Source organism: Symphalangus syndactylus, chromosome 24 (assembly GCF_028878055.3).
Source record: "Symphalangus syndactylus isolate Jambi chromosome 24, NHGRI_mSymSyn1-v2.1_pri, whole genome shotgun sequence".
In the NCBI taxonomy this organism is placed as follows: domain Eukaryota; kingdom Metazoa; phylum Chordata; class Mammalia; order Primates; family Hylobatidae; genus Symphalangus; species Symphalangus syndactylus.
This window is the reverse complement of record NC_072446.2, coordinates 68,068,859-68,184,677: the sequence shown is the minus strand read 5'-3', so window position 1 is coordinate 68,184,677 and position 115,819 is coordinate 68,068,859. Positions and strand designations below refer to the sequence as shown.

The following is a 115,819-nucleotide window of genomic DNA, read 5'->3' as shown; positions in this document are numbered from 1 at the left end:
GAAGCTCCACGTTTCATTCACCCTTTGAGCTTTCCTCAAATGATCAAGATACTGGAACACTTCTTGCTCACCAACCTTCCCCACATGAAACACATTTACCACATAAGGACAGGAAACTTTACAAAATCAGATCTTTAATTGTTTTGACCTTAGCTGCAAAATGGAATGTCTTGGAGGTCTTTTTAAAAAATTACTGATACCCAGGTCTCACCAGAGATTGTAATATAATTTGTCTGCATGCAACCCAAGAATTAGAAATCTGAAAAAGCTCCCCAGGTGATTCCAATATTCGGTGAAACTTGAGAACCACCAATTAGAGGAAGACCCTTCTGAATGTTCTCTTCTGTGGCTCCTCTCCTTCTTTAAGTGTTTCATCATACTTCACAACCCTTAGTTTCCAAATTCTGGCTCTTGTTTTTCAACACAATCCCGGAGAAAACTCTTCACTTCCCACAAAAGTTGGAGAATATCTTGGTCGCTTTCAGCATCTAGTTACCTCCATTAACCCAAGATGCAGCTCATCCTTACAGAATCCCAAGGGGCAAAAACTGGTTCTAGTTTTAAGACCAGAGAAGAAAATAGAATGTTTGAATCCACTTCAGGCCTTGACTGTAGGATGCTGCAAATGATTTTCTCACTATTTACCTAAGAAATAACCACACCTTGTCAAAGGGAAAATTAATATTTACCTGAAACAACACAGTCCTATCTAACATAAGAAAACGAGTTCCTCCTGTTAACAAGACCTTAACCCTGCTCCTTGTGAAATAATAAATAAATCACCTCAGCATGATGATGTTAAGGCACATCTGATCCTTTCAAGACCTGGCTTATTTTGCAAGAGAAACAACAGTAGTAGAAAAAGACTTCTATTTTAGCCATCTGGACTAGCGCTGGCAGTTCTATCTATCTGGTTTCAGACCTTCATAATCTTTGCTCTTATAAACAGAAGAGAGGTGTCTCACTTTATTACACCACATCATCAAACAGAGACACTCCATATGTCTATCTTCATAGGTATTTACAGAAAAGAAAAGGTCTAGATATCAGCATTTCTCACAATTTTAGCTTGCATATGAATTACCTGGGATCTTGTTAAAATGCAAATTCTGAGTCATGAGTGGGAACCGAATTCTGCATTTTTAACAAGCTCTGGGAGACATCACGTTGCCAGTTCACAGGCCACACTCTGAGTATCAAGGATCTAGATATTGTAGATAAATAAGAATAATAACTACAAAGCATTTTTCATCTCTTCCCTTTGATCTCTTGCTTGTCCACAGAATTAAAATGGTTTTATCTCACCTCTCCTCCCACTTTTTTATTCACAAAATCTATAATATTTAGAGAATTCTATTATTCTTATACTTTTCTTCTTTTTTTATTATGGCAAAACGTCTTCTGAACTTCTTTGTCTTATAAGAGTACAGATGAGTTTGTGAAAGAAAGACTGATAGGAAACAAATCCAAGATCCCACAAAAAGGAATTTAATCTTCTTTACCAACCAGACTAAATATTTCACAAATATGTGTTCTTCTAGAATTGCTATCACAAAACATACAGAACATAATACTTACAAAATGATTCATGCCTGGGAGTGTTATGGTTACATGATAGTCGGTAGTTTACTGGCTGTATTGCTTTATTTTATTTTAGTAGCCAATCTATTATTCAGGTCTTTAGGACACAGGAAAAAAAAATATGCTCATTAGAAACATAGTACCTCCTAGCTTTGGGGCGAGGAATCTATATGTAGTCTAATTAGCTATAAGAGATAGAAATTATGTACTATTACTTTGAGGCATCCTTTGTCATTATGATCCTGGGCCATTTCAGTGTATTATCTTCAATGATAAAACCAACTAAAATATCTTCTTGACCTTCTTTGTACGTTAATAACAGTTCAAGAAATTACTGAAATATTTTGAATATTTTGAATAGTAAATTCTTGAGTTAATTACAAGACAGTGAATAAAATTGACACCTTTCTTTTGTCTTTTATAATTATAAAGAAAAAGTCTACTGAAAGAAAGAGCAGAACAAAATATGGAAAACAACTGAAAAGACACAAAATGTGTCTTCGTAATCTTGGCTACTTACTACAACCAGGTTAAATTTTTTAAAAATCCACTTTTATTCCAAAATTATTTTAACTACAAAAAGTCACCGAACAAATATGACTCAGCATTTAACAAATTATATCATTCTTAGAACTGTTAGGTTAAAGTTACTCCAAATATTTCCAATTAAAGTTTCTATAATTGATTCACATTTGAGCACATAGAGAAAAATTTACTCCCAAATTGCTGTAAAAGTAGTTCGGTACCCAATGTATCACCCTGGAGAAAAAAAAAAATGACTGTTTCTTTTGCTTCCATGGTATCAGGCAGTCTAATCCTACAATATTTCCAAACCTCACCCATCCCAGAATAAATACATGTATGAGATGACATTGCAAATTGGACGCCCAATGTTCACAAAAGCTGATTCTTTCATAAGAGTCACCCTTACCACAATCTTTACCTCGGAAATTACATCTGAAGTGGCTGGATCAATCCCTTCAATCAGCATATGTTGAAATTTTAGTCTAACTCCATAGTAACTATAGCAATGTTTATTTCATTACAAACTATAATAATGAACATAAAGAACTTTGGACATAAATATTTGGTAACAATAGCGAAATTTCCTAAATCTGGTGACTATTGTTCTGTTGGCCCCTGGAAGGCCATGAAGAAATACAAAGAACAAGTAACGACATTCTCAGTTAGACTCCAGGATTGAGAAATGGCTTACTAGGATTCTTCCCATTTGCCTGGAAGTTAGATGTGGACTCTTGTCCCACTTTGTCACTGACCATTCTTTTGAATTTGAGCAACACAATCAACATAAATGAGCCTTAGTTAATGTATTTATGAAATAAGAAATGGTTAGTTTCAATATCTCTGAAGTCCTTTACATCAAGAATAACATAAATTGTTCAATTGTATTTTTTTCTTTTTGAGACGGAGTCTCGCTCTGTTGCCCAGGCTGCAGTGCAGTGGTGAGATCTCGGCTCACCGTAAGCTCCACCTCCTGGGTTCATGCCGTTCCTGCCTCAGCCTCCTGAGTAGCTGGGACTACAGGCGCCCGCTGCCACTCCCGGCTAATTTTTTGTATTTTGTTTAGTAGAGATGGGGTTTCACCATGTTAGCCAGGATGGTCTTGATCTCCTGACCTTGTGATCCACCCACCTCGGCCTCCCAAAGTGCTGGGATTACAGGCGTGAGCCACCGTGCCCAGCCATTTAATTGTATTTTAAAGCAAAATTGTATTGGGTGCCTTACGCATTTCTCCTTCTCCAGTGATCTCATTCTTGATCTGAAGCTGTTTGAAAAATTTCAGCCAGTAACTCTGAATTATTAATTATACTCCTGGCCTTTTCCAGACAAGGGAATATACAATAGCCTACAAATGTGGTAAACAAATTATTAGTCAACAGCTATTTACTGAGAAACTACTAGAGACAAAGTACTATATAAAACTGACTAGTATTAGAGCCTCACTGGAACCAACTATGGGGCATAACTGGTAATATTATTAAACAGCGAAGCTCCCAGGTAATGGATTAGAAATATACACCTTAAAGAGGCAGGAGACTCTCCATCTAAGCCTGGATAGTACCCAGAGGGACAGTATTAGCATACTTGAGAAAGAAATGCATTTGACAGAAACAGCATTGATCAGCCTTGGAAGCGTAGAGATACAACCTTGAGAACCTGTCTAGCACAATTTAGATCCGCTAGTACCCCTTTTGAAGAGACCTCAAGGATGAGAGCGATATAACCATCAGGCTAAATTGTAACTGGAATTTAGTTCTTCCAACTAATTCCACTTTCATGGTATCCATGCCCACTAAACTACCCTCTGATTCCAATTTGACATCCCACATATCTGTCACTGTTAAGCATGGAAAATATGATCCCCCTAGAATAAAAATAATAGATTTTTCTGACTGGAATTAGCAGCTCTTAGTGCACTGATAAAGCTGTATTCTGAGCTTCTTGAAATGTTGGCAGGAAGAAGGGGCTGTCTATAATGAACTTCGTATAATAAGGCCAGACTTTCCCAAGGAAACCACACATCGTAACAGGGCTTCTTTCCCCTTAAACTTCAACACATTTATTTATTCTTTATCTCTGTTCTCCCTTATTTCTTCTTATTCTTATCCTCTTCCCTCTCCTTCAATTTGTCTCAACAAAGATAATGAACTGACGTGGGCTTGGGTTTTAAAAATATTTGGGATTAGACAGATGTTAGAAGAAGGCATTTCAAAGAGAGGGGCAGTTAAATTGGGTTGGGGGATTAAGTAGACCAGACCCAGCCAGTTTAAGAAGTGATGCTAAGTGAGGTGAGACTAGAAGCTTAAGTCATGTCCAGATCATAAAGATTTCCAAATGGCGCTAAGGAATCTGGCCACAGGCAGTTGACTATGAGAGTTCTTAGGATTTCTCGAAAAATAATGACATAGACAAAAGTTGAATTTTAGGAAGATTATGTATATTAAATACAATCATACATGAAGGAGTACGTGTGTAGTATTAACCATAAACTATACTTAACACAGAAGTACGTAGGTCAGTACTTTGCACTTCAATCAAAGAGATTACACATTCCTCTTTAGTGAATGGAGGTAAGGAACTTACAGAAAATGACTAATGTTTACTCACAAGGAGACAACTGGAAGGAGCTGGAGGGATGTGGGTATATCCATGAGTAATGGAAGAAGGAAAGAAAAGAAAGAATAGAGATTTCTATAATTCATCCAGTACCTTTCCTCAGGGGTAGAGTTTGGCTTTCAAATGACCAGCAAGTCAACATTGGCAGCAACTCAGCCACCAGAGCAATATCCAGGAAGCTACTGGAATCACAGAGGATTTTGAAACACATGTGTCTGGATTTCAGTGTTATTCCTGAATAAGTCTGTAGTCTTCCCTCAACACCTCCTTCTATGAGAAATGGAAACTCGGGCAACACAAGGCAAGGAGGGACAACTGGACACACCAGCTGAATCATAACATCTGGTGAAGACTTCTCTGCTATCACAGAATCTGAGCGATGGCTAATACTCAGACCAGCTCCCAAGAGTAGCTTTTCCTACAGGAGGGTGAAACAGCCTCAGGTTTTCAGCTCAGGGGGAAATATGTCTGTATGAGTAGGAGAGAAATGGAGTTGTGTGTGGTTTTCGAAGCAGAGGACAAACACAAAATCACACAGCCTCCTGGTCTGATGGGTTTCCCTGACTTGGATGTTTCAGTGATGCAGTTTGGCCCTAGAGCCTTCATCTGAGCTAAGGTTCTCTCCCTCCCTTTTTGCTTCAGCTCAGTGTTTTGCTTGAATCTGAGTCATAAGCTCCTTAAGCTGGCAGGAAGTGGATAGTCGGGCTGGCAGCTTGCTCTCCCCCAAGCAGAGGGAGTGTCTTGGCTGACACCTAAGCAACCTTTGCCATCCCCAGACTCTATAACAGAACCAATGAACATTAGAAGAATGGAAGGCTGGGCTATACTCACAGAGTAGAAGAGAAAAACCATCCTATGGAAATCCAATAGCTCAAGCCATGGTTTTTTAAAAAAATGGCTTATGGAATTTCCTCAGCCACTCATGATGTCCTTACAATATTTTGTGTTTATCCCACAAAGTTCGTCTATATACACTCTCAATCTAGCTCCAACCCCAGCTCTACAGATCTTTATTCTCCATCCAGTTTCTGAATGATTTTCCCCCCTAGCAAACTCCATCCTTCCCTCTACTTCTCCTAAACCACAGCCACTCTAACAGCTAAGTTCATACTCTGAAAGTTTGCCCTGTAGGGACTTAGAGCAGAATACTACCAAGTATGACACCTTGGCATGCTGAGTACTTTGAAATGGAGGAGATAGGAAAGGCCTCTGCAACAAGGTATCTCCAACCTTTTCCCTCTTCCTTCTCTCTCCTAAGACATGTCATAGAAACCAGATTCCTCTCCCAAAGGTGGGTCATAGAAATTAGAACTCCTCCACCCCAAAGCAAACCATAAAACTTAGAAAGGCCACATTCTGACTTACCTCCCTTGAAAGTAGGCCATAAGACCCTCATTCCAGAGGGTCTTGCCCCATATCCAGGGGGAAATAATGCTACACAGAGAGATCAGGAAGAATCTGAACAAACAGGTCTTGCTAGGGTCCCCTCTTTCCCCCAGTTTATTACCATTAGATCATGCCTTTTTTGTCAAATCATGTTTCTCCACAACTATCCACTTCTTTCATTAGACTTAGCATAAAAACACACAGCTTTCCCTGGGTCTTCAGGTCTTCATTTCTGAAGGCTCCCATGTCATGTAAAACTTTGTTAAATAAATGTGTGATGTGTTTCTCTTGCTAACCTGTCTTTTGTTATAGGAGTGTTAGTCACGGCCCTTGTGATGGATGAGGGAAAGGTATTTCTTTTTTATCCTTTTGGCCTCCATTAACGGGCAAAGTAATAAGCTGCAATCTGAAAGAATTAAAGAAAGGCCTCTCTCCTGCCCAGTTCCAGAAGTCCTGCTTTACTGCATGATGAAGAGTACAGATGTGATCAGAAAGGAAGGAAACACTGAGACATTATCACTCATTGATACTCCAGCTCCCATCAGTTGTCAAATTAACTTCAACAAAGATCAAGGGCACAAGCAAAGAAGGAACCAGATTTGGGGGAAGCAGAAAAACTAGCAGAGAAAAGTCTGGCATATGAAGCTTGTCATACCTAATGATTACTACAATGTGGGTGACCTTGGAAGCTGTAGTTCAGGAAAAGGGAGGGTGGGGGTCTGAACACCTGGGTGGAGAGAATCTGCCAAAAGAGCTAAGGGGTGTTGAAAAGTCGTGGCAGAATGTTGGCAGCAATCCTTACCTCCTTCACAGTTTTTCCTTCCACCAACCTGATTACTTAGGTTTAGGACTGAGACTTGGCAGGCCTTTTGCAGGCAGACCCCAATAGAAAAAGTCTATCTCACCCAAGACAATTCCAACACTCTGTATGCCCCTTTCCCAACTCCTTCTGACTCCCTCGCAACTTCCCACCACCATGTGCCTTCCCCTGGCCCTCATCCCAGCCTGCTCAGACCTCACTTCTGACATGGGGCAAGACTTCAAGCCCAGGGCCCCTGGCCCTTTTTCTACCTGATGATTCTCTGCTTCTTCCTGTCTGCACCATTGCCTGATACCTTCTGATTGCTCAGACCAGAGCTCTGCTGTCAATCAAGTGCTTGACCTCCAGAAGGCAGTCTTTGGCTTTCCAATTTAAGGAAAGTAAAAACAAAACAGAACAAAAAATATCCCTAAAATATTTGAAACAGGTTCTGTTTGGAAAGTTAAAGCTGGTGAATGCTGAATGTGTAAAATATCGTCTCCCACTGTCCTAGAGAGAACTTTGCAAAGCAGCTATAATTCCTATATTAGAAATATATGCAGTTTTGTTATGAATTGAGCTCTTTCTTTATACAGACACTGGCTCTTTGTTTATTTCAGATATGAGCAGCTACACAGCTGCTCCCCCGTTCAATATTTGCAGCATATTAGTTATGAGAGATAACATTGAATTATTAATATAAATAATGTGTTAATACTGACCCACCTGTATGTGGAAAGGGCCTTGGAATATATAGTTTCTATGCTTATTTTAAAATGATATTCAGAATGAAATTTTCATAGGGGAGAAGAGGACACACATTCGTAAGCACTAGGCTCAAGAAAGTCCATCTCTTTTTTTCAAATTTGTTTAGATGAGATGTGCTCTTCAGTCTTTCCCCACATGTCCATTCTGAACATTTGAATGCCAATCTCCTTGCAGACAGGTTGATCTTAGAGGAACTCAACCAAACTAAGATTTTGTGGCTTGGTGTCTGGGCATTGCAGACCTTATCTGACAGTCTGGGTTTAGAAATATAAGGAATAGAGGCAGTCAATCAGAAAGCAAGAAACTTAATAACAAACTGGTAGGAAACAGAAGTGACTGCAGGAAAACTTCATTCATTCAAAGAGTTGAAGAATGACTAAAATGATGAAATGTGACTTACAGAAGAAAGAGTTAGGTGAGAATCTAAATTCTTAAAATAATTCTGTCTCTAATTACATATGTCACCTGAAGCAGAACTAAATGTTTTCTAAAGTCTCATAACATGATATAACATGCCATGGATGATGTACTATACTATGTTCCTGAGTTCAGCCTCAGAGAGGTAATGCAGTCAAAGGGACATCGTTTATACAAAAACAAGACTCCTCAAAATAAATTCTTTATTTGCATTTTTTGAAATTCTTGGAGAGAACAGAGAATCTCCAACAGTACTTTAAAATTCCTCTTTCCTTTTATCCACTGAAAGACATAGAGGAGATTTCCAAGATACTTTCTTCAAAATAGCAAAAGAATATTTCCCTCTGACCCTCCCGCCTTCCAGAAATTGACTCCTACTTTTGGCCCTTCACCACTTCACCACTTTCTTATGACAATTGGTTGGCTGCTCTTTTTGCTAATCCTTTCCCCTCTCCTCTCACCTCTCAGGTCCCATCCTTCTACGGTCATGCTCTGGTTCTCCATCACAACTGCCAGAAGGACTGGGAAGACCCTCCTCGGATGACAGAACTGAAGAAGGCCAAAGTCCTATTTGTCCTACAGTGGATGTGAGAGACTGAACACGCATAGAGGAATGTTTTCCATTGTCATACCAGACCTCTATTGATTCCAATAGGGATGGCACCATGTACGAGAGGCTGAAGAAAAGACCAAGTGAGAAAATGAGACATGGAGTTTATTAAGGGGACTTACATACAGAGACAGTCCAGTGGCAGCGGCTGGACAAGAGAACTGCAACCATTTGTAAAAAGCATGAAGGTTGTATAGCATTTTCACTTAGCAACTTCCACCTGGCAACCTCCAGTTAAGCCAAACAAAAACCCTCTATCACCTGTATGGCCTGCATTCCAAGGGATGGATTGGGGATTCAGGTGTCCTTCATAGATAAGGAGTGGATCTCCAGGTTGGCCATTGCTGGATTCCTTAGTCTGGGACTTTGAACACACTTTCTTCTTAGATCATGGGTCATTCTCCTAAGAAGGACTCCTAAGAAATACTTAAGTTATTGCTCTCAGGTGCATCTGTCATTCACATGTCCGTTTTGATGATGGCTCATGCACGATCTTAAATAGAAATGATATTTTAAAATATATAGTGTATTCCAAAGGGTTTTCCAAATAGAAGCCCTAAACTTTGATGAGTTATTGTGAAGTATTCTATCTTGAAGTAGACCATATGGCATTCAATGAAAATTAATGCATTAGAGCAACATGCATTTGTGTGGATGATTCTCATGCATATCTTCCTCTCCTCCAACACTCTGTTGTTTGAATACCTAGGTCTCCCCAGACTTTCAGCTGTCTCTCCTCTACCCAGGTTGCCCACCAAGCCCTGCCTTGGTTCTCTCCTCGTGAGCCTGGAAACTTTCTCAAGGAAGTAAGCTGTGGCAATTATAGGACTTAACCACATTTATTTGCTATCACTCAAGAATCATTGTTCTGTGGCACTTGGTGACCAACGTCTTAAGAACTTTTTTACCCATATATTTTGTCTGATTGTTTGTTTGTTTGTTTTTGAGATGGAGTCTCACTCTGTTGCCCAGGCTGGAGTGCAGTGGCATGATCTTGGCTCACTGCAACCTCCGCCTCTCAGGTTCAAGCGATTCTTCTGCCTCAGCCTCCCGAGTAGCTGGGATTACAGGAGTGCACCACCACGCCTGGAAAATCTTTTGTGTTTTTAGTAGAGATGGGGGGGTCTCACCAGGTTGGCCAGCCTGGTCTCGAACTCCTGACTTCAGGTGATCAGCCTGCCTCAGCCTCCCAAAGTGCTGGGATTATAGGTGTGAGCCGCTGCACCTGGCAATCTGATTGTTTTGATTATTTCAGTTAAACAGGTAAATAAAGTTCTTAATCCACCTTGACCAGAAGGAAAATTCCCACCAGCTGTGGATTTAACAGAAACTCAGGCTATATTTGAACTAAATTGCTAAAGATCCACAGCTTCAGATGCATAACAGCCCTTCTTCCACCAAAACCAGATCTCAAAGAAAATCCCATAACCTTCACTGTGTTTTGTGCTTTCATCACAGTGTGTACAGCCTCACTCAGGGAGAGCGACCTCTTCTTGGGTGTGTTAGTTTCCGAGGGCTGCTATCACAAATTTCCAGAAACAACAAAATTTCATTCTTTCACAGTTCTGAAAGCTAGAAGTCCGAAAGCATTGTGTCAATTTATAATTATCTGGAGGCAATTCCAATGTCTTCATTTTATTCTAACACACAGCAACCAGCATTGTACTTTGCTCCTCAAATAAGCTCTATAGTGTTTAAATAATGTTTAATTTAATTGTGACAGCTAAAAGGCTTTTCTATGAAGGTGATTTCAGCCTCCAGTTTTCAATTTAGGAATTCCTAAAAAATAGCACCAGGTGTACAATTCTAACATGGCTGTAAGGAACACCTGACTAGGGAACAAACTAGTTTTCCCACCTGTGTGGAAGTTACTGGAATGCTAAGCTGGAGAAATTTCACTACCTTGTAAGCCACAGAGAAAGAAAAAGTGGTCTGTAGAAACTATCAGTTAAAGCTAAGACAAAGTCAATCATAAAATGCATTCCTGACTTCAGAGATAATTAAAAAGTGAAAGATAGTGGATTCAGATTCAAACACATACAGTGTAGATACACGCTTTGTTTGTGAGCAAATGGAGATGGCTATCTTGCAAGTGACTTTTCACCCTGTCCAGAAAGTTTCCCCAACTTTCTCCACTATGAGATTTGCCCATCTTCTAACCTCCTCACCCCCAGACATCCAGCTATACTACATCTCACAGATCCAACCTAGCTTGGCCGGTCTTATTTAAAATTTAAAACAGAAATACCGAGGCTGGGATTCTTTGTAGCGAAGTCACATTAATGGCAATTGTCTGACACCTGGTGCTGGGGTGTCTCATAACTTTCCTTTAGACTAATCTTTCCAAAGGCTAAGGGGGTTAATCCTCCCTTGATTCTGCAAAATACCCCAACATCATTCCAGTAAATTCTTTTTTGTGGCTTAAGTCAGCCAGAGTTTATTTTTTGTGGCCTGAAACCCAGAGAACCTTAACTAACACAATGCCCTAAGAACATTTTCGGAAAGATATGCAAGAAATTAATCTTAATTATCTTTGAGAAATGAACTAGGTGTCCTAATGGTGTAGAAGGCAACTTCTGCTGTTACTTCATAACAATGTGTATGATTGGATGTTGTGTTGTTATGGTCTGGAGCAAAGGGCTGTCGTTGGAGCAAAGGGTTTCCAGTTCGAAGTTTAGTCTGGTTTGGGGTGTTCATTTTTACACCGTGAGCATGTATTACTTGCATACGTTTTTCAGCTAGGTTTAGTGTGTGTGCGTGTGTGTGTGTGTGTGTGTGTGTGCTTACTGTCATATTTGAAAAGGAATAATATGATGGTAGCTTTCTGATTTTTCATGGCTCATATTTGTCCCTATCCTGGTCCAGCCCCCTTATTTCACAGACATACAAACTGACCCTAGAGTAGATAGGACACAGGCAACCATTTTACAGCTAACGTGAGATCATTGCTTTAGACCAGCCTAGAATTAATCTTGTTGATAATGTTCTTGTCTTAAAAAAGAATGATCTTCTTTGTAAATGCAGTAGATACTAAATGATCACACATCTTCCTGTGAAGTTGCCTTGCATGTTCTCCTTCTACATCACACTCCAAATTTACTCAGCTTGAAACTTTTGCTGCTTAGTTATCTCCTACTTTGAAAAGAAGGTCAAGCTTAGATGGATTTGTTATTGATCACACTTGAATGTGAATTGTCTTAACTGGGTTAAATGTAGGCAGACACTTGGATAAAATCCCTCTCAGTGAATGAGTTGGGTGTTCTGGTGGAACTGTGATAAATTTAGGCTATTGGACGTCACATAGGAATACCCTTGTAGTTCTCTCCTTCATCTTTCCCCGCCACTACCACCTAAAAAGAAAAAAATGAATATGGTCAGAAAAATTCTATCCCCTGGAAGGAAATTAGCACGAGTCAAGACAAATAGACTAAATTAGCCATTTGTGGAAATAGTTCATTCTGGGAGTTGACCTGCAAATGCCTTGTCGTTGGAGCAAAGAGTTTCCAGTTCAGAGAGGGCTCAGGAAAATTAGACGGCACGCTATAATTATAAAGCAGTAAACTCTGCAGTTGTATTTTACCTTGCTTAGGATGATGTCATGGTGCTTTAGCAACTGACTTTAAAATAAGAGAGTGTAAGAATGTATTATTGTTCGTCCAGGAGTGTCTTGAGAATCAGAGAACCACCCAGGATCACTCTGATTCTACACGAGGGATCACAGTAATTTAAACAGGCAACAGGTGCTTCCTAGGCCACTAAACTTAGTGGAAATCGGGTCACAAAGAGAAAGAAAGGAGGGAGGGAGAAATGAGTGAAAGGATGGAAAAAGGAAGTGACAAATGAAAGGAGGGCAGAGGGGGAAAGAGTAACTGCAAAGAAATGAGGCAAAAAGGAAGGAAAATCCCTTCTCCAAAAACAAACATAATTCTGCCCCTCAAAGTGTTAGAATGTTGGGGCAGAGTAACGATCCTCTCTTCTGGTATATTGTAATAATGTTTTTAACCAGTTTTCCTGATACAAATTTACATTATTTTGTAGTGTGAATCTAAATATGGAAGTTGTCAGCTCACTCCTGCTTAAAATTCACTAGTCCTCCACCTCCGTTAGGGCAATGTGGGTTTTCGGTTAAGTTTGCCTTTCCTATCTCAGAACTCCACCTCCCAGCCATGACCCTTCATAGTGCCCTGGAGTTTTGTTGATCTGTGCAGTATGCCTTGCTTTTTTATACCCTTGAGGCTTTTGGTATTCTATTCGCTCTAGGTAGAATGAAAAGTCTGCCTTTCAACCCCCCAACCATCACCCCTTTTGTCTTGCTGTCTCAACCAGTGAGACGCTGTTCAAACAATATTTCTTCTGTAGAGCCACGCATGCCTCTTCATAAGAGAATGATTCATTAAGATTCTATTGGCATATTTCAAATAAACTGTGGTTGTCTGAGTGAATCCCTCTCTCTTTGTAAATATTGAGCTCCTAAGGAACAAGCACCCTCTCATATTTACCAGCATGTATATATACCAGTCTCCCGTGTATACTCATAAGTTTATCCTCAAAAGTACTTGAATTAATGAAGAAGGCAATAGAAACTATTTTCTAGAAAATGTACTCATGTCTTGAAAGTGACATAAAAATTTCTTGGCTATTTTAAAATTATTTAGGGGTGACTGTTAATTTGTAGAAAATGAATAGCAATGTGAATAATTCCTGCCCATAGCAATGCAAATGAATTACAAAAATCCCTGCAAGTCAAATTTTCATTTGAACCAGTCAAGATATTACTGGTCCCACGGCTGGGTGCAGTGGCTTAAGCCTATAATCCCAGCACCCTGGGAGGCTGAGGTGGGTGGATCACCTGAGGTCAGGAGTTCAAGACCAGCCTGGCCATGGTGAAACCCCCATCTCTACTAAAAATACAAAAAACTAGCCCGGTGTGGTGGTGCACCCCTGTAATCCCAGCTACTTGGGAGGCTGAGGCAGGAGAATTCTTAACCCGGGAGGCGGAGGTTGCAGTGAGCCAAGATCATGCCATTGTACTCCAGCCTGGGCAACAAGAGCAAAACTCCTTCTCGGGAAAAAAAAAAAAAAAAAGATCTTACTGGTCCCCTCATTTATCTCATTTATTAATGAGTCAAATAAAATCCTTGACATGCATTCATTTTATATTTGGATGAGAGTCATGATTTTACTATTTTTGAAAACTATGCTTTAACACTGTAATAGAACATTTTTATTGAATATGTCTGTGCATAAAAGACCATCTAGCATAGGTTGACTGTGTGTTAATAGAATATAGAGAATGTTTTCTATTAAACTTAACATAATAGCTGTAAGGCAATGTGGAAGTGAAATTAATGTATCTGTTAAAATCATAATACTAAATTAGAACATCAACAGAATAATATAATAGGGCCCTTTAAACAAATGGTTGCCAAGTTTACATAAACACACTCACACATGCACACACACTACATCTACACCTACAAATAAATATGTGCATGTGTATGTGTTAAAATGTAACTGGTACGTTGTAGTCAATATGTTTTCCATAAAGTAATTATAAGTTTATAGGTTTCTGCATCACAAGTATGTATCACACTCTATTAAACATGTGGTCATGAGGGCACAGTGTTAACTCTATTGCTTAACTCTTTTAATCATTCTTACTCATCCTTGCCTGTTATTTGCTTTTCCATCATTTTCCTTAACTAAAGCCTATGTATCATCCCCCTGCCAGACATCCCCCTTCCACTTATCTGAGTGGAAATAGGAACTTTCCCAATGAAGGCAGCTGAACAGACGGCATTAAGCAAAAACGTTTCAAATCTAATGGCCCATTAGTCACATTCAACCGATGATCCACTGAAATGACTGACCAGGTAACTAGGTCAGCTAGCTCAAGGGAAGCATTTATGATACAGCTCTCACTTTTCCAAACCCAAGGACCACAGCTTCAGCCTCCATTCACAAAGACAGGATACGGACCCAGGAGCCATGTGGCTCATTACCTGTGTGGTGGGAATTGCTCATAGACACAGGCATGCTTCAGAGGACTGGGAATACACCTTTCTCTAAGACTGAAGTTTAGATTCTCTCTAACTCTAAGAGAAGGGCACTACAAGGTCACCAGTCTAGCACTTTGGTTTGTTTTTTTTTTTTCTTTTTTAAAGCACTACATCATTTCTTAAGATACATATTACATATGATTAAAACTTTATCCTATTTTTCTCCCTCTCTTAGCTGGCATTCCTTGGGAGTGGAAAAAAAAAAAATCAAAGGCATTCCCACACAAAGGTCCACATTGAAGTATGTTTAAGGGTCAGATTAAAACTAACAAAAGACAGGAAATAAGGAGTAAGACTTTAACTCAGTCCTGAACTCACCCTATTGTGCCTAGGTACCAAGGGGTCAGGAAAGAACCTCTAGGTTCAGAATTAGCTGCTTCTGTTTCCTTTCACTGCTGAGATATTATACTTCAAAAAATTATTAAATTGACAAGAAGCCCCCAAGTGCCTATAACCCCCACAGGGTGGTAATCTGTGCATATCTCTAGTTTTAAAAAGCATGATTCAACCTTACACCTCTTCAAAAGCACAAAAACATCTGTTACCTTTGGTAAATCCCCTTTCCTGTGTATGTATTTTCTGGCTGTACTGAGTTATTTCCCTTTCAAAAAAATAAGTGAATCAGAAAAAGAAAAGATGCCAGAAGTAGGAAAAAACAATGATTTCTTAGCAGATAGCAAGCAGCAACTTATTTATTTCTGGTTTTCTCTGCTGAGGAAAGCACTAAGTTCATATTCAAACTTAATTTTCTAATCTAGGATGACTTCCAGTATACCACGTATGATTCTGACTCTTCCTGGTCATTTTTCAAATTCATCCTATGGTAATAATTGCAACTGCCTCCAGCTTATTCACAGGTGGAGAGTGTACCTCCTCTGCAAAGGTAGACTGCCTTTGGGACCTAAAGCATCTTTGCCTAGAGTTCTCTCACAGCAGTGCTGGCATAGACACTACTCAGCTATGCGTGTAAGTCTGCTGATTGGAACTGGGAATGCATTTTGTACTTTGCATGATGGTAAACCATAGTTAGCCTTCCGTGATCCACAGTATTGCTGAGGAAATTGGTGAGGGTTATTAAGATTCCAGGTACCACGAGTAGCAAAGCTCATCCTTGGGGAGAAATACTCAGGGTTCTAACAACTCAGAGTCTGTGACACTCTTGTCCTTGGATGCCCTTCATCTCATGCCCCATGACTTGAGACAGATAGATGTTCTAGCAGATTCTCTGCAGATATGGAAAACTGCAGATGACTTGAAGTTTCTGCAAGTAAAAATCTCCCAGATGAGTTTGCAGAGCAAGCCCGCACCTCCCACACAAGAGGACAAGAGAACTGATCCTCTTTTCTCATCATGTCTGTCAGTTTATATTCTTCGACCCCCCAAAGAAGTGAGCAAATCATCACTCTTCCTTTGACCAAGAAAAACAATGCCTTTCTTTACATCTAATAGTAGGAGCAACATTATGAGATAAAAATGAAAAACATCCAAGCAGTCACAATGTTTAAATGAGAATTGTTGGTGCACTGTCTCCGTCAGTTGGGTAAAAGTTTAAAATTGTTTCCTGCTTGCCGGTTCACACCTCTCACCTTCTTCTTTTCACATGCAAACACACATTTTTCATTTTCACTTAAATCTGTAAGAGGGAAACTCAGGCATTGAGAAGACTGTTCGGTGTAAGTGCCTCAAATAAATAACTCAGTACTTTCAGAGAATAATAAAGGCTATAAAAAAGGAAATAGTTAAAAGCGTCATGTAATTTTTCATCCCAGCTGGTTAAGTTTTGAGAGTGACAGGGGTGAGAACAAATGCTAAACTGGACTGGGCACCAGGACAAGAGCCGCCATCTGGGACTCTCCCAGACAAACCTGAAGGTGGGAGGTCTCTCTCCAGGTAAAGTGATAAAAATTTCTGGAGTGACTCTCAGAAATCTGTACTTAGAGAGGCAGTGGGAGACAGAGGATTGAGCCCAATCCTGCCTGGCTGAAGTGAGCTTTGGAAAGAGCCACACCAAATTCAAATGCAGGCTGGATTTGTAGGGCCAGAGGAAATAGGTAGATATTTAGTTTATTACACTAGATATTTGAGAGGTAATAGAGGCTTATACTGGCTGGTACCAGTATGATGAATGTGAGGGATTATTGATGTGAAATGAATAGATCTCAAAACCTCATGTCTATAAACAGGGTGAATCAGAGGTGATTTTTCTGAGTAACTGAGTGATGTCTTTAGCAGTACTTTGGGAAAAACTAAGGCCAAAAGGTTGAGTAATATACACGATTTTGCCAACCAATAATGTGACCTCCAGATCTACTTTTTAGTAAAAAGATGACTCTATTTCAATGTGATAAGGGCCATGAAGGGGACATGAACAAGAAACTCTGAGGTCCTAAGAACTGATTCTACTTTTGCCAGGTGTGGGAACACCCTGGACTATAATCTAAAGATGGACCCTGCTCGCTCAATCTCTAGTTTTATTACGTTTGGTGAATAATTGCCCTTTTCTGGGCCTCAGTTATGGATTTGAAGCTCCCATATAGGTATGTTCCTTCATTGCTCTGTACTTTGGAATATGCAGCTCTCTCTAGCAGAATGCCCTTTTCCATCTTGTCTACCCGAGAAGCCCTTTGTCATACCCAAATTTACCACCTCTGTGAGACTTTCTCTGAAAAATCGTCCTCTGGAAACGTAGCCTACCAATCATCTGTCTGTTGATTTCTTGTAGCAGATACAACTTCCTCCTTCCCAGACACCTTCCAGGCAAGGGATAGCCATATAGCATGGCTTAGCCCAATGACACATAACCAGAAATCTTTTGAAATGGGGATTCAAGAAGACCTTTTACTTCTCTGGTTAAAAGGAACAGCCATCACATTCTTTTGCCATTTTTCGTTGTTTCTTCAACCCATCTTGAGCACCATTATAATTTTGGAGATAAATCAGCCATCTGGCAACCATGTTGCTACCAATGACAGAATGAAATCCAGCAAACTAAGTTGTGGAAGATATGATCAGTAGACTCATTTATGTCATGTTGAAGCACTGAACCAGCCCTGTACCTAATTTTATTCTTCCTAGTATAAAGACAAACAAGTCCCCGCTTTCCAACCCCTGTGAGCAAGTCTTTTCTTAAAACTAAAAGCATACATAATTGACACACTATCAGTTAGCTATTGCTGAGTAACAACCCCCAAATCTGCAGGTCACCTAGGTAGTCCTGCTGATCTGGTCCATGTTTCTGTTGAGCTGTCCAAACATCTGGAGGCCACATTGCCAGTCTGGCTAGACTAGGAAGGCCTCAGCTGGGACAGCTGATCTCTACTCCATGTTGTCTGTCATCTCCCATCTGGCTAGCCTAGGCTTTCGTACATGGGAGCAGAAGAGTTTAAAGAGAATGTGGAGCATGGAAGCCTCCACCATCACATCTACCATGTTATTGGCCGAAACAAGTAACAAGGCCAGCCAGATGCAAGGGGAGCCATGGAGTATTGGAGGCATGACTGCTTGCATTCAATCTGTCAAACAATTGTAAAGTATGAGAGTTTGAGAACAAGGATTGTGAGATATTTGTAACTCCTATATAGTAAGCCTTCCCTAACCTTATTTTTAGCCAAATGTTTGCTCTGCTTAATTCACAGGGCTATTGTAAGAACCCTTTATTTCTGAGTCCACAGTAGATCAAGTGGGAGGCCTTTGGAGATGCAAGGAATCAGATTACCACATACTAAATTACTGCTGGTATAATTAGATTTTTGAATGCATACTTGCAGAGCAAGGTTTTCATCCATCTCCAGGGACTTTGGAAGAAGACAAAAAGGAAACCAATACACAGAAGAGCTTTAGCTCCTGGCTGAATTTGAAAGTTGAGTTAACACAGAGTGATTCTTAACCTTGCCATCCAGTTATGATTACTTGTTACCAGTGGATAGCATGTTGTACTTCAATCACCTACTTGAAGTAATACTTATTTTTTTCCTGGGAGCAAACTCTCCCACCTGGTCTACATAGGATCTTTCACGACCACTTTCAGCAAACCATCCTCATTGTTCCCCAGAATAAAGGATAAAGAAGCTTAGAAAACTTGTAAGATCATGTCTTCTAAAGGAAAATTTTTGACCTCGAACAATTTGGAAGTAGAGAACAGTGTGGCCACCATCTGGGAGATAATCAATGAACATCCTACCCCTAATACGTGATGCATCAGAGACTGGCTAAATTCTCACCAGTTTCTTGGCACACAGCCAAAGTACATTCCTCTGACATTCTGCATCTAGGTGGGGACATATGACTGTTTTTGCCAATGGAATGTGAATGGAAGACATACCTTTCAGTATAATGCAGGGTTGTGCAAACTATAGCCTACAGGGCAAATGTGGCCAATCCCCTGTCTTTGTAAATAAAGTTTCATTGGAACATAGCCACCCTACTCATGTACATATTGTCTAAGGCTCCTTTCACACTATATCAGCAGAACTGTGTAGTTTTTAACAGAGATTAGGTGGTTCTCAGAGCCTGAAATATGTACTATCCTTTACGGAAAAAATTAGCTGACTCTTGGTTTAAGGCATATCAAAGTGAGGTCCTGTTCCATTTGCTCCTCATCTGCTATCTGAAAGATGTCAGGCCAGTTTTTGAAGCATGACTGGATCTTGCAGAGCCCCATTATGAAAATAATTTTATTTCTGAATGGATGCACAGAGCAGAGGCTCCTGTCCAAACAACAGAACCATCCCCATTTTCTTGGAATTCACATTGGACCATGATACAAGCAAAAAAATAAAACTTCATTGTGTTGAGATGCTGAGACCTGGGGATTGTGTATCATAGCAGCAAACACTACTTTTCTTGACTAATATAAATGAACAGAGCACAATGCTCTACACAAATATGATATTTAAAAATTGAGTAATTGCAGCACAGAAAAACAAAGGCATTGGTCTAAGACCTATAGCAAAGCTTGGAAGAGACAAGAGTGGTTATCATTTCCCCCAGCATTGTGATGAATTGGCAGAGAATTACCGCAGACCAATTCTAGCACCAACCTTCAGGTCCTTCCCATGTGATGTGACTCAAGGAAAACTGAAGATTCCAGCCCAAAAGAATATCTCCTTGCTGGCTTGTCACTGATACCTGCCTAATTGTTTTTTATTATTAAAGGCTGCCTTGTTGTTGAAATGTGAATACCCCAGAAAATCATTAGCTACTCAATATTAGAAAGGATCTCATTATACTCTTTTTAAAGGAGAACCAGATAAATAAGCCAGAAATATATTTTTATTCTCTCAAGACAGTTAAAATCCTGGACACCTGGAAGAGAGGGCTATAAAAAGCAAGGTAGGAACTTCTTGCAAAAATAGATGGCTGTCTAACTTTGCCCCCTTCATTGGTATAAGACATGACTCAGAACCTGGCAATCGTCTTGAACTCAGAGGCCAAAATGTTTTCCTAACTACAGTGCCCTATATTCCTTACCTGCTTTGTCACTTCCTCTTCAACGTGAGTCACTTCCTCTGAGAATTCTTCAGATCCATTTCAGCTAATTTCTTCTTTTGTCTTTCACAACCCCTGCAATTAATAAATGCCTCGGGAAAGCACTTGTTATACTACATGGCAAGTGTAATTTTACACATCTGTCTCTCCTACCAGACTTCAGTGCAGGGCCGTTTCCTGGCATACTTTCTGGAATACAGAATATATCCAATAAATATTTGTTGAGTTAAAGGTAAACTGTTCTCTAGACGAATGGGCCTCCAGATCTGGTTAAGATTTAAAATTTCTTGAAGAATACATAAATATAGACTCCCAGACCTACTGGGTGAGAATCTGTAATTTAGACCATGAAACTGTTATTTTTCACAAAGTGATGGTGGAGCACTGGGTTTTACTCTCCAAGAATCTAGTCAAGCATTAGTCTTTTTGTTTGGTGGTTGGTACTTGCAAAGCCTCACACATATCATGAAAACAAGGTGGAGAATACATTCATTTATGTATTTAGTCACAGTTATTGAGTGTTCGTTTCGTGTCAAGCACTCCTCTGGCCTTTGGAAGTAGAGGAATGAATAAAATAGACAAGAATCCCTGCCCTCATGAAATTTATATTCTAGAGAGTTAAGCAAGACAAAGTAAGTGCAGATTATGTTTATAATAAGTGCCGAAGAAAAAATTAAGCTAGGAAAGGATCAGAAAGTGTGAGACAGGGTCCAATTTTAGGTAAAGCAGCCAGGGAAGGCCACAGTAAGAAGGTGACATTGATTCGAGATCTGAAGGATATGAGAGTGAGAATCGTATTTGGGAGAGGAGCATTCAAAGATAAAGAACAAGTAAATAGATCCTAAGAGAGGAGCACTCCTGGAACATCTGAGAAGGAGTCAGGAGAACAGGAGTGAGTAAGAGAGGGTCAGTGATAGGAAATAGGATCCCAAAGTATAGAAGAGGTCACATCACACAGGACTGCGTGGGCCACTGTAAGGTCTTTGCATTTCCGCGATGTGAGACAAAAAGCCTTTAAAGGGTTCTGGGCCAAGACTTGACAAGGTCCAATTTACCTATTAACAGCATCTCTGCGGCTGCTGTGCCTAAATTAAAGTGGGGACAGGGGCTGATGCAGGGGAATCTATTAGAAAACTTTTGTCCTAATTCATGTAAGTGATGATAATGGATCAGACCAGGGTGTACCAATGGAAGTGGTGAGAAGTTTTCGGATTCTGAATACACTGTATTTTAAAGGCGATTCCAACAGGTTTTGCTTGTAGCTCAGGTGTAGAATAAGAAACAGGAGAATCAAAGACAACTGCAAAGCTCGGGGCTGAGCAAATAAAAGGATGGCATTTTCATGTATCCAGACGGAGGAGATAGGAAACTGAGTGGCCAAGGGATGGATGTAGAAGCTCAACTGTGTTAATTTGAAACACCCAATTGAAGACCTAAATGAGGATAGAAGTCATCAGTAACCTACGTGTTTCTTCCTCACTGATCTTCTCTGGCTTTGACCTCCAATGCCCTAATTCAAATATCTACTTTCTAAGCAAAGGCATAATTGCATATGTTGGTAAAATTACTTTTCGAAACCATAAAGCACTATCAAATGAACATTATTATTATTTATACATGGAAATACTAGGATGATGCCATAAACCCCAAGAAGGGCCTTTCATTTGGTTTTTTAAAAATCAGGCTCTAAGAAACTGGAGTCCACAGTACCTCAGGGTTTTTGGGCCAGAGGAATACAAACGGGACTTTTGCAAGCAAATATAGTGCCCTTTATGGAAACCTTCACAGTTTGCTAAACTTTTGGAAAATTAAACACCCATCATTAAATTGTAACCTAAGGGGACATGAAGAAACAACTAACCATGCACACCCACCTCTTCTCTCCTGGGAAGTAAAAGCATTATGTGCAACTAAAGGAACTACAAGTTCAATTGAGAATATGTAAAAACCCATGGGTTTCCTTTTTAAAGAAACCAGAGTCCATATTGCAATCCATCTCCCACTTCCATCCCATCTCACAACCACCAGCTCTGCCCTCATTCCCACTCGTCAAATCTTGGTAGAAACAGCTGTCACCGCAAAAGTCATGCTGGGCCAGGACAGACAGCTGGCTCTGTGATTCACAAACAAATTAACCTTGGGATTTTATTTTGAGCAAAGGGGCTTCCTATTCTATGTCCTTCATGGCCATCCATTTTTTGCCCTTGGGTAAACACACACCAACTCAAATGTCACACATGGGGCCGAAGGACATTTGGGGTTTTCAGGGTCACTACCCACTATTGCTTTTTAAAAATATTTCTTCTTAATCAAAGGCCTTTATCTCTTGACAAACTTTCCAGTGAAGAAGTGTACCTAGTTTAGGTAGCCAACGCATGCCTGGGGTTTAGCTTCTCAAAGAGGGAGGGGTGTGAACATCGTTGTTCCATTAACAATTTAAGGATCAGTTCTCAAAGTGTAGTCATAAGGCGTAGAATTAACAGATGACATAATGTGATATTTAAAAGTTTTTAGAAACTAGCAAATACATGTCTTGCAGCACAGCACCATCTACTGACCAGACAGAGAAAGAATATGGGGGTGGGGGAAGAAGGGAGAAAGAAAGGATGAGAAGGGCTGAGAAGGCTGGGGGGAAGGGGAAAGTGAAAAGAAGGGAAGAGGAAAAGAAAGAAGAAACAGGACTTTAGATTTCTGTTAATGCAATTCCACGTTCCACAGATAAAAAAACAGAGCTCAGAAAGTTTAGCTGAATTCGCCAAGGATACAAAAGGCTCTCAGGTCTCCTATTTATAAGGAAAATTATTTTCACATTTTTGAGTTTTAAAAAAGAGCTATCCTGCTGTAGAATTTGAGAAATTAACCAACATATATCAATGGAACTGATTAGAGAGTGCACATATAAACCCATACGTTGAGTCCATTATTTTTCTACCTTTGTACAAAGGCAATTCAATAGAGAAATGATAATCTTTACAACAAACTTTGTTGAAACAATTTTGCAAAACCTATGTAACCTCAACTCATAGTTCACATCTTGTGTGAAATTTTTATATACCTTGTATAAAAATTCAATATGTATTATAAAGCCAAATAAAAACAATAGAACCTTAGCCAGGCATAGTGACCATGCCTGTAATCCCAGCTACTTGGGAGGCTGAGGCAGGAGAATCGCTTGAACCCAGGAGGCAGAAGTTGCCATGAGCTGAGATTGCACCATTGCACTCCAGCCTGGGCAATGAGAGTGAAACTCTGTCTCAAAAAAAAAATTTTTTTAAACCCATAGAACTGCAAAATTTCCAGTAGAAAACGTAGCAGAAAAATTCATTATCTTGAGTTAGGCAAAGAAATCTTGGATATAACATCAAAGAGAAAATATTAGATATAACATCATTAGAGAAAAAATTATAGACACTATCAAAAATTAAGAATTTCTGCTCTTTAGCAGACACTGTGAAGAGAATGAAAAGACAAGCTATGAACTGGGAAAAATATTTATAAATCACATATCTGATAAAGAACTTGTATCCCCAACATATATTCAACTTTTAAAACACAGTAATGAGAAAGCTAACAACTGAATTTAAAAATGGTCAAAAGACTTGAATAGACAAAATGTTCAATAGCAGTACTAAAGAGGAAAATGGAAATTAAAACCACAATGAGATATCACTACATACCAATAAGAAGGTTTAAATTTTTAAAGTCCTTACAATATTAAAGTATTCAAGGTGATTGGAAATATTTTATATTGCTGGTGGTAATAAAAAATAGCACAACCATGGTGATCATTAAAAAGTCAGGAAACAACAGATGCTGGAGAGGATGTGGAGAAATAGGAATGCTTTTACACTGTTGGTGGAGTTAAATTAGTTCAATCATTGTAGAAGACAGTGTGGTGATTCCTCAAGGATGTAGAACCAGAAATACCATTTGACCCAGAATTCCCGTAGTAGCTCTAGTAATAAAATTAGGAATAACCCCCTTCCACTTCTGAGTTCTGGAAGTAACTCAAGGAACTCCTCTGACATCGGGCATGCTCCTCCTCACATGACAAAAACTATCCCCTATTTCAATTATATATCAAAATTTTCCATCAATAAATACATTCTTCTTACTCTCTCAATCCTATCTGTTAGGAAAGGATAATAAATCCCAAAGGATTATAAATCATTCTACTATAAAGACAAAGGCACAGGTATGTTTATTGCAGCACTGTTTACAATAGCAAAGACTTGGAACCAACCCAAATGCCCATCAGTGATAGGCTGGATAAAGAAAATGTGGCACATATACACCCTGGAATACTATGCAGCCATAAAAAAGGATGAATTCATGTCCTTTGCAGGGACATGGATGAAGCTGGAAACCATCATTCTCAGCAAACTAACACAAGAACAGAAAACCAAACACTGCATGTTCTCACTCATAAGCGGGGGTTGAACAATGAGAACTCATGAACACATGGCGGGGAACATCACACACTGGGGCCTGTCGGGGGGTGGCAGGCTAGGGGAGGGATAGCATTAGGAGAAATACCTAATGTACATGACGGGTTGATGGGTGAAGCAAACCACCATGATGCATGTATACCTACGTAACAAACCTGCACGTTCTGTGCATGTATCCCAGAACTTAAAGTATAATTTAAAAAATGGCACAACCACTTTAGAAAAGTCTGACAATTTCTTTATATAGTTAAATATACATTTACTGTACAACACAACAATCCTACTTCCAGGTATTTACACAAAAGTGAGGAAAATTTATGTTTTTAAAAAAACTCTGGGCCAACTGTGGTGGCTCACACCTGTAACCCCAGCACTTTGAGAGTCTGAGGCAGGAGGATTTGAGGCCAAGAGTTTGAGATCAGCCTGGGAAACACAGCAAGACCCCATCTGTACAAAAAATTAAGAAATAGACAGTGGTGGTGTGCATCTGTAGTCCCGGCTACTTGGGGCACTGAGATGGGAGGATCACTTGAGCCCAGAAGGCCAAGGCTGCAGTGAGCTATAATCGTACCGCTGCACTTCAGTCTGAGCAACAGAGAGAAACCCTGTCTCAAAAAACAAAACAGAACAAAATAAAATTGCGTATGACCATTTATAATTCCTGTAGGTGTGATCACCAAAATCTGTCTGTCAATAAGTAAAGAGGTAAATAAACTATGGCATAAGGAATACTACTCAACAATAAAAAATGAAGGGACTAGTGATTCACCTAACAACGTGGATGACTCTCAAAGGCATTATGACGTTACGTGAAAGAAGCCAATCTCAAAGGGCTACACACTGTATTACCCCATTTAGTGGCATTCTGGAAAGGGGACATCTTATAGGGATAAAAAACAGATCAGTGGTGGGTGGGGTTGGGGTGGGAAGAGAGGTTGGTCACAAAAGGACATATAGGAATTTAGGGGACTAGGGGGTGAGAAAACTGTTCCATAGCTTGATTGAGATGAAGATTACACAGCTGTCGGCACTAGAAAAAATTCTCAGAGCTGTACAACAGAAAGAGTAAATTTTGCTGTATGTAGATTATAACAAAAAGACTGTTTAAAATGGTCTGTAGTCTGTAATACATTTTTCAAAAACATGGAATTTAAAGTATATCCTACCCTCATACACTATTTGTTTATATAAATGAATTTGTTCTTTAAAAAAAAGGAAATAAAGAAAATAAAATGAATAGTGACTCCTGCCTCAAATATTCTATATTTTTAAATAATGGAAACTTAATTGGTAAGTTTTTAGTCCAATATGAATAGTTGGTTACATTATGAATATTTTAAGAATCAAAATTTGTTATAGAGAATAAGGCTAGGCACAGTGGCTCATGCCTATAATCTTACCACTTTAGGAAGCCAAGATAGGAGATTCGCTTGAGGCCAGGAGTTTGAGACCAGCCTCAGGAACAAAGCAAGACCCCATCGCTACAAAAAATAAAATTTTTCCTACCCTGATGGCTGATGCCTGTAGTCCCAGCTACTGCTTGGGTTGCTGAAGCGGGACAATTGCTAGAGCCCAGTAGTTCAAGGCTGCAGGGAGCTATGACTATTCTACTGCACTCTAGGCTATCTGACAGAGCAAGACCTGTCTCAAAAAATATGGACAGTGGATTGGGCTTACATTTGTGGCAATCTTTGAATATGCTTTTAACATGAATTTTTATCCATATGAAATGCCCTGAAATTTTTTTCTGGTAGCTTACCTAATACAAATAAGTGAATATACAGTTCCGAGTGCTGTCTCCTTCTTTTCAAGCTTAAAAATTACATTCCTATCAACCTTCATGGAGCCATACATTTGTTCTTACAACCTACGTGACATCTCTGCTCCAAAGAGTTCAAATGTTGCCCCATACAGGCAGAACATTTATTGACTTGAATTTATGATGCCGGGAGTGATAGCAAACCAACGAGAAGTGGGAGAAAAACTGTTAAGAACCCTCACAACAATGAAAGCCAGTTTGTCCATTAATATTTATCTTATCAGTGGTTTCCTTGCTGCTTCCCAAGGTCTCTAGTCCACTATTAAAATGTGCCTATTTAACAATTATTTTCTGTATGTCTGTTATGTAAGGTATTGTGCTAAAAACAAACTCAGGATATTGTGGCAAATCGAAAGACAAAGGAACTATTCTAAAACAGCTCACCATCCTAGGGAGGATATATAGATACATAAAGTCAGAAATTATGGCACAATAGTATCAGAATGATGATGGGAAGCTTCAGGAGCACAAGAGAGGAAGGCAGGGTCACCAAAGGGAGAGGTATAGAGCATGGTCAGTAAGAAAAAACAATTATGAGGGCATAAGCATTAACCTGGTTTGTGTCCACTAACCATCCATTCACCAGGTTGATTGAGGAAAATGGGCAGTAAGAGAAGAAAATATGAGCAAAGCCCTAAAGGCTTAGAAGTCTTTGGCTTTCTGTAATCTTGCAATTAAAGCTTCGCCACATGATAAAGATTATGCCTGGAAAATATAAAAACTCAGTAAAACTTTTAAAAAATTCAAAGCTTGATTTAATTGATCTGTAGCTATCCATTTGAAGTAATCCAATTGGTGTTAAGTGAAAACAGAGAGGCCAAACTTTATCTAGAGAAAATGCTATCCCTAAATGACATAATTACTTGGTCTTTAATTGGGAAAAATACTTTGGTATTAGAGTGACATTCAAGAAAACTGCATTTTCACAGAATGTCATCAGTAGAGTAAAAAGTAAAGTGTGTTAGTCTTCATAACCTTTCTAGTCCTGACATTGTACATTTGAAGGTAGAATCTGACCAGACTGATTTCTGATAGGTGTTGTTTTAGGAATAGATAGTTACTCTCTTACTTTTTATGAATTTCCTGCAACAGAAATATCTTGAACATTTAGTCATGCCGTTTCTTTGCATCGAAGTTCATCATTGGTAGAAAAAATATCCATTCATTCAGCAAGTCTTTATTCACTACCTACAATGTGCTGTAACTCAAAATCCTCGTTTGTATTATGTACTTGAGTAATAACTCTCATCAGTCATATAAAGTCTTAAGAGGTACATAAAATTTCTTAACCAGTAGCTTAATGGCTTAGGTAAGCTCTCCCTCAGACCTCAAAAGCTATAATAAAATGAGAACTAAAATGTCGCAAAGCTAGCCATATTTTTGATCTGTGCCATTTTTAAGATGGCGTTTCAATAAATATTATTCTTTTACCATGCCGTAAATTCACCTCTCTATAACTTTAATAGCTTAGTCATAATTTTATCATTCTCAATTTTAGTGAATTTGTATGTCTTCAACCATCAGTATTTGCCCTTCCAAAATATTCATAATAAGTAATTCAGAATAGAGTCTTCACACCTAGAATGATATGGTCTTCAACAAATTCGACAAAAATAAACAATGGGGAAAAGGCACATCAACAAGAAAAAAGAATGTCATTAAAAAGTGAGTTAATGCCATGAATAGACACTTCTCAAAAGAAGACATGCAAGCGGCCAAGAAACATGAAAAAAAATGTTCAACATCACTAATCATCAGAAAGATGAAAATCAAAACCACAATGAGAACAATAAACACGGGAGATTCCAAAAGGGAGGAGGGAAAAAGGGGGGAAAAGAATTGAAAAACTACCTACTGGGTACTATGTTTACTGTTTGGGCAATTCTTCTACAGCTATTTAGCTAGAAACCATTTCTTCAGGTCCTCGTTTCTCCTCTGCAGTGATGCAGCATGGGGCTGTGTGAGATATCCTTTCATGTGGATAATGTATTGCTTTGGGCAGAAGAAAGCACTCCTACAATAAATCCTCTACATGAGCTGCTCCATAAGGAACTTGAAATACTGGGCAAAACAATGCAAGAAGCAAGCATGAAACTTGAGGCTGTTGTCACTGCCAACACGCAAAGTTAAATACGTGCAACTATTACCAAGTATGTCTGCCCAAGCCAGTCAATGGACCAACTTCTCACTCACTGTCTTTTATTTTTATAAGCCAAGACAGAAACACAAGAAAAAAAAATCTCACCTTTATGTTTAGAAGGCAAGAACAGAGGACAAGAAAAAGGTAAATTTTGACTAATATTCGCTATTTATTTTGGGTAGTTATTGTTAACTCTTAGAAGTTAAATCAAAAGAAATGTGGGATTCCACCTATCTTGGGCAGGGCTAGGGAATGTTCACTCTCATTTTCATTATATCCTCTTTGAAGCTACACTCCCCATGTCCTCAAATTTCATTACATATATGTCATGCACCTCCAGAACTCAACCTCGCAGTAGCCAGAGAAGCAGCATGTTGAGAGAGACTCACTGATGGGCAATTGCTTCATTACCTCCTACCCACTTGATAACTACAGAGATTTTGTTCAAGTCCACTCTGTAAATTTCACACTTACAGATTGGCAGCCAACTTAATTCAGTGCTAATGCCCTCTACAAATCTGCTTGGTAATCTTGACTAGTCCTGAACCTACATATCATAGTCCTTAAGTCCCACTAGGACTAAGAACTTGATGTACAGAATGAAACGCCTTCCTCATCTGCAACTCCTGCCCTCAATCCCACATCTACAATAGTCTCCATCTACCCCATGTTGTTTCTTAGAAAACTGGGTAGAGGATAGTACCTGCTACAGGGAAGACGGCTGAGCTCCATTCAGAGGCTCTTGTCATGTCTGTATGCCCATTCACAAGCTTTAGTGGACTTTGTTTCACATGGTTTGCACCTGTGACTCCATTCAGAAGACTGATCTTGGGCAACCGGAGCCACTTTGCTGCCCAGGGAGTCAGAAGTACCTGGGAATTTACAGCCTTCAAAGATGACCAACAATTCCAGTTTGCTTAAGACTAAAATATTTCTCAAGATAATTTAGTGTGAAAGCAGGATGGTGCCAGGCAAACCAAGACAGCTGGTCACCCAGTGCACCTCCCACACCAAACTCCAAAAATGGACAGCCCTTACCCTCAAATGGGGACGAACTTTTGGGTAAAACTATACCGCAGAGCTCCTTGCAGGACCCAGCTGAGGCTGGGCGTTTCCTTTGCTTGTCATCTTCCATTCTGTGTCTGGCTGCCTCCCTCTCACCTTCCCATGTCTGCTGGAAGTACTTCCTTCGTAAGTCTTAGACAGCCATTCTCATCACAGGGGAACATTTCTGGGGATCCCCACTGAGGACACCTGCCTCTCTATGAATGTTAGAAAATTGCATGATGTATCTACCACTGAAATCCATAAGGCAGTCACAAATTTCATTTCAGCCAAATTTTTGAGCCTCCTCTCCTGAAACAAAACTGATAATGGAAATATTGGCAAGTAGAAAAATCCCTCATCTTGTTGATTGTTTCAGGTCAACCTAGATGTGGCAGTGATGGCAGCAGAGGGTGAAAGCAGTAGTGATGGGCCGAGAAAAAGTAAAAGGAGGAAAACAGAATTTAAATAATAAACCCAAGTGATCAAGACGTGATTATTCCTTCTACAGTGGGGCTTAAGGGCTATTTTTCCTGAAATAAGACTAAAATCTAGAGTACATTTTTAAAAAAATAATTTGCTTTACTATGATATGTAGTAATGTATTGATATTATTTATATAGACTTTAAAATATTTTGAGAAACTGTAACTGTAAAATATTAACCTGAACTGGAATGGCCCTCTTTAAAAAATACGTAATTTTTTAAAACTCTCCTTCGCTGACTTGCTCTTTCAATGAACCACTGAGGTCATTATATGATGAGGAGCAATTTGCAATAATTTACCAAAATAATAATAAGGTAGCTCTATATCCTGTGTGTTTGATTTTTTTAAAAAAGAGTTTCCCTTTCAGGACCCCATGAATGTACAAGGTTCAAACAAAGTGCGGGGTGCTAATGAACAGACTGTGTTTTCCTGTGCCGGGCCTCTGCACAGAATGACTTCATTCAGGGCTACTGCTCGCGCATGGAAAGTGCTGGTAAAAAGTCCCACAGAGTTCAGACGACCTTTTCCTAACTTTCGTTTTTTTTTCCCTTGTTTGTCTTTCAGGCCTAAGCCAGGGAAAACATAAATATTCATCAGCTGATATTTGCAGTAGCTGTGAAGTTATGAATGAGGCCATGCGACTTTCCTCCTATCCCATCTACAGAATGGCAACTTCTCCACTCAGCTCCCAGCCAAACGACACTTTCCGAAATCCCCAAAGTGTACTAGAAGGCTTTTCAAATTCAGTCTTTTTTTTTCCCTTTAATGCTCAAAGCAGAAATGCTGTCTGCTTAATGTTTACCCTAGGATTATAGAAGAAGAAAAAGAAAAACATTGCTTTGCCAAGCTTTAAACTTTCAGGTGCCTTGACGTAACAGGCAAACGTGCTAGCAGCTCAAAATATTGGTAGTATATATCAACGGATACGATGGGGTCAGGGTTTTTTAATATCAAACACTCGACAGATACCTGAGGCATTTATTGTGTGAAGAGCAGAGGAAAAAAATATTGGTTTGACCTGGTTCTACTGCTTTGTTAGCATCTGGACAGGTGTTAGAGAGAGATGTTGGAAAACACTTTTGAATAAGATTTCAAATAGGTCCTCAATGATGAGATATAAAAAGAATGAAAATTGTGCCTGCCATAGGGTCTGGGATGGAGCTGGTCTTTCTGTAGTCCAGATTCCTCACGAATTAATGCTTTAAAATCTGGAATCTTTTCATCTTCCAAGGTCTGTCACTCAAATAAAACTTTAGTAGAAGGTGAATTGTGAATGGAAGAGACCGTAGGGTAACAAACAGCAAATAGCCATCAGTGTCTAGGAACAAACAAAACCTGTTCTGGGCTCGGCATAACCATGTGTCTTTGAGCTTCCTGGATCTGGTCCCTGTAACACAGAGGTCTGAAGAACCACCTTCAGAAAGAGGAGGCGTATTTGAAAGTGGTGGTAAAGACTTTGTCAACAACACTTCTGAAAATTGCATTGTGCCAAGAGGCAACAAGTGATGAGTAATAGTGAGAATGCAATTGTGGAACAAATTGATTCAAATAGTACTACAACCCCCTCTCAAGCATTCATTTCTGCAGATGACTGCTGGACTGCTTGGTGAATCCACAGGTAACCAGGATTGTGGCACAGCTTTTAATACAAGAAAGAAGTTTGTGATTCTAATAGAAAATGACTTTTAAATAATATTTTTAAAATGTATGATTGTGAAATAAAAAATGAAAGAGCAAAAAAGTCAACAGCACAACAGCTAATCAATCAATCCCCAATGATTAGTGAACATAAACAGTGAGACACATTTTTATAGATAAAGAATATATGTGTCAATGTCCAATATTCTCCTTTTGACTTTCCTCTTCAGTATGTTTTGTTCAAAGCTCAATATTTGGTCTCTCCTTGTCTCCGTAGAAATGTTACCTACATGATGGGTTTATTGGGTGATTTTAGGGTTGGGAGATTATTTGTAAGAAGTGTCACTAACTACAAGGTCCTACTTGGTGAAATATTGTTAGGAATATTCTCTATTTTTGAATTTTAATTCACTATTACAGATCAGGATCTCTTATAATCATTGTTCTGTATTTTGTATGGGGTTAGCCATATTACCTATACCTGACAGTGGAAATAATTTTCTAAACCACCAAACCAAAGAGATGAATAAAAGGGTCTCAGGTGTTCAAATAAGGACCAGTTCCCAGATTGGCAAGAGAGCTGACTGGAACAAATGCTCGTGGCTCGGTTGCTGTCTCTTTCTCCATCCTGGAGTAGCCTTGCCAGGGCCAGAATGGAAGCCAGAGGCCAGTGATCAACTGTATTCTCCTTGGCTCCAGCCCTCACCAGAATAAGGCCTGATAAAGAGCTATGGGACAGTGTCAAAGGCAATGACCTTCTGCAGGAAAAACTGGGCAGCATACAGGAGTGATGGATTGTCATGCATGTCCAGAGACATTTGGGCGGCCAGCTGAATTAGCATAGGGAGGAAAATATTTCCTCTCCTTCTGTTCCTTGCCCAGGACTGAGTATTTTGAGCTAGAAGTAGCAGAGAGCAGAATTAGTTGTCCATCCTGTTCTATGAAACTCATTTTGCAAATCATATCAGATCACGATGTCAAAAAAGCATTCCAGTTTGATACTCATTACACTTATGTTATCAGAGAAGAAAGTCACCTAGTTCAAAAGTGGCCTATAAAATCTTGTTTACAAGAGATTCTATGTTTTGATCTTAGACAGAAGTAAACAAAATCTCGCATTTGGTGATTTTTCTTTGTTTTGAAAGGGATATTTACATGTTAAAGACCACTGCCTGAGTTATATATTTTTTTTCATCCCTCTGCCTTCTCTGGAAATACTGTATTTTCCCCCATGATACCTCCCCTGTTCAAATACACAGCTAGAATCTTCAACAAGACAAGAGAACATTGGATACCCAGAATCAGAGCATTTGATGCATATCACAAGTGTAGCTCATCAATGTGGCCTATGTAATTTATAACCTAAATTGAGAGATTTTTGACAGTAAACAGGGCATTATTAATTACACTGGGAGAATGAGTATAAAACCAAGATTGTTATGAACACACTGTAACATATGACCATCCTACACATGGAATCTCCTAGCTGATTCTCTCTACTTTTATCTTCAGTTGCCACTTTTGCTATCTACAGAATATGTTGCTTTTCTATGAGGAGATTTATTAACACCTTACTTGGCTGTTGATCACAGCTGTACCAAGTTATCAGCAATATGCTTCACTTAGCCTGCATCTTCCTGAGATTGTCTGGGAAATGTTATCTTCCTTCTGTTTTCTCCTCAATGATTTTAGTGATTTCAAAAGCATATCACATAGCACATCACATAGACAACTGTGTGTTCTGCCTATATGCAGAGCTGACGCTAACTCAAGAAAAGTAGATTGTTTATTTCCATTGCTTCAGAGAGACTACTCAGTGGATTCAAGGTATAGTGTTGGCCCTCTATACTGAAGTATGCTCAGCTCCTGATAGAATCAAGATGATTAGCAAGGTACAAAAGGGTCTCAGACCACTTCCATGGGGTCAATGTTTAAACCTGTTAGAGAAGGGCACCTTTGTAGAACAGCCACTTTAACACATTGGGTTTGGATTTGAGGGTTCCATGATGCCTGAGGATTTCCAACTCCTCTGTGGTGAATTCCTATTACTGTTTGTTGATCTTGAAGTGTCCCACTGTACCTTTTTTGCCTCATGTAGTTCCTTCTGCGTTGTAATGTGGAAAACAAAATTGTACCACTTCAAAGTTGATAATTTTTTGAAGTAATAATTGACTGAAGTCTACAGTCAATTTAAACTGATTAAGAGAATTCTAACAGGAATTTGAATAAACAAGCTTTCCACTTTTCTTACCAGTAAACCTTGATGAATTTTGTTATAAAACTTTATCAATTATCTACAGGTCTGTGACCATTTGTTGACTGGCCTCAGTAAGTCATAATCTTTCTGGTCAGTTCCCCAAACTACAGATGAAGGGGCTGGATTTTTAAAATTTCTCACACAGCATTCCACAGAACTCTAGTTATTTCCCATATTAATTGTACACATTCACAAAGACTAAAGGGGAAATCCCTGGTTTAACAAATTAGATTTTCTTACTGTAAGACTTAAGACACGCTAATGGGCAGAGTGTCTTTTCAAACCAGAAGACTCAACTTTAAGTTTACATGATTAATTTATGCACTTCAATAATAAAGTAACCAAGAAGTTAAATTTCCAAGAATAAACACATTAACTTTGGAATAACATGTTAAACTCCCATCAAACATTTTTGGTCTTAAACTGACATTACGGTTCTGGATCACTGATAGGTGATTAAGCAAACAAAATAAGACACTACTCACAGTGGGTCTGCAGGCCATTTATTCCAAATCATGTAACTTCCCAGTTGCAACGTGATGCTGTATCCATCAGGTGTTAGAAGACTAAGGTCAAAGAATATACAGGGTGCCAAGTACATTTGAAATCTAGAAAAACAGGTAATTTTTTTTTTTTGAGACAGAGTCTCACTCTGCTGCCCAGGCTGGAGTGCAGTAGTGTGATCTCAGCTCACTGCAACCTCCGCCTCCCAGGTTCAAGCAATTCTCCTGCCTCAGTCTCCTGAGTAGCTGGGACTACAGGCGCATGCCACCATGCCTGACTAATTTTTGTATTTTTAGTAGAGACGGGGTTTCACCATGTTGGCCAGGATGGTCTAGATCTCCTGACCTTGTGACCCACCTGCCTGGCCTCCCATAGTGCTGGGATTACAGGCATGAGCCACTGCACCCAGTCAAAAATAGGTACTCTTTTAGGACAAGTATGTCCAAAATCTTGCCAATGTCCAAAATATTTTATACTAAAAATTATTTGTCGTTTCTGTGGGAAACACCTATTGTTTTGTTTCCAATAAAGCTTTCCTGCTCTGGGAAAAAGGGTACCCGTTCTCTTCCCTCTTCTCCACACTACAACATTCAGAACTCATAGTAGCCCCCAATTCATATAGTGCCCTTTCTTCCTGACCAAGTTTGATTGGTCAAGAGATGGGCAAGAGACTCAGTCCTTGTTGCTTTCAAACCCATGATCCCAAGTTTCCCTGAGCCCAATCGCATCCACGCTTTTTCTGTGGCTTGGTATTTCAACACTTCCTGTGATTGAGACACTAAACACTCCTCCTTTTCCTTCACCTGGTTCAAGTTGCATATTGTTCTTTCCAACAAAAGATCATGAGTTATGAAATTTTAGTTGAACATTGTTTAGGATGCTTAGACACAAATTAACTTTCTCACAAAGACTAAAGGAGTAGTAATTACTCACCACTTTTTAGGAACTAACTCTTGCACAGTTGAGATGCAGCATGTACCTTCATCCAACTGGTGTGCCCACAGAATTCTTTTTTCAAAGACTGGATTGTAAGACTGCTTCATGGAATACACATGAGTAACTTATAGCCACATAATCTGACATATTTTAAGTGATGTTAAAATTCTATGACTTTGTGATATTTCAGTTATTTATTAATCTCGATTTGATAGTTATTTGCTATGAGAATAGAATCAAATAAGTATTTAAATGCTGAAATCTATATTTGAGGAAATCATACTTTCATATTATAATATTTCCTGTTTATTTCTGTTATGAAAATTAAGCACATTTTTACAATAGCAGTTTATGATCATGAAAAATTCTTATAAGAGTTCTTAAAATTTTCCATTAAATATTGTGATTTTACATTTTCTCAATGGCATACTTTTAAGTCTTTGCTATATTTGATTCTAAGCATAGAATGTTAGAGTTCTTTAAAAAGTCAGTAATATCCATGACAAATGTTTACTATTTAACAAATATTTACTGAATACCTATAATTTTTATGCAAGGTATTGGTAAGATAGCTAAAAAGATACATTTCCTTCCTTCATGAAAATGACAATCTAGTTTCTAGCACTATTTTCTCATCATTTTTCCATACTGAAGCTTCTTCCATGCTTAGGACGACATTAAGTTTACCCATACGTCTACTTAACAGCATGTAAGGAAGTAAAGATCATCACATGTCAAACCCAAGACTAGGATGCATTCTATAAGCATGACTTGATTTCCAGGCATCTTTCCCACATGCTTTCTCACCCCTGAAAGTGTTCAGTGTGGCCAGAACTGGAGGCAATGCCACATGAGTAGACAGACCGCCACTGAACGGTGGTCTTTCTATTGTTCCAGACACTGTATTTCTGTTACCAAAGTGCGGAGCAGAAAGCAACGTACCCTGACAGAAAGAGTTCTTTGTCAGGAGTCCAAAGACCTGGACAGCAGCTCTTACCCCAATACTCATCAGGGAATGACCTCAGTGCTCAGAGAAATAGCTAATGGCATCTGGAGAACCTCTAGAAAATTATAGGTTGTGTCCAAAAACTTCCACCCCTGCAAACTTTCCTCTCACTCTCTATATGAAACTGCCTACAAATTTTTAGAAAGAGTATATTGCTTTAATAATTGACATCCTATCATGTGATAGCAGAGGACATGCATAATTATTGATTTTGGTAAATGTTTTAATAGTGCAGACAAATTCTGATTATGAACATTTTCTGATAGGGGCCAATATTTCTGAGTTTCAAATGAATCTAGACTGGAAAACAATGTTGGCTTTTATATTGAATAGACTACTAAGAATACCTGATTTATGCTTTATTCCTGAACAAGAGTCAAAAAGACCGAAAGGTCAGGAGTACATAAAATAAATTATAATTGGTAGGAGAGTTAGATTCTTGGAGGATGTGAGTCTTATTTTGTTGTTATTGTTGTTGCAGCTGTATCATCTCTCATTTCCCCTCTATTGGGCAAGGTAAAAGACATTAGAGGATCATGTAAACTTTCATCGTCAGGAAGGTTTGAATAAGCAATAGGAATGTAAATATTTGTGAAAACAACTAGAGACTGAATAGTTGTAATTGATTCATCATATATAATTTTAATTTAAAATATATGTTGTTATTTTATTAACCTGAAGCCTTGAAGAACTTTGGAAGTAGGAGTGTTAACAAAGAGGATGTTTAGTAGAGGAGAGAGAGATTCTCATTCCTGAACTTCTGGAAAAAGGACATCTCTCCAATGGGGAGGCAGTTTGGACATTAACCTCCCATGTCCTTTTAACCACTCCCCTCCAGAGAAGGGCCCAAAACTGTGGGGAGTGCTCTGCTTTCCACAGACCTTCTTTATATGTTTAGTTGCTTGCACTTGCATCATTTTCTCCATCATTTGCCTGCCCAATAGAGGATGGACAAGAGATGGCAAAAGAGTTCAAAGCCATTCAAATAATTCTGGATAAATTGTTAACAGACCTGGAATAAGATTAGCCAAGAAAAATTCAGCTAAAATAAGATTTCGGGGGAAAATCTGTGGATTTCATTTAGATTGTGTTTACATGACAACAAAGTATCTGGTTAACTCAGTGGAAAGTAGGCAAATTGTTTATGCAGTTATGTAGACAAAACAGTTGCGTCAGTGATTACCTTTTCAAGTTGTGGATTCTGGCTTTCTTATACACTGCCCTGCCCATAATGATGAATTTATAATAACTGTGTAAACTAAATTTTTTGGTAGATTAACATTTTACTAATTTCTGAGTCTTCCAATATTTTTTGTGGTTTTGCCCAGTTGTTGTTGATGGTGTTTTTCTATTTATTTATTTATTTTGTCATATATGTGGCTGGGAATCTTGGAAACAGTGAATGTTAGCTTTATTAAGTCAAATAATTGAAGAATTTTTAAAAAGAGTTTCTTCCTGACTGCTTTTGTGGTGTATTAAAACCAAAATATTACTACTTAAAACAGGGATGTTCACACTATGACACATATTACATAAAATTACTATTGTTCAGAAATTCTGAAAAAAACTTAAGACATATTGCTGTTTAGTATTTCAACTAGATAGTATGGTTATAGTATCAAATAACATTCAAACCAAAATTCAAACCAACCCCTCTGTTAGGTATTGATATGGTTTGGCCATGTCCCCACCCAAATCTCATCTTGAATTCCCACATGTGGTGGGAGGGACCCAGTGGGGGGTAATTGAATCATGGAGGTCGGTCTTTCTCATGCTGTCTCGTGAGAGCAAGTAAGTCTCATGAGATTTAATGGCATTATAAGGGGGAGCTTCCCTGCCCAATCTCCCTCTTTGCCTGTGTCATCCACGTAAGACATTACTTGCTACTTCTTGCCTTCTGCCATGAGTGTGAGGCTTCCCCAGCCACGTGGAACTATAAGTCCAATTAAACCTCTCTCTTTTGTAAATTGCGAAGTCTCGGGTATGTCTTCATCAGCAGCGTGAAAATGGACTGATAAAGGTATATACCCAAAAGAAAGGAAACCAGTACATCGAAGAGACAGCTGCACTCCCAGGTTTGTTGCCGCACTGTTCACAATAGCCAAGATTTGGAAGCAACCAAAGTGTCCGTCAACAGATGAATGGATAAAGATAATGTGGTACATATATACGATGGAGTACTATGCAACCATAAAAACCATGAGATTCTGTCCTTTGCAACAAGGTGGATAGGACTGGAGGATCATTATGTTAAGTGAAATAGCACAGAAAGATGAGCATTACATGTTCTCATGTATTTGTGGTATGTAAAAATGAAAACAATTGAACTCATGGACAAAGAGAGTAGAATATTGTGTACCAGAGGCTGGGAGGGGTAGTAGGGGATGCAAGGGGAGGTGGGAATGTTTAATGGATACCAAAAGAGTAGAAAAAATGAATAAGACCTAGTATTTGATAGAACAAAAGGATGACTATAGTTGATAATAACTTAATTGCACATTTTAAAATAACTAAAAGAGTGTAATTGGATTGTTTTTAACACCAAGGATAAATGCTTGAGGAGATTAAAAATTAAAACAAAATTCAAACCAAAACTATATTTTTGTATATGGGATAGCTATTGTCTACTACTATTCAGAATATTTTTTAAAAACTGAGTGGTTTGCACATTAATAATAAAACTAAACAACATAATATCAAAAATAAAGAAAAATCAGAGCCAAAATATGTTATTGACTTGGGCAATGCTACTCGTTCATATGATAAAGAAACCTGTGCTCTTATGTCAAGGAGATGCCAACATTTCTTGAGAAAGACTTCTTATTGGTGCCATTTTGCTGTTTAGGATACAGGGTTTCATTCACTCTGCTGGAAATATTTCATTATATCTAAAAGTTTTGTTCATTCTTTCCAGATTTCCAAGATATAAGTCATTACATTACATGCCACGTATTCTTATTGCTATTCTTTTCATAATAGCTTACGTGTGCATTATTTTTACTGTTTGAAAGCATCACTACTTGTCATTACGTCTTACTGATTAGCTGTATTACTATTCCACCTAAAGGAGCAAATCTAACATTCAAGATTATTTTCTCAAGATTTGTCAAGTTTGACTTGAGATTTCTCAAGTTTGTCCACTCAATGGTTGGGCTGTGCGATGAACTCTAAACTTTAGACAAAATTATTGTGCTTTTCTAGGTTATCCTTACCAAAAAGGTAACGGTAAACTGAATGGAAAGATTAATAAGAAAAACAAACCAAAAATAATTCCACAAAGCAGCTTTAGATCAATATAGCATTTATCCAAATAATTTTAAAATTTTATTATATTTGTTATTGCAATTAATTTGCATGCTATATAGATTAACTTATAAATTGTATTGCATTTATCATTGCAGTTTATCTGTCTACCCTTAGGGTAAGAGCTACTATAAAACTGATTTTTTTTAACTGGAAAGCTACAACAAAAAGACTTCATATGACTTCCCCAGGATAATCACGTGGCAGGGTTGGTCAACTTAAACTAGTCTCGAGTCTATTAGATTACCTTTCCCCAGTGCCCAATTTTATTCATAACATCTAGATCTGTGCTATTCAATACACACCCACTAGGCACATATGACTACTTAAGTTTAAATTAATTAAAATTAAATAAAATGAAGCATTTGAAACTAGACACATGTGGCTGATGGCTACTGTATTGGAAGTGCAGGTAACATTTTCATCATCACAGCACATCCACCAGACAGCACTGGTCTGGATAACAAAAACCTCTAAGGAAGTTTGTTGTCAAGGAAAAAATGTTCAATAATTTATAATATAATAACCATTGCTATTAATGTCATTATAATGAGGTTGGTAAGGATAATATAGAAAGTAGAGAACAATGTTGTAAAAGTGTATGTTAATAATTGATATGAGACTTATGCTGGTTGTTTTTTGTATATTCAAATTTAAAATAAAATGCAATGGGTTAGGCATAGCTGTGCTTTACAATTGTAAGCCATGTGACATTTAGCTTTAACTTAGCTTAAGTCATTGAAATTCAAAGATAAAGAAATAATTTTTTAGACATTGGGTTTGGGAAGTGGATGTGGGGAGATTATATTAAAAACATTACGAGCAAAAGAGTAAGCCAGTTTTTATTTCTTCACATAAAATTCAATGCCAGAAAGCAATCCAAAATGTCTACAAACAGAAAATGTGACCCCAAAGTAGTATACCTATCCATGGTGTCATTCAAATACAAGAACATCAAATAGATTTTTAAACATGCACAAACTTAAAGAATACCAGCTATTTTTGAAATTACAGTTGGCCAATTAAATCTAGGAAACCAGGAGGTGAATCAGAGGTAAGAACCAGAGAATGGAGAAGCTCTGAGAATTATAAGTACCGAACCCATTTAAATGAAAACCAGTATTAAACAATTTTGGAAATCAATGATAGAGAAGACAATGATTTATACTTTGATAATTTAAAAATTGTATATATATATTTTTTTCTTTTTTTTTTTTTGAGACGGAGTCTCGCTCTTTCACCCAGGCTGGAGTGCAGTGGCGTGATCTCTGCTCATTGCAAGCTCCGCCTCCCAGGTTCACGCCATTCTCCTGCCTCAGTCTCCCCAGTAGCTAGGAATACAGGCGCCTGCCACCACGCCCAGTTAATTTTGTGTATTTTTAGTAGAGACAGGGTTTCACCGTGTTAGTCAGGATGGTCTCAATCTTCTGACCTCGTGATCCACCCGCCTCAGTCTCCCAAAGTGCTAGGATTACAGGCATGAGTCACTGCGACCGGCCCTAAAAAGCGGGTGTGGTGGCTCATGCCTGTAATCTCAGCACTTTGGGAGGCTGAGGTGGGGGGGTCACCTGAGGTTAGGAGTTCGAGACCAGCCTGGCCAACATGGTAAAACCCCATCTCTACTAAAAATACAAAAATTAGCTGGACGTGGTGGCGCATGACTGTAATCCCAGCTACTCAGGAGGCTAAGGCAGGAGAATCACTTGAACTTGGGAGGCAGAAGTTACAGTGAGCCAAGATCACACCACTGTACTCCAGCCTGGATGACAGAGTGAGACTTCATCTCAAAAAAAAAAAAAAAAAAGATATATATATATATATAGATATATAGATATATACACACAAACACTAAAGGGGAAGAGAAGAGGAAAAAAGGAGAGCAGATGTAAGAGATTAATTACTTCATTTTTTATAGCAATGAGTTAACTGGTGCTAAAATTAAAACATGTGTATGCCATAAATCAAAAATTACTTTAATCGTTTAAGTTTTCATAATTTTCCAAATACATTGTGCAGGCACTCTTAATCTACAATATCTCTTTTTGAAAAAAAATTACCTTAATTTTAAATGTTTCCAACTTTACTTTTCCTTCTACAAATTCAAGTAAAAATAAATTGAATCTCTTACTTAAATATAACATTTATTGTATAGTCTTATTTTAGTAAAGCTGTGACTATCCAACAAGTTCATTTTGCCCACTGCACAGATAGAGCCAAATTTTCAAGACACAAATTGGCAATACAGAAAGAGTTTAATACATGTAGAGCCATCTAAACAGGAAACCAGAGCTTTATTATTACTCAAATCGACTTCCTTGAAAATCCAGAGGCTAGGATTTTTCAAGGGTAGTTTGGCAGGCTAGGAAATGGGTAATGCTGACTGGCTAAGGATGTAATCATAGGAGTGTGGAAAATGGTCCTTGTGCACTGAGTCGGCTTCTGGGTGGGGGCCACAGGACCAGCTGAGTCAAGAGTCATGGATCAGTGTAGGGCCGCCCAGTCCTCAGAAATGCCAAAGCCTGAAAAGACATCTCAAAAGGCCAATCTTAGGGTATACAATGGTGATGTTATCTGCAGGAGTAATTGGGGAAGTTCCAAATTTTGTGACCCCCAGAATGAAGGTTGATCATCCTTTAGGCCTACATCTTAGCAGAATTTAGGCTTCTCTCATCCTCCTAACCTGGTGATCCTTCATTAGCTTTACAAGGGCTGTTTAGTTTTTAAGAAGGACTGTCATCATTTAAACTATAAACTAAGTATCTCCCAATGTTAGCTTGGCCCAAGCCCAGGAATGACGACGGAGAGTTCGGAGTTTAAAGGTAAGATGGAGGTTGATTAGCTCAGGTCTTTTTCACTGTCATAATTTTCTCATTGCTATAATTTTAGCAAAGGTGGCTTCAAAACCACTTCTATCTATCCAGTTGCTACTGATTATTCAAACACAGCGAAGTCTGAGATGATGTTCACCGCATATAAATAACATTTATCTCTCTGTGATAAAATCTGTGGTGATGTTTATTTTACTCTGTAAAATACTCAACTTTTCTCTAAATAAATACTATAAAATAAAATACTTATTGGAATGTCTTTTATTCTCTTTCCTGATAATAATCATCATTAAAGTATTAATATAAAATAATATTTTCCTTTGACTGTCGATTTACAGTTCATGATAAATTCTCACCTATTTCACCATGCTATGTTCGTAATGACCCAGAGAGGTAGGCAGATGCTGCCACCCTCATTTCTCCGCTGAGCATCTGAGGGTCCTCAGATTACATAACAGTTCACACAGCTAATCATTCAGATCTTCAGGATTCTAACCCAGTGCTTTTGAGCAGGTTAGCCTTGATCTTCATTAAGTTGAGTAAGAAAGCTCGAATATACCATGTAAAGAATCTTACCATGAAAGACTCTATCAATATGAAGATTCCACTGTTAGAAACAGACTCAGGATGTTGACTGTAATGGAAAATACATCAGCGTTAAAGACAGATGATCTAACCAGAAAAGACAGATAGGAAACCAAGCAAGGCTCTTTTCCCCTGTGATGCTGAATCAAAGGAACAAACAAAATCAAGCCTATCGCTCACTTGAATTTCAGCTCTTTTTTTGGCATCATTCAGGGTAACACAATTCTTAATTTTTAGAAGGTCCTGGAAAACTTTCGATAGAACTTACACTCATTATCTAAGATCAGAAAAATATCAGTGGAGAAGCAAACACATAACTGGATTTAAAAATAAAAAAGTATCTTTTTATTTCCTTCAACAATGGGCAACCACATTAGGGAGGAAAGAAGACACCTATTGCTCAAGTTTGATTTGGGTAAGGACAGGAAATTGCATCTTTTAGAATAGATGAGATTTCCCATCACATAAACATGTAATAATAGCCTTCTATCATTTGGGCTAACATTTACATTACCTAAAATAAACTCTCATCCTGATGTTGTTGTATAATTGGCATGTGACAGAATGCACGCTGAGGCAAATATAAGTTCGGAAAGCATCCTCTGTCTTTATGTTAAAAGAAATTTTCGGACTTTCCTAAACAGACAAACTTTATTTTGCTGCTATGCAACTGACATGCAACATAGTCCATCAGACAGTAAATAAGTTATGAATTTTACAATAAAGAGAAAAGTCTTTTCTCTCTGTTTGAGAACAAGCCACAACTTCCTTTCATGCTTTCCTAATCCACCACAGCCCTCTAAAGCTGTTTCACAAACACCAATGTTTTGGCAAGATAAACAAGCAAATGAATAACACAGCAATGACCCAGATGCAGTCTGCAAACATCACGCTAAGAAGCATCAATACTATTCAATTCATTCCTACAGGCCTGGGAACCTGGGCTCCCCAAGCCTCGTAAAGAGAAGAAGGTTTATTTCACACCCACATTCTTCCAGGTAGCTGAATATAAATAAGCTTAAACAAAGGATATTCTGGCAATTTCTGTTGGCAGGCACCCATCACTGCTACAGGTCTCAAGCATTATTCTGTGTCAGGGCATAAGAGTGATTTCAGCCATGAGGAAAGCATCTGTGAGGATAAAATGTTTTAGGCTTGAGACTTGTGGCTTGTGGGCCACATCCATGTTTAACATGACCTGCTCAGTGTTCAAAATGTTAAATATCATCCAACATTTAAAATTTTTAAATAAAAATCTAAATATCTTGCATTTCTTGAAAAATTATAAAATAACACTGAATTTGCATTTTTGCAAAAATCATTTAGAATCAACTTCCAGCAGAAAACTGGAAAAAAACCCAATAGGAGAAGAGATAGATAAATTGTGGTACATTCCTACAATGGATTACTACAGAGCAATAATCAGAACTAACTGCAGATACACTCAAAAACATGAATGGACTTCACATATGTTAAGCAAAAGAAACTAAACACAAAAGTGCACACTGTATAGTTCCAATTATGTGAAGTGTAAGGCCAGTGAAAACCAATCAATGGCAATGGAAATCAGCATAGGTTTATCTCTGATAGAAGGAGTGTGTTTGGAGATGATGGAAATGTTCTATATTTTGATCTGGGAGGTAGGCATATAGGTGTAAATGTAAAGTGTAGGCACCGATACACTCAGGTTTCAGCACCTTACACACCTCGCTGTATGAATTTCATATGTCCATAAGAAATACAATTCAATGAAAAAGTATCAGTTGGCTAAGGAACAGCTGGCCTTTTAAGGTGAGGCTTGGCCTCTCTGCCTGGAGCCCACACCCAACAGCTGGCTCACTTAGATGGCTGCAACAGAATCCATGGCGTGGGGCCCAGCAATCTGTTTCAACGAGCCCTGCCGTTGATTCTGATGCACTCTCAAAGCTTGAGAAACTGCTCTAGAGCACTATATACACAAAATAACATACACGAAAGGCAGAGGTGGCCCTTATGAAGCCCTGTTACCCCTCCCGCCAACATATTTCAAGAAACCCAGGAAGAGAGGAGTTTGTTGGCTTCCTCAAAGAAATCCATCTATCAAGCCTAAGTTTCAAAACTCTTGGAAGGGATTGTACAACCAACACACACCATTCCTCTTTTAATCATTACACACTTTTGATTTCAGTACTGTTACAATTGGGTCCATATCACTCATTAAAAAAAGTAAAAGCAAACAGCTGTATATCTTTGATTCTGAAAAAATTATCAAACAAAAAGCATTCACATATATTCCAACTCTGAAAAAATAAAGGAAAATCTACATTCAAGGAGTTATTATGGCTCAGGGAATCTTAAAAATTATGAGAAACTCACGAATTAAGACCAGTAATCCCCATTCTCACTGTTACTTGTATAAACCTTACATAAAACACCACTTGGAGATCTCTATTTTCTGGGAAGTTATCAACTTTTAAGCAAGCGCCCACACAACCACACGCTGTGATGTAGTCAAAATGGAAATTCTGTGCCAACAGAGAAGGCATTTTGAAACTGTCGAGGGAATTACAGGTGCTTACTATATACTTATTCATTGATTAATATTAATTGGAAAAGCATAAAACAATTACATGATATGATAGAAATATTTACTCTATGTATTTTGAGAAAAAGTTAAGGGATAACTTTTCTTTTTCATAAAGTTAAGTGATTATTTTTTACCAGACTGGTATATAATTTCAGAAAAAAGTTTTTTGTGTGTTCATGCTAATATTTAGGAATCTCCTAGCATTTAGAAGGAGAAAGGGAGAGAGAAAGAGTTCTGGGTATAATAAAGCATAATAATAATAATAAAACATAATATAATAATCATATTTTCAGGTGGTGATTCTCTGAATTGTTTCATTCAGTACCTCACAGTGGTTGAACAACCAGAGAGATGACAAAAAATCAACTTCAAAATTACTTTGGCTACCTAGTTCACCTCCAATTTGTCAAATGCTTGGTTTGGGAATGAATCTAAAAGTCATGTGATCAGGGCTTCATGGGCATGCTCCTCGTGCAGTGGACAGGGCTCCATGCTCAGAAAGGGGACTCAGGCTTAGGGTTTGATGCTCTGTGGTTATTGGCTTAAAATACTTAATAATGTTATCATTGAATTTGTGTTTTATAAGCGAAGCGCGATGCAACAGTGGAACTTGTGCCGGGGACACTGAGAGCCTAGCACCACACATTGTTCCATCTCCTGCCACCTGCCTATGTCTGCTAAGTGAGTTCTTGGTTGCTGGCTCAGGCATTCTGCTTAGTATTTTTGCCCTGCACCCCCAGCAGGGTTCTGGGCATGTGCACAGGTAAGATCAAGGCAAGTTATAAGGCAATACCCCAGGCACCTGGAAGGCTCTACTCTTACCATGTGGGTATCCCCATGCCCAAGGAAGCATGACATGAAACAGCAAGTCTCCATGACAGCTTAAGAGAAAAACTGTGGAAGGAAGGAAAAGAGTTTTGTCTTGGTTTTTGAACAAGGGGCCCACATTTTAATTTGGCATAGTCCTCACACATTATGTAGCTACCTTTGCACATGGCTATCAATGGTAAAGAATCAAAAGAGTAAAGAAAGGGAAGTAGGAGGTATAGGAGAACCAATAAGGTATGCAGAAAAGAAACGAGGAGATAATTAGGATTCAGAAAATAAAATTAAAATTTCATATTGTTACAAATGGACTAGATATATTCTTCCCAAAAATGCTTTATTTCTCTCTGATTAAGAAGTAACATACATCCTAAAACATTCGGATATATTCAGACACTAAAGATGTGATTGGAAATCTACATTCAAAGAAGTATCACCAATTACCACCACCCATTCTATCCAGTGCTACCTTCTCAAACTTGTGAATCAGGCATTTCCAACACTTTGAACCTGAGCTTACAATTTAAGAACCACTGTTTTAAAGACATGTAAACAGAATACAGATTAATAAACAATGAGATCATTATCTTTTCACCTTAGTGTTTGCTACCTCCAATTTTACTAAAGGACACAGCACTTTAGCCTGCCAGGGGATGACGTTGTCTAAACACATTTTCAATGTTTTCTTTTTAACAGTTAATATATTTCCAGGATGAAAGTCCATTTCTTTCTAAAAGGTTCCTAGGACACCCATTGAAAAGTCAAAAGCAATGAACTAAAAGGGATTGCTATTTTGTTGGAAAAGAACGACACCCTTTGTATTGAAGTGGGGAATTACAGACTGTGGTCACCCTCTGCACAGTGTCTCTTTGTCAAGTAATACATGCTGAAAAAAAAATAATACAGATGGGAAAATATTGTGCACTGTCAGATCTTGGAAACGGCCAAAGGATTTTTCCTCACCAATGTCTTGTCGATGACTTTCACATTCTGGCACCCTGAAAAAATAATGCATACATTTAATATGAACTGAATGCAATAATAATCAGGCAGGTAATCGTTTTCCCATGGAATGTAAAATTTGACAAATGTAAGGTTTATGATTCAAGGTAGGCTTGCCAAATCTTATGTGGCATGAGACCATTTTTTATTACCTAAACAGTCCTTAACACAAAATGACTGGCACATATTTTTATTAACACAAAGAGTATATTCTTTCTGCCACATTTAATAGAGAGTCAGTGACTGAAAGCTCTCTTTTAGGATATGTCTGTAGCAAATTAAAATGTGTAGTGAGGATTCACAGAATGGCATTCTTCTTGTTGAGGCTCTGTCTGCAGACTGAGCACAGTAGTGAGTAGACCATTTATCTGGGGAGTTCTATCTATGGGGACAATCCAGATCATATGGATTACAGAAAAGGAAACCCTTTTTACCTTCAAAAATGGGGTAGCTGATAATTAACTCACGGCCATTGTTTCTAGCTACAGGTTCTTTCTGAGTCAAATTAGAAATAATCACTAGTAATATTTTAACGCGTATTTATTTATTTATTCATTCTTTCAGCAAATATGTATTGTTTGTGTGCCAGGCACTGCTCTAGCCACTGAAAATACTGCAATCAAGACAACAAAGCCCCCTGCCTCATGTATCTTATGTTCTAAAGGGGAAACAGACAATATATAATGCATATAATTTTAAAAGGAAATTCTATGATAGATGATATATAGGAGACAGTGGATGCGATGGAAAAAGGATGAAAGAAAACTGGAAAAGAAAACTGGGAGTCGAATAGATGGGTGGAGGATAAATTGCTATTTTAAACACAGTAATCAGAACAGGCACCTTTAAGAAAGTACAATTTATGTAAACACATGAAAGATGAGAGGAGGTTTTTCATGTAGCTATCTGGAGGAAAAGCATCCAGGCAGAGGGAACAACCATTGCAAATACCCCAAGGCCGAAACATATCTCACATAGTCAAGGGACATCACGAAGGCAAAATGTCACATGGGTAGAATAAGTAAGGGTGACATTAGTAGAAGTTGGTATCAGAAAGGTGACGGGAGTCAAACCATATGAGGCCTTGTAAACCACTATAAGGACTTTGGCATTTGCTCTGAGTAAACCAAGAGCCACTGGGGGTTTTCTGATCAGAAAAGTAACATGATCTCAATTAATGTTTAAAAGAACTGTTCTGGCCTCCATGATCAGAATAGACTGGGAGAGGGGAAACAGGTGAGGATAGACGCGCCCACCCACAATGTCCACGGGATGAGAGACGATGATGGCTCCAGCCAGGGCGGTGGCAGTGGAGATGACAGGGAGGTCAGATTCTGATTATACTTTGAAGATCGAGCCCCTATATGTAAGAAGGTGTGAGAGAAAAGAAGAGTCAAGAATGACTGAAGATTTTTGTACTGAGCAACTGAAACTATGGGATTAACATGAACTGATGGAGAAACTGCAGGTGGAGCAGGTTTAATGTGGAAAGTTAGCAGCTTAGTTTTGGACAGGTAAGAGTTTGGGATGCCACTTAGATGTCCAAAGGGAGCTGTTGACTATCCAGGTAGACGTAAGTGTTCACGTGTTATGAGATGAGGAAGAAAATGATGTTGCAACCACCTTCGAGTACTCGTACTCACCAAAATATTCCTAATAAAGCTGTGAAATATAGAGGTGAAGTAATTACTAGAGACTATGCACACGCAGAGTTCCTCAAAGCTGTAAATATGGAGTCAACGTCAAATTTTATATACTCAAATGATCCCACACTCTTCCCTTTCAAATTCACTTCTCTCCACCAAGGACCTTGACTTAAACATCAAAAAAAAAAAAAAAAGAAAGTTGTAAACCAGAATAAGTCTTACCACTCAGAGCCATGGCCAACCGGAATTCTTCCTTTAGTATCTCAAGGACATCTTGAACACCTTTCTCCCCCTAACCAAGTGAAAAAATACAGAACTATTGTGTAAATCAGTCTGACTTGTTTTATTCATTTGTTTTACTGTCAAATTGTCTATTGTATATATTTATTTCTTTGTCCAATTACCTGGAAAGCTAAGCCCCAAACGACTGGTCTCCCCACAAATACAGCCTTGGCGCCAAGAGCCAGAGCTTTCAGAACATCAGTGCCTTTCCGCACACCCCCGTCCAGGAAGACTTCCACCTTTCCTTCCACAGCCTCCACAATTTCTGGCAGAACATCAATCTGGGGAAAGAAAAGTTCAATAATGTGACTCTATTAACACTGAATTGTTATTCAACTCCACCTCCAAAAACCACTGACACATCCAGCTGGGGCTTAGAGTGAAAGAAGCCAAGTAGGTTTGGGGTCAATGGTAAAACTATTTCCTCCTCAAAGAAGAGAGGTACAAATGCTAGTAACTAAAACACCAACTAAATTTGGAAATGAGTAGCTTATTTTTCTTTTAAAGTGCAAGGTTGTCTTTTTTTCTGTTTCTTATATTCAAAGATTGTCATCAAAAAATTATAAACATAAAACACTTGATCTTTCATAACTTTTTTGTTTGTTTTTGAGACAGGGTCTTGCCCTGTCCCCCAGGCTGGAGTGCAGTTTTATGATCTCGGCTCACTGCAACCTCCATCTCCAGAGCTCAAGCGATTCTCCTGCCTCAGTCTCCCAAGTAGCTAGGATTACAGGTGCCCACCACCATGCCTAGCTAATTTTTGTATTTTTAGTAGAGATGGGGTTTCATCATGTTGGCCAGACTGGTCTCGAACTCCTGACCTCAAGTGATCTGCCTGCCTCAGCTTCCCAAAGTGCTGAGATTATAAAATGTATAAAAGTAGATGAAGTTTTTTTTTTTTTTTTTTTTTTTTTTTGAGGCGGAGTCTCGCTCTGCCGCCCAGGCTGGAGTGCTGTGGCGCAATCTCGGCTCACTGCAAGCTCCGCCTCCCGGGTTCACGCCATTCTCCTGCCTCAGCCTCTCCGAGTAGCTGGGACTACAGGCGCCCGCCACCACGCCCGGCTGATTTTTTTATATTTTTAGTAGAGACAGGGTTTCACCGTGGTCTCGATCTCCTGACCTCGTGATCCGCCCGCCTCGGCCTCCCAAAGTGCTGGGATTACAAGCGTGAGCCACCGCGCCCGGCCAGATGAAGTATTTTATTGACATAAATTATTCTGAACATTACTCATTGCAAGTCAATTGTTAAAATTCATACTCAGATAATAGTGCAAGCAGTGTGTAAAATGCAAACACAAGTAATAATAAAACAACTTAGTCTCTTATTTTCTCATCCAACATATTTTGCATCCAACCATATATTAAAGAACACTCTGTGAAGACATTTTTCTTGCTTTTAAGGAATATCACCACTTGCACCATAAAGATCTTGGTCTTGATTGGCAGTTGGTGATGATGGACATAGGTTGGCATCAAAGTGCACTCGCCTGCACCTTAGCCTTGGCCACTTTGGCCAATAACATGTGAGCAGAGCTGGTAGAATGCCATTTCTGAGCATAGGCCTTAAGCAACCTCATGTGTTCCCACTTATTTTTTTGCACCTTGTCATTTGCCATGAGAAGACCGTCCACCAGGTATTGTTTCCCCCTCATCTTTGGCCCCAGGATAAATATTCAGGAAGCAGAGCTAGCACAGCCAAGCCCAGCTGGAGCTGACGGTTGGATACCAGCCACCTAGCTAGTACCGAGCCTAGATCAGTAGGCACTGGTCAACACAAACTTTCATGGAAATCATTTATTTCAATGATTTAAATCACTGAGTTTGGGATTGTTCATTTTATAGTATCATATGGCAGTAGCTAACTAATACAATTGGCTACTTTGATGTGAATCTGCATTTGAGAATTAAAACAATTTACAAGGTGAGCTAGAGGTTGAAATCTGTAGAAATCACCCACATTCATCCCAAAATGTAAAAATCTAAATTAAGTACAGTTCCTATTTAAAATGTATGCTGAGGAAGCTGCCATACACTCAAGTCCACCTTTTCCAGAAATAATTATGCTGAAATCACTCAGAGGTTATCCCACTTCTACCCTAAAATTTTAGAGGGTTTTATGTATGAGGCTGAAGACCAAACAGGGCTACAGATTGGAAGGAAGTCAAGGTAATACTTGGCATGTAGCCCCTAAATGTTTGGCAGGTAATGCCATTTTCCTCTTTCCCTTTTGGCTTTTCTGCCTTGCCAAACATGCTTTGGATCTATTTACATATGTCCCTTTTCCTATACATAGTCCTCTTTTTGCATTCAGGCAAGTTACATCAACATATAAATGCTACAATTTCCAAGCGATGATGCAAGCTATAATTAAGCATATTTCCCCATTTGAAACCAGAACCAAAAAAAAAGTATTAGCTAGCGTGGGTTCAATACACATTTTCAAAGTCAATCAAATCAAATGTGTTTAGGTAATTTCCAATGCCTACCCTGGCCTAAAAGTAAACTAATAAAGATACTTAAAAATGTGAATCCTGGGTTAAAAAACAGAGCCCAGATTGGTGTTTTGCGTGTCTGTCAACAACAGTGTTCCATCTATTCCTAGGCGTTTCAATCCTCCCTCTTTTCTTTCAATAGCTGCAGTTTTACTAGGTGTATATTACACAAAATAATTCTGATCAAACAGATTAGATAAATAAATACAGTAGACAGACTCACTATGTTATGGCCCTGTTTATGTTTCCCTCTTTTCAGCTTTCTATACATCTGTGAGACCATTCATTTTAGCTATTTCCTTAGTGCTTCTTCGGGCAAGTAATTGTGGGTTTAACTCCACTGGAGTTAATCTCCAGGAAAATATGGTAAGATCCCTGTATGCTGTTGCTCATTCATCCCTCTATTCACTGTTTTATCAAACACTTTATAAAGAACCTGGTATATTTAAAGCACTAATGTCAGGCAGAGTAAGGGATGTAGAAAGAAACTCACAGGGATCTGACTCCCAAAGAGAATCCTCTTTCTCATTTGTTTTCAAGTCACACTCTTCCAGAATGCTCCCTGCACAACTTGCTCCCCCAACCCCTCCCCCAAACACACCTTCTACTGGCAAGGAGCTCTCACTTTTCCATCTTCCTATTGCATCCATTGTTATACTCTTGATTTCTGACATTTTAGGTATGGAAACCTTTGTTCCAATCAAAATAGTTTAAAATAAACAAAAGCAGATGGAATCAGAGGTGCTTAGTTAAATGCAAAGGAGACAGAGTTCAAGTCACTGCCCATAAATCCTCCCCTGACTGTCTACCCACCCCACCCATCACACTTCGACATGCAGCCCTAAGGGGCTTTTCCTAAGCACACTTAGAAAATCACTGGTCCATATACGTTTTGCTGATTGTTTGCAACTGCAAAAATGGCTGCAATGATTTCCTCTTTATCTTCATTTCCTTGCAACATTATGGGAGAAAGGGAAAGGAAGGAGGGTTCTGTTCCCCCATCCCTTAGATCTGAATTGAACTTGTGATTTGCTTTCACCAGTGGAATTGAGAGAAGTGACAGGATGCCCATTCTAAGCCTAGATCTCAGGAGGCTTTGCATGCTTCCACTCACTCTCTAGGAGACCTGCCACTTCAGGAGAATGCTGGAAGATGTGAGACAATGCAGAGCCATCCCTGCCGAGCTCATCCTATGCCGCCTCCTAGTAGGCCTAGTAGCTGGCCATGGACACATGTGAGTGAGTCCAGCCGAGACCAGAGAAACACTGAGCAGATCTCAGCCCAAATTGCCAACCCACAAAATTGTAAAATGTAATAATGACGATTGTAGTTTAGCCAGTAAGTTTCAGAGTGGCTGGTTACGCAGCAAAACCAACTGATACATTAAATGTTTCTCAAAGATGGAATTGCACGGACTCTTTTTATAGAAGAAAATTTAAATCCCTTGTGGTACTTCACAGAACATCCCCAAGAGCTTAACAACCAAATGCTTACTCTATAAAAATGTTTTGCCGTTGATAATTTTCACTGTGAAAGAAGTCATTATTTCTAAGCTTGAGGTAGTTTGTGTCCAGATAGATCAAAATGAAAATGCAAAATTGAAAAAAAAATGTTCTTAGGATTCAAATACTCCAGAGAATCTTAATTTGAGAAGATCTATTGCTGTGTATTTTAGAAACCAATTTGATTCCATCCTATTATTCTCTAATTACTTCAAAGCCAATCTGGATCACATCATAACCACGAGGTGATAAGCATATTTTTAACACAATCTTATTTTTTAGTTTTTCTGGGGTGTAGCAGAGGCCTGGCAACTCTTCTCAGAAGCAACATATTAAGATGAACTGAAGTTAAATTACTGTTCTAGGACTCCTAGTGACAATAAGTATTTCTCCATACAAGCAAACTCTGTGATTTATATTAGCCTGGTGCAAAAGTAATTGCAGTTTTTGCCATTAAAAGTAATGGTGAAGTTACTTTTGCACCAACCTAACAGAAATGTATAATTCATATTGTTGTCCACTTTCTTTTTGTAAGCAACACAATACTGTGAAGATGTTTGGACTTAAAAGTCTCAGTGACTTACCTAGCTCTTATCCCCTAAGAAAAGTGAGACAAGACTCCCATTTCAGTGCTCTTCCTATGACATCATGCTGCCTCCGTGGCTCTGACTTATGACATAACAAAATCTGCAGTATAGCAAGTTCTTCTGTGCAAGTACTGAGACCTGGACACCACAGCCTCCCCCAAGACTTTTACCGCTCATCGCAAAACCCACACACTGAGGGAACTTTGTACTTTGCCGTACACCGAATCCTTTCTCACATTTCTCACATCATCATGAGCCTTAAATTTGCTCTAAAGTGTGAGGCAAAACTCAAGCAAGTATCTCCCCTCGTGTATACGACATGCAGAGAGGAGGGTTATGGTTTGTTTTGTTTTGTTTTGTTTTGTTTTTGAGACAGAGTCTTGCTCTTGTTGCCCAGGCTGGAGTACAATGGCGCAATCTTGGCTCACTGCAACCTCTGTCTCCCAAGTTCAAGTGATTCTCCTGCCTCAGCCTCCCAAGCAGCTGGGATTACAGATGCCCACCACCATGCCCGGCTAATTTTTGTATTTTTTAGTACAAGCAGAGTTTCACCATGTTGACCAGACTGGTCTCGAACTCCTGACCTCAGGTGATCTGCCTGTCTCGGCCTCCTAAAGTGCTGGGATTACAGGCATGAGCCACCACACCCAGCTGGTTATTGTCTTTGTTTTATGATTTTAATTTTTTATTTTATTTTCCATAAGTTATTGGGGTACAGGTGGTATTTGGTTACATGAGTAAGTTCTTTAGTAGTGATTTTTGAGATTTTGGTGCACCCATCACCTGAGCAGTATACACTGCACCATATTTGTTGTCTTTTATCCCTTGCAGCCCCCCATTCTTTCCCCCAAGTCCCTAATGTCCATTGTATCATTCTTATGCCTTTGCGACCTCATAGCTTAGCTCCCACATATCAGTGAGATATGTTCTCACATACGATGTTTGGTTTTCCATTCCTGAGTTACTTCACGTAGAATAATAGTCTCCAATCTCATCCAGGTCACTGCAAATGCTGTTAATTTATTCCTTTTTATGGCTGAGTAGTATTCCATCATATACATGTACCATGGTTTCTTTATCCACTCATTGATTGATGGGCATTTGGGTTGGTTCCACGATTTTGCAATTGTGAATTGTGCTTCTATAAATATGTATGTGCAAGTATCTTTTTTGAATAATGACTTATTTTCCTCTGGGTAGATACCCCATAGTGGGATTGTTGGATCAAATGGTAGTTCCACTTTCAGTTCTTTAAGGAATCTCCATACTGTTTTCCATAGTGGCTGTACTAGTTTACATTCCCGCCTGCAGTGTAGAAGTGTTCCCTGATCGCTGCAACCACACCAACATCTACTGTTTTTTGATTCTTGGATTATGGCCATTCTTGCAGGAGTAAGGTTGGTATTGTGTTGTGGTTTTCATCTGCCTTTCCCTGATCATTAGTGATGTTGAGAATTTTTTCATATGTGTGTTGGCCATTTGTATATCTTCTTTTGAGAATTGTCTATTCATGTCCTTAGTCCACTTTTTGATCAGATTGTTTGTTTTTTTCTTACTTATTTGTTTGAGTTCGTTGTAGATTCTGGATATTAGTTTTTCATCAGATGTATAGATTGTGAAGATTTTCTCCCATTCCATGGATTGTCTATTTACTCTGCTGACTGTTCATTTTGCTGTGAAAAAGCTCTTTAGTTTAATTAACTCCCAGCTATTTCTCTTTGTTTTTATTCCATTTGCTTTTGGGTTCTTGGTCATGAAATCCTTCCCTAAGTCAACGTCTAGAAGGGTTTTTCCAATGTTATCTTACAGATTTTTTATAGTTTCAGGTCTTAGGTTCAGTTATTGTTTTTTAAAAAACAGTCTCAGGGAACACAACTCAAAAGACCTTTTAGACGTGTCCCTATTCTCTCAGCGAGAGGGAAATAAGCAACACTATTTGGCTATTTTACCCTTAAAATCTAGTTAGATTTGATTTCAGTAGATTTATATTTTATTTTTAGAAAAAAACTGGGCCTGCCCCCTAAGTCTACATCTCCATACTAGTGAGTCATAAACCTGAGAAACAGCCTTGTGCTGTGACCAACCTCTCCACCCTACTCAGAGGAGGTCTTCACTTTCCACCTCTGTTTACCTGCAACCAACATTTAATATCACCTAAAACAGTGTGTCTCTAGGAGCAAAACTGAGTTGCAAAGAGCTGACAACTTCCAGTTTTCATTACTTTTCATCTTTTGTTTGTTTGTTTTGTTTTTTGAGACAGAGTCTCACTCTGTCACCCAGACTTGAGTGCAGGGGCATGGATCTCGGCTCACTGCAACCTCCACCTCCCTGGTTCAAGCAATTCTCCTGCCTCAGCCTCCCAAGTAGCTGGGATTACAGGAGTGCACCACCATGCCCAGCTAATTTTTGCATTTTTAGTAGAGACGGGGTTTCACACATTGGCCAGGCTGCTCTTGAAATCCTGGCCTCAAGTGATCCACTTGCCTTGTCCTCCGAAAGTGCTAGGATTACAGGCGTGAGCCACCACTTGACTGTATAATCCTACAATATACAAAGACTTACTTGGTTCCTACCATTAGTGCTTTAGGAAAAACTCAATGCAATATGCACACTCAATATTCCCTGCCATTGTTTACTCTGCCATCACAGTCACACAATTGGTCTATAATGTCACTAAATCAACCTGCTAGTTCAGTGAAACAACAGACCACTACTAGTTGGCTAAAGTATTTGTTCTACTCTTTTTCCAGTTGTGTGGATAAATTCAAATGGTCATCCCAATTCCAACCATCTGTATATTAACTACCACTGAAAGGTTCCAATAAAAGGGAAAATGTTTATATAAGAATCCAGTTCTGAGAGAGGTGGTGGTCTGGAAAGTTCACCCACCATTACTTAGTAGATAGATAGATAGATAGATAGATAGATAGATAGATAGATAATAGATAGATAGATAGATAGATAGATAATATATATATATTTAGCAAATATATATATTACTTAGTAAATATGCATAGATAAAGTTTTGTTATATGATGCTAGTTACTTTGCCTGTGTAAATCAAATTATAAAACATTACAGTTTAAAGGTTTAAATTTTAAAAGATGAGGAAACCAAGGTAGGGAGCAGAAAGCAATTCCCTCTGTCCCTCTGCAGTTCAGGCCCTCCTTCTCTCTTTCCTTGGCTATGGTAATTATAAAGACTACCTCATTGGCCTTTCTGCCTCTTGTCATGACAAAATCCACTTTATAAGACTCATTGCTGCTAAGCCAAGGCTGTTCTATTGCACATCCAATGATTCATAATAGTCAAGGATCTCCTTCCCTATCTGTCCAGGCAGATGCATTTCCCAGAACTCTCCCACTCCCACTGAAACCGCCTTTGCAGAAATTATAACTGAGAAAAATATGTCAGCGAAAGAGATCTCGCCTAACTGACTCCATCTTGATTCTAACTGCCAAGCTTTCCTTGTTCATTCCTGAGTGTAGGACAAACTAACTTTGGGAGAAACTTAGTTCATACTTTAATTTTGAAACAAAGATGGTAACAACCCTTTCCCAAAGCAAACCCCCATTCCTGCCTGGGGACTAGGCTGCCTTTGCAGGACTAACAAATGAGTCACAAGATTAGAAATTATGGTTTAGGAGTCATGCAGCTGTAGGCTGCAAGATTCTGAACCTCCCCAAATTGCTACTGGGGATAACATCACCATTGTAAAACTGAAAATCAATGCTTGACATATTTTGCAGACCCTGTACCTGGATCAGTTGGCACCACCATCTGATAAACTGGTTCATCTGGTCTTGTGGCCTTCAACCAGGAACTGACTCAGAGCAAGAGGACAGTTCGACTCCCTATAATTTTATCTCCCACCTGACCAATCAGCACTCCCCACTTTCCAACCCCTCCCCATCAAATTATCCTTAAAACCCCAAACTCCAGGTTTTCACAGAGACTGATTTTAGTAATAATAAAACTCCAATCTCCCAGTACAGCTGGCTCTGAGTGAATTAAACTCTTCCTCTATTGCAATTCCCCTGTCTTGATAAATTGGCTCTGTCTATACGGTGGACAAGGAGAACCGGTTGGGCGGTTACAGCATCAGACACTGCAAAAAAGATGTATTATTTAGTATTCCCTGAGCACATCTCACTCTTTCCCATTTTACACTTAGGCTTATCACACTGCAAAGAGGGGTCCTCACGGGGCCAGAGCAGAAGCAAAAAATATCTGCAACATCATTGCTCCATCTACAAGAGGCTTGGCCAAATCCCCACAAGTGGACAGCACATAAGGGAGCCACTTGATAGCACCCCACCAACGGCTCCCGGCCCCCATTCTGGATCACAGATCCATAAAATTCACCCCAGGAAATGTGTCCATCTCCATGGCTTCGGATCCATTTCTGGACCCCAGTCCCTGATCTTAAAATCTGCCCTAAGTGCCTCTGTCGGTTTTCTTGGCTTTAGGATCTTCGGGGTCTAATTGCTCTTCGATACAGTTCTATTCAGTCCCAAACCTTTCAGGCCACTTTAGTTCACTTTTACACCTAGATTTGGGACTCTGATTTGCCTACTCCAGTGCATAGAAACCAAAGATGCACACTGGAATCTCCTGATAGCTTTAAAAAAATACTAGTGCCTATACACCCCTAAGCCCCAACCAGAGATTCTGATAAATAGACCTGGAGAGCACATTAGGATTCTTTAAAGTTCCCCAGATGATTCCAATGTGCAGCCAAGGTGGTTCACAACTCAGCCAGAGTAGCCTATTTGCAGCTCACTTCCCGTTGCCTGGGCCTAAGCTTTTTTTCTCCTTTTCCCAACTCTCCACCCTTTCTCTGCAGCTTTTCAACTGCCACTCCACAGGAAATTCCAATATGTCCCTCCTCCTGATTTCTTGTCTCAATTGTACCGATGATCTCAGATTCTACCATAGCCTTTGAAATCCCACAATTCTCTGTTAGCTCATGTCCTTGGATGTTCATGATATAATCCTTTCTTTCATACTCCAGTTTACATACCTATTGGTGTATCTATGAATGCCAGAATAATCCTTGCCCACAAATGTCTTATTATTTAACAGAGACTTTATAGGTTACAAATAAATGCACTGGGCTAATTAAACATAAATCTATTTGTTAATTTGGGTAGTTATGTGCCACTAAACTTAAAATCCAAGATCTCACATATTTGCACATATTTCACCTTGAGTGATCACACAAAGTACACACACAGAGGAGGCAGACATAGAGATAGTAACACAGTGATGGAAATGGGAACTCCAAAAGGAAATCTTAGCATTTGCCAAAACTCACAGTGGCTGGCACCCCATCGAGTTGTCGAGCCCCATGATTCGACACCAAGATCCCATTCAAGCCATGTTTAACAGCCTCCCTGGCATCATCACCTGGAGAGAGTAAAACAACCATCTTAGGGAAACTGTAACTTAAAAGGCAGCTTGGGTTTAGAGGCCTCCACATTCCAGTCAAATGGAGGCTGACTCCCATCTGCATACCTGGGTCAATAATCTTAGCATAAAAGTATACCCTAGGGTTAGCACTAGAATGTTAGTGGTAGTTTTGTTGGCCAAAAACAACAAAAAAATGTTACCACTTATGGCAATTTAATTGTAAAATATATAAAAGTATCAATACATTATACAAGATAATACATTGACATAAAGCATATTTATCTTTATAAGGGTATACTCTTGCTAAATATTTTTAATTAATAAGATTATACTACTTTATCATTTAGCAAAATTATTACTCAACAATTTGGATAGCAAAAAAAAAAACATAAAAATGACAAGCACTGTAAATGTAACAGGCAGTGGACAAACCTATTTCAAAAAACAATCTTTAATACCAAATTGTAATAGCTTTAGTAACTATTTTCAGTAATATTGTTCTATAATTAAATATATGTTTGCTCACTGAAATGTATAAAAAATTGGCCAGGTGCAGTGGCTCACACCTGTAGTCACAGCACTTTGGGAGGCCAAGGCGGGCAGATCACAAGGTCAGGAGTTCAAGATTAGCCTGACCAACATGGTGAAACCCCATCTCTACTAAAAATAAAAAAAAAAAAAAAAAAACGAAAACAAAATTAACTAGGCTTGGTGGCGGGTGCCTGTAGTCCCAGCTACTCAGGAGGCTGAGGCAGGAGAATCTTTTGAACCTGGGAGGCAGAAGTTGCAGTGAGCCAAGATGGTACCACTGCACTCCAGCCTGGGTGACAGAGTGAGACTCAGTCTCAAAAAAAAAAAAATAAATAAAATTCTATGCTACATCTCTAATCATGTTTTAAAATATATTAATTTCTGAAAGTTCAGTTTTAAAATAGATTACTGTTCTCTTAAATCTACTTGCAACATTTAAAAACATATTTTATATTCTAAACTATTATGTTTAGCATGTCCTAAAAACAAATCATTTGCTAAAAGAATCATGAAAACAACACCGGTTCTCAGGTTTAACATTCAAAATGCAATACTAAGCAAAACCAACTGGTTCAAGAGTGCAGTAAAAATCAGGCCTTGGAAATTTAAACAAATGGGTATAGGTCATTGGTAATCTGTAAAATTAAGCAATGGTGATAATGGGCAGACTTGACTAAGAATAATTTTAAAAGATAAGATAATTATTTTTTAAATTATGTGCTATCATTTTCCCAACTTTGTTTTTACAAGGCTGTTTTTCAACTATTCTTATTTTTTTCAAATGATGATAGTGATATTTTTCTTCTAAAATTATAGGTATAGGAAACTGTCAAACCTATATGTTATAGACTAAATATTTATATCCTCTCAAAATTTGTATGTTGAAGCCCTGACCCCCAATGTGATGGCATTTGGAGATGGGGTCTTTGGGAGGTGATTAGGATTAGATAAGATTTCTAATTGCCTTTCTTTTCTTTTCTTTTTTCCATTTACTGTGAAACTTCAGAATATTATCAAGTTCTTCAAACTTTTCAATTATTTGATCTAACCTATTAGGTCACCTTATTCTCCCCCTGGAGATAACCCCTGGAGCCCTCTGCCTTCCTGATCCATTCTGTTGTGGCTACTCACAAGGCATAATGTCAGCCTTTAGCTTTGAGTTTGCTCTTATTCTCTCTGAGTTGAATATCTTGTAGTCTGAGAATGCCCTCATTTGGTTTATGTTCTCATTTGTTTGTAGTAGATTCCTTTGTAACTTTCTTAAAAAGGATCCAAGGGAGGTAAACTTACAGACCACCTAAATAGCTTCTCTTGTGTGTGAATGACAATTGGATTGGGTATAATAATCTAGGTGGAAAAACCATTTTCCTCGTAACCTTAAAGACATCAGTCCATTGTCTTCTAGTACCCATTGCTGATGCAAGGACTGATGCCAGTTTGATTTGAATTATTTTATAAGTAAACAGTTTTATGTTTGTTTTATCTCTTCATACACATTATTTTTCTGAAATTTCATGAGGAACATGAGAAGTTGTGATTTGTTTTCTCACTCTAATGACTTACATCATTAGCATTCAGAAATTGTTGATCTTTAATAATTTCCTCTAGGCCTCTTTCTTTTACTTTTCTACCTGAAACTCCTATCAGTTGGATATTGGACATTTTAAAGTGGTCTTCATGTACATTCATGTAATGATTTTTTCTTTCTATTTATCTTATTGTTCTCATTGTTGTTTTATCCTTTGGGAAATGTTATTGACTTTACTGCTCAGCCATTCAGTCATTTCAGCAATCATGTTTTTAATCTTTGAGAGCTCTTTTTTATATTCGACTTCCCCTTTTTTAAAAAAATCAGAAGTCATTTTTCTAATCATTGGGAACTCTTCTTTATGCCCTAATTTTCTTTTCATGGCAGACTCTTCCTATTTATATGTATATATATTTTCAATTTTTTTGAGTCTATCATTTGGATTTTTTTAAAGTTCTTTTTCTTCTTTTATCTCTTTTTCCTGGGATAAGTTTTTCTATAGATTCATCTTGATTTTTTATGTTTTGGTGTTTCTGATATGCCTAGTGATGCTAAATTTTCCATTTATATTTAAGGAAGAAAGATTGAGGAACTGCCCTGTTTTGTAAATTAGTTTCATTCTTGCCAAGTCCTTGCCTGGAGTGGAAATTCTTTCTTGGAACTCCATGTAAGAAAACGCGGGAAATGTCAACTAAGAGCCAATTAGACTGTGAGCTCCTCAAGTGTCAGAATGAGGACAGCATCATGTCATATTGAAAATGCCACCCACCCATATTTCATCCCAGCCATTCATTTCTTAGAAAGGATCAGCTACTTGCTTATTGAGAAGTCAATGCCAAGTGTCCATCGTTGCACAAGAAACGGGGTGGGAGCAGGATTGCTGGCAGGCATGATAGCTTCCTATATTGATCTTCAGTCAGTCCCCTTGTGTTTAGTCTTCACTACCCTCTCTGCCACCCTTGCAGACTGTATATCTACAGCCTCTCAAGCATTCTATTACATGATCTACCCCTACCTCCTCTAGGATTCCCTGAAAGCCTATCCCAAGGTACAGTTTTCTGTATGTTTTCCTGCTATCAACAGGCTTTCAAAAGTTTCTCAAAATTTCTCTGCTGTTTCTGCCCCTCATCCTCCTTTGCTTTGCTGTCATTGGTGTATATGTATTTGCATTTCTGTATTTTAATTTCAATGGGGTCTTGACTTTAACGAGAGAATTCATATGTACTCAGTCTATCATTTTAAACCAGAAGCCCAGTACACTTTGATCTCAAACACATTTCATAAATGGTTCTCTAAAGATAGGGCCTCAATGGACTACCACAGAACTTTCTGTGATAATAAAAATGTTCTAGATCTGTGCACTTCCATCATACAGTACCACTAGTCATGTAGCCACTGACCAACTGAAATGTGGCAGTGTGACTAAGAAACTGGAATTTTGCCTTTATTCCATTGTAATTAACTTGTATAACCACATGTGGCTAGTGGTTGTCATATTGCACAGCTCACCTTCAATGTTTCCATGACCTTACCTGTCCTAATAGACTTAACATGGTATTTATTTTAAAAACCTAGGTGTAGTCATAAATAACCTTATTAAACAGTATAAAATAATATTCTGAATTGGTGTGGTTTGCTCTCATTATCTAGTTATGTACGTGATCCTGAACTTCAAGTCAAATGTAAAAAAAAAAAACACTTAAAAAACATAGACAATGGTATTTTTTCAAGCCTCATAATTGAGCATATGTATAGTTCTCCAGTTTATATTCCTATGTCTGCCACCATGTAGCTACAACCTGCATTATGAGAAATCAAATATTATCAATAAACAGATCCCGTATAGGAGGAAGAAGTGATTCACTGCTTAGGTTAAGTCATCAGACCACCTGGACTTAAATCCCACATCTGCTGCTCGCTTGCTGTGTAAGTGGCAAGTTTCTTAACTTCTCGGTGCATCATTGTCCTGAGCCATAAAACGAGGATAGAGATCCACATATGATTAGCTTGCGGATTAAATGAGTTGAACGTGTGTTTAGAAAGTGCCTGACACGTGTTGAACACTCAGATAAATATTAACTATTATTACCATTTTCCTCTGATGGTGCAGGGAGTATAAACTAAAAAGATGAGTAGGTGGAGAAAGATTTATTTGCAGGATGCATTTGGCAACTCTATTTGAGTTCTGTTTATAACAGTTGCATCCTAGTCAGGATTACAATGATAAAGTGCCTCCCACTTGAATTAAATGTTTCTTAAGTAACAGTCTATTATCTGCCGTCATTTCCAGTGGTTTTTATATTCTGCAGGTAGTATTGGGAATATAGGGAGAAATGACAGAATGATTTGCTCAGAGGATAGGATTGTCAATTTCTAGAGAAGCAAAGACAATAAGGATAATTTATAACCAGATATAAGCCCCTTTTATTAGCTGCTTATGCAGCCTTGTCCACGGTATTACATTTTATTTTAACACAGAGAGAAGAGCAATTTTGCCTTAATGAAAGGGCCAAAAGATTCCCACTTAGCAAAATGTTCATGAATCTTGGATATTTTTATTAATTCTTAGAGTTTAAGAGTGTGGTATTCCATATTTGTGGATTTGCCATTAAGTACATTGATGGATAACCACAGTCGTCAATGGGCAGTGGCATTGTTTGCTATCTTATTAATATTTTGTTTACATATTTAATTTCAAACAAGGTATAAAAGTGAAATATAAGTACTCAAGTACTCAAAATGTAAGTACTCAAGATTTGAGCTCAGCCTTCAAACCCTTGGAGCTTTTGGCCTAGGAATCTGTTCTGACTTAGAGGAGAGTAGTAACTAAATCCCAGACACATGACAGCAATTTTAAACACAATCCAGGAACATTAAGTGAATATTTTTTTAGAGTATCTTGAACAATGTATACAGGCATACCTTGTTTTATTGCACTTTGCTTTATAGCAATTCACAGCTACTGAGTTTTCTAGAAATTGAAAATCACCACCTTGATCAGTTAGCAGCCATCAACATCTAGGAAAGACCCTCCACCAGCAAAAAGACTACAACTCGCTGAAGGCTCAGATAATCATTAGCATTTTTTAGGAGTAAGGCATTTTTAATTGAAGTATGTACAACGCTCAAGTGGCATTGTGGCAACCCTGCATCGAACAAGTGTATCAGCACTATTTTTCTAACAGCACATGCTCACTTTGTATCCCTGTGTCACAGTTTGGTCATTCTCACTCTATTTCAAACTTTTTCATTCTTGTTGCATCTGTTGCGGTCATCTGTGATTAGTGATCTTTGCTGTTACTACTGTAATTGTTTGGGGGTTCCGTGAACCCTCGCCTTTAAAATGAGGAACTTAATCAATAAATGTGTGTGTTCTGACTGCTCCACTCACTGTCCATTCACCCCTCTCTCTCCCTCTCCTCAGGCCTCCCTATTCCCTGAGAAGCAACAATATTGAAATCAGGCCAACTAATAACTCTACAATGGCTTCTAAGCGTTCAAGGAAGAGTCACATACCTCTCACTTTAAATTAAAAACCAGAAATTATTAAGCTTAGTGAGGAAGGCATGTGAAAGGCCAAGACAGGACAAAAGCTAAGTTCCTTGTGCCAAACAGTTAAATTGTGAATGCAAACAAAAAGTTCTTAAAGGAAATTAAAGCTACTACTCTAGTGAACACAGGAATGATAAGAGAGCAAAGCAGCCTTATTGCTGATAGGGAGAAAGTTTGAGTGGTCTGGATAGACAATCAAATAAGCCACCACTCTCCCTTAAACCAAAGCCTAATCCAGAGAAACACCCTAACTCTCTTCAATTCTATAAAGGTTGAGAGAGGTGAGGAAGCTGCAGAAAAAAAGTTTGAAGTTAGCAGAGGTTGATTCCTGAGGTTTAAAGAAAGGAGCCATCTCCATAACATAAAAGTGCAAGCTGAAGCAGCTGAGTGCTGATGGAAAAGCTGCAGCAAGTTATCCAGGAGATCTAGCTAAGAAAATTGATGGAGGTGGCTACGTTGAACAACATATTTTCAATGTCGATGAAACAGGCTGTATGGCATCTTCTTCCAAACAAGCCTTCCTCATAGTGGAAGAAGATGCCATCTAGGACTTTCATAGCTAGAGAGGAGAAGTCAATTCATGGCTTCAAAGTATAATCCTAGGAATTATACCAAATCTACTCTGCCTGTGCACTATAAATAAAACGACAGTCTAGATGACAGCACATCTGTTTACAGCACGGTTTACTAAATATGTTAAGCCCACTGTTGAGACCTGCTGCTCAGAAAAAAAAGATTTCTTTCAAAATATCACTGCTCGTTGACAGTGCACCTAGTGACTCAAGAGCTCTGGTGGAGAAACACAAAAAGATTAATGTTTTTATGCCTGTTAACACAACCTCCACTCCATAGCCCGTGGATCAAGGAGTAATTTTGACTTTCAAGTCTTATTAGTTAAGAAATATATTTAATAAGATTATAGCTTCTACAATTAATGATTCCTCTGATGAATCTGAGCAAAATAAATTGAAAACTTTCTGGAAAGGATTCACCATCTAGATGCCATTAAGAACATTTGTGATTTATGGGAGGAGGTCAAAATATTAGCATTAACAGGAATTTGGAAGATGTTGATTCCAACCCTCATGGATGACTTTGAGGAGTTCAAGGCTATGGTGGAGAAAGTCCCTGCTGATGTGGCAGAAACAGTAAGAGAACTGAATTAGATGTGGAGCCTGAAGCTGTGACTAAATTGCTGCAATCGTGGGATAAAACTTAAATGAATGAAGAGTTTCTTCTTATGGATGAGCAAAGAAAGTGGTTTCTTGGGATGGAATCCACTGCTGGTGAAGATGCTGTGATCATTGCTGAAATAACAACAAAGGATTTAGAGTATTACATAAACTTCACAGATAAAGCAGCGGCAGTTTGAGACGACTGACTCCGGCGTTGAAAAAGTCGTACTGTGGGTAAAATGCTATCAAATAGCTTCTCATGGTACAGAGAAATCTTTCCCGAAAGGAGAAGTTAATCAATGCATCAAACTTCACTGTCTTGTTTTAAGAAGTTACCACAGCCACCCTAAACCTTCAGGAACCGCCACCCTGATCAGTCAGCAACCATCAACACACAGGAAAGACCCTCCACCAGCAAGAAGACTACAACTCGCTGAAGGCTCAGATGATCATTAGCATTTTTTAGGAGTAATGTATTTTTTAATTAAAGTTTATACGTTGTTTTTTAGGCATAATGCTATTGCACAAAATAGACTACAGTATAGCAAAAACATAACTTTCATATGCACTGGGAAGACAAAAAAATTATGTGACTTGCTTTATTGTGGTGGTCCAGAACTGAATCCACGATGTCTCTGAGGTATGCCTGGATATGAAGAACTGACTAGAGAAAAGTTTCTCAGAAACACAAAGCCACAGTAGAAGCGAGACAGCCTAATTTAAAACAATTAAAAGAAAAAGAAAAGAACTCTCAAAGGCACTATGGCTTTGCTCAAAAAAGCCATTTGTTTGCTAGTGTTAGTTCTGACAACAACCAAATTCTGTCTCAAGTACATGTTAGGAGCTTGTGCCGAAGTTCTCTAAGGGCAGTTTAACCACACACAGTGAGAGATTACATCTTCCATTCTAATTTGCATTCATTAAAATACAATTATTAAAATGGCGAGACAGTCTGATGTTTGGTCTAGATATTCACAGTTGCTCATGATTTCATGTTCCTGAAAATATAATCTGCACTTTTCTGAAAAAGGAAAATGAAAGAGGATGGGTGACTCTCAGTCAATCCATGTGATTTCTGGATGAGGACCTGTGAAATGGAGAAAACTGGATTTCCCAGAACTGGCCCTGCCACCGCTTCCTTCCGATCCAGATTGAGCATATGTGTTACTTGGTGCAACTGTTGTCATAGAGATGATTCTTGTTTGTTAAATAAAAGAACCAAATAGTTACAGAAAAGTAGACGATGTAAACTGTACATGTATAAATAAGTTATTTCCCTTTAAATGTCAAATGTCCCATCTCTCCTTATCTCCTTTTTGAGCTTTCTCTAATTAGACAGACTCATAGTTTTCATCAAGAAGTTCAGTAAATAAATATTTGGGCTATCTACTATGTGTAAAATGTCACAAAAATATTTAGAAACAAGCCAGAAATCCATATGGATGAGAAGAAAAGAGAGGTGGTGATGACGGTGTTAGCGGTGGTCATGGTAGTCATGGTGGTGATGGGAGTGGTGGTGGTGGAGGTGGTGGTGGTTGTCTTGGTAATGGTGGTGTTGATGGTGCTGGTGCTGGTGGTGGTCATAGGAGTGATGGGAGTGGTGGTGGTGGTGATGATAGCAGTGGTGGTGGTGGCAGTGGTGGTGGTTGTTCCTGGTAATGGTGGTGTTGATGGAGGTTGTGGTTTTGGTGGTAGTGGTGGGGGTCATAGTCATGGTGGTGATGGGATTGTTGATGATGGTGATGAGAGGGGTGATGGTGATAGCAGTGGTGGTGGTAGCAGTGCTGGTGGTTGTCCTGGTAATGGAGGTTGTGGTAGCGGTGGTGGTGGCAGTGGTCCTAGCTAAAGTGATAACAGAACGAAGTTCTGGAAACCAAAATATTTTTCAACATAACGTGTGATAGTAAAACTAATTCAATTGATTTGCATCCTATCTTAAGGAATAAAGTTGTAGAAAATGATATATACCGGAAATCCTAAATTGAAAAGGTGGTTAAAAAATAAAATGACCTCCTTCTAGGTTCCTTATTTGAAATAATTATGGAATAAGACTAAAATTTTATTCTTCCTTAGTGTTTTAAAGCCAGATCCCCTGGGCCATCTCTGTGATTAACTGTCTTAATTTTCTAATATAATTATACCTTCTCAGTCCCCTCCCTGCCATTACTCTAGGTCATCTCTACAATTATCTCTTTTCCGGGCAACAACAGTTCCTAAATGTCTTCCCTGACCACAATTTTGCCACCTCCATCCTTCAGGTCCATGGTGCAAAGCATGATTTCTGTAAAATGCTAATATGATGAGGTTGCTTCTCTGATCAAGACACTTCAGTGGTTCTCAGCCACTTTAGAGTCTAAATTCTCTAAATGGCTTACGTGTTTTATAAATTGTTATGCATAAATGCTTTATTCTGCCAGTACTTCAGTCTGAAGCAGAGTCTATTGGCTTGATATCATGGCAAAACTCAAGCATCATCTTTCATTCTGAAAAGTGTTTTCTAACCCACTCTTATTATTGCCCATATGCTTTTTTTATTTTATTTTATTTTTTGAGACGGAGTCTCGCTCTGTCGCCCAGGCTGGAGTGCAGCGGCACAATCTCAGCTCACTGCAAGCTCCGCCTCCCGGGTTCACGCCGTTCTCCTGCCTCAGCCTCCCAAGTAGCTGGGACTACAGGCGCCCGCCACCACGCCCGGCTAATTTTTTTTGGTATTTTTAGTAGAGACGGGGTTTCACCGTGGTCTCGATCTCCTGACCTCGTGATCCACCTGCCTCGGCCTCCCAAAGTGCTGGGATTACAAGCGTGAGCCACCGCGCCCAGCCTGTCCATATTCTTTTTTAAGCCATGACCTTACATTGCATAGATTTCTATATAACATTTTATTGCACCAAAAATGCTTGTTTATATATCTGTCTCCTACAAGAATAGACTTGTCTTTTTATCCAAGGATCTAAAATTATTTTATTTTATAAAAATATTTTAGCACACAGTAATTATGATATTTATGGAATGAATGAGTGAGTGAATAAGAGAATGGATGAATGAATAAATAAATGAATGGCACAGAACCTTCAGGTTAATATTATTTAGTCCCCACAGTTGAATGTGGCCACAGTAAGTAGCACTAGCAATCATGGATAACAACATGGATGCAAGTAAAGGAAGTGAAACCATTGTTTAAAGGTGTCTGTAAACCAAACCAATACATATTCATTGAAGTACAATCCACAGAAATTTTGAACTAGTACAATGATCAGTAGGAAACTGAACAATTTTTTTAGAAGTACAGAATAATGTTTGAGATGATGGATATGCTAATTACCCTGATATGATTACTATACATTGTAGGTATTGAAACATCACTATATGCTCTATTATATATCGATTTAAATCTATAATATATCTATTATATATCAATTTTAATATATATCTATTATATATCGATTGAAAAAACTAATTTAATTTGTTTACACACAGAATAAGAACATCTGGATTTATATATATCTCCACTACTTAAATGCTGCACTGGGCTTATTTATTTTACTTTTATAAGCTCATTTCTTCACACATAAAATTAAATAGTCAAAGTAGGTAGAACTTTATAAATAGGGACCACATGACTCAGATATGTTCAAGTAAAATCTATGAAAAAGTTTTGATTCAAAGTCATTTAATAGACATACATTAATGGACAGACGCTCATCCTAAAGTCATTTACTCAAACATTTCAGTTAAAAAAAAAAGTTTTTGGCAGTTATCTATATAACCATACTAAAAAAAAATGTTTTCAAAGGCAAGAAAACATTTTTGTGGGTAAACACATTTACACTCCAAAATTATCATAGTCATCGGTACCTCCCTGTGGGATCTGAATATATGGGGATGTTGGAGGAAATAGTTAAGTTTCTTATTACCCATGGCTTGATAATTGAGCATTTGACCATACTAGTCAGCCATTCTCTTCAGAGAGGTGATGTGGGTTTGGCCACACTCAAAAATTAGTCCTAGCCATTTGTACTGGAGGGAGCATAAGAAAAAGAGGAAAAGCTCTTAAAACAAGTCTGTCTGTCATAATATCTCCTTGGGGCTTCTCTTTGGTCTGAGAGCAACTGTTGTAGCTTTCAGGTAAAGCAATGAATTCATGATGTTCTACCAAGATCTTGCCAGGCTTCATGATTCAGTAACAGCTCTGAAATAAAGCAATGGCATTCCAATTCTTTGAAAAGGCTAACTTTCTAGTTCATGAGAGTTTAGCTCTGCTTCAGAATATTACCTAAGAATGAAGAAATATTTACTCACTAACATGAAAACAGAGAATTGAGAGTTGGAATGTCTCTCTCAATTTCCATGTTAATTCTTCTTTGTTATTTTCCTTTAAGAATATTATGACCATATGCACAAAGGATCATAAAGTCAGTATGAATTCAAGTAGAGAAATAAACGAACCTCTCAAAATGCCCTTTGCAACAATTGGCAATGACGTCAGTCTTCTCAGCCATTTGATATCTTCCCAGCTGATAGATGGGTCTATTGCTTTAGCCACATATGCAGCAAGTCCACTATCATCTCCAAAATTTTCCTCAGGAGAAAATGATAAAGTACTGGTTTCAAAATTTTTCATCCTAAAATAAGAAATGCATAAAATGAGAAATTTGCTAAAGTTGGAAATATCTTTCCAATGATTCATTCAATGAAAAATGTTACCCTTTTCAAATAAATTGGCTGTTTGCTCCTCATTCTTCTATAAGTCAATTGCACACACATTTTCCGTATTTTGATGTAGAACTCTAGACTAAATGTGATACTCTAGTGGTGTTAATCAGCGACCTAAATTTTATTTTACATCTTAGGCTGTGTTTACACAAACAAATCTGTTTCAAGAAAAAAAAAGTGTTCGTATTCAAACATCTCATTTTTAAGCCAGTTTATGGATACACAGGATAGAGTTGACACTATTTTCAGCCAGCAATGCAAATTAATCACAACTAAAAAAGCATTTTTATGGTGCATTATAATTGACAAAGGGTTTTGTATGCCAAAATTATCACAATTTTTCTTTAAAAGACTCTTAGAAAGTAATATTGATACTCCATGATTCCCACAGAAAATAAAAACAGAGGTACAAAATGAATTGCCTCAAATATAGAACTAGCTAATAGCAGTATCTGAGCTCCAATCTGGGTCCCTTGACTTCGTTCCTAATTCTATTCTCTTTGCTCAGATCTCAGTTTCCTCCTGGCTATTGCACCTGACCTCAAGAAACCTTCCAATGCCCTTGTAGAAAATTCTAGAAGAGGTTGGAACTGCAGTAACAGGTGTTAACACGACTGTCTGTTGCCCCTGTAGACTCCTTCTTGCCCTGCTATTGCAGTAGTGATGGTGGTGGTGGGCACAGGAGAAGTGGGGAGTGTTTCCCAGCAGATGAGTTGTCACCTCTTGCCTTTCCCTCACCTTTTTAGTTGTTCTCTCTGAACTTCTCGGTCTGCTGACTCAAACTTCTCTAATCTTCCAGACAAGTTTGACAAGGACATGAGCTTTTCAATTATCAATACCTTCATTTCTCTGCCAGTGGCTTTTTCTTGCTCCTGGGCCTGAGTCACCACCCACACAGCAGACTGGAAGCATTAGGGATGTTGAAGTGTAAATACCCCAGCTCCCTCACCCTTAGGTAGACTAACTCTGAGATAAATTCTGCCTAAGCTCCCAGAATTTTCCAGCAGGGCTAAGCTTCAGTTGCCCACAACTGTAGCTGTCTTGGTATTGTGCCGTTTGTTCAATGCCTTCCCTCCTTTGCCTCACTTTCCTACTCCTCTAGCAGTATTCCCTTCACCTTCCCTATGAACTACTTGCACTGAAATCATAGGCTCACAGCCTGCTTCTAGGAGAACCCAAACTGAGACAAAGTACCACTGAGTTGCTTCCTTCCCGTATGACTATTTTTGTTGACCCAGCTTAGCCCAGTATTTCTCTAACTCACCTCTAAGATTCTGAAGCTGGCTTCCCCAGTGCCTGAGGTCTTTTATCTTGGCCTAATACACTGGCTAGATTTTGGCAGTTCCCCACTCTAGAGGCAATGTCTTTTCAGCCTGCACCTCTGACTCCTAGCTGGATGGGTGACTTCAGGATACACCATAGAATCATTCCTGTGACTTATCTGCCCACAGTCCCAAATTCAGTTGCAAACTTCTCCTGAAAGGCTGTTTTTGAATAATGACAGTGATTGGACTCACCTTGCTCTTCTGCATACTGTTAATTCCCCTGCCAGTCAATCTCCTATTTTTTGGTCAAAGTATAGTTGTATGTATATTGGTCGCTGCCTTAGACCTATCTCTTTCTTCCCCTCCACCAGTTCTGTCATTAAATGTAGAGAAGATCATGGAGCCATATAAAAATTTATATATTGGCTGGGCACAATGGCTCATGCCTGTAATCCCGGCACTTTGGGAGGCCGAGGTGGGCGGATCACCTGAGGTTGGGAGTTCAAGACGAGACTGGCCAACATGATGAAACCCAGTTTCTACTGAAAATTCAAAAAAATTAGCCGGGTATAGTGGTGGGCGCGTGTAATCTCAGCTACTTGGGAGGCTGAGGCATGAGAATCGCTTGAACCCAGGAGGCGGAGGTTGCAGTGAGCAACTGCAGCCACTGCACTCCAACCTGGGTGACAGAGCGAGACTCCGTCTCAAAAAAAAAAAAAAATTATATATTATACTAGAAGAATCTAGGCACACTATTTAAAAATTATTTTTAACAACCATGAATTCCTTTAATAGAAAACTATGATTTTTACACTTTAGAGTATTTTAGCTAACATAGCTGGTTATGTAGCTTAGGTGGCATATATTGTCATAAAGATATGAACATTCATATCCCATATAACTCAATTCACGCTATTAACAAGGCTTTCTCAATAAGGATTGAATAGTTAGTCCTATAGTTTCACGGACTCAGATGGCCATTTAAGATCATAGAAAATTTCATTGAGTCATATGGATGCCCATCTAGCCGTTGGGCTTTGGTGGGGATTTTAGCTGAAATGCCTGGACTTTCTTTTATTTAAATCAAACCACTTAGGGTTGTACATTATCCTCTTCAGAATCCTTGGTCTTCTGTGGTCACCCTAATTTGAATAAAGCTAACCGCTGGTCAATAAACACATCCTTACCATGGAGACCTATTTCATTACTTACAAATGATCAAATGATAATAAATTCCAAACTTTTAAATAATATTGTTAATAAGAAAAAGTCCAGTCTGTCTATCCCATAGCAAGACCAGGAAAAGAAAAAGAAAAACATCTGTATGTGTATATAGTCTGCATGGCACCCCACCCCCATTCCAAACAAGCTCCAGTGTTTCAGCAGGGGTGGGGTGAAAGGGTGAAATGGATAGGAAAAAACAGAAACATGGATAAAATTATATAAATAACTGTTGTTATTCTTGGATGGTGAAATGCGGATCAACACTTGAATGAATGTTGCCTTACAGAAATTTCAGTGCACAATGAAGCCTTGTTGTTACTCTGAAACTTTGTTCAAAGCCAGAAGCCAAGAAAAAGTTTTCAGATATCTTGACAGAGACCCACGATGGAGTGTTTTACCAAGGGCTCCGAAAGAAACCTCCATGAATGCTATTTTTATTCGGATTATGACATATATATATATATATATATATATATATATATATATATATAAACGCTTAAAGTGGCTTCTGATAACCAAAGTATTCCATTTCGTAAGGAAAAAAAGGGGCGAGATCAAAATAATAACCCTATTACTTAGGGCTTAATTCTCCAAATCCTGATCTGTTTAATGACACAAAGGTAAGAAACAAGATTTCTTCTTTGTAAGGTACTCATTATCTCTTGAATGACACTCAAATATACCTTTTAATATAGAAGTTGTTTTAGCTGTTAGTAATTTAGCATCATAAAAATAGTAACAACTGCTAATGTAAGTTAAACATTATTAAATAACCAATAGTAACACTAATAATTATGAATATTGAGTAATACATAATATTATTTATTACAAGTATTGATAATGCAACATTAGAGATAAAGCCACATAATTCTGTCTTGGGAAACGAAAAAATAAAATGACCAACAGAGGCTACAGCATCAACACAATATGAAAAGAAAGAGATTGAAAGAGGGGCTCATAAATACAGACACTGATACATGGGCCACCAGCCTTTAATTCTGTGGTTAGGAAAACACTTGTGTTGAGAACACAGCCCTGGTAATTTCTTCCTCAATGTGGCTGCTAGAAGAAGGTTCAGGGAATGAATTTTGAGTTCAAATCCTGGTTCAGCCTCTTACTAGTTATGTTACATTGGGAAAATCTTGTACGTTCTAGTACATTGTATTGATTGAGTCAACAATTACTTATTGGGCATCTACTACATGTCAGTGTTTTCAATGTTTAAGATATATAAATAAATAAAACAGTTAAGAATCCCTGCCCATGGTAAGCATAATCAATAAGTAAATTACAGTGTATCAGAACATAAGCACTATACAAAGCCAAGAAGAAAGCAGAGCAGATTAAGAGAGATGTGATTTTTCAGAGACTCAAAATGAAACTTTAAGTATGTATGGTAACCAGTGTTGGCAAAATTGAGAAGCTACCTTGAGAAGGAAATTAGTAGAACTATGTTTGTGGTTATTTGTTACAACAGCAATAAGAATAACATGAAGGTATTATATTACAGTTCCAAATGTCAGAAGTCTAAAATAAGTCTCACTGCACTAAACTCAAGATATCAATAGGGCTGTATTTCTTCTGGAGAATCTAGGGGAAGCCCTATTCCCTTGTCTTTTCCAGCTTCTAGATACCCAGTGCTTTCCGTGGTTCCTGACCACATCATTCCAACCTCTACATCTGTCATTTCATCTCTTTCTCTGACTCTGACACTCTTGCTCCCCTCTTATAAGGACCCTTTTAATTATATCAAGACTACTGATATAAAACAGGAAAAATCTTCCCATCTCAAGCCCCTTAAGTTAATCACATCTGCAAAGTCCCTTTTGCCACGTAAAGTAACAGGTTCCCGGGATTCATTCATGGACATATTTGTCCTGCCGTACTTATCGATGTGAATGATTTCCCAACCAAAAATTTAAGAGGCTATTGTGCCATTTAAGAAGCTATTGTGCCAAGTCCTCCACTGACCTCTCTCCCCTGCCCCTGCCCCCACCCTGTTATCTTGCTCATATTTGCATCTCTACCATCAATTTTTATTGTGGTTTCCCAATATAGAGACATGAATATCCATTCCTAATGTCAAGATTCAATGGAAGTGAGGCTATTACTCATGCGTTGATTCTGCGAATGACTGTTACAGGCAGAGGGAACAGCCAGTGCAAAGGCTCCGGGGTTCCAGCATGCCTGGCATATTGAAAGAACGGCAGGGAAGCCAGAGTGGAAGAGTGGGTGAGGATGTGAGTGCTACGCAGTGAGGCAGAGGTCATGGAGACCTATTCACGTTGAGTCTACTTTAAAGCAGGCCACTTTAATCATGAGAGACCTGAGAAGACAGTGGCAGGCTGATCTGTTTTAGTGTGATATATTCTGGCTGCTGTGATCAATAAATCACTTCTGGGCTTAAGAAAACATGTCACTGGCAAATCATAGAAAGGGTAAGTGTCATGATTTACCTTGATCTTAGTCAATGATCAGAAATTACTTTTCTTCTCTTTAAACTGCCTTGGCACTGCACTGAAGGGCCAAATCTTAATTCAGGGTAAATGAACCATCTCCGTGGGGATACGGAGAAAGAAAAAGTTCCTGCCCCAAAGCCTCAGGAATCAGTCTACTGAACTGGCTTCATTCCTTGCTTCTTCCAAGAGCAGATGAGAAGTCTCCTTACTCCCTCTCAGATTCAGGAACCCCCGTGCCATTAATAATGTATACGCATACATGTGTTTTGCATATGGACCAAGTAGAGACTACCAAACCTCTGAACTCTTGCTGGGCCCAGATGCCAAGAGACGGGACCCTCCCCCACACTTGGGCAGAGGAAGTAACAAGGGCTGGAAGGAGCCATGCTTTACAGGCTCATTCTCCTCTGGAATTCCTGCCTCCCTTGCCTGCCAAACCTCACTTATGAAAAGCCAGGCTTCACCTTCTATGAGTCAGGTCAGTTGCGGAAAGAAACCGATTTCATATCAGGCTGTAACAGATGAGCATTTTGGGTGTATTTGGCCTCAGGCGGAAGCCTGGACCTCCCATTAAAGTGCTCTGCCTTTAAGAGCTGAATGTGGGCCACTGAGGAACTGACCAGAAGGCACTGGCCTACTCCGAAGTCCACTAGGACAAACAACACCAATGTGCACTCTGAGGGGCTGGGGTACACCCAGCTGCGGGGTGTTTCCCGTGTTCCCTATAACCTGGATGTGTTGCTCATTATTTGATCATCTTCAGACCGGAGATGTGACAAGCTAGGAAGCTGCAGCCAGTTGTATGCACACTGACAGCTGAAAAGGGTCTTTGTTTCATGGCCCGTCACAGCATCTGGGAAGGAGCCCAGGAGCAGAAGAAAAGGGGGGGAAGCAAATCAACCTTCCTGGCACTCACTGAGTAGCCCCAGCAGTGAAGAAGCAAGAGGTACCTGCCAGAATTAACAACTGTGTCATCCCCACCCCATCTAAGTGGATGCCTCTGTGAAACACATTCTGGTATCCAGAACAAGAAAGTATGTCTTAAGTTAAAAACAAAACAAAACGAAACCTACTGTACTTATTATTGTTGTTACTACTGTTAGTAGTAGTAGTATTAAGAGATGGAGGAAAAGGAAGAACAAATTCCTTTTCAAATGGCCAAGGGGAAATAATGAGGAATGTTTCCTGTAAGAAGCCTCGATAGTGGGAAACTATTTCGAAAGTCTTTAAAAACAAAAAAAGTAGTCAAAATAGAGAAATAATGTAAATACGGGTTTCATATTGGGGGAATTTGAATCCATCAACTTTCTGACGAACTTGGCAAGGAATAAGACTATGTCAGAGGCTTTTGTTTTTGTTCTCTTTAAACACAGGGTGTTTAGGTAACCCTGAGTCTGGGATATGTGGAACAGTTTTATTGGCAAGTTTGGCAGGGAGAGCACTTTCTTTTTCTGTCATTGGTCTAATCCTGGTGCCACACACAGAAATAATATCCTAAACCAGCCTGGTAGTAACAGGGAGGTGACATCACACAGCTAATTCACACATGGCTCAACAGCAAGATTTTATGCCCAGTAGTTTATTCTCACATAGGCACATACACAGTAAAACCATGAGAAACTTATACAAGACTCTACACCAACTTCTGTGGTGAGATACACTCCACAGTCGCCGTAATAGATATGAAATTCCAGGGGAATATGAATTTGATTTTGGATCTTTCAGTTTTTGAACATTTTAGAAGAGTAAACACAGTATGTTTACATGTGCCTTCTTTTGTCTTTTATCTTTTTTCCATCTTGCTAGCCCTAGTTTTTTTTTTGTTTTGTTTTTTTTTTCCAATACAATTCAAACATAGAGTAGGCAAGGGCCTCTGTGGCATGAGATCTGGGAACCCAGGAAGACGTTCCTCCTCGTCTTACATATTCTGATGGATGCTGTAGTAGTCCATCATAAAGATGTCCTCCATTAAAACTAAGATTTTGATCCCTTTTCAAATACTTATAGGCCTCAGGGACATTATAAATTCATATGAAAAATCCAAGAGCACATTTTGGTGGAAACTAAAGGAAGGAAAACCTGATGGGGAAAAGAGGTGTATAGCTTAAGGAGGTGTGGGTCTTTCCCAGAGACTTCCACTCAGTTTCCAGCATTGACTCAAGATGATTGTAATCCCAAAATACTACCAGGAAAGAGATAATAATTCACTGCTTCTGGACAGGGTGAATGAATGACCTAATGAAACCATTATAGTTCAACATCAGATTATGTGGTATATTGTTTTTGCTAAGATGAAGGATTTGAGTGAATGAATGAATGAATCTTGACCCATGGACGAACCACAGTGAAAGGAATATTGCTGAAAGAAGAAGTAGACAATGGGGGATCAAAGATGTGGCTTTTTAAATCTCCATTATTTTCTCTTTCTTCAGTCTTCTTAGCCTTAGCTGTTCCATGTACAATTAAAAATAAAAGGTAAAGGTGGCTCTTTGACTTTAACAAAGAAATAGGGCACCAGGATGATAATAATAAACTGTTGCTTGGGCAAGATTAAGTATCTTCCATCTGTAGAGCAATTCATACTTCCCAAAGCCAGAGCCCTTAATGTACTCTGGTCTGAAAATTTACTTGACTTTTATAGAGGCCATTTCTGTTTCTATTGTGTAGCTCACAAAAGTGACGTCTACAAAAGGGACGTGATTAGCTGAAGATTAACCAGATATTTAGCGATGATGCTATCAGTAGAACCCAGACCCTAACATTCACCGTCAAGGTCCCTTTCACCTCAGCTCAGCGCCCACATGATCATGGTTACCTGAGTTGTGGTGGCAGCTTGAATCTGTTACGCACATCATCGAGACGGTTGCCCAGGTAAGGTGTGTCCACTGTCACAAATATGGCCTTGTAGCCTGTCTTCTCTGCCTGCCGCACTAGCTTCTTGGTGACTTCTCGGTCCTTGTAGATATACAGTTGCAGCCAACGAACTGCCTCAGGACCAGCTTCCGCCACTTCTTCAATTGAGGAAGTGGCCCAGGAACTCAACATCATGCCCGTTCCCAGGGACTGACAGGCTGAGAAAGAAAAGGGATGATCAAGACGGGCCTGGCATTGCTCACCCTCCCAAGCCTTTGAATTGTAGTTGGGTGAGTAAAGACATCTATCTAGAAGGGTAATTTGGCAACATGAAGTCAAATCTTTTAAAGAGAGAAGTAAGTCTGGCCCATATCATCTATTTCCTGATTTTACCTCCTCTGATACAAGCAAGTGGCTACTGGAGTTATTGCTGCTCAGTATTTATTTTCCAATGATTAGAAATATAGATTTCTTTCCACACTTTGTGTATTTCTCCTGAAGAACAAAATGAGTCCAATAGTCAAAGGTATCTGTAAATACGGGCAAAAAATATTAAGAACCTGAACATCCAGCCTTAGGGGATTGGTTAAATTGTAGTTCATATATAAAATGAAATGAACACACCCATTAAAATTAAGATTATTGCTGGGTGCGGTGGCTCACGCCACCGAGGCTGAGGCAGGTGGATCACCTGAGGTCAGGAGTTCAAGACCAGCCTGATCAATGTGGTGAAACCCCATCTCTACTAAAAAATACAAAATTAACCGGGCGTGGTGGTGGGCGCCTGTAGTCCCAGCTACTCGGGAGGCTGAGGCAGGAGAATCCCTTGAACCTAGGAGGCAGAGGTTGCAGTGAGCTGAGATTGCACCATTGTGCTCCAGCCTGGGTGACAAGAGTGAAACTACATCTCAAAAAAAAATTATTAATATTATTATGATAATCAATTTTCTGTGTCAATATGCTAAACCATGGTGCCCAGATATTTGGTGAAACATGTCTGAATGCTGCTATGAAGGTGTTTTTTAGATAAGATTAGCATTTTGATTAGTAGACTATAAGTAAAGCAGAGTATCCCTCATAATGTGAGTGGGTCTTATCTAATCAGTTCAAGGCCTTAAAAATAAGTCTGTGAAGGAGAAGAAGAGGAAGGAGAAGGAGAAGGGGAAGGGGAAGGAGAAGGGGAAGGGGAAGGAGAAGGGGAAGAGGAAGAGAAAGGGGAAGAAAGACTGCTAAGAAAAAGAAGAATTCTGCAAGGAGCCTGCCTTCAGACTGGAGGTGCAACATCAACATTTCCCTGGTAGCTTGCCCACCTAGTTGCCCACCTACTCTGCACATTTGAACTTGCAAGCTTCCACAAACATATGAGCCAATTCCTGAAAATGTCTATCTATGGATAGGTGTTTTAGAGATAAAGATAGATAGAGATAGAGAGAGAGACTTATGTATGTATCTATCTGTATCTATCGAGAGAGAAAAAGATGAGAAATCTCCAAGAGGGAGATCCTATTAATTCTGTTTCTCTGGAGAACCCTGGGTATTACAATTTTAAAATAATATAGACATAGAAAAATGTTTACAATATATAGATATATTAAGGAAAGAAAAAAGTTTACAAAATGACATGTATTACATGATGCCAAATTTGTACAATTGTACTTATTGGTAGATGAATCTAAACAAACTACATGCTAATGATGGATGGGAGAATTATGGGGTTAGTTTAATTTTTTTTCTTCCTTTTTAATTTTAAAATTTTATCTTTCAAAATTTTTAAATATATAGTTTACCATTTATGTTGTCTTTTAAAATCTCATAAAACGTGTGTGCTAGATATCCCAAGTAGACACATCCTTTTGAGCAAGGTAGCAGTTACATTTTGGGGGGAGAGGTAGCAAGAAATGGGCAAATAAATGGAAAATTAAATAGAATCATCTAATAGTTTTAGAGGGTACTGGAAAGAACATGGTGATAGGTAAGCTTTCTTTCAAAACTTGGTAGTAAAATTGGAGTCAGCCTTAGTGGAGGAGAAACTGATATAATGTTTATATGCAATATATAAAACAGTCAAATCTGTTTTAAAGTATAAATATATTAAAAGTATAAATATATAAAAGTATATTATGTAAAACTCTATTCCTCCAAGTCATTTGACTCATCTGCGTGCCCACCATGCATCAAATGGGTATAAATATAGTTGTCCAAATGACACTCATAGGATGTTGATGGGTATCCAGTGAGTTGCTGCTTATAAAGCTACAATGAGAGGTTAAAAAGCTTGCATGATTCTCAGACTTTAGCAGGACAATCCCTGGAGGGCAAGTGAAACACAGATTTCTGGGTCCCACCCACAGAGCTTCTGGTCCAGTAAGTCTGAGATGTGGCCCAAGAGTTTGCATTTCTAACCAGATGGGGCTGATGCTAGACCACACTTTGACATTTAAATAGTACCATAGCCATTAGATAGTAAAGGTCTAAGTTCAAATGTAATAAAATGGACTTTGTTTTTGATAAATGTTAATTCTTCAATGCCTTCGATGATGTTTCTCACACATGTTCTCCCGGTCAGTGGTTAGCTACGGGAGATCTGAGTTGGTGATCATGTCCATAGACCACTAGTCTGCTCTCCCAAAGAGTTCCTTTGGGAATTTCTTCTATAGGAATTCATGGCTGGCCAAATATTGTCTAAAACCCACATTTTATTAAGTAACAACACAAATGAACATCTAGACCATTGTCTGATTTTCATTAAGATTTGGAAATGTGGAAAATAAATTCAGGTCACTTACTGCTGTTTGAAAGGAACACCAAGGGACATTGATTGCTTGGATCGAAATCCTCTAACAATCAATTCACCTGAAAGAAATTATGTCCTGGCCAGGCTTGGTGGCTCAGGTCTGTAATCCCAGCACTTTGGTAGGCCAAGATACGCAGATCCCTTGAGGTCAGGAGTTCGAGACCAGCCTGATCAACATGGGAAAACCCTGTCTCTACTAAAAATACAAATATTAGTTGGGCATAGTGGCGCATGCCTGTAATCCCAGCTACTCAGGAGACTGAAGCACTAGGATTGCTTGAACCCAGGAGGTGGAGGTTGCAGTGAGCTGAGATCACACCACTGCACTCCAGCCTGGACAACAGAGGGAGACTCCTTGTCAAAAAAAAAAAAAAGTCCTGAAAAGGATGTTACCTAAGATCACACAGAAATGAGTAACAAAGTAGGAGAACTCAGCATGGCTGACGACTCTCCCAGGGCAATGATCTTTCTAGACTCCCTACATGCCTAAATGACTCCCTGGTACCATGCATAGATAAATGTACTCCCTCAATATTTCAGGGCAGTGACATCCAAGAGAGTAGGTTTGCCATGTGCATGAGAGACACTGCCATGCATTGGGAAGGCATGGAATCTTAGAATCCAGTGGAAAGGTCCTCCGTATACTGGAGGTGCAGAGTGTGGATGCACAAAGGAGTCTGGCAGAGAGAATCACTCAGATGATAGGGCATGTTTTTGTAGTTAATACAAAGTCATCATGTAGTCGAGCAGCAGCTCTGCCAATAGGAACATCAAAATCCACAAAAGGATTCCCTTGAACTCATAAGAAGTATCTACAGACACTCCACACAGATTACCAAAATGCTGCAAAACACACATAATTTCTACTTCTCTTAAACCATCTGACTTGCAGGAAATGTCAGCCCTCACAAACATTTTACCCAAATCCCTTGGGTATGCATATTTAGAGAGAAGCAAGTCTGGTCCATACCATCTATTTCCTGATTCTACCTTGATACAAGTAACTGCTGGAGTTATTGCTGCTCAGTGATTATTTTCCAATAATTAAATCATACACTGCTGAAATTTTGAATTGGGGTCCCCAAAATTATTCCAAGAGAATGCTCCTGCATGTAAGAGGAATATCAGAGTCTGTGCTAAGGTATTATCATTTGAAGCTAAGATACTAGTCCTAGGAGAAAACAGAGGAGCAAAATAGCAGGCTCCCTTCTCCCCAGAACAAATATGAGTGATCACTCTGATCTCAATCCACTTGTGACTATTTGCTATGACAAAGGAAAATTATTGATGAATTACATTCATTATTTTTAATACAGTTTTATGTTAGAATGAGATAAGGGAGCCTGGGAATTTACACGAACCATTCAGAGAGGCAATAAAGAATTTGCCTATTTCTTAAGGACAGATCTGAGAAGAAGTTGGTACATACCAGAATGGCAGTTGTGTTTGTTAAAATATTAAAGTACTTACACTCCAATTGGTAAATAGCCATGGCTCTGAAGTTAATCACCCCAGCCCCCGAGTCTCTTCAATATGTCATTGTGCTTCAATATGTCATCACTACCTTTTCTCCCCAGTGAATCCCCAGACTTCCTCACAATCCAGCAACTTAAACATCAGTGCCTGGCAGAGCGGGGGGCATCCACCCTGTTAGAGCACTAGAGACCAGCAGCTGAGTATCTCTTCCAATTGCTCAAAGTCCTTTGCGAAATAATTCAAATATTACCTTTGCCTGACAGACAATGATAAACCCTTTGAGCTCACACTGCTCATTTTGGGATAATACTTACAAGCTTCAAAATTTTACAAATGACGTAGCATGGTCAGATTTCATCAAAAAGTTCTAATTATAGTTATCCTAGTCTACAGCTTGAAAGCACGAATGTTTTAAGCCCTTTTACTCTCCTTGTCCATTGTCCACAGTGAAATTCTGAACCCCTGCTCCCAAAGCAGGCACTGACTGATTGCATTTTGCAAAGGACAGGGGTTGGCTTTCATTCTTGCTCCCAATGTGTGGCTATGTATTAGACTGTAATGGAAGATTCCAATGATATGTGTTGCAGTTTTATGATGCCTGGCAAAATGGAGCTAACAGCTGAGGTCATATTAACATAAAGGCAAAGCCTGGCTCTTGCCCAGGATGAAGTTCCCTAATGTTAATCCAAATCTAAAAATCTTGGCTTTTGTAATAGTTGGTATATCCTAAAGATTAAATATCTAGGAGCCTACAGCATCAAGTAACACTGATCTTGTATGAAATCCCAGGACTCTCTTCTCTTACTTTTACTCACTGACTCTTTCATCATCCTTGAGACATATCTTCAAAGATAGACACCTACACTTTTAATGATACAGACATATTCAGACTTTATTCGTATGTTTAGCATTTCCTTCTCTTCTTTAATTAAACAGTGATACATTATGCCATTGCTATAAGGAAATTGCATATGACGCACACACACATACAATCACTAAAAGGGACACTGGCCAGGTCTCAGGTATTGAAGCATCAAAGATAAGGCTACATATATAAACTGGGAGATAAAACTTTCATTTCAGAACAACAACAGGGTAGGATGGATTGAGAGCCTGTCCTACAGTCCCAGTCTTGCCATCCATGAAGTACATTCTATCTGCACAATTGCTATAGCCACAGCTGTTCCGCCCACTTCATAGCAGTGCACGATCATCTACTGGGGCAATGTTTGTGAACGTTTTCTGTGAATCTCTGAAGCCATGCAATTGTAAAGTGTTAGGTGAGAGGATGCCTAATGCATTTGGAAAAATAAGTCCTGGATAGCTTTGTATATTTTTCTAATTTTGCCAAGGACCTGGATTTCTTAATGTCATTATTTATTAATCTTCTCCACAGCCAGCTTTCCTTTGCAATTATTTTTAATTTATTTATATTTATTTTTAGTTGGAAAATAGTAATTGCACATGTTAATGGGGTACAATGTGATGTTTTGATCTATGTATACATTGCAGACAAATTTAGACAAGCTAATGACCATATTCATCACCTCACCAACTGATAAGGTTTGGCTTTGTGTCCCTACGCAAATCTCATCTCAAATTGTAATCCCACGCACCAAGGGAGAGAACTATAATCCCCATGTGTTGAGGGCAAGAGGTGATTAGATCATAGGGGTGATTTCCTCCATGCTGTTCTCATGCTAGTGAGTGAGCTCACACGAGATCTGATGGTTTTATAAGGGGCCCTTCCCCCTTCACCTCACACACAGGCTCTCTTACCTGCCACCATGTAAGACATACCTGCTTTCCCTTTCACCATGATTGGAAGCTTCCTGAGGCCTTCCCAGCCATGCAGAACTGTGAGCCATTAAACCTCTTTTGTTTATAAATTACTTAGTCTCGGGCAGTTCTTTATAGCAGTGTGAAAGCGGACTAATACACCAACTTATCATTTTTTGTAGGGAGAACATGAAATACCTATTCTTTTAGTAATTTTAAAATATACAATACATTACTATTAACTGTGGTCACGATGCAGTACAATAGGTCACTAAAACCTATTACTCCAGTTGCACTGAAACTTTGTACAAATTTGATCAATATATCACTTTCCTCATTCTTTTCCTTCCTCTCCCAGCCTCTGGTAGCCACCTTTTTACGATCTGTTTCTGTGAGACCGAACTTTTTAAATTCCACATATAAGTGAGATCATATAATATTTGTCCATCCATGTTGTTACAGAATTTTCCACTTTTTAAAGGCTGAATAGTATTCCTTTGTGTACATACACTTCATTCTTTATCCATTCATCTGTCAATGGATACTTAGGTTGATGGCATATCTTGACTATTGTGAATAATGCTATAATGAACATAGAAGTGCAGATATATCTTCAACATACTGATTTCAATTCCTTTCAACAAATATCCAGAATTAGAATTGCTGGATCATATGGCAATTCTATTTTTAGTTTTTTGAGGAATTGTACGAAACTAAAATGTCTCTGCATAGCAAAGAAAACAATTAACAGAATCAAGAGACAACCCAGGGATTGGGAGAAAATATTTGTAAAGCATATATCTAACGAGTGCTAATATGCAAAAAAATATAAGGAACTCAAACAACTCAATAGCAAGAAAACAAATAACCCAATTAAAAAATAGGCAAAGGACAGCAAGAGAAACAATCAAAGGAGTCAACAGGCAACCTACAAAATTGGAGAAAATATTTGCATACTATGCATCCAACAAAGGTCTAATATCCAGAATCTATAAGAAACTTAAACAAATCAACAAGACAAAACAGATAACCCCATTAAAAAGTAGGCAAAGGACATGTGCAGGCACTTCTCAAACAAAGACATACAAGAGGCTGATAAATATATGAAAATGATGCTCATCATCTCTAATCATCAAAGAAATGCAAATCAAAACCACAATGATATACCAACTCGTATCAGTCAGAATTACTTTTGTTAAAAAGTCAAAAAATACTATGTTGGTGAGGCTGTGGAGAAAAGAGAAGGCTGATACACTGCTGTAGGGAATGTAAATTAAATAAGCCACTATGGAGAGCAGTTTGGAGATTTCTCAAAGAACCGAGAGTTTTTCTACCATTCGACCCAGCAGTCCCACCAACTGGATATATTCCCAAAGGACAATAAATCATTCTACCAAAGAGACACATGCACCTGCATGTTCATCACAGCACTATTCACAACAGCAAAGACATGGAATCAATCCGGATGCCCCTCAATGGTGGACTGAATTTTTAAAATGTGGTACATATACACCATGGAATACTATGTAGCCATAAAAAAGAACAAAATCATGTCCTTTGCACCAACATGGATGCAGCTGGAGAAATCAATATCCTAAGTGAATTAATGTAGTAACCAAAAACCAAATACCACATGTTGTCACTTATAAATGGAAGCTGAACATTGGATACATATGGTCAAAAAAATGGTAACAATAGATGCTGGGGAATACAACAGTAGGGTTGGGAGGGGGAAAAGGGCTGAAAAAAACTACCTGTTGGGAACTATGGTCACTACCTAGGTGATGGATTCATTTGCACTCCAAACCTCAGCATCATGCAATATACCTTTGTAACAAACCTGCACATGTGCTCCCTGATTCTAAAATAAAAGTTGAAAAAGAAAAAGAAATGGGCAAAGGATCTGAACAGACATTTCTCAAAAGAAGAGATATAAATGGCCAGTAGATATATGAAAGAAGCTCAGTATCACTAATTATCAGGAAAATTTAAATTAAAATCATAATGAAGTATCACCTCCAACTGTTAGAATGGTTATTATCAAAAACACCAATGATAACAAGTGTTGGTGAGGATGCAAAGAAAAGGGAACCCCTTGTGGAGAAAACGGAACCCACTGATGGCAGGAATGTAAGTTAGTACAGACATTTTGAAAAACACTTTGGAGATTCTTCTACAATGATTTTGATGCTCAAGAGACCCATTCCTCTTTTCCCTTGCAAATACCGTGTCCAGTGCTCAGTACCTTTATGGTGAAAGCTCCTAAAGGAGAGTGGAATCTTCTCCAATTCCAAGAACTCCCTGTGAGGACATACATAGGGAGAGAATATCTAAGGAGATAATTTCTGCATTCCCAAGGTACACATTACTTTGGAGAGCCTGGAACAAATAATCCAAGAAGTGAAACAAGAACATGCTTTTCCCTATCCCCACCCTAACCTGTTTACAAATTTCCATGGGGGGAGCTGCAGAGTGAGTCTAAGGGGCTGGCAGCACTTGCATAGTCCAAACATCAATCAATAATACTTGGAAGAAAAATTGTAAAGTTCCCAGTATATGTTTTTGGTTTCTCTACTCTTCCATTTGCAAGGTAACTATAAATATAATGATATAAAAATAAGTGAGATTAATATCCTTGTTTACTATCATCCATTCCCCCCACTCCATCTCAAAACATGAGCTACGGCCAGTGGAATGATTTCTGTTTTATAGAAAGAAGTTAATCTCAGACCCATCCATAATAAAGATTTCTATTAGAGTTAAATCACATGTCCTAGGGTGGAAAAATGCCACAAGGGTCTGCAATAACCTGACATAAGGTAAGTGTAGCTCGACCTTTCTGAACTGCCATTCAATAGAGGGTTGGCTAAATTTCCTATACTATGGAACTTACAATCAACTGCTGAGATTTAAAAGAATTCATCAGGTATGAATGCAGCTACCTCTGGGGTTGACACAAATCCTAAACTCCAATGTATAGTGATTTAAATGAGCTAGGACAGGTAAATAGCTTTGGAAAACAGCATAAACTGGCAGCATTCTCCCTGTGGCTGGGAAATGCAATTGTTCTTCTAGAGCTTGGCAGAGTTTTGTTTTGTTTGTTTGTCACATCAAGCCTTAATGAAAACATTTATTTCTGATCCAGGTAATCTGGATGTGAAGAAGCAAAAATAGGAAATCCGTTGTGTACATACATTTTAGGGGCCTGGATACTAAGCCTGCCCATCCCAGGCTTTTACCAAAGACTACTGTGAACACATCTCTCAATTATCTAGAGTCTCCCTGTGACTTCTCACTCATTTCAGGCAGTCATTCTAAACTTAATAGGCTCTCAGAAGACCTTGAAGGTCTTCAGAAGGGAAAAATATCCACTACATCTAATACTGTCATGTGTGAAGACCTGAACTATACCTCTGGCTTGGAACCAACAGGAACTTTCATCCCAGGCTCTGACCAGAGCTTCTCAATCTTTGAGGAATCAAATGGTATGTTAACAAAATTCAGATTCTGACTCAGTAGGTCTGTAGTGGGACCTAAGATCTGCATTTCTAACAAGCTCCAGAGTCCTGCTGATGCTGATGTTCCAAGGACCATACTTTGAGAACCATGAGGTAGATATTTTCTTTCAAAAGGACTCATCCAAATTAGTAGAATATGTGTGATGTCGTGAGCAAAGTTGGGGCTCGTTGAAAATCGGAGGGAAATATGCAGCAATGGCAGTGAAGTTGGTAGTGGTTGTCCCATGGTTTGTCAATGGCCAGCCATGCCTTGCTGATAAATCTGTCTTTCTTCTCTGCTGGCACCCTCTGGAGAGGGTCACAGGTACATTTGCCACATTTGTTTATGCATTCTTCTCTTATTAGTTTTAAAGCCAAGGAATTAAACTGTGTTCACATGATGGCCCCTCAGTACACTTAACCATTATCCCATGGTTTTGGTTTGGTTTAGTTTGGGTTGTGTTTTTGTTGTTGTTGTTGTTTTTGTTGTTGTTTCTTTGTTTAGCTTGCTTATCTGGGATTTATCCAGCTTCCTAGGTCTCAGATCAGAAGCGGAAGTGAATGACAAAGAAAAATAAAATGGTATAAGATGAAGAAGAGAGCACTTACTCAAAGCTGAGAAAGCACAATTTATCAATTATAAGATAGTTTCCAAATGTTTAATGTCAGGTCCAACAATCTTACACACAGAAATAAGATGAAGAACCATCAGGCAAAACTGAAGTTTATCATGCTGGGCTTGATGAGGAAGGGAATTATAATATATTTGAGAATGATGTTCATCCACAGCCACCACCACCACAAAACAATAGAGGGAAATAGAAAATATTAGTTATCAATGAGAGTAAATTATTTGGAACGTCAATTCATGTGGGACTAATCATATACCTAGATTCAAACAGAACAATTAAGCAACATGTTAATTCAGACCCAAATAATTTCTTTGAAAATAACTCTCTTTTATGGGAAGGCAGAGTCAAGTTTCCAAATTACGGTTTTAAGGAAAAAGAGGAAAGAGGAAGTAAAAAAGTCTAATATGTTCAAAGGGCCTAAAGTGTTGGGGTTTTCTTAGGTGCATTTGATTAAAAAGCTCCTACAAAACTTAGTCATCAAAACAGCTGCTCTGAAAATAATTTTGTTGAGAAAACGCATTTTGTCATCTGCACAGGAAGTCATTACGTAATGGGGAAAATATGCAATGACCAAGTACCAAGCAGTTGTGTGGTTCAAAACTCAGGGCCTGTCATAGTGAAGTGTTTGTATAACTGTGCACCATAATGTCCATTGAGTGTGTCATCCTATCTTCACAGGGGAACTACCATCATATAGGTCTTCACAGAGGATCTACCATCATATAGATGCAGTCAACATTGTTTTATGGATGTCTAAAATTACAAATGAGATTAACCAGAAAAATAAAGTTCTGAAGTCAGTGATCTAAAAGAAGAACAAACCTTCAACTACAATTATGCATGAAATACTTAAAAGTTGTCAAACAAATCTTAATTTACAATTTATGGAACTGAACCAATTTAAACACTGCCAAGAAAGACCAGGAAACCAGACTTAATCGTTCCAGTGCTTTCATCATGGTCCATTGAACGAATCTGGAGCTGTATAATCTTAGTGACCACACTGCCACTACACCTCTAGACCTCTTTTTTACTTATGAAAATATTTTCAAGGAACAATTAGTCTCAGGGACATCTTAGCTCTCCCTTCCTTGTTTTCACTGTATTTCTAGGGCAGAACTCTGCAATAAACTAAAACTTTAGCTCTACCGTAGTGATTCCTGTGTTATTATTCTGTCATGTTACTGAACTGTCAAGTCCTGGCATAAATGGCAGATCATATGGAGACTACAACACAGTGATAGGCCTTTAAATAATGGTTTTAAGGAGTATTGAGTTTGCACACAACAACTTCAACCCGCTTCCCAGTGTTTAACAACTTCAGTGTTGGGATACACATGTGAGCCTCTGACTTGTTTCACTGTCACAGTTTAATATCATCAGGCACATTAATAATTCTGAGAAGAAGCAGTCTCATGCTCTCAACGAAGCCACCCAATAGCTTAAATTTTGGTGCAAAATCCTAGAAATCATACCATTTGATGACTGTCTTTAATATAGCTAGATTCTAATTTTTTAATAGGTGTTTTAATTAACAATCTTGTTTCATTGCAAAGTGATTTTAACACTGAAGCCACTGTTTATATGAAAATACTTTAGCCATGAATTATACATTTTAGTATATGTATATATATCAAATGTCAATAATCTTTTAATACATATATAAGCATATTTAATATGGATGTGTGTTTGTGTGTGTGTGTGTGAGTGCTTACACACAGAAAGAGCATGTCACTGACTTTTTATTGTTAGAAAAGTAAGTCTAAAACATAAAATTTGGTTACACTTTAGAGTGAAAAAGACTTAGGTTCAAACCCCATCACCGCAGTTACTGGCACTAGACCTTGGTCAAGGGCTTCCTTCTTCTCTACTGTCAAACAGAATGAGAATTACTTCACAGGCCTACTGTAAGGATTAATCACAAGAACATAAAGTCCAAGCATTGCACCTGATAAATGACAGGCACTCCACTTCAGAAAGAGTAAAAATTTTCCTTAAAGCAAGTCCAGTGCTTTGCCTGGATTAGGTAAAATTGAGAATAATGGGGATATTTTCCTAGTAGGTATGCTGAAACATATATCTAGTCGGTCACCTAGCACAACACATAAATATACAAATCAATAAAGCTTTCAAAAAATACATCATTTGGGTTTGGAGCAAAGGAAACGACAATTTTTCCTGTTGAATGGTCTTTCACTCAATGTTAAGGTTGATCACTTAATCTTGGAAAATCCAGAAAATTCAACAGCTAAAACTCTCACCTACACCCTAATGCAGTCATCTGGGGTCTGTGTGGCTCTTTGTGTTACTCTGCAATCTGTTCCACCTGCATCTTAATAGGTGGTCAAGTCATAGCTGAGTCCCAAAACTTCACTTTGGAATGTTCTGGCCTTTTAGGCTCAAAAAGAAAGTGTTTAGATTTAATGGTTTTATGGCCCATCAAATCCTGTGTGGTAGCCTCTAATTGCATCCAGGGGCTGGAATTTCTTTTAAAACTTTTTTTTTTTTGACAGTTTAATAAGAATTTGCTAATATGCTGAACATTCCTGGAACGCATAAGGTAGGTTTTAATTTTTCTTGATATGAGGTCCCAGCACTCCCTCATGTGGCACTTGTCCACATAACAAGTCAGAAGCAAAAGGATAAATGAATATTTAATCCTTTTTTTCTCTTTCTTTTTGATTTCTCATGTTTAAAGGGAGAAAAGAATCTCAAGTAGCTCCATGAAAGATGAAGGAAAATTTTATTATAGCTACTATGCATAAAACCTGAGAGGTTTCCATGGTAATGTTCTTAAAGCACCAAATGGTATAGTAAGCATTTTATTAATTGGATATTTGAGAGGTCAGAGATGTTCTACTTATTCTGGAAGACTAAAATTTAGCCTAATGATACCACCTATTTTATATGTGTTGGCATTTATATTTATTATTGCTATTTCCTTCAATATGTTAAATATTCATAGAAATAATTTTGTATTCTTCTTTAAAGAATATAAAGAAAAAAATTCAAAAAAAATAAATAAAAATGATCTGCTAGAGTTTCAAATGGATGTGCCATTATAAGTGGAGGCACTTATAAAACAGCTTAAATATTATAAGATTTACAACTATTAAAATGTTGATTAAGTAATCTATTGAATCAAATTTTTTATTCATAACACAGTGCATGGAAAAAGTGCCCTCCATTCAGTATTTTTCAGTTATTTTTCTTCCACTTTAAAAGACTTCTTAGAATTTTATTTTTTGTTTGATTGTAATTCATGACCCATTGTTTATGCTCCCAAATTTTGCAAAAAGTGAATATTTCCCAATTAATTTCACTTCTGTGGCTTATTTTATCTTCTCAAAGTTAAAAAGATAAAACAATAAAACATAAGATGTTTGCAATAAATATTTTAAGATGATAGCATAGTGCTTGCCTTAGGATTCTTGCTACAGTTAATGACATTTGGAAACATCAGTAACAGAGCATGATATTATAGGTAGCACTGCCTAAGTGATTAATAATCTGAGCAAAGCATTTAACCTCTCTAAGCCTCGATTTCCACACCCACAGGAGTTGGAGAAAGTTTCTCAAGGTTTTACACTCACGTATTTTAAGATGGTGGTAAGGACAGATGAATAAATAATAAAGTCAAATTGCGTGGCACATACTAATTGCTCTAAATGCTGGTGATCATCGTTTTTCACAAGACTTTGAAGTATCACTTTCTGAGTTTATGCAACATTTATTAAACACATGTTTGTGTTTTTAGCAATAGTCAGAGATAGTTACATATCTTGTCCCTCTCCTATAGACCAAGAATGTACTTTGAAAAATGGAAATCAAATGCACTCAAATGCTCACTGACTCATCTAAATCCTCCAGGGCTGACATAGTGCAGTGGAAAGAAGTGGGCTGACATAAAGTGCATCTAAACCCTCCAGGGCTGACATAAAGTGTAGATTTAGAAGAGTAAGAAAAGGTAGCTCTATACTTTGAATTGTTTTTTTTTTTTTTTTGCATTTGATAAAATTTTAAATGGGATCAAAATCATTTATTTATATACTGAAAAAATTGCAAAGATCATCCACTTCCATGCCAATTTTCTGGGTTTTTGTTTTTGGAGATTTTTGTTGTGAAAGTTTTTTATTTCTTCTTCTTTTTTTTTTTTTTTTTGTCTTACCAGCAGAACTATTTAAAGAACTTTTCTTTTGAATGCCAAAATGCAACACAAGTAGCTGCATGCTCAGTGTCACACCTAAGTTCTGTAAGATCCCTGGGAACAACCCAGCCTCCTTGGGACGTGGCATTCAATCCACTGGTCTTGCTCAAGTAGCTCACTTTATCAATGGAGAAATGTAATCCTAGAGAGTGAAAATGACCTGCCACAGAAATAAAACTAGTTCATGGTAAATTTCTACATAAATCAGAAGTTCCAGATGGACAGCCCAGGGGACACATGTAGCCCACAAAAGTATTTACTTTGGCCCACACATTGTTGCCCCAAACAGTGTTTTAGGGAATTTTGATTTATTCGCCCACATTTAAAAACCAGGAGATTGTACATAGAAATCAAGATTTCTGGCTTCTTAAAATTTTGGAAGATTTGGCAATCCCACATCCCTGCTCTCTTGGGTCATCAAGAGCTAAGATGTAGCTGCCCCCTTCTGATGGAACATGCAATCTCAGACTCACTGCAGTCTCCACCCAGGAGCTTGCACTGTTTTGTTTGTTTGTTTGTTTGTTTGTTTCAATTTCATCTTTTTGTGGACATTTACATTGCAAGCAACCCTGGCTCCTAAAAGTACCTTTTTTTTCCCCTGAGGTTTCTGCATAAAGCTTAAAATAAAAATATTTTTAGCAAAGAAAAAGAACAATTTTTATTTCCACTAGATGTAAATGGAATATACTTTTCTGAAAGTGAGTTTTTGTGTGTGAAAGATAAAGATTTCGGGGACTTTGAGCCCTAAGGGGCAAATAAAGATAGTGTGTAAGCATTTCCAGCATTTATTTCATGAATCTTCACAAGAACCCCTGCAGGTGAGAGCTCTTATTCATCTAGGGTTGCCAGATTGAGCAAACATACAGGACACCTATGATTTGTTGTTTATCTGAAATTCAAACATAATGGGCCCTCTGTGTTTTATTTGATAACCTTGTATTCATCATCATTTTGAAAATGAAAAAAGTATAGCTTCATTGGTCACTCTACAAACATGCAGCAGTGTAAAAGAGTAGAGTTCAGACTGGGTGCGGTGGCTCACGCATGTAATCCCAGCACTTTGGGAGGCCAAGGCAGGCAGCTCACGAAGTCAGGAGATCAAGACCATCCTGGCCAACATGGTGAAACCCTGTCTCTACTAAAATACAAAAAATTAGCCAGCCGTCATGGTGCACCCCTGTAGTCCTAGCTACCCAGGAGGCTGAGGCAGGGGAATCGCTTGAACCTGGGAGGCAGAGGTTGCAGTGAGCAGAGATAGCGCCACTGCACTCCAGTCTGGTGACAGAGCAAGACTCTGTTTCAAAAAAAAAAAAAAAAAAAGAGTCGAGTTCAGTCCTCGGTCCCAGTTAATAAGGTGGATTATTATTATCCCACAGTTGTGAGAGGAAGGGCAGAAAGGCCCTTGAAGTTGGACTCTGAATCAATCTGGAGAATCAACAGGGAAAATGAGACTATGGTACCATAGCAATTCCCAGAACTTTCTGGAGGCCCATTCTAATTACTCAGGCCAGACCATTGCCTGTGGACACCAATGGGTTTAACTTACTCTCACTGACCATGCTGAGGGGGACACTTCTCCAGAAAGATTGATAACTAACCCCTGTTTTCTGGACCTGGCCCCAACTTCTCTTCCTTGCTAGGGTCTAAGTCCCTGGAGACAGGAATGCTTAGTGGCCAGATATTTAGGAGGCTAAGAAATTGCATAGATTTCCCAATATTCCCAAGGACTGGCTTGCTTGAGAGGATTTCCATATTCTTTCTGGGAATGATGGAATAAATCCAATAATAACTTCATAATTCCATGTGAATTTTCTGAGTTTTCATAAATAAATCTCTACCAAGTATGAATATTCTTACACTGTTACTTAAATTTGCCTGTGGCTATCTATAGCCTTCAGTTAGCTATTATCCTGGTTTCCATACTTCAAGAAGCCAAAAATGACACAGAGATGTGAGAGCAAGTCATCTTATTTGGAAACCATCTCAATGAATTGAAGGAATGGGGAAGTGAGAGAAGAATGGGAAGGAAGCCAATAAAAGAGAGTGTGTTCAAGGGCAGGCAACTTCAGTGGGCAACTGGGACTCAATCCTTCCAAGGAGCACTGGGTGACCATATTAGAAAATGCTTCAGTTACCCTGAGCAAAGAGAGCTTGGGTATTTATCCACCTACTTCTCTACATCATTAGCTAGGGAACCCTCTCTCCCATTCTGCTACTTCAAACACACCTATCCATGGGCTTATGTTGCAACAGATAATGTCAGGCAAAAAGTGGTAGGTCTGATGGAAATGGGAAGTAAGAAGGGAATACGTCCAGAGCACAAGCACCATCTACTCCAGGCATTCATTCTTTCCTTGCAAGTAACCCACTGTCCCACAACCAAAACACACCAGCCAAAGAGCACTCTGCTATGAGCTGATGACCATCAGCTTTCTGGATATACCTAAATATTAAATAGACTAATAACCTATAGATGGTCTTTGAAACATAGGTGAAAACTCAGAAACCCTGGAGAGAGGTTTCTAATACAAATACAGAATAGAAACTCTGATGTTGCTGCCCTGATAGGAACCCAATGGAGGACCCTAGATTTTTGAGAGCAACATGTATACACGTCCATTGCCTTCTCCAATTCCTCTGCAATCTCAATGTCACCACCCTCTGTTTGTTCTGCTGGATCCACCTTATCCAAATGTCTATTGTGTAACTTATTCTCCTGAGGGGCCTGCTTTGCCTGCTCCTAAAACTATAATTACTTCTAGGGGATCATAATGGGCTTCTCCTCATGACACTTCATGGGAGTTTCTGAAATTAAAGCCCTTGCAAAGTGGTGAGGAGCCGAGATTCTGGAGACAGAATACCTCTATCTGAATCCCATCTCTATCACTTATGAATTGTGCATCCCTAGGCAAGGTTATTCAGCTGGCGTGTGCCTCAGTTTCTCCTGTGTAAAATAGGTTTAATAATATGACCTATTTATTTGGGCTGTTCTGAGGCTTCAATGCTATAATACTCGTAATATACTTAAAATAGTGTCTGGAACATGATAATTGCTTTCTAAGTGTTAAATAGATCTAAGGGGATGAGACTGTAATAGGCATTTAAGATCCTCTTATGGTTACTTCTGGAGGAAATAGTCCTACTTACGCTGTCAAATCATAGTTTCTAAGGAAGCTTTCTTTTCTGCTTTCTTTTCCTCTTTCTTCTCAGCCCAACTCCACCAAGAATAAAGACTAGTCTTGGAACCATCAGAAGTGACTTGGAGAATAAATCTGTCATTGACGAGCTATGAAAAACTGTTTTCTCTGGAACTCCAGCTACTTGCCCACAAAATAGGGACAGAAACACCTGTCAAATATCAAATACAGTAGTATGTGTTGGTATGGTTAGGCTTTGTTTCTCCATCCAAATCTCATCTTGAATTGTAATCCCAGGTGTTGAGGGAGAGACCTAGTGGGAGGTGATTGGATCGTGGGAGTGGTTTCCCCCATGCTGTTCTTATGCTAGTGGATGAGTTCTCATGAGATCAGATGGTTTTATAAGTATCTGGCATTTCCCTGCTTGCACGTCTCTCTCCTGCCACCATGGGAAGAAGGTCATTCCTTCCCCTTTGCCTTCCACCATGATCGTAAGTTTCATGACGCCTCCCCAGCCATGTAGAACTGTGAATCAGTTAAACCTCTTTCCTTAATAAATTACCCAGTCTCAAAGAGTATCTTTAAATCAGTGTGAGAAGGAACTAATACATGTGGTAAAAATAATTTGCTGGCTTCAGGGTGCCTTACCAAGTGAGCTCTGCTTTTTGCTTTCTCTGGTTCCTTTCTTTATTTCCATTCTCTTCATGGTCCCTTGTCCCTTTATCTCTACTCTTTTAAATCTAATTTTTATCATTTCCTCCTTACAAAATAATTTAAAGAAGAGTTTATAAGATTGAGCCAAAAATCAGACGAGTATAAAGTCAGGAGTAATCTCATCACTTATAAATAAACATTTGTAAATTGTGATCTTTGAAACTAAATGTATTTTAGGACCTGACTATTGTTTGCCACTGATTTCTTACAATTTTAAATTAAAATATCATTCTATGTTATTGCACTCTTCCTATAGTATAATTTTTTAATTTGATGCCATTTTTATGCATCGTATTTTTTGCAAACTATCTCCAATTATGAGATGTTTGGGTATTTTTTTCTAATCATTCTCCTGCTAAAAATAAGAAGCATGAAAATCCTTGCAGAATTTTTTTCCTCAAAAATCATAATTAGTTCCTTGGAATTCCTAGAAGAGAATTTTTAGCATCACATGGAATTTACATTTTTAGAGCTCTGATATACCGTGCCAGATTATTTTCTAGGAAGATTATTCCATTTTACACTTTTCTCAACACTGTTTGAAATGCACATTTTCTCCCTAACCTAATCATACTGCCTGATCTTAAAATAAAAATTTGATATCCGGAAAATAAAATAGATGGTCATAATTTACATGTCTTTGCTTATTAATGAAATTGAATATTTTTCATATGTTTGTTGGTCACTTTTATGTCTCCATTTGTACATTTCCTATTTATATCTTTTGTTCACTTATTTCTCTTTGTCCCTTTGAGCAATATATTATTTTCTTCTTCAAATATAAGGGCTTTTTACGTGGAAAGGACATTAACCCTTCACAGTCTCATATTTTTTTTTCATTTCTTTCAGTTTACCATTTACTTTTTATTTTCATTGAGATTTAAGAGCACTAAAGTTTTAGTTTTTTGGTGTTCATTTGTTTTCTTTCGTTCTAAGGTTGTTGCCTATAGCTTCCAGCCTGAAAGAGCCTTTATTATCTTGATTTTGTATAGATATATACCCATTTAGTATTTTCCTTTTTTTTTCCTTCTCTCTACTTATGTTTCAGGATTACCATAGACAAAAGGCTGAGGCACCAAAGCCACTTATTTGTGTGTGGTCCTAGAATTAAGGAAGCTGCTAAGTCCGTCCAGCAAAACCTCATTGTGCCATTCTGATATCCCTGACAGAATTTTATGTCAGACATTTCAAGAAGAGAGGTGAATTCACAAGATCCTTAATTCTTAAAACTAAAATATTTTAAAATATTATATAGTCGTGTTCTCTTTCTGCTCTGCTTAACATCAAAAGAATTCATTTCCAACTTTTATACGAGTTTCTGAAGCAGAATTTGGGGAGATTTTTTACTCTGCACAGCCTTTCAAATGTTCATAGTTGCTAGAGAACTGGAAAGTTAATAAATTAGCCCTAATAAGAGATTTCTTTACATCATATTTGATTTTCTCATCACTCCCCCCTAAGGCAGCTGGAACTGCTCTATTGGAAATATAACGCATCCATAAAAAAGAATCATGATCCAAAACCATGGAAGAAAACACAACCAACCACGTTGCTCCATTTGCAATTTGGCTGTGAGAACCACTTTGGTTTGGGGGAAGCAGGAGGGTTTTGAGATAAGGTAGCCACAGGGCTGAATTCCAATTCTGTAACTACCTAGCTGTGACCTTGGGTGAGTCTACTTGTCAGAGATCTATTTCCTGAGACAGTACTATTAATACCCATAATATAACCAACAGTTACTGAGCCACTACTCTCTGCCATGAACTTTGTATACCTGAACTCATTCAATCCTCACCATAACCCAGTGAGGCAGGTACAATTTTTGTCCCCATTTCACAGCCAAGGAAACCAATGCAGAGAGAGGATATCTTGCCCAGTCACACAGCTGGAAAGAAGAGGAGCAGGACATGCAAGAACAAGTATTTTGATGATAGAGTCTATGAGCTTAATGTTTCTGAGTGTAAAAACATCAAGGAACATGTTTGCTTGGTGCATTCAGAGAAGAAAGTCAATAAACCTTAGCCCCCTTCTGTCCCGATGGTGACAGTCTTCCTCCTACCTCGCACAGTGGCAAGCTCGCCGTCCACGTGAGCCATGCGCTGCATGGCCGTAGCCCCCACGCATATTGGCATGCTGACCCTCTGTCCTAACACAGAAGTCGACAGATCTGTTTCAGCAACATTCCGGAGCATCCTTGGATACAGCTTCCATCTAGAATTTAAAAAAACAAAATAAAATAAAAGGCTTTGGAGTTTCAAAAACATAACCAAAACTTTGACATTACATTTTAGTTAAAAAGAAAAAATATGATTGGATTTTTTCCAAACAAGCAAATGACTTCATAAAGCTAATGGAAAAGAGGCAATTTTACTGTTTGTTAGGAGAGAAAGTTAACAATTAGAGGACAATGAATTTCGCAAGCAATTATTTATTAAAGTATAACTAATATATGATAGTATTCACTCATTTTAGTCTGCAGTTTTGTGAATTTTCACAAATGCATACAGTGGTGTAACTGCCATGACAATCAAGAGCTAGGAAAGTTCAATCATTCCCAAAAACGTCCCCATTTTCTTTTGTAGTGAAACTCTCCCCAGTTCAATCCCCTGACAACCACTGATGAATTTTTTCTTTGTCCCGATAATTTTGCTTTGCAAGAATATCATGGAAACAAAATTATTCAGCATGTAGCCTTTTGAGTTTGGCTTCTTTCACTTAACATAATGCATTGGAGATTTTCTCATGCTGTTGTATGTGTCAATAGTTTGTTCCTTTTGGTTGATGAATAATATTCCATTGTACGGGGGTACCATCATTTGTCCAATCATTCCCAAGCTAAAAGACATTTTGAATACTTCCAGTTTGGGGGGAAATTCTAAATAAAGCCACTGCAAACATTCACGTACACGTTCTTCTGTGAACATAGTTTTCGTTTCACTTCCCCTATCTTGAAAATCAAGATGGTGTACAAATGCATAGAGTTTAGATTAGAGTTTAAGAAGATATGCGATGTCTAGTTTGTCTTCTTTTTATGTGATCAACAGCAGCGTCAGGCAATTACTTTTAAAATTATAATTTGATTTCTTCAAAATTATTGAGCTATATGCTATATTCATTAAAGTCTAATGATGAGGGAAGGTTTTTTATTAGTTTAATTTAACAGTTTTCTCAAAAATGTTATTGGACAAAAACTGAAATTTGGGTGTTAAAAAGTTTTTGACTCCCGAAAATTATTTTAAATGACTGTTTCTGTGATTCTTCTGTGTTGGAATGAAAATTACCAACAAACCAGCAACCAAAAATTCACCAGTAAAATTTACAGAAGAACTAGTTCTGTCTCCTCCTGGCAAAATATCTATCTCCTATTTGTTTTGATTTATTATTCTCATTAGTACTGATTAAAATTGAAGAAAATGCAGCCCTATTTCTAATATGCATGAGTATAATAAACCTGTTGTTTAGGCATACATGCATATCTAACCAGTATTCACCTAGTATTACCTAGATTTAACTCTACTTCCAGAAACAGCAGGACTTTTTAGTAAATACAGTGAAGTATGATATAGTAATGCAGTAACTTAAAGAAAAAAAAAGAAGAAAAAGCAAAAGCCCTTAATTGAAGCGTACTTCCTGTAGCGGAAGAAGAAATTCTGCCTTCTATTGCTTTGTGGAATAGCTAAGGGTCTGTAATCTAACCCTTCCTCACATAATAAAGTAAAAACATCCAGTCCCTGAAAAGCATAATAAAGAAGTTTTACTGTGTGATTTCTATGCTATTCCTTTGAACATTATAATTGTCATTATTTTATGTCACACCACATGCTCTGTTGCTGTAAGTGTTTTCTTCTTGACGGACCCTCACAGCATGATTCTTTGATCTCCATTTTGAAGGGGGAGTAGCAGAAGCCTTGAAGAGAGTTTTTATTACCAATCATCTCTAAGTGTGTTATTAGAATGAGAGAAAACGATCTTAATAGCAGCCATTGGCATGCCAGCCTTGGAAGGCATTAATATTTACTTAGAGCTAGAGAAACAATGAAAGCTTTATGACAAGAACACGCAAATCTGCAGGGCAGCAGCTGTGTGTGTGTGTGTGTGTTCGTACGTGCCAAAAGGGACATTTTTAAAGGTCAAATTCCCATTTATAAAGCAAAGCTAAATCCTTCCATCTCCAGACAGTGGCTTTACGCTTGTCCACTTGGTGGCGCAGTCACTTTAATAACTGTGGGCTCTTACTTTCCCTCAAACAGTATTTTCTGTTCTGAGGATGTTACAGAGGCTTGTCAACCAACGCACAAAACGTAATTCCTACGTAAAATTAGATAAAATCAATGGAATGGGAACATGCATGTTATCTAAAGAGTCCTCCATGTTTTGATATTTTTCAAAAAGTAGTAACAACAACTATGTCAGATAGCTCACTAGCTTTCCAAGCCTTGCCCAACCCCACCCCAAATGTAAGTAAATTTCCCACAATCACACATAAAATAGCACCTCACTATATTCTCGGACTGTGCTCTCCTGGGCCTCCACTTTGGAAAAAGAATTGGTTCAACTGGCAAACAGTTGAACCAATTGAATAATAAACCGTTTTCGAAGGATAGAAAATGAGATGCCAAGTAAAGGAAGTGGGGTAAAGGTGAGCATCTGTTCACAGGCATTTTGGCCCACCCCTCACATCTAACAAGGGCCTCAAATTTAACTCATAAAAAAATCAAATGATATACACACTCCTCACAAAGCAGCTGCCCTGTTGAAGGAAGACACCCATGTCTCACCCAGCTTTATAACTGTATGCTGTTTCTGAATCACACCAACTGGACATAGTGGATTCATGTTTTGTAAGTCGTGTAATACTATAATACTGCATTCCAATTTTCTCCACATTAATTTTTTACTCTAAACAGTTAAAATATATAAAGCAAAAACCCCTTATTCACCTGTAGTGGATCCTATATAAATGATTTTGTGACATTTATGCCTATGAGAACACAATATCACTGGTAAGTTCATATCACTTCTGAAATATTAAAGTGAGAGAATGACATCACTTTTACCCATCTGTTGTTTAAAAGAAAATGATGCAATCTTCAGTATCAATAGGTAACGCAGCAGAAAAGAGTTTCCTTTTCTGAAATCATGAGGGCTTCTAAGTGTCCAAATTGTTTAATTATCTTCCATCATTGATAATCTCAGGAAAAAAGCTACAACAATGTGAAGACCATAGTTGAGAAGGCTACTTTGAATAAATGTGTAAGAGAAACAAATTACTGTTCCTCCTTGAAATTAATCCCAGTCAATTCCAGCCATGCAAAATGTAGCAAGCTGACATTTGCCCTGTTTTGTTATAACTAAAATAAGAAATCTTGTTCTTCTGGGTGGTTCCATTTACTTGTCCTTTTAAACATATTTTTCTATTGCCACAGTAATAGTCTCAAGTCTTACCCAAAAATATCTCCAAGCAACTGCTGGGTCACATGCGTGGTCCATGTCCCCAGAACTCCAAAATGTGATTATCAGAGCTGAGTACAGAGAAATAAAAGCTGTCACTGTGAATGACCTTTTGTTGTACTTGTGAGATGGGGAGGTGTATAAATTTCGTAAATGTGTTTGAAATACTCTGGCCTTGTATCACAATGGGTTATCTGAGGTTTGATTGTTTTGCACTTTTCATTAGAATCAGAATGTGAAATTTCAGATTGATTTCCTTCATGCCATCAACCCAAAGTCTCCACAACCCTGGCAGAATTTCTATTCTTAGTTTCACGTGACCAGCTACATGATGCAGTGTGAGGAATCAAGGGTCACCTAGCGAGTCACACAGCAAAAGAGGAATTGAGATATTAGCTAGGTAACAACCGCTAAAATGTATTGCATAAAAACTCAACTAGTTGATAATAAAATAGCATCAGCTGTCCTCCAAAGAAAGTTAATCAATATATTTTTTTTTATTTAAAGCTGAACAAAAGAGAATGATCAAGGTTCATGGAAAAGGTGGCACTGCAAATTCATTTTCATTATCTGTGTCCTATCCCTAAGTTACTTGGTACACACATAGGATGGGAATACACACTTGAATACCATGTAATTTACATAAGAGGCCTGAGGCACTTTTCCAGTTCACAACTTAGAAGTCACCAAGCCTTCTGTGTCTCTCAAATTTTCTACCATTTAAAGGGTTGCATAGGTGATCCATCTGCTTTGTGGCACCCCTTTGCATCCTCTCTGAGACCTCCACTTGGCCAACTATTTTGGGCCCATTTTGCATCAATTCAACCCAACAGCATTATGGAAGCTGATATGCATCCAGTGGAATGTAAGCTCCTACGGACAGGAACTTTGTCTGGCTCACTGCTTTTTCCTCAGCATGTAGTACACAGTGTAGCTCATGGAGACTCCTAATTAGCTCTAGTTAATTAGCTAGCATGCGACAAATGGAATTAAGAAGTGAGGAAGGCTGTATATAAATGAAATAAATAATCACTTGAGCATTGGAGGTCTAGCGATGCTGAGACATTAACTCTATAAATCTGTCAAGGGTCTGAAATTTCCTTGGTTGTAATAACCTATTTGGGTTAAGGTGTTTTCAAGAGACAACTCATGGGCAAATTTTGGTGGACAAAGTTAATATCGGCCCAAGAAGGGGCATCTTCCAAGAGCAGCAACTTTTAAATGAGTCTAAAATAGTAAATAATGGTGCAGAATTTTAAGCCCCTCTACTCTCAGTCAACTTCCCTTCCCATGACTTCTCTGGCATTTGTTGAGCTCATTTGGGTTCCAGGCAAAACCTGAGACAAAGTCAAGGCTTGAAAGGGTTGGGGAGAGGCCATATCCTTCACCCCATTGCCATTTTCAGTCTTCTACATGGATTTGTGGGTGAATCAGTGCTGCCTACCAGAGGCCACCTTGGCCGGGATAATTTTATTTCTCCTAATTTAAATATGGAAAACTGATTTTGAGTGATTTTGTTGTAGACTAAAGAAGAAATCAGGGAGGAAGGCTGATTCTCTCCCCCTGCATATTTTCTGCCTTTTTGTCTTTAATTTATCACCATCAGTGAGTACCCACAATACTGATTGCCTTTACTAACAGCCATAATGTTAGATGGATGAGACTGAGTGTAGTGTAGTGAAGGCACTCCTCTCTTGCTCCAGCAAATAAACCATTTTTGTAACTGCTATAAAAAAAATCCCTTTGAAATAATTTTATTTCTTGTTTTTATTACAAACAGAAAACATAAACCATGTCACCCACCATCTTGTGCTTTGAAATATGAAAGTCAAAGGAAAACTAATTTGGGAAGAGAGATGAAGTGCTTTGAAGGAGAGATGAAACAGCAAAGTTGAAAGATTAATGCTACATAGACAAATTGAAATCTAAAGTGAAAGTTTAGACAACAGTAATCAAAATGAATGATAACACGAAAAGCCAGCAGGAAGAGAACATTTGAGCCAACAATCCAATCTGGTTCATCCGGATAAGATTGTTATCTGGCATTTAATGCTGTTTCCCACACCACGAACATAAGCACTTACTGTCATACTAAGAAAAAGAAAAGTCATCTGAACTTATCGCTATTTTTATATGTAGTTAAATTAATTGTTATCATACTTCCAAGTGAAGTAACATAGGTTTGGCTTTTGCTGTCAGTTGTTCAAGATTCACAGGCTTGGAATATTTTTTAACAATTTAAAGGCCCAAGATTTCTCACAGCCCCAAGAACTTTCCCCTCTCTACTAAGCACAAATCTGAACAAATAATTACACACCACCAACATAAAACTAGGAGATCTCATTTTGGTACAGTCTTTGTATAATTTTAAAACACAATTAAAAAAAATAAATTTTCTTACCTGGAAAATGCTGCAATATTATCAGCCAAAGTTTCTTCATCATTTGCCCCAGACCTGTAATAGTCATATATAGACTTTGGAAGTACTGATTTAGCATGTTGTTCATAATCATTGATACAAATTAGCCGGGGGAGCATTTTCACGGGTTATTGCTATCCCAGATGGAGTTTTTTTTTTTTTAATGTATTGCTTTGTACATCCTCACTGTTCTGTTATTTGTCAATTATTAATAGACTTTTGCCAAAGTTCAGATTTAGTTCTCTGTTGCTTACATCAAGTTAGCAAACATTATATGCTTAGCCTTTGAAATTTCATTTGTAGGCTATCTGCCAAAGAACACCGAAGTCACTATCTGCCAAAGAACACCGAAGTTGAGGTTGGGGAGGCAGCAGAAGGTGATTAGGTGGCTATCACATTAAAAAGGGGAAAGGAATAAGTAAAAAATTAAAGACTTAGAGAAATACCTGTATGAAACCACTCTTGGTTCAGTTTTGCCTAAGGCTGCTTCTTGCACATGGTCTGTACCTGTGCTCTTTGCTTGATACCCAGAATGGGCTGCCCACTCATTTTCTTTCCACATTTGGATCATGCACAAATCTTATAAACAAGAGCTTATGAACTGAATGGGGCATCCATGAAATATGGGATATCCATGAAATTCAGGGCTTCTGCACAATTTAATATTTAGCTGATTACAAACATAAACATTTGGCTTTAACATGGAACATTAAGGCCAAATTTACAGCTAATTTTTTCATTCATTCTGTATATTTGAGGTTTACAACATGATGTTATGAGATACATATACATAGAAAAATGGTTACAATAGGGAAGCAAATATATCTATCATCTCACCCATAGTTACTTTTTTGTGTGTATGACAAGAACAGCTAAAATCAACTTATTTAACAAAAATTCCTAATATGATACACTTTTATTAACTTTAGTCCTCATGTTGCACATTAGCTCTCTAGACCAGGGGTCCTAAACCCCCCAGCATGGACTGGTACCTGTCCATGGCCTGTTAGGAACCAAGCTGCACAGCAGGAAGTGAGCAGCCAGTGAGCAAGCATTACAGCCTGAGCTCCGCCTCCTATTGTGAACTGCACATGTGAGGGATCTAGGTTGTGCCACTCCTTATGAGAATCTAATGCCTGACGATCTGAGGTGGAACAGTTTCATTCCAAAACCATCCACCTACCCCCACTGCCCATGGAAAAACTGTATTCCACAAAACTGGTCCCTGGTGCCGAAAAGGTTAGGGATCCTGTTGTAGACTCATGTATCCTATGTGTCTACTATTTTGTATCCTTTGACCTATATCACCCCTTTTCCTCTTCCCTGCTTCCCACTAGTGTTATTCACTGTTTCATTCTCTAGCTCTGTGCATTTAAAGTCTTTTTTAAAACAAAATCCCACCTATAAGTGAAAGAATGCAATAGTTTCCCTTTTGTGCCTGGCTTATTTCACTTAGCATAATGTTCTCTGAGTTCTCCTGCAAATGACAGGATCCCCTTCTCTTATAAGGCTGAATAATATTTCATTGTGTATATATCTATACATTTTCCTTATCTGTCTCTTAATGGGCATTTAGGTTTACCATTAATTCTTTTTTTTTTTTTTTTTTCGAGATGGAGTCTTTCTCTGTCTCCCAGGGTGGAGTGCAGTGGTGTGATCTCAGCTCACTGCAGCCTCTACCTCCCAGGGTCAAGAGATTATTCTGCCTCAGCCTCCCAAGTAACTGGGACTACAGGCACGTCCACCATGCCTGGCTAATTTTTGTATTTTTATTTAGTAAAGATGGGGTTTCACCCTATTGGCCAGGCCGGTCTCAAACTCCTGACCTCAAGTGATCCAACCACTTTGGCCTCCCAGAGTGCTAGGATTGCAGGCGTGAGCCACCACACATGGGCTACCACTAATTCTTAGAGTCTTATCTTGCTCTGGAGAGGGTATAGGGAAGTGCTATTCCAAAAGACCTGTGGTCTCAGTCTATAATTTCACTCAATCATGGAACACCTGGGGAAGATTCACATTAGTAAGATATGCTTGAGAAAGCAATGATTTTAACTACAGTTAGGCCTGAGTTTCAATCTAGGAGCCGCCACTTAAAGCTGCTTGCCAGCTGTTCACTATCTACATTCCAACCACCTACACCTGTAGGAGAACTTGCTCTGGAACTTGGAGCCTGCTTTTTCATAAACATAGCATGCCAAATAGTATAGTTCCATACCCTGTGGAACAGCCCTCAACCACAAGCCCAAGAAAGTTGGTGCATAAATACCCCAAATTTCTCATTCTTCTGGTGGGATTACTCCTAGGCTTATGTTCTACATTGCAGGTTTCAGTTATCCACAGTGTGAGCTGGTTGATAATCTACGCTATGTTGGCTACCTTCCTTTTTTGTTTGTTTGATTTTGTTTTGAGATGGAGTCTTGCCCCGTCACCAGACTGGAGTACAGTGGCGCAATCTCTGCTCACTGCAACCTCCACCTCCCGGGTTCAAGCAATTCTCCTGCCTCAGCCTCCCAAGTAGCTGGGATTACAGGCTCATGCCATCACGCCCAGCTGATTTTTGTGTTTTTAGTAGAGATGGGGTTTCACCATGTTGGCCGGGATTGTCTTGATCTCCTGACCTCGTGATCTGCCCACCTCAGCCTCCCAAAGTGCTGGGATTACAGGCGTGAGCCACCATGCCCGGCCTGGCTGCCTTCCCTTCTAATCAGACTTCCCTACTCCTCATTGGTGCTCCCTTCACCTCCCAAATAAACTCCTTGCGTTTGAATGCTTGCCTCTCAGTCTCCTTTTGGTGAAACTCAAACCAAGACAAAGGGAAATATTCATCCCTACCCTGAGGAGTGACTGTGAGGACAAAGGATATATCATCGCTTAAACACCTGGCATATAGTAGGCACAGTTGACCTTTGAACAAAAAAAAGGGTCCACTTATATGTAGATTTTCTTTAGATGCTTCCACCCCTGAGACAGCAAAACCAACTTCTCCTCTTCCTCCTGCTCCTCATTCTACACAATGTGAAGATGACAAGGATGAAGAGTTTTGATGTTCCATTTACATTTTATGAATAGTAAATATATTTTCCCTTCCTTATGATTTTCTTAATAACATTTTCTTTTTTCTAGCTTGCTTTATTGTAAGAATACAGTATATAACACATGTAACATATAAAATATGTGTAAGTTGATTTTGTTATTGGTAAGGCTTCCAGTCAACAGCAGGCTACTAGTTGTTAAGTTTTGGGGGAGTCGAAAGTTATACACAGTGGGTCAGTACTTCTAACCCCCATATTGTTCAGTGGTAAACCGTATTTCATTAATATTACCCACCTTCATCTTCTCAATACACTTTACCAACACATTTTTCCAAAAGACTTTTGTTTAATGTCAATTATATAAGGACAATTCCCTAACGTACGAGAGATTGGACAAAGGGATTCTTGGGCTTCTGGAAGGCCATTGCCATTTTTCTTCAAGTAAGTTAATCCCTTTGAGTATTTCTTTGCTAGATTTGCAATTAGTCCAATTTATTTTCTATGCCCTCAAGAGAATTGCCTTTCATAAATAATGTATATTTATATTATGAGATCTTTTTGAAAATTGCCTTATCCCATGCTTCATGAGGCTTTATATGGTAGAAAAAATAGGGTGTAAAATCATATCTTACAGCGGGTAAGTATCCTTTAATTATATTTTGGAGAAGGAAAATTGTCTAAGATGAAGAAGAATACTAAGGGGTTCAGTATGTGATCTGTGACTTAGTTTTGACCTGTGGCCACAGAGTGAACACAGAGCACAGTCACCTGTTATATGAAATTCCCATGCTGTGGGTCACCAAAAGGAGCAGGAGAGAGGATATGGATCAAATCTATTTTTACTACTGACAAAGCAACTAGAAATCAAAGATACAGGCTCCATAGCAGCTTATTATGCAAACTGGGAATGAAACCAGAACCAAAAAATATAAGCCATTAGGTCTTTCCCAGCTGTAATGATAGATATAGTATATAAAAAAAGGGTTTTAATTTAATCAAAGGGTCATATGCTGTTAAAATTGACATTGAATTTTATAGTACATAGGTTTATTCTCAAAGTTCACAAATGCTTACTTTTTGCATCAATGTAGTGACGGATAAAATGACATATTAAAATTGCTAACAGGATGTGAAAAATCTGCCAATAGGATAAGCAAGTTCTAAATAACCAGTCCCACAGTTAACAAAATTATGATGAAAATGTGGTCAAAGGATCTTAATTATGGCTTATAACTCATTCAAAATGTAAAGATTAAATCATGACATTTTATTTGCATATTTATGTGCAAATTTAGCATTTATTAAAATAATTAGCATCCTGCAACTAACGTGATTAGAATGAAGAGGCAATCTAATATTGTTAATCAGGTCAAGTCCTGGTGATACTAAAGAAGATACATAAGTGCCAGTGGTTCTCAAAGTGTGGCTTTGAACCAGCAGCATCAGCATCACCTAGGAAGTTACTAGAAATGCAAATTCCAGGCATCATCCTAGTCCTACTGAATCAGAAACTCTACAGCTATTTGTGCTGTAACAAGCCTTCCAGGTGATTTGATGCACAATATTGTTTGAGGACTACGGTTTAGGCGAGATGGAATGTAAAGGGGGACTTTTTTCTTAAGAGGCTTATTCTTTTTTATAATTTCAACTTTTATCTTAGATACCAAGGCACATATGCAGCTTTGTTACCTGGGGATATTGAATGATGCTGAGGTTTGGGGTACAAATCCTGTCACCTAGGTAGTGATCACAGTACTCGATAGGTAGTTTTTCAATCCATGCTCCCTTCCCTCCTTCCCCACTGTAGTGGCCTGCAGTGTCTGTTGTTGTCATATTTATGTCCATGTGTGCTCAATGTTTAGCTTCCACTTCTAAGTGAGAACATGCAGTATTTGGTTTTCTACTCCTGCATTAATTCACTTAGGATTATGGCCTCCGACCATCTCCATGTTGCTGCGAAGGACATTATTCCATTCTTTTTTATGGCTGTACAGCATTCCGTGGTATATATGTACCACATTTTCTTTATCCAATCTACCACTGAAGAGCACCTGGGTTGATTCCATGTATTTGCTATTGTGAATACTGCATCAGTGAACATATGGGTGTATGTATCCTTTTGGTAGAATGATTTATTTTCCCTTGGGTATATACCAGTAGCAGTATTGCTGGGTCGAATGGAAGCTCTATTTTAAGTCCTTTGAGAAATCTCCAGACTGCTTTCCACAGTGGCTGTACTAATTTACATTCCCACCAACAATATATAAACATTCTCTTCTTTACAGACTGTCCAACATCTGTTTTTTTGACCTTTTACTAATAGCCATTCTAACTGGTGTAAAATGGTATCTCATTGTGATTTTGATTTGCATTTTTCTGATGATTAGAGATGGTGGGAATTTTTTTATGTTTCTTGGCTGCTTGTCTGTCTTCTTTTGAGGAGTATCTGCTCATATCCTTTGCCCATTTTTTAATGAGGTTGTTTCTTGCTTGTTGATTTCTTTATGTTCCCTATAGATTCTGGATATTAAGCCTTTATTAGATGCATAATTTGCAAATATCTTCTCCCATTCTGTAGGTTATCTATTTACCCTGGTAATAGTTTCTTTTGCTGTGCAGAAGATTTTTAAATTACGTCCCACTTTTCCATTTTTGTTTTTATTGAAATTGCTTTTGGGAACTTAGCCAAAAATTTATTGCCAGGGCCAATGTCAAGAAGAGTGTTTCCTAGATTGTCTTCTAGTAATTTTATAGCTTGAAGTCTTACATTTAAATCTGTGATCCATGTTTAGTTAATTTTTGTATATGGTGAAAGGGGTCCAGCTTCAGTCTTTGGCATATGGCTGGCCAGCTATCCCAGGACAATTTATTGAATAGAGAGTCCTTTCCCCATTGCTTGTTTTTGTCAGCCTTGCCAAGGGTCAAATGGTTGTAGGTATGTGGCATATTTCTGAGTTTTCTTTTCTGCTCCATTAGTCTATGTGTCTGTTTTTGTACTAGTACCATATTATTTTGGTTACTGTAGCTTTGTAGTATAGTTTGAAGTCGGGTGGTGTGATGCCTCCAGGTTTGTTCTTTTTGCTTAGGATTGCTTTGGTTATTTGGGCTCTTTTTTGGTTCCATGTGAATTTTAGAAGTTTTTGTTGTTGTTGCTGTTGTTTTTTCTAATTCTGTGAAGCATGACATTGGTAGTTTGATAGGAATAGTGTTGAATTTGTAGATTGCTTTTGGCAGTATGGCTGTATTTATGATATTAATTCTTCCAGTCTATGAGCATGGAATGTTTTTCCATTTATTTGTGTCATCTTTGATTTCTTTCAGCAGGGTTTATAGTCTCCTCGTAGAGTACTTCCACCTCCCTGATTAGCTGTATTACTAGGTATTTCATTTCTTTTGTGGCTGTTGTAAGTGGAATTGTGTTCTTGCTTTCATTCTCATCCTGGATATTCTTGATGTATAGAAATGTGACTTATTTTTATACATTGATTTTTGTATCCTGAAACCTTACTAAAGTCACTTATGAGTTCTAGGAGACTTTTGGCAGAGCTTATAGGATTTTCTAGGCATCGAATTATATCATCAGTGAACAGAGATAGTTTGATTACTTCTTTTCCTATTTGGGATGCCTTTTATTTTTTTCTCTTGTTTGATACCTCTGGCTAGGACTTCCAATGCTATGTTAAATAGACATGGTGAGAGTGGGGAATCTTTGTCTTGTTCCAGTTTTCAAGGGGAATGGTTTCAACTTTTGCCCATTAAGTGTAATATTGGCTGTGTGTTTGTCATAGATGGCTGTTATTATTTTGAGGTATTTTCCTTCAATACCTAATCTGTTAAGGGTTTTTGTCATAAAGAGGTGTTACATTTTATCTCATGCTTTTTCTGCATCTATTGAGATAATCATATAGATTTTGCTTTTAATTGTATTTATGTGGTGAATCACATTTATTGATTTTTGCATGTATTTCCTACTTGATTGTGGTGTATGGACTTTTCAATGTGCTGCTGGGTACAGTTTGCTAATATTTCATTGAGAATTTTCACATCTATCATCAGTAATATTGGCCTGAACCTTTTTTTTTCTGTTGTGTCTGCCAGATTTTGGTATCAGACTGATTGTGGCTTCACAGAATGAGTGAGGAGTCTTTCCTCAATTTTTTGAATAGTTTCAGTAGGGATTGTTTTCAGTTCTTCTTTGCACATCTGGCAGAATTTGGCTGTGAAACCATCTGGCTCAGGTCTTTTTTTTTTTTCTGGATATGTTCTTTATTACTCATTCAATTTCAGAAGCTGATATTGGTCTGTTCAGGGTTTCAATATCTTCCTAATTCAATCTCAGGAAATTGTGCGCTTCCATGAATTTATCCATTGCCTTTAGATATTCTAATTTGTGTGCACAGAGTTGTTCATAGTAGTCTCTGAGGATCTTTTGTATTTCTGTATTTTTGTATTTTGTATTCCTGTAGTTGTAATATTGCCTCTGTTATTTCTGGTTATGCTTATTTGGATCTTCTCTTTTTCTTTGTTAGTCTAGCTGGTAGTCTATCAATTTTTTTTTTTTTTTGAACAACCAACTCTTGGTTTCATTAATGTTTTGTTAGTTTATTCTCTTTTTTCAGTTCCTTTAGGTGTAGAGCTAGTCTGTTAATTTGAAATCTTTCTAACTTCTTGAGGAAGGCACTTAGGGCTATAAACTTTCCTCTTAACAATGCGTTGGCTGCATCCCAGAGATTTTGCTAAGTTATGTCCCTATTTTCATTAATTTCAAATAATTTTTTTATTTCTGCCTTAACTTCAATGTTTACTCAGGAGTTATTCAAGAGCAAGTTGTTTAACCTCCATGTATTTGGATGGTTTTGAGAGATTATCTTGATAATGATTTCTGGTTTTATTGCACGTGGTCTGAGAGTGTGCATGGTGTGATTTCAATTCTTTGAATTTATTGAGACTGGCTTTATGACTGATCATGTGGTCAACCTTAGAACATGTTCCATGTGCAGATGAGAAAAATATATATTCTGTGGTTGTGGGTGGAGTGTTCTGAAGATATCTATTAGGTCCAACTGGTGAAGAGTTGACTTTTTCCAGAGTTTCTTTGTTGGTTTTATCCCTTGATAATCTGTCTAACACTGTCAGTGGGGTATTGAAGTCTCCCCTATTAGTGTGCGGTTGCTAAGTCTTTTCTTAGGCCAAGAACTTGCTTAATTAAACAGGGGGATCCAGACTGGGTTCTTATATATATGTATGATAGTTAAGGCTTCTTGTTGGATTGTACCCTTCATCTTTATGTAATGCCCTTCACTGTCCTTAATATTTATTGGCATAATGTCTGTTTTATCTGATTTAAGAATAGTGACTCCTACTATTTCTTGTTTTCCATTTGCATGGTAAACTTTTCTTCGTCCTTTTACTTTGAGTCGTTGGTGTCATTACATGTGCAATGGGTCTCCTGAAGGACAACAGATGATTAGGTCTTATCATTTTATCCAGCTTGCCACTCTATGTATTTTAAGTGGGGCATTTGGCACATTTGCATTTAAGGTTAGTATTGATATGTGTGATTTTAATCCTGTCATCATGTTGTTAGCTGGTTGTTATGTAGACTTAATTGTGCAGCTGTTTTATAGTGCCTGTAGGCTATGTGCTTACACATGTTTTTGCAGCAGTAGGTATCATTCTTTTGATTCAATGTTTTGCACTCCCTAAGGGCCTCTTGTAAGACTGCTCTCATGAAATGTACTCTTTCAGCATTTGCTTATCTAAGAAGTATTTTATTTTTCCTTCCCTTATGAAGCTTAGTTTGGTTGGATATGAAATTCTTCTTTGAAATTTCTTTTCTTTTAGGGCACTGAAAATAGACCCCTAACCTCTTCTGGCTTGTAAGGTTTCTTCTGAGAGGTCCGCTTCTAGCCTGATGGGGTTCCTTCCATAAGTGACCTGCCCCTTCTCCCAGCTGCCTTTAAGATTTTTTTCTTTTGCATTGATATTGGTGAATCTGATGACTGTGTGCCTCGGGGATGGTCATCTTGTATAGTATCTAGCTGAGGTTCTCTGTATTTCTTGGATTTGCATGTCAACTTCTTTAGAGAGATTAGGAACACTTTCACGAATTATCTCTTAGTTAAATATATTTTCCAGGTTGTTCGTTTCCTCTCTTTCTCTCTCAGGAATGCCAGTGATCTGTAGGTTTGGTCTCTTTACATAATCCCATATTTCTTGGAAGTTTTGTTCATCTTTCTTATTTCTTTCTTCTTTATTTTTGTCTGACTGAGTTGATTTGAAAAACTGGTCTTTGAGCTCTGAGATTCTTTCCTCATCTTGTTCTTTTCTGCTGTTAATACGTACAACTGTTTTATGAATTCTTATAGTGAATTTTGCAGTTCAAGGAATTTAGTTTAAGTCTTTCTTGAAATGGCTACTTTGTCTTTCAACTCTTGAATCATTTTACCGGATTGCTTGGCTTCCTTGGATTGAGTTTTAACTTATTCCTGGATCTCAATGAGCTTCCTTACCATCCAGATTCTGAATTCTATGTCTGTCTTTTCAGACTTTCACACTAGTTAAGAACGATTGCTGGAAAGCTAGTGGGCTCATTTGAAGGTAGGAGGACACTGGCTCTTTGAATTGCCAGAGTTGTTACACTGATTCTTTTGTATCTGGGAGAGTTGATATTCCTTTGACTGTGCTATACATTGAATATAGTCCATTGGCTTCATTTCTGGAAGTTTTCAGAGAGCTAATGCTCTGTACAGGGTCTTTGTTGTTGAATTATTGTAAATATTATGGCTTCAATGAATGGAGGAACACCAGGTTTTTTGTCTTGAGTTGAATTAGATAAGACATGAGCACACATAATAAGCTTAAATAAAAAAAAAATCCACTTTTTTTCTTTTTGTGCTACTGCAGCCCAGCAGTTGATTTGGAGTACCATTTTAGTAGGTAAATTCTGAAATGCAGTCCCCAGATTGCTTAATCTCTTGGTGGATAGAATGAAAAGCAGTGGTTGGAGATTAGAACAGCTTTTGTTAATTTGCAATGATTGCATTGTTAAAATATCTCACATTCTTTCAGACACAATACATTCTTTAAAACTTCTCTCCAGGTCTCTGTGAAGTCAGATGCTAAAGAGGCACACCACAGCAAAACAAATTCAGGTCTCCTTCAAGCTGCTAAATGTTACATTTGCACACTCATCACCCCCACTCTCCCCACAAGTTTGGGAATCAGAATGGTAAACATCAATGCAAATGGCATCTGCTGGGCTCAGGCCCCTCCTTCACCATGGCCAGAAGAATAGGCTTTGGTGTTTTTTGTGTTTTCTTGCCACTGGACTTAATAAAATCTTAACTTCTAATCCTCCCTAATATCCCAATAAAATCTGCAGAATAGGCCGGGCGTGGTGGCTCACGCCTGTAATCCCAGCACTTTGGGAGGCTGAGGCGGGCAGATCACCTGAGGTCGGGGGTTCGAGACCAGCCTGACCAACATGGAGAAACCCCGTCTCTACGAAAAATACAAAAAAAAGTTATCTGGGCATGGTGGCATATGCCTGTAATCCCAGCCACTTGGGAGGCTGGGACAGGAGAATTGCTTGAACCCTGGAGGCAGAAGTTGTGGTGAGCCGAGATGGCGCCATTGCACTCCAGCCTGTGCAACAAGAGTGAAACTCCATCTCAAAAAAAAAAAAAAAAAAGAAAAAAAAAATCTGCAGAATAATGTCCTGACATCTCCACAACCTTTGGATATTTTCCAAACCACAGGGCCATCTTGAGGATCTCTCTCCTGTTCCTTTCTCTCAAGGGTAACTGAGCACAACCTAGAAGGAAG

The 115,819-nt window shown here is 38.4% G+C and overlaps 1 protein-coding gene across 1 annotated transcript; it reads right to left on the bottom strand.

Moving 5' to 3' along the window:
• Nucleotides 1–46,951: 46,951 nt before the first annotated feature.
• On the bottom strand, nucleotides 46,952–105,111 carry HAO1 (hydroxyacid oxidase 1). Its single transcript, XM_055265854.1, has 8 exons — nucleotides 104,943–105,111; nucleotides 99,150–99,301; nucleotides 78,817–79,072; nucleotides 70,787–70,962; nucleotides 59,460–59,551; nucleotides 49,684–49,842; nucleotides 49,502–49,571; nucleotides 46,952–47,629 (listed from the first exon to the last, which is right to left on the bottom strand). The coding sequence occupies exons 1-8, from the start codon at nucleotides 105,077–105,079 to the stop codon at nucleotides 47,559–47,561; spliced, it is 1,113 nt and encodes a 370-aa protein (XP_055121829.1). The 5' UTR covers nucleotides 105,080–105,111; the 3' UTR covers nucleotides 46,952–47,558.
• Between the last annotated feature and the right edge of the window lie 10,708 nt (nucleotides 105,112–115,819).

Excerpts from the sequence above, each read along its gene's own strand:
- HAO1 (XM_055265854.1), bottom strand. The coding sequence starts at position 105,079 with ATGCTCCCCCGGCTAATTTGTATCAATGATTATGAACAACATGCTAAA. Across the intron at positions 59,552-70,786 it reads TGCAAAGGGCATTTTGAGAG|GTGATGATGCCAGGGAGGCT; the intron begins GTTCGTTTATTT and ends TACTCTCTCCAG. Across the intron at positions 47,630-49,501 it reads GTTGGCCATGGCTCTGAGTG|GGTGCCAGAATGTGAAAGTC; the intron begins GTAAGACTTATT and ends TTATTTTTTCAG.